This window comes from Ovis aries, chromosome 2 (assembly GCF_016772045.2).
Source record: "Ovis aries strain OAR_USU_Benz2616 breed Rambouillet chromosome 2, ARS-UI_Ramb_v3.0, whole genome shotgun sequence".
Taxonomy (NCBI): Eukaryota; Metazoa; Chordata; class Mammalia; order Artiodactyla; family Bovidae; genus Ovis; species Ovis aries.
This window is the reverse complement of record NC_056055.1, coordinates 195844892-195989070: the sequence shown is the minus strand read 5'-3', so window position 1 is coordinate 195989070 and position 144179 is coordinate 195844892.

The following is a 144179-nucleotide window of genomic DNA, read 5'->3' as shown; positions in this document are numbered from 1 at the left end:
CATTTTTTTTCCCCTTGGGGATGGTCTTTTTCCCTGTCTCCTGTACAATGTCATGAACCTACACCCATAGTTCATCAGGCACTCTGTCTATCAGATCTAGTCCCTTAAATCTATTTCTCACATCCACTCTATAATCATAAGGTATTTGATTTAGGTCATACATGAATTGTCTAGTGGTTTTCCCTACTTTATTAAATTTAAGTCTGAATTTGGGAATAAGGAGTTCATGATCTGAGCCAGAGTCAGCTCCCAGTCTTGCTTTTGCTGACTGTAGACCTTCTCCATCATTGGCTGCAAAGAATATAATCAATCTGATTTCGGTGTTGACCATCTGGTGACGTCCATGGGTGGAGTCTTCTCTTTATTGTTGGAAGAGGGTGTTTGCTATGACCAGTGCGTTCTCTTGGCAAAACTCTATTAACGTTTGTCCTGCTTCATTCTGTACTCCAAGGCCAAATTTGCCTGTTACTCCAGGTGTCTCTTAACCTTCCTGCTTTTGCATTTCAGTACCCTATAATGAAAAGGACATCTTTTTGGGGTGTTAATTCTAAAAGGTCTTGTAGGTTATCATAGAACCATTCAACCTCGACTTCCTCAGCATTACTGGTTGGGGCATAGACTTGAGTTACCATTATATGAATGGTTTGCCTTGGAAACAAACAGAGATCATTCTGTCATTTTTGAGATTGCATCCAAGTACTGCTTTTCGGACTCTTCTGTTGACTATGATGGCCACTCCATTTTTTCCAAGGGATTCATGCTCACAATAATAGATGGTCATCTGAGTTAAATTCACCATTCCCGTCCATCTTAGTTTGCTGATTCCTAGAATGTCGATGTTCACTCTTGCCATCTTCTGTTTGTCCACTTCCAAAATGCCTTGATTCATGGACCTAACATTCCAGGTTCCTATGCAATATTGCTCTTTACAGCATTGGACCTTGCTTCCATCACCAGCGACATCCACAACTGGGTGTCGTTTATGCTTTGGCTTTGTCTCTTCATTCTTTCTGGAGTTATATCACCACTGATCTCCAATAGCATATTGGGCACCTACTGATCTGGGGACTTTATTTTTTAGTATACTATCTTTTTGTCTTTTCATAGTGTTCATGGGGTTCTCAAGGCAAGAGTACTACAGTTGCTTGCTATTCCCTTCTCCAGTGGACCTCATTTTGTCAGAACTCTCCACCATGACCCATCTGTTTTGGGTGGCCCTACGTGGCATGGCTCATAGTTTCATTGTTTGTGTTGATTTCTGCCATACAACAACATGAATCAGCTGTGTGTGTGTGTGTGTGTGTGTGTGTGTGTGTGTGTGTGTATAACTCCCTTCCCTCTTGACTGCCCCTTGCAATCTTCCCCACCTTTGTGCAACCAGCATACAGAGTCATCTAATTCAATTCCAAACATGAAGCATCAAACAAATAGGATGATAGTGATCAGAATGCTGTTAGATTTTCCCAGATATAATATCACTGAAAGTCAGAATTTGGACCAGTTGACAAACATTTGCATGCAAGAAACTTTCTGTGAATTAAAAAGTGCAGCTTCAATGATCATACTTCCTTGGTGGCTCAGTTGGTAAAGAATCCACCTTTAATGCAGGAGACCTGGCTTTGCCCCTTGGGTTGGGAAGCTCCCCTGGAGAAGGTATAGACTACCCACTCTAGTATTCCCACTTGGAGAATCCCATGGATTATATAGTCCATGAGGTTGCAAAGAGTGTACACTACTGAGCAACTTCCACTTTCTCTTTTCAATGTTATTATTTTAAAACAAACTCTTGACACATTATTTATATTTACCTCTCTTAATAGTTATCTAGAAATAGTTAGATAAAGATCCGGATTAGAGTTAGAAAAAGATCAGGATTAGAGTTAGAATCCATCGCTGCACACATTTATGAAATTTGCCATTAGATGAGGTGGCAAGAAGACACAGAAGAACAATACAAAAACAATATTTTAATGACCTGGATAATCACTATGATGTGGGCACTCAACTAGAGCCAAACATCTTGTAGTGTGAATTCGAGTGGGCCTTAGAAAGCATCATTATGAACAAAGCTAGTGGAGATGATAGAATATCAGCTGATCTATTTTAAGTCCTAAAAGATAATGATGTTAAAGTGCTGCACTCAATATGTCAGCAAATTTAGAAAACCCAAAACTGGCCACAGGATTGGAAAAGGTCAGTTTACATTCCAATCCCTAAAAAAGACAACACCAGAGAATGCTTAAGCTTGCATACAATTTCACTCATTTCACATGCTAGCAAAGTAATACTCAAAATCCTTCAAGCTAGGCTTAAAAAGCATGTCAACCAAGAAGTTGCAGATGTACAAGTTGGATATAGAAAAGGCAGAGGAACCAGAGATCAAATTGTGAACAATCATTGGATCATATAAAAAGCAAAGGAATGAAAAAAAAGATCTACTTCTGTTTAACTGACTATGCTAAAGCTTTTGACTGTGTGGATCACAAAAAAACTGTGGAAAATTCTTAAAAAGATAGGAATACCAGACCACCTTACATGTCTCCTGAGAAACCCATATGCAGGTCAAGGAGCAACAGTTGGAACTAGACATGAAATAACAGACTTTTTCAAAATTGGGAAAGGAATACATCAAGGCTGTATATATTGTCATCCTGCATATTTAACTTCTATAAAGAGTTGTTGTTCAGTCATTCAGTCATGTCCAACTCTCTGTAACTTCATGGACTGAAGCATACCAGCCTCCTCTATCCTCCCCCATTGAGTCAGTTATCCCTTCCAAACATCTCATCCTCTGTTGTCCCCTTTTCCTCCTGCCTTCAATCTTTCCCAGCATCTATGCAGAGTACATCATGCCAAATTTCAGACTGGATGAATCACAAGCTGGAATCAAAATTGCAGGGAGAAATATAAACCACCTCAGATATGCAGATGATACCACCCTAATGGCAGAAAGTGAAGATGAATTAAAGAGCCTTTTTAGTTCCTTTAGTGAAAGAGGAAATTGAAGGAGCTGACTTAAAGCTCAACATTCAAAAATTAATTTATGGCATCCAGTTCCATCACTTCACAATAAACAGAAGGGGAAGAAGTGGAAGAGGTTATAGACTTTATTTTCTTCATCTCCAAAATCCCTGTAGACCATGACTGCAGCCAAGAAATTGAAAGATGCTTGCTCCTTGCAAGAAAAGCTATGAAAAAAACACAGACAGCATACTACAGAGATATCATTTTGTTGATAAAGGTCCATACACTCAAATCTATTTTTTTTCAGCAGTCATGTATGGATGTGACAGTTGGACCATAGAGAAGACTGAATGCTGAAGACCTGATGCTTTTGAATTGTGAGGCTCAAGAAGACTCTTGAGAATCTCTTGGACAAACAGTCAATCAGATCAAACAGTCAATCCTGAGGATATCAACCCTGAATATTCAGTCAAAGGACTGATGCTGAAGTTGAAATTCTGATACTTTGGCCACCTAATGTGAAGAGATGACTCACTGAAAAGGATTCTGATGCTGGGAAAGATTTAGGATGGGAGGAGAAGAGGGCAACAGAGGGGGACTGGATAGACATGAATTTGAGTAATGTTCAGGAGTTGGTGATGGACAGGGAAGCCTGGCGTGCTGCAGTCCATGGAGTTGCGAAGAGTTGGACATGACTGAGCAACTGAACTGAACTGAACCAGGTTACCAGACATATAGATATAATGACATGCACACATGATCATACATGGTAAATTATATATAGAGAGAAAAACAGAGGGAGAGGAGATTCTATTTCTTCTGGCTATGTTTCTCTAGTGAAATCCTGACTAATGATACAGATCTATAGGCTTTTCTGTCTCTATGATATGATACATATGATTTGATATGTATTTCATATTTTCATATATGTATGTCTAATACCATATTTGCATCTTTTAAACTATTTGAAAATAAATTAGATCAATAATTTGAAAATGAATTATGTACCAAATGAGAAAGTATTGAAATATTTGTGTTCATTTAATGATATATATTTTCCATTAAAATATTTGCTAACTACATTGTTCACTGATAAAAGTGAGAAGTCTTCCATTCTCATTTTAAAGTATTATGTTAATTATCATTTAAATTTAGACACAGCATGGCTTTTATTTTTAAGAAACAAAAGAATAATACTTTATGAAATTCCACTAGAAACTTAAGCCAATTTTTAGCATCCAAACTTAATGATCTAGTGTTCAGTTTAAAATTTATCAAACTGTATTTTATTTAGAAATATATTTTGTTGAGAACAATTAGATAACAATAATTTATGTTTGAAGAGTAGAACAAATTAATCAAATGTAAGTGAAGTAAATTACATGCATAAAAGTTACAGTGAATTTTCTAATATAACTAAATTGCAACAAGCAATAATTAGACTATGTGGGAGGAGTTAAGTGTAAGTGTGTGGGCATTACAACATGACTTTGCCATTACAGAGTGCTCTCTGGTGATAAGGGTCACAGTTATAGTCTTCTGAACCAAAGAAAGCACAGCAACATAACTAAAACTTTCTCTCCATGTTGCTGAAATTCAGCAAACACAGTGAGGGTCAAAAAATGTATTTTTAGTGTAATTTCAAATTTATAAATGTTTGTCTAAATATTAAAATTTTAAAATATTTTCTTAATGTTTTACTGTGAAATTTTATAGCCATCAATTATATTTCAATGATGTACAGAAAGAAAAACAGTTGAAGTATTTTCATTTCAAAATGAAACAACTTCATTTTGATTGAACAAGAATGCCATCTTCTTCTCTCTTTCATGCTAGCACATCGATTTCTTCATCCTGTGCTGTGCTGTTCTAAGTCACATTAGTCCTGCCTGCCTCTTTGTGACCCCAAAGACTGTAGCTCACCAGGCTTCTCAGCCCATGGAATTCTCCAGACAAGAATACTTGAGTGGGTTGCTCTGCTCTCTTCCAAGGGATATTCCTGATCCAGGGATCGAACCTGTGTCTCTTGGCTCTCCTGCAATTGGCAGGCAGATTCTTTACCACTTTACCACCTGGGCTCATACTTTCTCCTTGTGGGTTTATGAAACAAAGAAAAACTATCTTCTAATAGACTTGAAGTTACTCTAACAATCAAACATGTGACAGAATCTGATAGTTATACAGTTCAGTTCAGTTCAGTTCAATTGCTTAGCTGCATCTGACTCTTTGCGACCTCATGGACGGCAGCACACTAGGCTTCCTTGTCCTTCACCAACTCCCAGAGCTTGCTCAAACTCATGTCCATCAAGTTGGTGATGCCATCCAACCATCTCATCCTCTGTCGTCCCCTTCTCCTCCTGCCTTCAATCTTTCCGAGCATCAGGGTCTTTTTCAATGAGTCATTTCTTTGCATCAGGTGGCCAAAGTTTTAGAGTTTTAGCTTCTGCATGAGTACTTCTGGACTTCCCTGGTGGCTCAGAGGTTAAAGCATCTGCCTGGAATGCAGGAGACCAGGGTTCAATCCCTGGCTCAGGAAGATCCCCTGGAGAAGGAAATGGCAACCCACTCCAGTACTCTTGCCTGGAGAATCCCATTGAGGAAGGAGCCTGGTAGGCTACAGTCCATGGGGTCTCAGAGTCGGACATGACTGAGCAACCTCACTGAGTACTTCCAGTGAATATTCAGGGTTTATTTCATTTAAGACTAACTGGTTTGATCTCCTTGCAGTCCAAGGGACTCTCAAGAGTCTTTTCCAACACCACAGTTCAAAATTCACAGTTCAGTTCTTCAGTGCTCAGCTTTCTTTATGGTCCGGCTCTCTCATTAGCCTTCTATTTGAAACTTCCTCTTAGTGCTTCTTGAGCTTGGAATGCCTATTTTGCAAAATCATTTACTTTGATAAGGGATAAAGGAATACTCCTCTAAAATGTAAACTTCTACTGGAAAATGTTTAAATTTTATTTATTTATAATGTAGTCTCTTAAGAATTAAATGTTTTGAGGAAAGTTAACATTGATTTACTAGTGGACAAAAGTGAAGTTATTGGAGGTAGAAAGTTTAAAAGCATTTAAGATCTAATAATATGAAATAAAAAAGGAGAAATTAGAAGTAACTTTTGCCTCCATGTTGGTAGACTTTGGAAAACCTAAAGAATTAGATGAAAATATAAATTAGAAAAATATAAACATAAATAAGGAAAAAGATGACAGTTTCTCTATGTATATTTATCTCTCTCTTTCTCCCCCTCCTTGCCTTACTCCTTCTCTTTCACAAATTATAAATATAGCTATATCTTCTGTCTTTTTCCCAGGTAACTAATTTGGAAGCATAATAATGGACCTGATGATCCATTAAAAAAGACTTTGGAGAGGTAACTCAAAGGAAAAGGGCAGTGATAACAATTCTCTTGTTGCTTTCATTTATGGATGCTGTGTATAATGTTTACTCCTTCCTCCCATGCTATAATTCATAGATACAAGTCTTTCTTTCAGTCTAGATCTTGGATTATAATTATGTGCCCAGAGTGACCACTGCAAAAGCACATATTGTGGGGAAGGCACATTTAAAGGGGAGCCTCCAGGTTCCATATAATAATTACTGACACTTAAATTGCATTTAATATTTGAACAATTCTTTTAAAAATATTCCATGAATTAACTCATTTACTTCTTCTCATTAGAATTATATACATACGGAATAGTTTCATCCACATTGAACAGATGAAAAGCTAAGGAACAGAGTTTTAAAAGAACACGCCTATGGTCATACAGACAGGAATTGAAAGTGCTAATTGAACCAAAGTAGTCTAATATCTGGACTACCATACTATCCTATCTCTGTGAAATCTATACATTTGAGGAAAACAAAAATATCAGATATAGTCACCAGTGAGTGAGACTGTTGATGCCATTCTATCACATCAACAGAGAGGCAGCCTCTGATTTTCTTCCTTTGCTGCATTGTTGAGGCACAAACCTGGGTTAACAAATAAACAAAAAAAGAAACAGAAAGACCTGGAGGATATTGATAGTGCACTGAGTTTGTGGCTGGAGCTTACCTTAACTGACAAGCAGGTGTGGTACACATATTATAACCTATAACTACTGGTTCCTTTGTTTAAACCATACACTTCCTTTTATTTAACACAGTTATAAATCTTAATTTTGTGTTTGCTATACACAGAAAACAAAAAAAAATCAACATTGTTATGAATGGGAAGGAATAGGTCAAATATTATGATCAGAATGAAAACCACTATCAGGTTGGAAGGAGTAGGGACAGAAGGCTCTTTCAGAAAGCAAATATACCACATTAGGTCACAAACAGTACCTGTGATTTCCCTCAGTCAACACTGGCAAGGTTTATGTAAAGGACTATTCATTTTGCAGTGTGAATACATTGCTGAATTACTGGTCTTATCAGGATCCACAGAGAAGAGAGAAGTAGAGTTTGCTAAGTAAGTACTGAATAGTCAGAAGAAAAAAATGTTAACTTTGATAGGTTTTTAAATCTAAGGAAATACTGAACAAGAATTAGTAATAATAATAATTTAAAAAAACACACAGTACAGGTGGAAACTGGAAAACTGAGGAATGTCTTATTCTAGGGACTGTGCTTTATTTTTTCATTCTCTATTGGAGGGCTGTAGGGAAGAGCAAATTAGCCAAGATGGATGGTCAGGCTCTCTGACCTCACCGCTTCTCACACCACATTTTGTGAATAATGATTATATAATGGCTGAGAACACTTAGAGCACTGCGCATGTGCATCACTGAGGTACTTGCTTGGTCACGAGTTGCTGTGTATGGTAAGACTGTATGAACTTCACCGTGAAAGCCCTGGCAACTGCTGCATTAGGGCTACATTGGAGCAACACCATGGTTATGTTATATGAGGTTATGTTGTGGCCATGTCATTGCTACATTACAGTTATGTTATGGCTGTTGCTACAGCTGCTGCATCAGCCAGCAGAGAGGCCATGTTATGGCTGCTGTGCCAGTCAGGAGAGAATAAATGTGTCTGCAGTTCCTATGGCTTTTGAGTCTTTTCCAGCCTCTCAGCTCGTGCCTTGCCTACTCTGAGTTTATGTACCAGTGCAGTGTGAAGAGAAAGACAATTGGCGGTGTGAACAGGATGAAGAGCAAAACAGACACCAAAGAAATTCCAGTACATTCACAATTTTAGCTATATGAATTCTATTTCATGAAAGCCATAAAGAGGTATAAATCCATTCTATTCATAAAGAGATAAATATGAGCAATGGTTGAAAATGGATTCTCATAATATTTGCAGATACACAGTTCAGCCACTGTCTTCATGTTCTTGTATGTAAAGGAAACCTCAATTTACTACTGATACATCTGCTAAAAATGCAACCAATCATATCTAGTGAACTTTTGAAACTCAAATGAACACAGATAGTTTAATTCATATATTTTGGGCATATATTCATGTGAAATAAAACTTTTGAAAGAATTAATCAGGTTTATTACACTATGCATAAAATTTGATCATTTTTTAAACTATAGGGAGAAGGAAAAACAAATTATTATAATATAAAAGAAAATGTTCATTTCATAGTGGACATATCTAGGTCCTTTGCCACATATCCTTTTAGCCTTCTTTTAACTCCAATTTTTACTGGTTGCTATGGTGAACAGTTGCCTTAGGTATAACCTGCAAGCACTTAACCTGGGCTGAAATATGCATCTCTTGTTTTCTCCCCTGAGGCATCTCTGGAAACATGGGACTCCTACAGGAATCAGCTCAGTCATTTTGATTAAGGCACAAACCTGAAATTGCAAGGTTTAACAAAACCTGGGACAGTCCTTCATCGGTGGGAAGAAAGTGTCTGTGTAGATATTGCCACTCTTTATTGTTAAGAAGGCACAAGTCTGCAGTGCATTCTACAAGGTTCCCCAAGGATAGTTAAAAGGATTTACTTACTGTTGCTCACATCAATAAGAAGTCCAGCAACACAGATTTATAATGCATTTTCAACCTCTCCTGTTTCATGTTTCCAAATCTCTCACTATTGTTCCTCAGGATCATTTCCTAAAATAAACTGCCTGCATGCAACCGTTTGTCTCAAGTGCTGTTTCCAATGAGAAGACTAAGAAACATTTTCTTATTCCCTTCTAAGTTTTGCAAGGATTGTAATATTTTTAAATGAGAGAATAATGGAGTTCCATTATTCATTTCAAATCACAATTTTTATGATAATATTAGATATTTTTTGATAGTAGATGCTGAATGAATGGGAGAAGGAAATGGCAACCCAATCTAGTATTCTTACCTAGAGAATCCCATGGACAGAGGAGCCTGGTGGGCTGCTGTTCATAGGGTCACACAGAATTGGACATAACTGAAGTGACTTAGCATGCATGCATGCATGCATTGAAGAAGGAAATGGCAACCCACTCCACTATTCTTGCCTGGAGAATCCCAGGGACAGAAGAGCCATCTATGGGGTCGCACAGAGTCAGACATGACTGAAGTGACTTAGTAGCAGCAGCAGAAGCTCAATGAATATAGCAATAAAGATTAGATATCTGTCTTTTATAAGAACATGATGAACTTTAGCATCTCTTGTGAGCATTGAACATAAAATGTCAGAGGCAGCAAAAGGGAGTGTTACATAAATCTAATTATGTTCTTTGTACTAAAATCTGTACTATTGGGTACTGGAGACAATCTCTTGCACTCTAAACTTCAGCTCTATCATTATACAACACCCACTGTATGAAGTCATGAACATTAAAGGAGATGGTGTTCACAATTTGTGGTAAACAGAATAAAGGCCCTAAAAAGATGTCTACAACCTAATTTCTAAAACCTGTGAATATGCTACCTTATTTGGAAAAAGTACTTGGCATATATGATTACATGAAAAACACTGTTTTGGATTATTAAAGTGGGGCAAATATAATTTAAAAGATTCTCTAAAAGAGGAATATAAGTGTCAGGATTAAAAATATGTGACAGAGAAAACAGGGGCCACAGTAATGCTTTCATGAGCATCCTGGAAGTTGGAAAAGGCAAGGAACAGATTTCCTTCCACAGCATCTGAAAGGCATGGAGCATTCCTAAAACATTGACTTTAGTCCTGTAAGACCCATTTTGGACTTATGAGGTCTAGAACTGTAAGACAATAAATCTAAGTTGTTTCTAAGCCACAAAATTTTTGGTCATTTGCTATAACAGTGATATAAACCTATTACTGCTTCTGATATAATGATAAACTTTCAGTTCAGTTCAGTCTCTCAGTCATGTCCAACTCTGTGACCCCATGAACCACAGCATGCCAGGCCTCTCTGTCCATCACCAGCTCCTGGAGTCCACCCAAACCCATGTCCATCGAGTCGGTGATGCCATCCAACCATCTCATCCTCTGTCGTCCCCTTCTCCTCCTGGCCTCAATCTTTCCCAACATCAGGGTCCTTTCAAATGAGTCAGCTCTTCACATCAGTCCTTCTAATGAACACCCAGGACTGATCTCCTTTAGAATGGACTGGTTGGATCTCCTTGCAGTCCAAGGGACTCTCAAGAGTCTTTTCCAACACCACAGTTCAAAAGCATCAATTCTTTGGCACTCAGCTTTCTGTATAGTCCAAATTTCACATTCATGCATGACCACTGGAAAAGCCATAGCCTTGACTAGACGGACCTTTGTTGGCAAAGTAATGTCTCTGCTCTTTAATATGCTGTCTAGGTTGGTCATAATTTTCCTTCCAAGGAGTAAGTGTCTTAATTTCATGGCTGCAGTCACCATCTGCAGTGATTTTGGAGCCCAGAAAAATAAAGTCAGACACTATTCCCACTGTTTCCCCATCTATTTACTGTGAAGTGATGGGACTGGATGCCATGATCTTAGTTTTCTGAATGTTGAGCTTTAAGTCAACTTTTCCACTTTCCTCTTTCACTTTCATCAAGAGGCTCTTTAGTTCTTTCTCACTTTCTGCCATAGGGTGGTGTCATCTGCATATCTGAACTTATAAATATTTCTTCCAGCAATCTTGATTCCAGCTTCCTCCAGCCCAGCGTTTCTCATGATGTACTCTGCGTAGAAGTTAAATAAGCAGAGTGACAATATACAGCCTTGACATACTCCTTTTCCTATTTGGAACCAGTCTCTTGCTCCATATCCAGTTCCAACTGTTGCTTCCTGACCTGCATACAGGTTTCTCAAGAGGCAGGTCAAGTGGTCTGGTATTCCCATCTCTTGAAGAATTTTCTACAGTTTATTGTGTTCCACACAGTCAAAGCCTTTAAACATTAGATACATATTAAACATTTATCAGTATTTTATTTGATTGACTGATAGATTTTTTTTTTCTTTTGGTCTCAGTAGCAATGAGTTAATGGGAGACAATGAAAAGAGTAAAGTCTTGACAGTAAGAGACAAATTTAAATCTAAGTGTCTTTATTATCTGCATCTGTGTGTGTGCTAAGTTGTTTTAGTCTTATCTGACTCTTTGCGACCTTATGGACCTTAGCTCGCCAAGCTCCTCTGTCCATGGGATTCTCTAGGCAAAAGTACTGTATCGGATTGCTATTTCCTCCTCCAAAGGAATCTTCCCAAAACAGGGATTAAAACTGCATTTCCTGCATTGACAGGTGGGTTCTTTACCACTAGGGGCACCTGGGCCACCCAATGGACTGTAGCCGACAGGCTCCTCTGTCCATGCAATTTTCCAGGCAAGAATACTGGTGTGAGTCTTCATGCTTTCCTTCAGGGGATTTTCCCCACCCAGAGACTGAACCTGCATCTCTCATGTCTCCTGCATTGGCAGGGATGTTCTTTATGACTAGCGCCATCTGAGAAGCCCATTCAGTTCAGCTCAGTTGTGTCTGATTCTTTGTAACCCCATAAATTGCAGCACACCAGGTTTCCCTGTCCTTCACCATTCCCCAGAACTTGCTCAAACTCATGTCCTTCAAGTTGGTGATGCCATCCAATAATTTCATCCTCTGTTCTCCTCTTCTCCTCCTGCCTTCAGTCTTTCCCATCATCAGGGTTTTTTCCCAGTGGGTCAGTTCTTTGTGTTAGGTGGCCAAAGGACTGGAGCTTCAGCTTCAACATCAGTCCTTCCAATGAATATTCAAAATGCATTTCCTTTAGGATTGACTGGTTCTATCCACTTGCAGTCCAAGGGAAACCCATTATCTGCACAGAAATGGGTAAATTATTCTCTATAAAATTGACTTTTCTCATTTTAGAAAAGGGTTACTAATATCTGCCTGAATTGTTGCTCTAAAACTTCAATACATGACATTCCTATGAAAATGTATTGAAAGTGTTTGTTCAAGAGTGCCTGGCCAAACAATAGTAGGCATGCATTTTCAACTTAGCTTAAATTTAAAAGTAATTGATCAAATTCTGAGAGCTTCTTTGATCATGGTCACAGTGAGTTCTCATGCTCCACTGTATCAACACTGCCTATTTCAATGGTTGTTGAGCACAAAGCACTCAACATGTCATGTGTGTATCAAATAAAATTTTCTTGTGCCATTCTGTAACAGATGCATATTTTGAAGTGAACAGTTTTTTTTAAGAAATCTGATTATTCAAGTTTATTACCATCAAGAATTATGCAATGATGCTGTAGTTTTATTAACAAATAGAAAACAGACTATGTACAACAGTGAACTTTATAACACTAGCATCCACAAGGTAAAAATGAATGCTTCATTCAACATTACCAACACTAGACTGTTATCTTGACAGCCTAGCTGGATCTGGGGATGTCCATCTTGTGCTCCTTAGCTAAAACAGCTATGCCATTTCCTCACCCCACTTCCCTACCTAGATATTGCTGTCTAGAGGAGGAAGTCATCTCCCTGCCTCTCAGCAAGGTGAGATAGTAAGGATTGAGTAAGAATTTATCTGCCAATTCAGAAGACAGTCTCAATCCCTGAGTTGGAAGGAAATGGCAACCCACTCCAGTCTTCTTGCCTGAGAAAGAGAAGCCTGGTGGGCTACGGTCCATGGGATCACAAAAAGTCAGACACAACTTAGCCACTAAATAACAACAACAAAGTACTATTGAGAGAAGTCCAGTGTTTGCCAGTTTGGTTTAAGAGAGTATCCTGAAGGAGTGGAAAAGAATGAGTCTTGGAGGCTTTGAAAGCAGCAGCAGATCAGGGAGGGAGGTTGTCTGGCCACTGCTTTGAGGACAGAAATGTGCCACCAGGCCCACTGGCTTGGAACTGAAGGGCTAGCTGCACCCCTGCTTGACCTGGCCACGTGGCCAGACCACAGCCTACCAACACAGTGCCGTCCCACAATGCTGGGGACAACAATCAGGTTCTGCAGACCTAGAGGGAGCTCATGGAGCTGTCTGTCCTCTCAGGGGTTTAAAGTAGAGGCCTGGCATGACTTTTTTTTTAAAAACTTTGTTTTTTGTCTTTGCTTTGTCTTTAACCTTTACAAACAGGATTGTCAAGAGGAATGCCTACTTGCCCAGATATGTCTGTGGTTCTGAAACTCTGGGGGTGTTTGGGGTGTAATTTCTGTTTTGTTTTTCCATAAGAGCCTTATCTGAGGCCCTAAAGATAGTGGTGGGTGGAGAGGAGATAGGAAACACTCATCCCCAGTTGTCTATTCCAGTGTGTGGAGTGAGCAGTGTTTAAAGTACTCTTTTTATTTAATTTAAATGATTTCCCATGAGAATCAATAGAGTTCAGAATTATATGAAATTTTAAGCTAGAGTACATGAATTTTAATCCTGATATTACCACTTGTTTATTATTGGTGTGAATTTGGGGAAAGTATTTTACCTCTGCTTTCCTGCTTCCTATTCTTTAAAACGAGGATATTAATTGCTTGTGCCTTTTTTTTCTCTTCTTTTTTAATGAAATTAGTGAATTCATGTAAAGTGCATAACATAATATAGATTAGGTCTTTAACTAAGTCTCTGTCTTATTACATGGGAAAAAAAAATTATTGTGATTCTTTCACACCATCCAGGGCTTACAAATAGAATATAAAATTGCCGCTAAGAAATGTGAGTATCTCCCAAATCCCAAGCAGGTGTCAGAGAAATTTGAACTGGAAATGCCCAATGCAACTTTAAATATTATTTTCTATTAGTACTTATACTTCTCTTGCTGCAACCAGACAATCCTAGCTCTTTATGCCAGGTTTTTTTCAGGCTTGCCTGAGCATTAGAATTAATTTCAGTTCAGTTCAGTCGCTCAGTCGTATCTGACTCTTTGCGACCCCATGAATTGCAGCACGCCAGGCCTCCCTGTCCATCACCAACTCCATTAATTTAGGAGATTGTAAAAGCCATGATGACCAAGTTATACTCCATGTCAATGGACCCCCAAATCTCTGAAGGTAGGAATTTGAGATTATGCTTTTAAAAGCTCTACAAAGTAATTACAATAAAAATATTTTATTCAGGAGATATGCTCCTGTCTGCAAGTTTCTGGTTGGCTGATAGCTCTTAGTTACTCGTATGTTTAGGTATCTTGTGAACTATGGTAATACATGACCAATTTCTGTAAATTATTTTAACTCCTTTTACTTGTTAACAAAACGGCATGTTTTTCTGAAAATATTTTCTAATTCTAAATCCTGAAAGCATATGTTTGACTGAAAGATTCTATGTCACTGACGGAAAATGTCTTTCTACACTAAGCTTCACCATTAACCATTACCTAGACAAGGCTTGGTTATCCAAACATAGAATATGTCATCTTAATTTATTCAACTTACTCCCTTGTAGCAAAGGGCAAGGACTTATTTCTTAGGGATACTTTCTTAGGTGGTGGCTTAGGTGGTGGCTTAGGTAGACTAAGAGCAGAGTCCTGTAGAAAAGGACTGTAAGGGTGGGAGCATGGTGACAGACCTCTCCATGTCTTGTAAAAAAGTGTCTCCATTTCCTTAAGGAAAATCAAAAAGCACCTTCCCCTTCTCTTTTTAATGTCATAAAATGTTGATTTTATGAATTAAAAGAAATATTTTGCTTTCCGCACTTTAATAATAGGAAGTGTGCAAACGGACCTTTGAAAAGACTTTGGATGAAAAACTGCCACACTTAGAATGTGTTACCTATCATTGGAGATTTTCTTCTATCCTATATGATATATGCATGCTAACACATCTCTCTCTCTCTCTCTCCAATATATATATATGGGCTTCCCTGATAGCTCAGAGGATAAAGCATCTGCCTGCAATGTGGGAGCCTTAGGGAGGAATGTGGTCAATAAAATCAGGCCACCTGTGTTTGCTAGTAGTTGCTTGTGTAAGTTAGGCTCTTAGCCTTCAATAAAGATTGGGAGATAAGACACTGTCTTTCTTGATGTTTTTATTTCGAGGAGATGGCTCCCAGGTTATTGACAAAAGACATTCCTGGTTTGAAATATTAATAAAGATAGAAAAAGACAATTCATTATTTTCTATAAACTTTGACTAGTACTGAAAATATTTATTTTTTTGTTCACAGAACTGAAATTTATGGAAGAATTAATTAGAGAATTTTATTTCATTGATATGGCTAACATATAATTGAGTGGCTGATACTATAAAATAAATTGTCTTTTTTGTTTTTCAAATTTTTACTCTTTAAAGTTCCTTGGATACATTCTTTAATAATGCACTTTTAGGAAATAATTTAAAGTAAAATAAGATATGTTCTATTGTGAATGATTGCTGAATTATGTTGTGTGGAAAATATTCAGTTAAAGAATGTATGTGTAACATGAGATATAAGTTTTTAATTTGGATTTTGTTTAACCAAACAGGACACATTTGCACTGAGGGTGTTTTGTTTTTTTTTTTAATGTGCTTCTTAGCAAAACTGAGAAAAAAATAAAATGATGTCTTCAAGAAATTATCAGAAATAGGGAAGCTTGAGTGTGAACATTAGTGATGGATGTGGGGCCTATGGATAGTCGCAATAGGTATTGAAAGGAATCAATATTTATTTCATTTAATCAGGACTCTGTAATGCATTTAATCAAGGGAGTAATTTGACCAATTTATATTTTTAACAGGACACTATCACTACTGTAATATTCAATTTAGAAAGGAGTAAGGGGCAAGATGAAAAGAGAAGGAGTTATTCCACTAGTCTATGTGAGGAAGAGTAATGGTTTGGATTGGGGGAGGTAGTGGTGCCGATAAAGATAGGAGAACAGAACTGATATATATTGAGTTTCTACTTGCTGAAGAGTTAATGCATGTCAGTAGATGAATAATACAGTGGAAGAGAGGAATCAAGAATGACCACTCTATCACTGGTTTGAGCAACTGGATAATTGATGCAATTTACTGATGTGAGCAAAAATTGGGGAAGAAATAGTTTTAAACTGAAGATAAAGCATGTCTTAACACTGTTAAATTAATATAAAAACTACTTACCCTTATTACATGTTACTTGAAAACTATAAAGTCAGATGAATGTGATTAGTATTTTTAAAGAGTTTGGGGTATTCACACAAATCTCTTTTTTCAAACAGCATGCCTTCATCTTGAATTTTTTTGATGGACTCTCATAGGATGGTAGGAGAGGTTGTGAAAATGTCACCCTTCTCATCACCACTCTAATGAAAATCACATCTAAAAAGATGAACATGTCTTTGGTTTGTAATGTTTTTAAAATTAATTTTTTTCATGTAATTATGGGAAAAAAACAGTGGAAAAAATTTTGCTCAATATTTTCTAATAGTTGACTTGAAATACACACACACACACACACACACACACATATGTAAATGAAAACCTACTTCTTATGGTCAGTTTCTGTACTTTATCAAACAAAATTTATTTCCAGCAAACACAGACGTGTCCTATCTCACTCATTCTGATAAAATATTTTGACTTTACAATTTCCAAGCCTTCTTATCAGTTTGGTTTGCTTATTTCTTATTTCCTTTCTTCATAGGGAGAGTGGCAATTAACTTATGTTCTGTCTTTAGATGCCAACTCGAACATTTTTGTGTTTAAGATTCCCTTTCTTGATTGAACGCAAAACATGTTTGGATAGCATCTAAGGACAGGAAAAAAAGTTAATTGCCACTCTACTCTCCCTATGTGTTTAAGGTTCTCTTTCTTGATTGAGGGTTTCCTTTGTGGCTTAGCTGGTAAAGACTCTGTTTGCAATACAGGAGACTTGGGTTTGATCCCTGGTTTGGGAAGATCCACTAGAGAAGGGAAAGGCTGCCCATTCCAGTATTCTGGCCTGGACAATTCCATGGACTGTACAGTCCATGGGATTGGAAAGAGTCAGAGAGGACTGAGGACCTTTCACTTTTCACTTTCCTTATTGAACCCCAGGTTGTATGCCAGATCCAAGAGGATTATTTATTTGAAACAGGAAAGAACATTAATGGGAAAACAGACAAAACTGCATTCAGTGTGTAATTAAAAAATTAGTATTGTACAAATGTTAATTTTGCAGTTTTGATAATTGTACTCTGGTTAGAATTAACATCAGAGAAGCTCAATGAAGAGCATATGAAAACTTTCTATAGCATTTTTTAAATGTCTTCAATTACTTCAAAATATAATTAAAAGTTCGGATAGACTACAAAAAAATTTTTTAAGTAAATAAAATGCATTAAAAATGAGCTATGCAGCCACATATAGGCATGGAGGAACTTAAATAAATATTGCAAGGTGAAAGAAGCCAGTCTGAAAGGCTGCATACCATGTAATGCTAAGTATACAACATTCTGGAGAAGGAAAAAAGTATTAACAGTAAAAAAAAAAAAAAATCAGTGGTTGTAGGGGGTGCAGGGCGAAGAACAGAGGGATGAGTAGGTAGACCCTAGGTGATTTTTAGGACAATAAAAATATTCTGTATATACTGTGATATTTGATACGTGTCATTCCACATTTGTCAAAACCCACACAATGCACCACATTAAGAGATTCTTAATGTAAACTGTAGATTTTAGCTAGTAAATGTATCAATATTGGCTTATCAATAATAACATATGTACCATGTTAAATTTACCATAATAATGCAATTTGTTAATAATAATGAAAACTGGGATGGAAGAGTGAAGAGGATCTGGGTGCTCCTTTTACTTTCTGTTCAATTTTTCCATAAGTCAACATATAAAATATTTATTTAAAAACCTGATAGGTCAAAAATTAATTTATATAACACTATAATAATACTTATTAATAAAATATCCTAAATGTTTTCTGTACCTAAACCTAATGAATGATTATTATAGTCCTAGAAAACCAGTATTGGCTTGATTTATCATATTATTTTTTAGGTGTCAGTTAAAAAATGAAAAGAAACAGCTTTGCAAAACAGTTTTTTTAAGCAATGATTCTTCCTGGTTATCCTAAGTATCCATTCACATTTACTTTGAACTAGATGAGGTATTTCTCTAATATCATTGTAATCCTGTAGGCTGCACAATGTAATAAAAACTGATATCCATAGATAGCTATTTTAATGGAATAAATTAATTTGAATGGTCTCTCAACTATTCATTTTCTTCTTTTCCTTTTCTTTGATATCCAATGATGGGAAACACATTACTTTGAAATATTGAGTGCTAGAGGGAGTTTTAATAAGCATCATTTAATTATCTACTTCCATGATTGTCAAAAAGGAAATGAAGCCAAGTTTACTGACATATTTTCAATTTTATTATAAAAAAGAAAACTTTACTTTGTAATACTTATTTATACAGAAGACTGTGCATATTTAATATTCTCATAATTAAGCATGGATCATAATTTTATGAACACTTTAAAACCTTTGTGGGAAATGAGTGCCAGAAATAAGGCATTTTTAAAACTCTTGTTTTTCTTATTAAATTTTTTAAACTTTCTTATATAGGTTCATTGAAGTTATTAATGACTAGCAGCAGGATCCAATAAAACTTTCTGATAATGGAAATGTCCCATATCTTCACTGACCAATACAATACCTACTAGCCACATGTGGCAATTGAGTACATTAATAATCGCTAGAATGACTGAAGAAAGCTAAATTTTAATGTAATGTAATTAGTATAAATTTAAATAGTATAAAATGAAGGGATTAATGATTTTTCATTTTTGTGAGTCATATCCAATCCTGAGAAATAAATAATATATGCTAAGTCGCTTCAGTCGTGTCCGATTCTGTGTGACCCTTTGGACAGCAGCCCACCAGGCTCCTCTGTCCACAGGATTCTCCAGCCAAGAATACTGAAGTGGGGTGCCAATGGAGAAGGAAATAATATATACCTGTAGTTTATCAGTGTAATTGGTATTATTTACTTGCAGTGGTTATTGTATGTTGAGGTTTGGATGTTTTAATCATTATCATTTATAAAGAGCATGGGTCTTTTAAATAGATAACCTTAAATAAATTAGAGCTACTTGAGATTACCAGGAAATTAAAAGATGCCTACTCCTTGGAAGAAAAATTATGACCAACCTAGATAACATATTCAAAAGCAGAGACATTACTTTGCTGTCTAAGGTCCGTCTAGTCAAGGCTATGGTTTTTGCAGTAGTCATGTATGGATGTGAGAGTTGGACTGTGAAGAAGGCTGAGCACCGAAGAATTGATGCTTTTATTTTTTTTATTTTTTATTTTTTTTTTTTACTTTAAACTACCAGCTCCCACAAAGAAATCAGTAACATTTCTATAAACAGACAGACCCATCAAATTATATACTACAACCCAAATATTCTGACCCTATTTCAGGCAATTTTTTTTTTTATTTTATTTTTTTTTAGATTTTATTTATTTTATTTATTTATTTTTTTTTTTTTTCATGCATTCCCAAACATGAACCCCCCTCCCACCTCCCCTCCCCATAACATCTTTCTGGGTCATCCCCATGCACCAGCCCCAAGCATGCTGCATCCTGCGTCAGACATAGACTGGCGATTCAATTCACATGATAGTATACATGTTAGAATGTCATTCTCCCAAATCATCCCACCCTCTCCCTCTCCCTCTGAGTCCAAAAGTCCGTTATACACATCTGTGTCTCTTTCCCTGTCTTGCATACAGGGTCGTCATTGCCATCTTCCTAAATTCCATATATATGTGTTAGTATACTGTATTGGTGTTTTTCTTTCTGGCTTACTTCACTCTGTATAATCGGCTCCAGTTTCATCCATCTCATCAGAACTGATTCAAATGAATTCTTTTTAACGGCTGAGTAATACTCCATTGTGTATATGTACCACAGCTTTCTTATCCATTCATCTGCTGATGGACATCTAGGTTGTTTCCATGTCCTGGCTATTATAAACAGTGCTGCGATGAACATTGGGGTACATGTGTCTCTTTCAATTCTGGTTTCCTCGGTGTGTATGCCCAGAAGTGGGATTGCTGGGTCATAAGGTAGTTCTATTTGCAATTTTTAAGGAATCTCCACACTGTTTTCCATAGTGGCTGTACTAGTTTGCATTCCCACCAACAGTGTAGGAGGGTTCCCTTTTCTCCACACCCTCTCCAGCATTTATTGCTTGCAGATTTTTGGATCGCAGCCATTCTGACTGGTGTGAAGTGGTACCTCATTGTGGTTTTGATTTGCATTTCTCTAATAATGAGTGATGTTGAGCATCTTTTCATGTGTTTGTTAGCCATCCGTATGTCTTCTTTGGAGAAATGTCTATTTAGTTCTTTGGCCCATTTTTTGATTGGGTCGTTTATTTTTCTGGAGTTGAGCTGCAGAAGTTGCTTGTATATTTTTGAGATGAGTTGTTTGTCAGTTGCTTCATTTGCTATTATTTTCTCCCATTCAGAAGGCTGTCTTTTCACCTTGCTTATATTTTCCTTTGTTGTGCAGAAGCTTTTAATTTTAATTAGATCCCATTTGTTTATTTTTGCTTTTATTTCCAGAATTCTGGGAGGTGGATCATAGAGGATCCTGCTGTGATTTATGTCTGAGAGTGTTTTGCCTATGTTCTCCTCTAGGAGTTTTATAGTTTCTGATCTTACATTTAGATCTTTAATCCATTTTGAGTTTATTTTTGTGTGTGGTGTTAGAAAGTGATCTAGTTTCATTCTTTTACAAGTGGTTGACCAGTTTTCCCAGCACCACTTGTTAAAGAGATTGTCTTTACTCCATTGTATATTCTTGCCTCCTTTGTCAAAGATAAGGTGTCCATAGGTGTGTGGATTTATCTCTGGGCTTTCTATTTTGTTCCATTGATCTATATGTCTGTCTTTGTGCCAGTACCATACTGTCTTGATGACTGTGGCTTTGTAGTAGAGCCTGAAGTCAGGCAAGTTGATTCCTCCAGTTCCATTCTTCTTTCTCAAGATTGCTTTGGCTATTCGAGGTTTTTGTATTTCCATACAAATCTTGAAATTATTTGTTCTAGTTCTGTGAAAAATGTGGCTGGTAGCTTGATAGGGATTGCATTGAATTTGTAAATTGCTTTGGGTAGTATACTCATTTTCACTATATTGATTCTTCCAATCCATGAACATGGTATATTTCTCCATCTATTAGTGTCCTCTTTGATTTCTTTCATCAGTGTTTTATAGTTTTCTATATATAGGTCTTTAGTTTCTTTAGGTAGATATATTCCTAAGTATTTTATTCTTTTCGTTGCAATGGTGAATGGAATTGTTTCCTTAATTTCTTTTCTACTTTCTCATTATTCGTGTATAGGAATGCAAGGGATTTCTGTGTGTTGATTTTATATCCTGCAACTTTACTATATTCATTGATGATCTCTAGTAATTTTCTGGTGGAGTCTTTAGGGTTTTCCATGTAGAGGATCATGTCATCTGCAAAGAGTGAGAGTTTTACTTCCTCTTTTCCAATTTGGATTCCTTTTATTTCTTTTTCTGCTCTGATTGCTGTGGCCAAAACTTCCCGAACTATGTTGAATAGTAGCGGTGAAAGTGGACACCCTTGTCTTGTTCCTGACTTTAGGGGAAATGCTTTCAATTTTTCACCACTGAGGATAATGTTTGCTGTGGGTTTGTCATAGATAGCTTTTATTATGTTGAGGTATGTTCCTTCTATTCCTGCTTTCTGGAGAGTTTTTATCATAAATGGATGTTGAATTTTGTCAAAGGCCTTCTCTGCATCTATTGAGATAATCATATGGTTTTTATTTTTCAATTTGTTAATGTGGTGAATTACATTGATTGATTTGCGGATATTGAAGAATCCTTGCATCCCTGGGATAAAGCCCACTTGGTCATGGTGTATGATCTTTTTAATGTGTTGTTGGATTCTGATTGCTAGAATTTTGTTGAGGATTTTTGCATCTATGTTCATCAGAGATATTGGCCTGTAGTTTTCTTTTTTTGTGACATCTTTGTCAGGTTTTGGTATTAGGGTGATGGTGGCCTCATAGAATGAGTTTGGAAGTTTACCTGGTGCTGGAGAAGACTCTTGAGAGTCCCTTGGATTGCAAGGAGATCCAACCAGTCAATTCTGAAGGAGATCAACCCTGAGATTTCTTTGGAAGGAATGATGCTAAAGCTGAAACTCCAGTACTTTGGCCACCTCGTGCGCAGAGTTGACTCATTGGAAAAGACTCTGATGCTGGGAGGGACTGGGGGCAGGAGGAGAAGGGAATGACGGAGGATGGGATGGCTGGATGGCATCACTGACTTGATGGACATGAATCTGAGTGAACTCCGGGAGATGGTGATGGACAGGGAGGACGGGCATGCTGCGATTCATGGGGTCGCAAAGAGTTGGACACGACTGAGCGACTGAACTGAACTGAAGATTACCAGGAGATAGTAAAATAAACAAGAGTCAGTCTCCTAAAACCAACTTAACAATAGGTAAATATTTTATTTGAGGAGAACAAATTTTTCCCAATGTAAGCAAAGTCTTTCCCATGTTAAAAAAAAAAATGTAAGTGAAATTAATGATTTCAGTTAGTTCACTATTTGTAAAATCATTTAATTGAAATTATTCCCATTAATAAATGGGCTTATTGAAATTCAGTGTTTTAGCAAATTAGGCACTTTAAAGAGCTTTGTTGGGATTTTGACTTACATCAGTTTGGATATAAAGCTTATGCTCTCTCATGCTCTCTCCAGTGAAAACAAATACTCTGAGTAAAAAAAAAAAGTAACATACACTCCTCAAGAAAACCTACTGCATTAATGTGTTAGTGCTGCCATACAAAACACTACAGATTGAACAGCTTAAACAACAGAAAGATTTTCTCATAGTTCTGGAGGCCAAAAGTCCAATGTCAAGGTTTTAGGAGATTTGGTTTCTCTTGGGGCCTCTCTCCTTGGTTTGGAGATGTCCACCCTGTTCCTGCCTCTTGATAAGATCATCTTTAGTATCTCCTTTTGACTTCATCTCTCCTCTTATAAAGACACCAGTCATATCAGGTTAGGGAATTTCCTAATAACCTCTCTTTAAATTAATCAGCTCTTAAAGCCGTTTCTCCAAATACAATCACATAATAAGATGTGGGGTGTTAGGTCTTCAGTGAATGAATTTTGAGAGGATACAATTAGCCCACAATACCGGGGTAAAACTAAACTGTATACTACTGCTTTAAATATATTAGGAAACACCACTATAATTTTATTTAAATATTAAAAAATTCTATTAAGTATATGAGAACTATTGAACAAAGATGAGAAGAAAAATTACTTGTAAATATTGAAGAAGACATGAACCAATAGGAAGATATACTATATTCTTGGATTGGAATAATTAATATTGTTAAAATTGCCATACTACCCAAGGCAGTCTACAGATTCAATGCATCTTTATCAAAATATCAATGATGTTTTTCACAGAACTAGAACAAATAAATTTAAAATTTGTATGGAAACACAAATGAAACTGAACAGGAAAACAATTTTGAGAAACAACAGAGCTGGTGGAATTATGCTCCCTGGCTTCAGATAACAAGACAAAGATATACTCATCAAAAATTTCGTACTGGCACAAAAAGAGACACACAGATCAATAAAACAAAATAAAGCTCAGAGACAAACTCATGGACTTATATCAATTAACGTATGACAAAAGTGACAAGAAATACAATGGAGAAAAGATAGTCTCTTCAATAAGTGGTGCTAGGAAGTAATCCCACTGCTGGGCTTACACATTGAGGAAACCAGAATTGAAAGAGACACATGTACTCCAATGTTCATCACAGCACTGCTTATAATAGCCAGGACATGGAAGCAACCTATATGTCCATCTGCAGACAAATGGATAAAAAAGCTACGGTTCATATGCACAATGGAATATTACTCAGTCATTAAAAAGAATGCATTTGCATCAGTTCTAATGAGGTAGATGAAACTGGAGCCTATTATACAGAGTGAAGTAAGTCAGAAAGAAAAACACCAGTACAATATATTAACACATATATATGGAACTTAGGAAGATGGTAACAATGATCCTATATGGAAGACAGCAAAAGAGACACAGATGTAAAGAACAGACTTTTAGACTCTTTGGGAGAAGGCGAGGGTGGGATGATTTGAGAGAATAGTATTGAAATATGTATATTATCATATGGGAAATAGATCGCCAGTCAAGGTTCGATGCATGAGACAGAGTGTTCAGGGCTGGTGTACTGGGATGACTCTGAGGGATGGGATGGGGAACAAATGTACATCTATGGTTGATTTATGTCAACATATCGCAAAAACCACTACAATATTGTAATTAGCCTCCAATTAAAATAAATAAACTAACTAAAAAATAAGAATAAAAACAAAATTTTAAAAAATGAGTGGTGCTGGGAAAACTGATCAGCCACATATAAGTGAATGCAATTAGAAAATTTTTAACAGCATATACAAAAATAAACTCAAAGTGGATTAAAGACAAAGTGTAAGGCTGGACACTATAAAACTTTTAGAGGAAAACAGACAAAACACTTTGACATATATTTTAGCAATACTTGTTTAGATCCATCTCTCAAAAAAGGAAGTAAAAGCAAAAATAAACCAATGGGATTTAATTAAACTTGAAAGCTTTTGCATAGCAGAGGAAACGTTCAACAAAATGAAATGACAACATATGGACTGGGAGAAAATATTTGTGAAGGATATGACCAAAGGAGGTTAATATCTAACATATATAAACAGGTCATACAACTCAATATCACAACAAACAACTCAATTTAAAAAATTTGCAGAAGAACAGAAAAGATGTATTTTCCAAAGAGGAACTGAACAAACATTTTTCAAAAGAAACACATGAAAGGATGTGCAACATCTTCAGTTAGCACAGAAATGCAAATCAAAACAATGAGAGATCAGCTCATACTGGCCAGAATGGCTATCATGAAAAATAACACAAACAACAGTTGTTGGTGAGGATGTGGAGAAAAGGGAACACATGTATACTGTTGGGGAACGTAAATTGGTACAGCCACTATGAAAAATACTAAGGAGATTTCTTAAAAAAAAAAAAAAAAAAAAACTAAAAATAAAACTATCAGATGACTCGGTCATTCCATGCATAGGTACATATCCTAATAAAACAAAACCATTAATTTGAAAACATGCATGCTACCCAACGTTCATAGCACTGTTATCTACAATTGTCAAGATATGGAAGCAATCTAAGTGTCCATCAATTGGATAAAGAATAAGTGATTGTATATATACTACTGATTCATAAAAAAAGAATAACATTTTGTCATTTGCAGCAGCAACATGAATGAACTCGGAGGGCATTATGCTTTAGTGAAAGAAGTCAGACAGAGAAAGACATATATTGTATACCACTTAAATGTGAAATCTACAAAATATAACAAATTAGAAATTTATAACAAAAAAAAAGCAATCACACACATAGTGAGAACAAACTAGTACTTATCAATAGACAAAGGAAAGGGAGGAAGGGCAATATAAAGGTAAGGGATTGAGAGGTACAAACTATTAGGTATAAATTAAGCTACAAGAATATACTGTACAACATGGGAACATAGCGAATATTCTATAATAACTATAAATGGAGTATAACCTTTAAAAATTGTGAATCTCTATACTGTACACCTGCAAATAATATATTACTGTGAAATTAAGTCGCTCAGTTGTGTCCAACTCTTTGCGACCCCATGGACTGTAACCTATCAGGCTCCTCTATCCACGGGATTTTCCAGGCAATAGCACTGGAGTGGACTGCCGTTTCCTTCTCCAGCGGATCTTCCCTATCCAGGGATTGAACCCAGGTCTCCCACATTATAGACAGATGCTTTACCGTTTGAGCCACCAGGGAAGTCCTTACTGTATATTAACTATATTTCAGTAAAAAATAAATAAGCAAATAATTTTTATGAATTAATAAAACTCAGTTATGAACTTAACTATGTTGATAATTAAATCACTCTATTACAATAACTGGATGTTATTAATCTGATGATTTGTAGCATATTTAGAGTATACTTTAAAAACATTAAAAAACAAAAAACTAAATTTCCCCTTACAAAGATACTTAGGTGACATATTTAATGAAAAAAATAAATGAAGAAGAAAACCTATCTAAATTGCTTAATTTGAATTATGTTTTACAGGATCTGAGAGCCCTTGAAGCAAATTTAATCTCAAATACTTGAAATACTTCCTGCAGTATTGTTTTTATATTGCTGAATTGCTAAGTAACAAGAGTGATTTTGCTAGAAAACTGATCAACTCAGATATTACCTGAATTACTATAGTTTTGAAGTGATTCCTGCTGTATTAATGTAAGTTGTGATAGACCAGAAGCAAGAGAATGAGTAAGGGTGCAATAAACTGCAGGTTTATGAGAACAGGATCAAATATGATAATAGCATTCAGTAAATAATAGTCACTAAATCGTACACTTACCTGTGTACCCTTACAAGTTCCTTTTCCCTTAAAGTTGCAGTATCTACCAAACTGCTTTCTCTTTGCACTTTTTTACCTTCCTATTCTTTAAATTAAAGACTACTTTCTGCCAAGGACTAAAGCTTAGAATGCCTGGCATTCTACTCAAGGGCCTTTTATGTTCTGGCTTACTTTAGACTCATCTTCTAACACTTGTCCATTTCCACATTGTGTCGCAGCAATCATGTAATAAGTTTCATCTTTCTTTCTTTGGAGAGGTGTTCTGGTCTCGATGACCTAGTCAGATTCTCTGCCTAGCAAAATTATAGTCTTCCTTAAATTCCCAAGTCATCCATTACCTCCATAGTAGGCTAATACCTAATGAGGACTCCTTTCCTCCTCCATGTCGTGAAGGAAGAATGGATCTCCTTCCACATTCCCATTGTTAAACTATTTGCACATTTATGTTATACCTAATTTTAATACATTTATCTGGCTGTACATCTGTCTTTCCTATTAGATCTTTAATATATATTAGGAAACATGGTTTACTCATTTAAGTTGCCAGAGTCAAGGACAAGTTTTAAATGTAATGGATGTTCAATGAATGTGCTGGAATCAATTCTTGTATGTAACCAGTAGAATACACATCAACAATCAAGTTCTTGTGTAGTACCTTTGACTTCTGAGCTTAATTTTTCCTCTTGTTAGTGGATACGTTCTGAGTAGTTAAAAAAAAAAAACAAACTATATTATCATTTTGCATTATGTTTTCCTTCCTTTCCCGTTTCCCACCATTCAGTTCTCCCAATGCAGATAATTAGATTTGCATGAAAAAAAGGTGTGTGCATGTGTACAATAATGAGAATGAGTGATTTTACATAAATTTTAGTATTAATACTTTTTCTATGAAAAGACATTTTATCTATATGGAAAGTTTTCCTAAAATAAATTATTATTATTTATTTGATACCAAATTAGCTTTATAAAAGAATGATATTTTCAGGCTCAATCACTGACTTAAAGCCTTTTACTTTTCATTCATCATTCTCTTTATGTTGCCTTTGTATTTTTTCTTCTTGGCCTAGACTGATGATTTTTATCTTTATTAAATAATAATCATCTTTCAGAGAAGGCAATGGCACCCCACTCCAGTACTCTTGCCTGGGAAAATCCCATGGACAGAGGAGCCTGGAAAGCTGCAGTCCATGGGGTTGCTGAGGATCAGACACGACTGAACGACTTCACTTGCACTTTTCACTTTCATGCATTGGAAGAAGGAAATAACCCACTCCAGTGTTCTTGCCTGGAGAATCCCAGGGACGGGGGAGCCTGGTAGGCTGCCTTCTATGGGGTCGCACAGTTAGACACGACTGAAGTAACTTAGCAGCAGCGATCATCTTTCAAAATATACCTGTGCTTCATTATGAAAATGTCTTCAGTTCAGTTCAGTCGCTCAGTCGTGTCCAACTCTTTGCAACCCCATGAATCACAACACATCAGGCCTCCGTGTCCATCACCATCTCCCTGAGTTCACTCAGACTCACGTCCATCAAGTCCGTGATGCCATCCAGCCAACTCATCCTGGGTTGTCCCCTTCTCCTCCTGCCCCCAATCTCTCCCAGCATCAGTCTTTTCCAATGAGTCAACTCTTTGCATGAGGTGGCCAAAGTACTGGAGCTTCAGCTTTAGCATCATTTCTTCCAAAGAAATCCCAGGGCTGATCTCCTTCAGAATGGACTGGTTGGATCTCCTTGCAGTTCAAGGGACTCTCAAGAGTCTTCTCCAACACCACACTTCAAAAGCATCAATTCTTTGGCGCTCAACCTTCTTCACACTCCAACTCTCACATCCATACATGACTACTGGAAAAACCATAGCCTTGACTAGGCGGACCTTAGTTGGCAAAGTAACGTCTCTGCTTTTGAATATACTATCTAGGTTGGTCATAAGTTTTCTTCCAAGAAGTAAGCGTCTTTTAATTTCATGGCTACAGTCACCATCTGCAGTGACTTTGGAGCCCCCAAAAATGAAGTCTGACACTGTTTCTACTGTTTCCCATCTATTTCCCATGAAGTGATGGGATCAGATGCCATGATCTTTGTTTTCTGAATGTTGAGCTTTAAGCCAAGTTTTTCACTCTCCTCTTTCACTTTCAAGAGGCTTTTTAGCTCCTCTTCACTTTTTGCCATAAGGGTGGTGTCATCTGCATATCTGAGGTTATTGATATTTCTCCTGGCAATCTTGATTCCAGCTTGTGTTTCTTCCAGTCCAGTGTTTCTCATGATGTACTCTGCATATAAATTAAATAAGCAGGGTGACACTATACAGCCTTGCCGTACTCCTTTTCCTATTTGGAACCCATCTGTTGTTCCACGTCCAGTTCTAACTGTTGCTTTCTGACCTGCATACAGATTTCTCAAGAGGCAGGTTAGGTGGTTTGGTATTCCCATCTCTTTCAGAATTTTCCACAGTTTATTGTGATCCACTCAGTCAAAGGCTTTGGCATAGTCAATAAAGCAGAAATAGATGTTTTTCTGGAACTCTCTTGCTTTTTCCATGATCCAGCAGATGTTTGAAATTTGATCTCTGGTTCCTCTGCCTTTTCTAAACCCAGCTTGAACATCAGGGAGTTCACGGTTCACATATTGCTGAAGCCTGGCTTAGAGAATTTTAAGCATTACTTTACTATCATGTGAGATGAGTGAAATTGTGTGGTAGTTTGAGCATTCTTTGGCATTGCCTTCAGCAGTGGCCACAGGACTGGAAAAGGTCAGTTTTCATTCCAATTCCAATTCCAAAGAAAATGTCTTCAATGTCCCTTTAAGGAAAGGAAACTAATTATGTGTCCAGTAGCTGCTTGGGATGATTTGAGGTAGAATGATACAAGGTTTGCAATCTAAAGCATGACAATGAAGTATTGTTCCATTTATTGGACATGTAAGGTGTTTAGTGGTTTTGATCATAAAACAGAAAAAAGAGAATTGAATCTCTGACATGAAAATTATTTCACTTCCTTTTTATATATGTACAATGGCAGGTGTTTATTATTTGGTAAGAATCATTTTCTAATATTATTTTTAGCAGCACAAGTACTATTCTGACCTCAAAATGCCATGCTGTAAGGGTAAAACGCCATTCCCAATATGTTTTAATAAAAGCGATTCACCTTGGAAAAGGCAACATCTGTCAAATGTTTGCTCATGTGCACCCTGATCAGAGGTTTCAGCAATGTTTAAAAGAACAGCTGAGAGGTAGAAAAGGAACTTGATGATAATACTATTTTCCTTGATAACTTCCTCACTTTAAAGACAAGTAGAAATAAAGTAAATTCTGCACCAATTCTTTGGATACATATAGTATAACTACTTCACACTTTCCAAATTTCTAGTGAGCTGTCTGCCACCATCTAATTTCTCTGTGCCATATAAGCAACTAGAGATGTTCAATAACGTTTATTAAAAATAGAATGAAGAGAATATAGTTTCACCTTCCATAAAAAGTTTAAAGTAATTTTCGTGACTATACTTTTGAGTACCTTAGTTTGTGGCAGATAATATGCTAAGCACTTGCAAAGAATAGAAAATTTAAAGAAAATGCACACAAGTACACTCCTCTCTCATCTTTGGTGCTGGGACCTGATGAGGAATCCTATTTTTATAGTACTTGTGGGAGAATACAAAGATAAAGACATAAAAATGTTAAAATCATTGTTTCTGATTACAAATTTTTATTTTTAAGGTTCTTGACTATTAAGAAAACTTTTGCATATCCAAATTCATGAAATTAGGTTATCTCCCAGTACTTTTGCTTAGACTTTTATTTCAGATTGGTTGAAAAAATTTGCAATCATATTATATTTCACTTAATCACTCCAGCAGACTTGTGCCTCACTTATGGAAGAGTAAGAAGATGTGTGAGAGCTAAAGACACAAATTGGGGGTGAAAAGAATACAGGGGTCAGGACCTAAAGCTAATTTTCAGCTGCTGGACTGTGCATCAAAATATTTGTTTGTATCCTGAAGTTAAAGAAACAGGAGATTTCCGAAGATGCATTCAGAATTAATGAGAATGTCAACAAGCACCATACATTATTAAGCCAAAGCCAAGTCTCCTAAGGTTAGTTAGTAAGACTAAGGATGCATTTGTGAACTATTGAGGAACTCTGGCCACCTTATTTGCTAAACTAATTGTGGTAGAGGTATTTTGCTTTTATTTTTTACTTTTATTTATTTTACTAACTTAAAACTTCTTGAACAAGACATAAAATTGTTGCCTTTAGTAAAGTAAATAATAAAGACAGTTTTATTAATTTTCATTAATTTGGGGAACATTAAATTGGTTGAGACGCATAATGGTATGTTAAGTCAGTATTTAAACAGATAGTATTAAAGATGAAAGCATTTAGATAGTCAACACCTGTGCAAAAAAAATAATTTGCCTATAAACAGTTTTTGAGAGATGGGACAAAAGAACTAATACACTAATAAATTTTAGGAGAAGACTTTTATTTTATTATTATTTTTTTAACTTTACAATATTGTATTGGTTTTGCCATATGTCAACATGAATCTGCAAGGGTGTACAAGTGTTCCCCATCCTGAACCCCCCTCCCACATGCCTCCCCATACTATCCCTCAGGGTCATCCAGTGCATAATCCCCGAGCACCGTCTCATGCATCGAACCTGGACTAGCGGTTAATTTCACATATGATATTATACATGTTTCAGTGCCATTCTCCCAAATCGTCCCACCCCTTCCCTCTCCCACAGAGTCCAAAAGACTGTCCTATACATCTGTGTCTCTTTTGCTGTCTCGCAAACGCTGGACTGGAAGAAACACAAGCTGAATCAAGATTGCTGGGAGAAATATCAATAACCTCAGATATGCAGATGACACCACCCTTATGGCAGAAAGTGAAGAGGAACTAAAAAGCCTCTTGATGAACGTGAAAGAGGAGAGTGAAAAAGTTGGCTTAAAGCTCAACATTGAGACAACGAAGATCATGGCATCCGGTCCCATCACTTCATGGGAAATAGATGGGGAAACAGTAGAAACAGTGTCAGACTTTATTTTTTTGGGCTCCAAAGTCACTGCAGATGATGACTGCAGCCATGAAATTAAAAGACACTTACTTCTCGGAAGAAAACTTAAGAGCAACCTAGATAGCATATTCAAAAGCAGAGACATTACTTTGCCGACTAATGTCCATCTAGAAAAGGCTATGGTTTTCCTGCGGTCATGTATGGATGTGAGAGTTGGACTGTGAAGAAGGCTGAGCGCCAAAGAATTGATGCTTTTGAAGTGTGGTGTTGGAGAAGACTCTTGAGAGTCCCTTGGATTGCAAGGAGATCCAACCAGTCCATTCTGAAGGAGATCAACCCTCGGATTACTTTGGAAGGAATGATGCTAAAACTAAAGCTCCAGTACTTTGGCCACCTCATGCGAAGAGTTGACTCATTGGAAGAGACTCTGATGCTGGGAGGGATTGGGGGACGGAGGAGAAGAGGACGACTGAGGATGGGATGGCTGGATGGCATCACAGACTCGATGGACCTGAGTCTGTGTGAACTCCCGGAGATGGTGATGGACAGGGAGGCCTAGCATGTTGCGATTCATGGTGTCACAAAGAGTAGGACACGACTGAGTGACTGAACTGAACTGATACAGGATTATCGTTACCATCTTTCTAAATTCCATATATATGTGTTAGTATACTGTATTGATGTTTTACTTTCTGGCTTACTTCACTCTGTATAATCGGCTCCAGTTTCATTCACCTCATTAGAACTGATTCAAATGTATTCTTTTTAATGGCTGAGTAATACTCCATTGTGTATATTTACCACAGCTTTCCTATCCATTTATCTGCTGATGGACATCTGCTTCCATGTCTTGGCTATTATAAGCAGTGCTGCAATGAACATTGGGGTACACATGTCTCTTTCCATTCTGGTTTCCTCGGTGTGTATGCCCAGTAGTGGGATTGCTGGTTCATATGGCAGTTCTATTTCCAGTTTTTTAAGGAATCGCCACACTGTTCTCCATAGTGGCTGTACAAGTTTGCATTCCCACAAATAGTGTAAGAGGGTTCCCTTTTCCCCATACTCTCTCCAGCATTTATTGCGTGTAGGCTTTTGGATAACAGCCATTCTGACTAGCATGAAATGTTTACTCATTGTGGTTTTGATTTGCATTTCTCTGATAATGAGTGATGTTGAGCATCTTTTCATGTGTTTGTTAGCCATCTGTATGTCTTCTTTGGATAAATGTCTGTTTAATTCTTTGGCCCATTTTTAGATTGGGTCATTTATTTTTCTGGAATTGAGTAGCAGGATTTGCTTATATATTTTTGAGATTAGTTGTTTGTCAGTTGCTTCATTTGCTATTATTTTCTCCCATTCTGAAAGCTGTCTTTTCACCTTGCTTATAGTTTCCTTTGTTGTGCAGAGGCTTTTAATTTTAATTAGGTCCCATTTGTTTATTTTTCCTTTTATTTCAATATTTGGGGAGGTGGGTCATAGAGGATCCTGCTGTGATTTATGTCAGAGAGTGTTTTGCCTATGCTCTCCTCTAGGAATTTTTTAGTTTCTGGTCTTACATTTAGATCTTTAATCCATTTTGAGTTTATTTTTCTGTATGGTGTGAGAAAGTGTTCTAGTTTCATTCTTTTACATGCAGTTGACCAGTTTTACCAGCACCACTTGTTAAAGAGATTGTCTTTTCTCCATTATATATTTTTGCCTCCTTTGTCAAAGGTAAGGTGTCTGTCCATAGATGCTTGGATTTATCTCTGGGCTTTCTACTTTGTTGCTTTGATCTATATTTCTGTCTTTGTGCCAGTACCATATGCATTGATGACTGTGGCTTTGCAGTAGAGTCTGAAGTCAGGCAGGTTGATTCCTCCAGTTCCATTCTTCTTTCTCAAGATTGCTTTAACTATTTGAGGTTTTCTGTATTTCCATACAATTTGTGAAATTATTTGTTCTAGCTGTGTGAAAAATACCATTGGTAGCTAAATAGGGATTGTATTGAATCTATATATTGCTTTTGGTAGTATACTAATTTTCACTATATTGATTCTTCTCATCCATGAACACGGTATATTTCTCCATCTATTAGTGTCCTCTAGGATTTCTTTCACCAGTGTTTTCTAGTTTTCTATATATAGGGCTTTAGTTTCTTTAGGTAAAATTATTCCTAAATATTTTATTCTTTTCATTGCAAAGGTGAATGGAATTGTTTCCTTAATTTATCTTTCTATTTTCTCATTATTAGTGTATAGGAATGCAAGTGACTTCTGTGTGTTGATTTTACATCCTGCAACTTTACTATACTCATTGATTAGCTCTAGTAATTTTTTGGTGGCATCTTTAGGGTTTTCTATGTAAAGGATCATGTCATCTGCAAACAGTGAGTTTTACTTCTTTTTTTCCAATTTGGATTCATTTCTTTTTCTGCTCTGATTGCTGTGGCTAAAACATCCAAAACTATGCTGAATAGTAGTGGTGAGAGTGGGCACCCTTGTCTTGTTCCTGACTTTAGGTGATATGCTTTCCATTTTTCACCACTGAGGATAATGTTTGCTTGGGTTTGTCATATATAGTTTTTACTCTGTTGAGATATGCTCCTTCTATTCCTGCTTTCTGGAGGTTTTTTTTCTTTTTTTTAATCATAAATGGATGTTGAATTTTGTGAAAGCCTTTCTCTGCATCTATTGAGATAATCATATATTTTTCATTTTTCAATTTGTTAATGTGGTGTATTACATTGATTGATTTGCAGATATTGAAGAATTCTTGCATCCCTGGGATAAAGCTCACTTGGTCAAGATGCATGATCTTTTTAATGTGTTGTTTGATTCTGATTGCTAGAATTTTGTTAAGGATTTTTCTATCTATGTTCATCACTGACATCGGCCTGTAGTTTTTTCTTTTTTGTGGCATCTTTATCAGGTTTTGGTATTAGGGTGATGGTGGCCTCATAGAATGAGTTTGGAAGTTTACCTTCCTTTACAATTTTCTGGAAGAGTTTGAGTAGGATAGGTGTTAGCACTTCGCTAAATTTTTGGTAGAATTCAGCTGCAAAGCTGTCTGGACCTGGGCTTTTGTTTGCTGGAAGATTTCTGATTACAGTTTCAATTTCCGTGCTTGTGATGGGTCTGTTAAGATTTTCTATTTCTTCCTGGTTCAGTTTTGGAAAGTTGTACTTTTCTAAGAATTTGCCCGTTTCTTCCAAGTTTTCCTTTTTATTGGCATATAATTGCTGATAGTAGTCTCTTATGATCCTTTGTATTTCTGTGTTGCCTATTGTGATCTCTCCATTTTCATTTCTAATTTTATTGATTTGATTTTTCTCCCTTTGTTTCTTGATGAGTCTGGCTAATGGTTTGTCAATTTTATTTATCCTTTCAAAGAACCAGCCTTTGGCTTTGTTGATTTTTGCTATGGTCTCTTGTGTTTCTTTTGAATTTATTTCTGAACTAATTTTTAAGATTTATTTCCTTCTACTAATGCTGGGTTCTCCATTTCTTCCTTTTCTAGTTGCTTTAAGTGTAGAGTTAGGTTATTTATTTGACTTTTTTCTTATTTCTTGAGGTATGCCTGTGTTGCTATGAACTTTCTGCTTAGCACTGCTTTTACAGTGTCCCACAGGTTTGGGGTTGTTGTGTTTTCATTTTCATTAATTTCTATGCATATTTTAATTTCTTTTTTTGATTTCTTCTGTTATTTGTTGGTTTTTCAGCAGCTTGCTGTTCAGCCTCCATATGTTTGAATTTTTAATAGTTTTTCTCCTGTATTTGAGATCTAATCTTACTGCATTGTGGTCAGAAAAGATGCTTGAAATTATTTCAATTTTTTTTTTAATTTACCAAGGCTCAATTTATGACCCAGGTTGTGGTCTATCCTGGAGAATTTGCCATGTGTGCTTGAGAAAAAGTTGAAATTCTTTTTTTTGGGGGGTGAAATGTCCTATAGATATCATTTAGTTCTACTTTTCTATTGTATCATTTATAGTTTGTGTTTCCTTGTTAATTTTCTGTTTAGTTGATCTATCCATAGGTGTGAGTGAGGTATTAAAGTCTCCCACTATTATTGTGTTATTGTTAATTTCCCCTTTCATACTTGTTAGCATTTGTCTTACATATTGCAGTACTCCTATGCTGGATGTATATATATTTATAATTGTTATATCTTCTTCTTGGATTAATCCTTTGATTATTATGTAATTTCCTCTTTATCTCTTCTCACAGCCTTTTTTTAAAAGTCTATTTCATCTGATATGAATATTGCTATTCCTGCTTTTTTTTGGTCTCTATTTGTGTAGAATATCTTTTTACAGCCCTTCACTTTCAGTCTGTATGTAACCCTTGTTTTGAGGTGGGTCTCTTGTAGATGACATATATAGAGGTCTTGTTTTTGTATCCATTCAACCGGTCTTTGTGTTTTGGTTGGGGCATTGAACCCATTTACGTTTAAGGTAATTATTGATGAGTATGATCCCGTTGCCATTTACTTTGTTGTTTTGGGTTTGAGTTTATACACCCTTTTTGTGTTTCCTGTCTAGAGAAGATCCTTTAGCATTTGTTGGAGAGCTGGTTTGGTGGTGCTGAATTCTCTCAGCTTTTGCTTGTCTGTAAAGCTTTTGATTTCTCCTTCATATTTGAACGAGATCTTTGCTGGGTACAGTAATCTGGGCTGCAGGTTATTTTCTTCTTCTTCTTCTTCTTCTTCTTCTTCTTCTTCTTCTTCTTCTTCTTCTTCTTCTTCTTCTTCTTCTTCTTCTTCTTCTTCTTCTTCTTCTTCTTCTTTTTGGTAGGTTATTTTTGTTCATCTCTTTAAGTATGTCCTGCCATTCCCTCCTGGCCTGAAGAGTTTCTGTTGAAAGATCATCTGTTATCCTTATGGGAATCCCCTTGTGTGTTATTTGTTTTTTTTCCCTTACTACTTTAAATATTTGTTTTTTTGTATTTGATCTTTGTTAATTTGATTAATATGTGTCTTGAGGTGTTTCACAGTGGGTTTATCTTATTTGGGACTCTCTGGGTTTCTTGGACTTGGGTGATTATTTCCTTCCCCATTTTAGGGAATTTTTCAACTATTATCTCAAGGATTTTCTCATGGTCTTTCTTTTTGTCTTCTTCTTCTGGGACTCCTATGATTCGAACGTTGGGGTGTTTAACATTGTCCCCGAGGTCTCTGAGATTGTCCTCATTTCTTTTAATTCATTTTTCTTTTTTCCTCTCTGATTCATTTATTTCTACCATTTTATCTTCTACTTCACTAATCCTATCTTCTGCCTCCATTATTCTACTATTTGTTACCTCCAGAGTGTTTTTGATCTCATTTATTGCAGTATTCATTATATTTTGACTCTTTTTTATTTCTTCTAGGTCCTTGTTAAACCTTTCTTGCATCTTCTTAATCCTTGTCTCCAGGGTATTTATCTGTGATTCCATTTTGATTTCAAGATTTTGGATCATTTCACTATCATTATTGGGAATTCTTTCTCAGGTAGATTTCCTCTCTTCCTCTTTTGTTTGGTTTGGTGGGCATTTATCCTGTTCCTTTACCTGCTGGGTATTCCTATGTTTCTTCATCTTGGTTATATTACTGTGTTTGGGGTAGCCTTTCTGTATTCTGGCAGTTTGTGGAGTTCTCTTTATTGTGGAGTTTCCTCACTCCATATAGGGTTGTAGGGGTGGCTTGTCAAGGTTTCCTAGTTAGGGAAGCTTGTGTCAGTGTTCTAGTGGGTGGAGCTGAATTTCTTCTCTCTGGAGTGCAATGAAGTGTCCAGTAATGAACTATGATATATCAATGGGTTTGGAGTGACTTTGGGCTACCTATATATTGAAGCTCAGGGTTGTGTTCCTGTGTTGCTGGAGAATTTGCATGGTATATCTTGCTCTGGAACTTGTTGGCCCTTGGGTGGTACTTGGTTTCAGTTTAGGTATGGAGGTGTTTGTGAGCTCCTTTCAATTAATGTTCCCTGGAGTCAGGAGTTCTCTGGTGTTCTCCGGATTTGGACTTAAGCCTCCTGCTTCTGGTTTTCAGTCTTATTTTTACAGTAGTCTCAAGACTTCTTCTATACAGCACCATTGATAAAACATCTAGGTTAAAGATGAAAAGTTTCTCCACAGTGATGGACACCCAGAGAGATTCACAGAGTTACATGGAGAAGAGAAGAGGGAGGAAGGAGAGAGAGGTGACCAGGATAAGATGAAGTGGAATCAAAAGAGGAAAGAGCAAGCTAGCCCATAATCACTTCCTTATGTGTGCTCCACAGTCTGGGCCACTCATAAATGTTCACAGAGTTATACAGAGAAGAGAAGAGGAAGGAAGGAGACAGAGGTGGCCAGGAGGATAAAGAGGGGAATCAAAAGGAGAGAGACAGATCCAGCCAGTAATCAGTTCCCGAAGTGTTCTCCACCATCCAGAACACACAAAGAGATTCACAGGGTTGGGTAGAGAAGAGAAGGGGGTGGGAGGAGATAGATGTGACCTGGTGGAGAAAAAGGAGAGTCCAAAGGAGAGAAAGCAGTCAAGCTGGTAATCTCACTCCCAAGTAAAAATGGGTACTGAAGATTGGGTTCTTAAAGGTACAAAATTGATAACAAATACCAAAAAGCAAAGATTAAAAGTCTAGAGCAGAAGTTGAATTTTCAAAAATACAATATTAACAACAACAACAACAACAAAAACAAAGTCACAAAAAATTATAACATATATATATATGAAGTTTGCTTTAAGAAACTGGGTCTTTCTTTTTATTTGCAAAGTAATAGTAGGTTATAAAAATGGAAAAGGAGCAATAGAGGACTTAAAATTTTTATTTTTTTATTTTTTATTTTTTTTTAATTTTAGTTTTTTATTTTTTAAATTTTAAAATCTTTAATTCTTACATGCATTCCCAAACATGAACCCCCCTCCCACCTCCCTCCCCATAACAACTTTCTGGGTCATCCCCATGCACCAGCCCCAAGCATGCTGCATCCTGCGTCAGACATAGACTGGCGATTCAGTTCACATGATAGTATACATGTTAGAATATCATTCTCCCAAATCATCCCACCCTCTCCCTCTCCCTCTGAGTCCAAAAGTCCGTTATACACATCTGTGTCTCTTTCCCTGTCTTGCATACAGGGTCGTCATTGCCATCTTTCTAAATTCCATATATATGTGTTAGTATACTGTATTGGTGTTTTTCTTTCTGGCTTACTTCACTCTGTATAATCGGCTCCAGTTTCATCCATCTCATCAGAACTGATTCAAATGAATTCTTTTTAATGGCTGAGTAATACTCCATTGTGTATATGTACCACAGCTTTCTTATCCATTCATCTGCTGATGGACATCTAGGTTGTTTCCATGTCCTGGCTATTATAAACAGTGCTGCGATGAACATTGGGGTACATGTGTCTCTTTCAATTCTGGTTTCCTCGGTGTGTATGCCCAGAAGTGGGATTGCTGGGTCATAAGGTAGTTCTATTTGCAATTTTTAAGGAATCTCCACACCGTTCTCCATAGTGGCTGTACTAGTTTGCATTCCCACCAACAGTGTAGGAGGGTTCCCTTTTCTCCACACCCTCTCCAGCATTTATTGCTTGCAGATTTTTGGTCAGTTCATTTTCAGATAGTTCCTTGATCTGTCTTATATTTCTCAAGATTTATAAGCCCCTTCCTATGTAGTTGGTACTAACTAGAGGGTTTTAATCTGTTGCACCTGTTACTTCCAAGGAGGTTCCCTCTGTTTTAGTGTCTTCTGTTTGCTGGTCAATGGTAACTCCCCCACTGGAGAAGCAGTGCAGACGGCTGTATCTGCCACTAGCAAGCGGGAGCTGGGCAGGGAGGTGTGGGGTGCATTGCCCTGAAGGCAATCTGAGGAAACTAACTTGGGCTAGCAAACCAGACTGTGAGATAGCTACCAAGCGAAAAGCCCTTATCTAAGACACCGCCAGGCATGCTCACAGAACAAAGGACTGAGCAAAGCTAGCTGGCTGCAGACCAGCCTATCACCCCCTGGTGACAGGCAGGTGAGGGCAGCCAGAGCCAGAAGGGGCCAATTGTGGCCTCAGAGAGTCATTATTTACCAAAGTGCAAGCGGGCTTCGTTGTTAACCAAGACTTCTTGGGATTCTGGACAGTCAATATCCGCCTAAGGTGTCCATATGTGTGTGGATTTATCTCTGGGCTTTCTATTTTGTTCCATTGATCTATATGTCTGTCTTTGTGCCAGTACCATACTGTCTTGATGACTGTGGCTTTGTAGTAGAGCCTGAAGTCAGGCAAGTTGATTCCTCCAGTTCCATTCTTCTTTCTCAAGATTGCTTTGGCTATTCGAGGTTTTTTGTATTCCATACAAATCTTGAAATTATTTGTTCTAGTTCTGTGAAAAATGTGGCTGGTAGCTTGATAGGGATTGCATTGAATTTGTAAATTGCTTTGGGTAGTATACTCATTTTCACTATATTGATTCTTCCAATCCATGAACATGGTATATTTCTCCATCTATTAGTGTCCTCTTTGATTTCTTTCATCAGTGTTTTATAGTTTTCTATATATAGGTCTTTAGTTTCTTTAGGTAGATATATTCCTAAGTATTTTATTCTTTTCGTTGCAATGGTGAATGGAATTGTTTCCTTAATTTCTTTTCTACTTTCTCATTATTCGTGTATAGGAATGCAAGGGATTTCTGTGTGTTGATTTTATATCCTGCAACTTTACTATATTCATTGATGAGCTCTAGTAATTTTCTGGTGGAGTCTTTAGGGTTTTCCATGTAGAGGATCATGTCATCTGCAAACAGTGAGAGTTTTACTTCTTCTTTTCCAATTTGGATTCCTTTTATTTCTTTTTTCTGCTCTGATTGCTGTGGCCAAAACTTCCAGAACTATGTTGAATAGTAGCGGTGAAAGTGGACACCCTTGTCTTGTTCCTGACTTTAGGGGAAATGCTTTCAATTTTTCACCATTGGGGATAATGTTTGCTGTGGGTTTGTCATAGATAGCTTTTATGATGTTGAGGTATGTTCCTTCTATTCCTGCTTTCTGGAGAGTTTTTATCATAAATGGATGTTGAATTTTGTCAAAGGCCTTCTCTGCATCTATTGAGATAATCATATGGTTTTTATTTTCAATTTGTTAATGTGGTGAATTACATTGATTGATTTGCGGATATTGAAGAATCCTTGCATCCCTGGGATAAAGCCCACTTGGTCATGGTGGATGATCTTTTTAATGTGTTGTTGGATTCTGATTGCTAGAATTTTGTTGAGGATTTTTGCATCTATGTTCATCAGAGATATTGGCCTGTAGTTTTCTTTTTTTGTGACATCTTTGTCAGGTTTTGGTATTAGGGTGATGGTGGCCTCATAGAATGAGTTTGGAAGTTTACCTTCCTCTGCAATTTTCTGGAAGAGTTTGAGTAGGATAGGTGTTAGCTCTTCTCGAAATTTTTGGTAGAATTCAGCTGTGAAGCCATCTGGACCTGGGCTTTTGTTTGCTGGAAGATTTCTGATTACAGTATCAATTTCCGTGCTTGTGATGGGTCTGTTAAGATTTTTGATTTCTTCCTGGTTCAGTTTTGGAAAATTGTACTTTTCTAAGATTTTGTCCATTTCTTCCACGTTGTCCATTTTATTGGCATACAACTGCTGATAGTAGTCTCTTATGATCCTTTGTATTTCTGTGTTGTCTGTTGTGATCTCTCCATTTTCATTTCTAATTTTATTGATTTGATTTTTCTCTCTTTGCTTCTTGATGAGTCTGGCTAATGGTTTGTCAATTTTATTTATCCTTTCAAAGAACCAGCTTTTGGCTTTGTTGATTCTTGCTATGGTCTCTTTTGTTTCTTTTGCATTTATTTCTGCCCTAATTTTTAAGATTTCTTTCCTTCTACTAACTCTGGGGTTCTCCATTTCTTCCTTTTCTAGTTGCTTTAGTTGTAGAGTTAGGTTATTTATTTGACTTTTTTCTTGTTTCTTGAGGTATGCCTGTATTGCTATGAACTTTCCTGTTAGCACTGCTTTTATAGAAAGCCCAGAGATAAATCCACACACATATGGACACCTTATCTTTGACAAAGGAGGCAAGAATATACAGTGGAGTAAAGACAATCTCTTTAACAAGTGGTGCTGGGAAAACTGGTCAACCACTTGTAAAAGAATGAAACTAGATCACTTTCTAACACCGCACACAAAAATAAACTCAAAATGGATTAAAGATCTAAATGTAAGATCAGAAACTATAAAACTCCTAGAGGAGAACATAGGCAAAACACTCTCAGACATAAATCAAAGCAGGATCCTCTATGATCCACCTCCCAGAATGCTGGAAATAAAAGCAAAAATAAACAAATGGGATCTAATTAAAATTAAAAGCTTCTGCACAACAAAGGAAAATATAAGCAAGGTGAAAAGACAGCCTTCAGAATGGGAGAAAATAATAGCAAATGAAGCAACTGACAAACAACTCATCTCAAAAATATACAAGCAACTTCTGCAGCTCAACTCCAGAAAAATAAACGACCCAATCAAAAAATGGGCCAAAGAACTAAATAGACATTTCTCCAAAGAAGACATACGGATGGCTAACAAACACATGAAAAGATGCTCAACATCACTCATTATTAGAGAAATGCAAATCAAAACCACAATGAGGTACCACTTCACACCAGTCAGAATGGCTGTGATCCAAAAATCTGCAAGCAATAAATGCTGGAGAGGGTGTGGAGAAAAGGGAACCCTCCTACACTGTTGGTGGGAATGCAAACTAGTACAGCCACTATGGAGAACAGTGTGGAGATTCCTTAAAAATTGCAACTAGAACTACCTTATGACCCAGCAATCCCACTTCTGGGCATACACACCGAGGAAACCAGAATTGAAAGAGACACATGTACCCCAATGTTCATCGCAGCACTGTTTATAATAGCCAGGACATGGAAACAACCTAGATGTCCATCAGCAGATGAATGGATAAGAAAGCTGTGGTACATATACACAATGGAGTATTACTCAGCCATTAAAAAGAATTCATTTGAATCAGTTCTGATGAGATGGATGAAACTGGAGCCGATTATACAGAGTGAAGTAAGCCAGAAAGAAAAACACCAATACAGTATACTAACACATATATATGGAATTTAGGAAGATGGCAATGACGACCCTGTATGCAAGACAGGGAAAGAGACACAGATGTGTATAATGGACTTTTGGACTCAGAGGGAGAGGGAGACGGTGGGATGATTTGGGAGAATGATATTCTAACATGTATACTATCATGTGAATTGAATCGCCAGTCTATGTCTGACGCAGGATGCAGCATGCTTGGGGCTGGTGCATGGGGATGACCCAGAAAGATGTTATGCGGAGGGAGGTGGGAGGGGGGTTCATGTTTGGGAATGCATGTAAGAATTAAAGATTTTAAAATTAAAAAAATAAAGAACTAAAAAAATAAAAAATAAATAAATTAATTAAAAAAAATATATATCCGCCTAAGACGGTGCGCTAGTTGTACACCCAGAAAACCGAGCCGCAGGGATGGGGGAGGCGATAAGTTGCAGCGACTGAGCTCTCCAAACACCTGTTCACCTGAGCTGCTTGGATCTGGGAAGGGCACAAAACACAGGCCCAACCGAGTCTGTGCCTCTGAGGACTACTGGAGTTCCTGAACCTGAGCAGCTTAGACCTAGGAAGTGTCTACACCCCAGGGCCGGCCTCAGACAGTTCCCAGCAGAGCAACCTAGAGCCTAAGCACTGTAGACAGGGAAAGCATACATGCTGTGAGCAGGGCAAACCCAGTGTGGCCGAGACACTGCGAACACACGCCAGTGTTATTTGTTTGCAGCGTCCCTCCCTCCCCACAACATGACTGAATAAGTGATCCTAAAAAGGTGTCCACCACCGCCCCCTTGTGTCAGGGCGGAAATTAGACACTGAAGAGAAGACTTTTAAAAGCATAATTTCATAATTTGTTCAGGCATAATAAAGCTAAAAATCAGTGTTTAAATATGAAACATAGCAAAAGAGTTTAGTTCTAATTTTCATGTTCCTTTTTTCCCCAAAAGTGAAGTATAACTCTGCACGTCACCATTTCAGAAAATTAATTTTTAGTAACAAAGTTTACCAACTGTGAGAAGAAGGACATTTTAAATTTTAAATCTTTAATTATGTTGCCTCAAATGTCTGTCAGAATATGTTATTAATTACAACAATAGCAGCTTATTAAGTATAAATAGTGTCATATATTTTTATATCATACAGAATCCTGCTCTCTAATAATGAGAGCTTATCTAAAAGATAAGCAACCACCTAGGAGGTAATTATGTTAGATATTATATTTTATGTCTACAAATTTCTTTTTAACAGTTTGCTCTATGAGGCATTAAAGAATGTGTCTGCAAGTGGCTTGAAAAGACCATCTCAATTTAAAATATCCTTGCTTGAACCAAGAGGATGCACATTTATTATTAACCATATATTTGACAGAAGTTTCTGAATAGTAATTGTACCACTTGCTAACACTTTTATGTTCATTTATAAAATTTTATTAGAATATAGTTGATTTATAATGTATTACTTTCAGGTGTACAGGAAAGTGATTCAGTTATACATGTACATATATTCACTTTTCTTCAGATATTTTTTACCCATATAGGCTATTATAGAACATTGAGTAGAGTTCCCTGTGCTGTACAGTAGGTCCTTTTTGATTATCTATTTTATATATAGTAGTATGTATTTGCTAATACCAAACTCCTAATTTGTTCCTTCCCCCACATTTCCCCTTTGGTAATCATAGGTTTATTGTTGAAATTTATGAGCCTGTTTCTGTCTTGTAAATAAGTGCATTTGTATCATTTTAAAAAATTAGATTCCATATAATATTTCATATGGTGTTTGTCCTTCTCTGTCTGACTTACTTCACTTATGATGTGATAATCTCTATCTACATTCATCCATGTTGCTGCAAATGACATTTTCACTCTTTTTGATGGGTGAATAATATAGCAAACACTCTCTTCTAACAACACAAAAGAAGACTGCACATGGACATCACTAGATGGTCAACACCAAAATCAGATTGATTATATTCTACGCAGCCAAAGATGGAGAAGCTCTATACAGTCAACAAAAATATGACCGGGAGCTGACTGTGGCTCAGGTCATGAACTACTTATTTCAAAATTCACTGAAATTGAAGAAAGTGGGGAAAACCACTAGACCATTCAGGTATGACCTAAATCAAATCCCTTATGATTATATAGTGAAAATGAGAAATAGATTTAAGGGACTAAATCTGATAGACAGAGTAGTGTCTGATGAACTATAGACGGAGGTTCCTGACATTGTACAGGAGACAGGGATCAAGACCATCCCCATGGAAAAGAAATGCAGAAAAGCAAAATGGTTGTCTGAGGAGGCCTTACAAATAGCTGTGAAAAGAAGATAAGCAAAAAGCAAAGGAGAAAAGGAAAGATATATGCATCTGAATGCAGAGTTCCAAAGAATAGCAAGGAAAGAAAAGAAAGCCTTCCTCAGTGATCAATGCAAAGAAATAGAGGAAAACAACAGAATGGGAAACACTAGAGATCTCGTCAAGAAAATTAGAGATACCAAAGGAACATTTCACGCAAAGATGGGCTCCATAAAGGACAGAAATGTTATGGACCTAACAGAAGCAGAAGATATTAAGAAGAGGTGGTAAGAATACACAGAAAAACTGTCCAAAAATATCTTCAAGACCCATAATCAAAATGGTGTGATCACTCACCTAGAGCCAGACATCCTAGCATGTGAAGTCAAGTGGGCCTTAGAAAACATCACTATGAACAAAGCTAGTGGACGTGATGGAATTCCAGTTGAACTGCTTCAAATCCTGAAAGATGATGCTGTGAAAGTGCTGCACTCAATATGCCCACAAATTTGGAAAACTCAGCAGTGGCCACAGGACTGGAAAAGGTCAGTTTTCATTCCAATCCCAAAGAAAGGCAATGCCAAAGAATGTTCAAACTACCACACAATTTCACTCATCTCACACACTTGTAAAGTAATGCTCAAAATATTTCAAGCCAGAGTTCAGCAGTACGTGAACTGTGAACTTCCAGATGTTCAAGTTTTAGAAAAGGCAGAGGAACCAGAGATCAAATTGCCAACATCTGCTGGATCATGGAAAAAGCAAGAGAGTTCCAGAAAAACATCTATTTCTGCTTTATTGACTATGCCAAAGGCTCTGACTGTGTGCATCACAATAAACTGTGGAAAATTCTGAAAGAGATGGGAATACCAGACCACCTGACCTGCATCTTAAGAAATCTATATGCAGGTCAGGAAGCAACTGTTAAAACTGGAAATGGAACAACAGACTGGTTTCAAATAGGAAAAGAAGTACCTCAAGGCTGTATATTGTCACCCTGCTTATTTAACTTCTATGTAGAGTACATCATGAGAAATGTTGGGCTGAATGAAGCAAAAACTGGAATCAAGATTGCCAGGAGAAATATCAATAACCTCAGATATGCAGATGACACCACCCTTATGGCAAAAAGTGAAGAGGAACTAAAAAGCCTCTTGATGAACGTGAAAGAGGAGAGTGAGAAATCTGGCTTAAAGCTCAACATTCAGAAAACGAAGATCATGGCATCTGGTCCCATCACTTCATGGGAAGTAAATGGGGAAACAGTGGGAACAGTGACTGACTTTATTTTTGGGGGGCTCCAAAATCACTGCAGATGTTGATTGCAGCCATGAAATTAAAAGACGCTTACTCCTTGGAAGGAAAGTTATGACCAACCTAGATAGCATATTCAAAAGCAGAGACATTACTTTGCCAACAAAGGTCCGTCTAGTCAAGGCTATAGTTTTTTCCGTAGTCATGTATGGATGTGAGAGTTGGACTGTGAAGAAAGCTGAGCACCGAAGAATGGATGCTTTTGAACTGTGGTATTGGAAAAGACTCTTGAGAGTCCCTTGGACTGCAAGGAGATCCAACCAGTCCATCCTAAAGGAGACCAGTCCTGGGTGTTCTTTGGAAGGAATGATGCTGAAGCTGAAACTCCAATACTTTTGCTACCTCAAGAGAACAGTTGACTCATTGGAAAAGACCCTGATGCTGTGAAAGTTTGGGGGCAGGAGGAGAAGGAGACAACAGAGAATGAAGTTGGCTGGATGGCATCACCGATTTGATGAACATGAGTCTGAGTAAACTTCTTGAGTTGGTGATGGACAGGGAAGCGTGGCGTGCTGTGATTCATATGGTGCAAAGACTCGGACGAGACTGAGCGACTGAACTGAACTGAATATTCCACTGTTTATATATATGTACCCCATCTTATTGTACTTTCAATGGTTCTAGCTGCTGCTGCTACTACTAAGTCGTGTCAGTCGTGTCTGACCCTGTGCGGCCCCAAAGACGGCAGCCCATCAGGCTCCTCTGTCCCTGGGGTTCTCCAAGCAAGAATACTGGCGTGGGTTGCCATTTCTTTCTCCATCAACAATTCTAGCAGTGGTATTTTTAAAGTATAAAAAGGACGGTTATATTAACTTTGATGGTACATTTTATGTAACCCAAACTATGTCAAATATTATCATTTCCATGTATAATCAATATAAATACTAGCCATGAAACATTTTGCATTCTTTCCTTGAAATTCAGTGTGCATTTTACACATGCACCACCACTTCAGTTGGCAAGAGTAACTCTTTATGCACTTTATAACCCAGGTAACTGATGGCCACCATACTGGACAGACATAGGTCTGTGTCTTAGGAAAGTCCCATGTCCTCAGGGATTATTTGTTGACACTTTTAAACTCTCTTCAGGGCTTTAAGTACCACAGGTGTGTATAGTGTGGAACACTTCCCATCACTCTTATTACTATTCTGAACTTTGATTGGTTTCCTTCCTTCCTGCCTCAGCTCAGATGATTTTCCAAACTATCAGAAAATCCATGAATTGACCTGAGTGGTAGATGTAGAGGAATCTGTCCACTCTTACCTACTGGAAGACAGAAATATCAGAATCATTCTACATTTATAGCAAAATGATCTTGCTGTTATTATTATTATTTTACTTTTCTTTTTCCTTTATTTATTTACATTTTATCATAGTTTGATATAGAGAATACATGAATTCAAATTTTTCCTCCTGGAAAAGCCATTAATTTGAGGGGTTTCTCTTGTAAAGAGATCTAATAATGACAGTATGAGAAAGGAATCAGGAACCAAGGAAAGTTATTAAACATGTCCATGGTCTCTGGATTTCCCTCCACTTCAGATACAGAGCCAGTTATACAGGAATTTAATAGTTTCAATTGCTCAAATATAATAGTACCAGATAAGGCACTGTATAGATTCCCTTCTCTTTACCTTTTTTAAAACTAAATTTATTTATTTAATTGAAAGATAATTACTTTACTGACTTTTGTTGTTTCTGTGAAACAACATGAATCAGCCATAGGTATAGATATGTACCCCATCCTCTTGAACCTCCCTCCCATTTCCCTCCCCATCCCACCCCCTAGAGTTCCCTGAGACATACAGCAAATTTCCACTGGCTATCTATTTTACATATGGTGATGTAAGTTTCCATGTTACTCTCTCCATACATCTTACCCTCTCTTCTCCTCTCCCCATGTTCATTAGTCTCTTCTGTGTCTGTTTCTCCATTGCTACCCTGAAAAATTATTTCATTGGTACCATCTTTCTAGATTTCATATATGTGCATTAGTATACAATATTTATCTTTCTCTTTCTGACTTAGTTTACTCTGTAATAGGCTCTAGGTTCATCCACCTCATTAGAACTGACTCAAATGCATTCCTTTTTATGGCTGAGTAATAATCCTTTGTGTATATTTACCTCAACTTCTTTATCCATTTATCTGTCAAAGGATATATAGGTTGCTTCACAGTTCTAGCTATTGTAAATAGTGCTGCAGTGAACAATGGGATACCTGTGTCTTTTTCAATTTTCGTTTCCTCAGGGTATATGCCTAGGAGTGGGATTGCTGGATCATATGGCGGTTTTACAAAGAAGGCAATGGCACCCCACTCCAGTACTCTTGCTTGGAAAATCTCATGGATAGAGGAGCCTGGTGGGTTACAGTCCATGGGGACGCTAAGAGTCACACACTACTGAGCGACATCACTTTCACTTTTCACTTTCATGCCTTGGAGAAGGAAATGGCAGCCCACTCCAGTGTTCTTGCCTGGAGAATCCCAGGGATGGTGGAGCCTGGGGTTGCACAGAGTCAGACATGACTGAAACGACTTAGACTTAGAGGGATGGTGGAGCCTGGGGTTGCAAAGAGTCAAACATGACTGAAACGACTTAGACTTAGTAGCATGGTTGTTTTATTCCTAGTTTTTGTTGTTGTTGTTGTTTGTTTGTTTGTTTGTTTGTTTAAGGAATCTCCATACCATCTTCCATTGTGACTGTATCAATTTACAGTGCAAGAAGGTTCCCTTTTCTCCACACCCTCTCCATCATTTATTGTTTGTAGACATTTTGATGATGCCCATTCTAACTAATGCATAGTTTTGATATGCATTTCTCTAACAATGAGCAATGTTGAGCATCTTTTCATGTATTTGTTAACCATCTGTATGTCTTCTTTGAAGAAATGTCTGTTTAGGTATTTTTCCCCCTTTTTGATTGGGTAGTTTGCTTTTCTGGTATTGAGTTGTATCAGTCACTTGTATGTTTTGGAAATTAATACTTTATCAGTTGTTTCATTTGCTATTACTTTCTCCCATTCTGAGGGTTGTCTTTTCACCTTGTTTATAGCTTCCTTTGCTGTGCAAAATCTTTTAAGTTTAATCAGGTCCCACTTGTTTACTTTTGTGTTTGTTTCTGTTACTCTACGTGATGGGTCATAGAGTATCCTGCTTTATGTCATCGAGTGTTCTACCTATGTTTTCCTCCAAGAGTTTTATTGTTTGTGATCTTATATTTTGGTCTTGAATCCATTTTGAGTTTATCTTTGTATATGGTGTTAGGAAATGTTCTAATTTCATTCTCTTAACATGTAACTGTCCAATTTTCCCAGCACCACTTATTGAAGAGTCTATCCTTGCAACGTTGTATATTCTTTCCTCCCATGTCAAAAATAAGGTATCCATAGGTACATGGGTTTATTTCTGGGCTTTCTCTCTTGTTCCATTGGCCGGTATTTCTATTTTTGTGCCAGTACCATACTATCATGATGACTGTGGCTTCGTAGTATAATCTGAGGTCAAGGAGGTTGATTCCTCCAGCCCTATTCTTCTTTCTCAAGACTGTTTTGGCTATTTGGGATCTTTAGTATTTCCCCACGAATTGTGAAAATTTTTGTTCTAGTTCTGTGGAAAATATCACTGGTAATTTGATAGGGATCACATGGAATCTCTAGATTGCATTTGGTAGTATAGTCATTTTCACAATATTAATTCTTTCTACCCAGGAACATAGAATAAACATCATCCCATCTGCTTATGTCATCTTTGAGTTCTTTCATCAGTGTTTTATAATTTTCTGTATACAGTTTTTTGTCTCCTTTGGTAGGTTTATTCCAAGATTTTTGTTGTTCTTGCAATGGTGAATAGCAGATTCCTTAATTTCTCTTCCTGATTTTCATTGTTAGTACATCAGAATGCAAGTGACTTCTGTGTATTGATTTTGTATCCTGAAACTTTGCTAAAATACTGATTAGCTCTAGTAACTTTCTCATACTGTGTTTATGGTTTTCTATGTATACTATCATGTCATCTGCAAACAGTGAGATCTTTACTTCTTATTTTCTGATTTGGGTTCATTTTATTTCTTTTTCTTCTCTGATTGCCATACCTGGGACTTCCAAAACTATGTTGAATAGTAGTGGTGAGAGTGGACACTCATGTCTGGTTCCTGATCTTAGGAGACACACTTTTGTTTCTCACTTTGAGATAGTGTTTGCTGGAGACTTATCATATATGGCATTTACTATGCTGAAGTAGTTTCCTTCCATGCCCATTTGTTGAAGATTTTTAATAATAAATGGTTGCTGAATTTTGTCAAAAGTCTTTTCTACATCAATTGAGATGATCATATGTTTTATATCTTTCAATTTGTAAATATGGAGTATCATATTGACTGATTTGCATATATTGAAGAATTCTTCAGTTCAGTCACTCAGGTGTGTCTGATTTTTTGTGACCCCGTGGACTGCAGCAAGCCAGGCCAACCTGTCCATGACCAACTCCTGGAGTTTACTCAAACTCGTGTCGAAGGAGTCAGTGATGCCGTCCAATCATCTCATCATCAGTCATCCCCTTCTGCTTGTGCCTTCAATCTTTCCCAGCATCAGGGTCTTTTCAAATCAGTTAGCTCTTCACATCCAGTGGCCAAAGTATTGGAGTTTCAGCTTCAACATCAGTCATTCAAATAAACACTCAGGATTGATCTCCTTGCACTCCAAGGGACTCTCAAGAATCTTCTCCTTCAGGACACTTCAAAAGTGTCAATTCTTTGCACCCCAGTCCAGTACTCTTGCCTGGACAATCCTATGGCTGGAGGAGCCTGGTAGGCTGCAGTCTATGGAGTTGCTAAGAGTCAGCCATGACTGAGTGACTTCACTTTGACTTTTCACTTTTATGCATTGGTGAAGGAAATGGCAACCCACTCTAGTATTCTTGCCTGGAGAATCCCAGGGATGGGGGAGTCTGGTGGGCTGCCATCTATGGGGTCTCACAGAGTCGGACACGACTAAAGAGACTTAGCAGCAGCAGCAGCACCTTTCTTTATAGTCCAACTCTCACATCCATACATGACTACTGGAAAAGCCATAGCCTTGACTAGATGGATCTTTGTTGGCAAAGTAATCTCTCTGCTTTTTAATATTCTACTTAGATTGATCACAGCTTTTCTTCCAAGGAGCAAGCGTCTTTTAATTTCATGGCTACAGTCACCATCTGCAGTGATTCTAGAGCCCAAAGAATAAAGTCTGTCACTGTTTCCACTGTTTTCCCATCTATTTGCCATGGAATGATGGGACCAGATGACATGATCTTAGTTTTCTGAATGTTGACCTTTAAGCCAACTTTTTCACTTTCCTCTTTCACTTTCATCAAGAGGCTCTTTAGTTCCATTTTGTTTTCTGCCATAAAGGTGATGTCATCTGTGTATTTGATGTTATTGATATTTCTCCCAACAATCTTGATTCCAGCTTTTGTTTCATGCAGTCCAGCATTTTGCATGAAGTACTCTGCATTTGAGTTAAACAAGGAGGGTGGCAATATACAGCCTTGGTGTACTCCTTTCCCAATTTGGTGTTGTTCCATGTCCAGTTCTAACTGTTGCTTCTTGATCTGAATAGAGATTTCTCAGGAGGCAGGTCAGGTGGTCTGTTATTCTCATCTCTTGAAGAATTTTCCACAGTTTGTTGTAATACACACAGTGAAAGACTTTAGCATAGTCAATAAAGCAGAAGTAGATGTTTTTCTGAAACACTCTTGTTTTTTGATGATTCAGTGGATGTTGGCAATTTGATATCCAGTTCCTATGCCTTTTCTAAATACAGGTTGAACATCTGGAAGTTCACGGTTCACATACTGCTGAAGCCTGGCTTGGAAAATTTTGAACATTACTTTGATAGTGTGTGAGATGAGTGCAATTGTTCAGTAGTTTGAGCATTCTTTGGCATTTCCTTTCTTAAGTATTGGAATGAAAACTGATCTTTTCCAGTCCTGCGCCCGCTGCTGAGTTTTCCAGATTTGCTGGCATATTGAGTGCAGCACTTTCACAGTACTATCTTTTAGGATTTGGAATAGCTCAACTGGAATTCCAACACCTCCTCTAGCTTTGTTTGTAGTGATGCTTCCTAAGGCCCACTTGACTTCACATTCCAGGATGTCTGGCTCTAGGTTAGTGATCACACCATCGTGATCATCTGGGTCGTGAAGATCTTTTTTGTATAGTTCTTCTGTGTATTCTTGCCATCTCTTCTTAATATTTTACCACTTAATACCACCTTATATTTTCCTTTAAATCAGATCGTAACTTTAATTCTGCTTTAAAGTCCTTGTTAAGAAATTCAGTCATGTTTATCATTTCTGTCTCTGTTGTTGTTGACTCATATCTATCCTGGTTAGAAATCTGATGTTCCTGTTTCTTCCTATTTTTGTATGGTAATTTTGATTAGATACTTGATATTGTAAGTTTTATGTAAGTTTTATGGTTGTTGTTGTTGTTGTTTTTACTGTTGTCATCTTCAAAAGTATGCTCTTTTTATTCTAGAAGATATTTAAATTCCTTGTAGTTCTTTTGAGGTTTGTTTTTAAGTTTCATCAACTATTTTTCATAACCTTTACATTGACTGTTTTAGACTTACTACTATGGTTTACCCTTCTGGAGTCTGACTAAATGTCTCAGTTTTTCAACAATATATCTTATCCCTAGCCGGTCAAAACTCAAACGTTTCCTAGCCCCTCATGAGCTTCAGCATACAGCTTCCTAGTTTTTTTCTTCTTGGCTTTCAGAGTGTCACTCCATGCATGTATTGCTCAGTATTCATAAGTTGCCTCAAGAGTTCCTTGATAAAGAGTGTTTGAGGTCTTTATCCATACAGCTTCCACTTTTTCTTGTGGATATATATTCTGCACCTTAACATGCCTCATTTTTCCTGAATTCCAATCTCTCTTCTTAACCCAGTGAGAATGTATGTTCTTGAATTTCCCCTATATACAAAAGCCTGTGATTGTGTGGATCACAATAAACTGTGGAAAATTCTGAAAGAGATGGGAGTACCAGACAACCTGACCTGCCTCTTGAGAAACCTATATGCAGGTCAGGAAGCAACAATTAGAATTGGACATGGAACAACAAACTGGTTGCAAATAGGAAAAGGAATATGTCAAGGCTGTATATTGTCACCCTGCTTATTTAACTTATATGCAGAGTATATTATGAGAAACGCTGAGCTGGAAGAAGCACAAGCTGGAATCAAGATTGCTGGGAGAAATACCAGTAACCTCAGATATGCAGATGACACCACCCTTATGGCAGAAAGTGAAGAAGAACTAAAGAGCCTCTTGATTAAAGTGAAAAAGGAGAGTGAAAAAGTTGGCTTAAACCTCAACATTCAGAAAACAAAGATCATGGCATCTTGTCCCATCACTTCATGGGAAATAGATGGGGAAACAGTGGAAACAGTGTCAGACTTTTTTTGGGGGGGCTACAAAATCACTGCAGATGGTGATTACAGCCATGAAATTAAAAGACACTTACTCCTTGGAAGGAAAGTTATGACCAAACTAGATAGCATATTCAAAAGCAGAGACATTACTTTGCCAACAAAGGTCCATCTAGTCTAGGCTATGGGTTTTCCAGTAGTCATGTATGGATGTGAGGAATTGGAGGCAGGAGGAGATGGGGACAACAGAGGAAGAGATGGCTGGATGGCATCACCGGCTCAATGAATGTGAGTTTGATTGAACTCTGGGGGTTGGTGATGGACAGGGAGGCCTGGTGTGCTGCGATTCATGGGGTCGCAAAGAGTCGGACACGACTGAGCGACTGAACTGACCTGAACAGTGCCAAGACAATACTCTGGGAATTTTTTTTTAATTTATTTTATATAGTTCCGTAAGGTCAGGGCTTTCTGAGCAAAACAGACACCTGAATTATAGGATGACTTAATAAAGTACATACCTAGGAAGCTAAAACCATGCACTGCTCTCAAGGGACTTCAAGTGTTCTCTCCAATGAAGCCATTTTTTTACAGTCCAAGAGTAACAACACCAAGTGATGTTTGTTTATATTCCATGATGATGAAGGAAAATTAAATTAGAGACTTTTCTTTTCTCCCCAGAGAGAAATTGCTACATTTAAGAGCAAATGTCTGTCTTGATATTTCTAAAATCTACAATAGGCAGATGTACCAGCAGCTCCTCTATATGGTTAAAGTTTCATATTTTATCCAACTGTGATGTAAATATATGCAGGTGATAGCTGGCTCTTATGTTTCATCTCCTATGGAATTGGACCCTATGGAGCTGACACACAAAAAAACTCTGCATAAGTCAACCGTTTCATGATCCAGCGGTCTCCTCTGTGTGTGTGTGTACGTGCACACATGCAGTACAGCAAACTACCTTGTTTCCTTGCAAATAGAATAAAATCTCAGGTCCTCTGCAGTTTCTGACTTAACCTACACCATGCCCAGAAGATGGCTCTCAGAGAAAATGCATCATCATCATTAAGATTCATTTAATTTGCTTACATTCTCTGAAATATATTGTTCAACTGTCTATCATCCAGTATCTAAAAATACTTACAACTTTTGTTCAATTATTTGCTTGTCTACACCAGGAGATAATTGCATCCCCACAATTTCTTCATGACCAGAAGCCAAAGTTTACTCTTTGTTTTAAAATTTCATCTACTTTATATTAAACATGTTGTTCAGACACTGATTAACTATCATGCCTAGGAATTCTAAGAAAAGTACGATATAAAAGGGATAGTTTTTGTACTCCGACAAAAGAAAGGTTTTATAATCTGGCTTTGATATTTATAAACTGAGAAACTCAGGTCAATTACTTAAACCTCTTAAACCCAATTCTTCATGAAATTAATAATTGCTAACATAAATATTTGCTATAGATTATAAAGTATGCATAATAAATCATATATATAATATATGTCTAATAAGCAGTAAATAAATGTTTGTGAATTTTACTATTTTTTTCATTTATCTTGTATCACATTTACAGTAAAGTTTTAAGAAACATTTTTTACATTTATTTATCTTCAGGGTTTTTGAGATATAGTTAACATTCAGCATTGTTTAAGGAGCATAGCATGCCTTGACTTATATTTATTGCCTGATTATTTCAATGGTAAGTTTAGTTCATCATCTCCTATAATATTCACCATCTCCTATAGATACGCCCTAAAAAACATTTCTTAATGCTTTGAATTATCTTCCTATTTTTAGAACTTTAGGAAATAGAGTACTAGTACTTTTTCTTAAGTGATGTTTCAAATTTATATTCCTAATGGGTAACTCATTTCTGAAATTACTTAACATTTCACTCTCTGTACATCACCAGTGAAGAATGAGTAAATGCAACATCTTAAGGGTTTGGTCACTTTTTATTTCAACAAAAACTCTTTGCTTGATTTTATTTATTAAAGATGATGATGGTAATGATGATGATTATTGTTATGTTCATGGGAATTTCCATTTCCAACCAGGAGGCCTGATATGCTGCTGCTGCTGCTACTGCTAAGTCGCTTCAGTGTGTCCAACTCTGTGTGACCCAATAGACAGCAGCCCACCAGGCTCCCCTGTTCCTGGAATTCTCCAGGCAAGAACACTGGAATGGGTTGCCATTTCCTTCTCCAAAGCATGAAAGTGAGAGTGAATTCGCACAGTCGTGTCCGACTCTTAGCGACCCCACGGACTACAGCCTACCAGGCTCCTCCATCCACGGAATTTTCCAGGCAAGAGTACTGGAGTGGGTTGCCATTCCCTTCTCCATGATATGCTGCTATAAGGAATATAACAATACCAGAATATGTATAGGCTTTTGTGGTATCAATTTACAAAAGAAGAGATTTAAAAATGCATTATTAATAATTTTTAAAATAGTTAAAATACATGGATTCAAAGAAAAAAATTAAAACAACTTATAAATAAGTGTTTCAGAATTTGTTGTTTTATTTCTCATGATAATCTCTTCTTGAACATTATTAACCACTGCTCTAAAGTGTAGTGGTATGGAGGGATGCGATAAGAGTAAGATGTTTTGTTTAGAAGACTGGTAAGAATATAAAGATTTTGAGTGGCCCTGGCGAGCAAAAATAAGTGTTGATTAACCGTCACATTTTAGGTTGTTTTAGCAGGAGTGGATAGCACTGATTCTTCTTTAGTGATGAACACTGTAACTGCTAATAAGATAATTGAGCCTAAAAACTATCACTAATCAGTCAATATCACAATAAAGTTTACTTGAAAATAAAATCTTCAGTAGAGGTTTCTTTCACGTTTATTGGCACTATCCTCCAAGAGAATTTCTGTCAGTATCCTGAAGAAAGAAAAAAGATTAAAGGGAGAGTAATTAAAATAAAATAGCCAGAGCAGAATATATTATTTGATTATGTCATCAAATTAGGAAGTCCACAATGATATGATAGTAACTGACAAAATGATTGTTCTTTAGGAGAATGAACTATCTGGCTGTAAAAATAATGTTAAGAAAGCCCACGAACAAACAGAGTAAAGTGTTTACATGTTTTATTGAGTTAGCTCTTTTCTGTAAGAGTTCATAGCAAGGAAAATGGAAACAACCTGGCTGACATACTGTGTAATTATCACAAAAATCATTAAAGCATTTTTATACTCATTGAAAAACATGACATAAATTTTGATCACATTAAACTTCAAAGTACTCCTTGTGTTGGCCTAGATGATTTGAGACAGAGCATGTTCAAACATAAACTACACTTGCTCCCTTACATCTCAACACAGATATTAGTAACACAACATTTACACCAGTGTGATTTTATTGTTCTTACTATGCTAGAGTTTAATGGATAATTTGAAGCTAAGTATCATTTGAAATAAATATTCATAAACTTTCATTTTTATTTGTTTTTAATTTTATTCTAATTGCTTATGAAAATATTTAACCAAGAACAAAGAAGGTACCCTTGATTCAGGGAAATATTTGTTAAATTTGCTCAGGAATTATTCAGTTCAGCTCAGTCGCTCAGTCATGTTCGACCCTTTGCGACCCCATAAACCACAGCACGCCAGGCCTCCCTGTCCAACACCAACTCCCAGAGTCCACCCAAACCCATGTCCATTGAGCCGGTGATGCCATCCAACTATCTCATCCTCTGTCATCCCCTTCTCCTCCTGTCTTCAATCTTTCCCAGCATCAGGGTCTTTTCAAATGAGTCAGCTCTTCACATCAGGTGGCCAGAGGATTGGAGTTTCAGTTTCCACATCAGTCGTATTAATGAACACCCAGGACTGATCTCCTTTAAGATGGACTGGTTGGATCTCCTTGAAGTCCAAGGGATTCTCAAGAGTCTTCTCCAACACCACATTTCAAAAGCATCAATTCTTCAGTGCTCAGCTTTCTTTATAGTCCAACTCTTATATCCATACATGACCACTGGAAAATCCATAGCCTTGACTAGATGGACTTTTGTTGGCAAAGTAATGTCTCTGCTTTTGAATATGCTAAGTTGGTTATAACTTTCCTTCCAAGGAGTAAGTGTCTTTTAATTTCATGGCTGCAATCACCATCTGCAGTGATTTTGGAGCCCAAATAAGTAAAGTCTGACACTGTTTCCACTGTTTCCCCATCTATTAGCCATGAAGTGATGGGACAAGATGCCATGCTCTTCGTTTTCTAAATGTTGAGCTTTAAGCCAACTTTTTCACTCTCCTCTTTCACTCTCATCAGGAGGCTCTTTAGTTCTTCTTTACTTTCTGCCATAAGAGTGGTAAGTTTTTGATATTTCTCCAGGCAATCTTGATTCTAGCACGTGCTTCCTCCAGCCCCACGTTTCTAATGAAGTACTCTGCATATAAGTTAAATAAGCAGGGTGACAATATACAGCCTTGACGTACTCCTTTTCCTATTTAGAACCAGTCTGTTGTTCCATGTCCATTTGTCCAAACTTTTCAAAGTACTGTACACCAAAAGACCAAAAAAAAAAAAAAAAAACCAAAAAACAAGACTGCAATGACACAAAACAAGTAAAAGCAAAACAATAATGCATGCTGAAAAGATTTATACAAAGCATGGAAAAATGTACTTTTAGTTAAATGATGGGTGGTCTAGTTTTAAATTGATAGTGTGAATTTTAAAAGCTGTTACCCCATGAAGAGTTTGAGCTGTGTTTATATACTATTTACTAGAATAATACTCCAGGTGCTTTTATAGCTTTGTGTGGATAGGGTTTTTCTATCCCAATAGTGATAACCCATCTCCACCAAATCATTTAGGGAAAAAACATCACTGCTTAATTTATTTTAAAAAATGTTGAGATTAAAATTTCAAAACTGTAATAATACTATAAATTTTGGTTCAAAATTGGAGCTTTGGGACATCCCTGGTGATGAAGTGGTTGACTCTGCATTGCCAAGGCAGGGGGCGCAGTTCCATCCCTGATTGGGGAACTGTTACCAGAGATAAGGGACTGCCTGAGTTCTCGGTAAAGACATAAAGAAGAATCTGAGGTCTTATGCCTGGCCTTACATGTTTATTGAAGAGAGAACAGAAAGAGCACCTCAAGAGAGAGTTGGGCCAAGCCAAGAGAGGCACTGGAACCAGAATAATGAGGTACAGGGTTTGCAAGACAGAGCTTTTACATATTCATCTAGGCGGACGTGTATTGACAGTTTTGATTAACAGTTGCTAGTTACATAACAACAGACTCTACTGTCATGCTTTTCCCATAATTCAATCTGTTATAATCAAATGTATGTATGTATAGAATATTTGTGAACTCTTAATAGATTCCCAGCTGCCTAAGATAACTTGAAGATCCAGCTATGCGTCAAAGGCACATGTGCTGTATTTGGAGAAGCCTCTGTGGTTAGTTTGTATCGATTATTTGCACCTGTGCTGGAGGTGGAGCCTTCTGTGGTTATTTTTTAGGGTATGTGTGAGCTCTCCTGGGCCACATTGGGGAGTGTCTGGGGTGAGATTTAGAGATCAGCTTGAATCTTGTTTGGCTAGACCATCCCTTATTGCTCATGCCTAACTTCCTATTTAATAAAACTTAAGATCCCACATGCAGCCCAAAGATTAAAACAAAACAATTGGAGCTCTTTTCCAAGGAGTTTACTATATAACCAAATATGGCATAGTTTGATAATATCTAAGTCTTATTAATTTAGTAAGCTTAGATATAAGGAAATAGGGCAAATGTCTTGGGAACAGTTTTCACTATATTCTTTCTGTCTCACATTTACCTTATGGGAATTTAATATAAAAGAAATGCATATATACATTTGTTCTACTGGTTAATATCTAATAATTGCTATGTCAAATAATTTGATTGAAATAGAAGATTTAGTGATTACATGAGAAATATGAGATATGAAAGCAAATTTCAAGCCAAGAAGCACTTTTATAGACCTCACAGTTGATCTCTGCCAGGCAACCTGGAACAGTGGTGCAAAACAAGATCTTAATTCTTGCCCAGGAATTGAACCTGGGCAACCTGATGAGAACAAGAAATCCTAGAAACCAGACTAGCAAGGGCTAGAGGCTAGAACCTATTTTTCCCTGGGAACTGCAAATACAGGTACAAAGTATATTATTAGAGATATAGCACAACAAGTGGGAGAGCACAGAGAGAAACAGTTTGTTTAGTTAAGACAGAAGCAAGGCAGAGATGCACACCTGGAGAGGAAATGTGTGGACATCCCCCCTAATGAGGAAGGGCATTACATCAGAGGTGGTTAATCATTCACATAGGTCACTTCTTCCAGGTCTTTGTCTTCCTTCAGGTCAGATATTTGGTTTCTGTTCCCAGGCCTGATCTACCCTAGGACCTTGCCTGGGTTCATGCTCATCCCTCAACCAAGATGGATTTTGAAGTGAAGGCTTCTGGGAGGAGCAACACTTATTACAGCCTGGCATTGTCCCCTCATTTTGGATCCACAATGAGCTTTTCCATTCATGTGTAATGCCTCTCTTGTCCCAAAAGAGGGGGGATGTATATCCCCTTAATCCTTTACTCAAACAGTTTTGCCTCTCTTTGGCTTCCCTGGTAGCTCACATGGTAAAAAATCTGCCTGCAATGCAAGAGACCCAGGTTTAATTCCCGGGTCAGGAAGATGCCTTAGAGAAGGAAAATAGCAACCCCCTCCAGTATACTTGCCTGAAGAATCCCAAGGACAGAAAAGCCTGGAGACCTAAAGTCAGACAAGACCAAAGGAATTTAGCATGTACACATGTTTTTGCCATGACTATTACCTTGGCTATTGCCATGACTATTACCTTAAGATGTTTACAAGAGACAAACACTGACTATTTACTCTGTTTCTGTTGTTAAGAGGGCAAACAAGAGGCTGATTTGATATGTCTTAACTGGAGCCCACCTACATCTTGTCTCAGAAATGCTAACAGTTTTAAGTATCCAGCCTGAAGACTACTTCTTTGTACCTGATGAAATACAAACAGGAGGCCAGTTGTAAATATATAACCGGTAGTCTGTCTATCTCCTGCTTCAGAATTATAACTATTATTTATCTTAATGTGGTTAACAAATGCCATGAATATGTAGTACAATTAATTGTAACATTCATGTACTAGATCTTCCAACAAATAGTTCTCCGAGTTTGGGAAAGCTAAGGTGACTACATGAAGCTATTTGAGTAAGCCTAGAAAACTATAAAGCTAGAAATTTATAACGAGAAATCAAAGTGCCAATTTCAAGGGTATACAAAGTAGGTACAAACATGACACACCTTCTTTTTATAATTACTCTGTATTTGTATTATTACTTATGGATTTATATAACCTACATAAGTTAATTAAAAGATAAATACTTCAGTTGAGAGTAAAAAGATGCAATCATTTTTGCAAAATAATTTGGCAGTTTCTGAAAAGTTAAACATATGCTTACTCTAAAATCTAGTCATTCCATTCATTAAAAAGGAATATACAGTAATACAGAAATGTATATGAGTATTTATATCAAATTATTTACCCCAAATTGGGAACATCCACTGACAAATGAATGGAGAAACAAATTTAATATACTCATACAATGAAATACTGGATGCAAGCTTGCTAAGTTGCTTCAGTCATGTCTGACTCTTTGCAACCCAATGGACTATAGTCTGCCAGGCTCCTCTGTCCATGGGATTCTCCAGGTAAGAATACTAGAGTGGGTTACCATGCCATCCTCCAGGGGATCTTCCTGACCCAGGGATCTAATCCATGTCTCTTATGTCTCCTGCATTGGAAAGTGGGTTCTTTACTATTAGCACCACCTGGGAAGCCCACAAATGAATACTACTCAGAAAAAAAAAAAGGAGCAGACTATTGATATACAAAACAAAATGGATAAATTTCAAAATAATTATGATGCATGAATAAGCCAGATCAAAAATGTAATATACTATATTAATCTATTCTTTTTTTTTGAAAGTGAGTTTGGCTTTTTTTTAATTCCACATATAAATGAGATCATACAGTATTTGCCTTTCTCTGTGTGTGTGTATTCTCAATTTTATTCCACTCTTTGCAACCCAGTGGACTGTAGCCCACCAGGCTTCTCTGTCCATGGGATTTTTCAGGTAAGAATACTAGAGTGGGTTGCCATTTCTTCCTCCAGGGGATCTTCCTGACCCAGGGATCTAACCCACATCTCCTACATCTCTTGCATTGGCAGGTAGATTCTTTACCACAGAGTCACCTGGGAAGCCCCTGTCTTTCTCTATCTAACTTATTTCACTTAGCATAATTCCATCAAGGTCCATTCATGTTGTTGCAAATGACAGGATTTCCTTCTTTCTCATGGCTGAATAATACTGCATATATATATATATATATATATATATATATGTATATATATATAATACCCATAAAAAATCATAAGAAATTCATACAACTTAAAAGTAAAAGCACAAACAATCCAATTAAAACAGACAAAGGTCTTGAATAGATATTTCCAGAAAAGACATGCAAATGGTCAACAGATATATGGAAAATTGTTCACTATCACTAATTATCAGGGAAATGCAAGTCAAAAAAATTGCACACTTATTAGAATGGCTATTATCAAAAAGGCAAGAGGTAACAGTGTTGGGATGGATATAGAGAAAAGGGAACTTTTGTGTATTGTTGGTGGTAAATGTAAATTGGTAAAATCACTATGGAAGACAGGATGGAAGTTTTTCAAATATATGTATATATATAGAACTACCATATGATATAGCAGTCTCACTTCTGGATATATATCCAAAGGAAATGATATCACTACCTTGAACATATATCTACATTCCCATGTTCACTGTAGCATTATTCATAATAGTTAAGACATGGAAATAATCTAAGCAGCCACTGACAGATGAAGGATATATTAATCAATTTCTATAAAATTCTAATGACAATGGAATCAAATTTATGGTGACATAAAGAAGATCAGTGATTGTTTGCCTAGGGAAAAGGAATTGCATGAAGGGCAGGAGGTATTACAAAGTGGCACCAGGATACTTTTGGTGTTATGGGTATGTTCACTGTCATGATTGTGGTGACATGATGGTTCTACAAACCCACACACACATTAAAACATATTCAATTGTATGCTTTAAACATATTCAATTTATTGTATTTCAATTAAACTTCAATAAAGCTATTTAAAGAGTTACCCGTAAAGTACTGAGAATGTTTAGAGAACAGTGAACAGCATTATAATACATGTGAGATATATCTTTATGTACATATGGAGTTTTGGAAGGGACATTTTCACCAACCTTTGAAAATGCTTTTTGTTACTATTTTTATCCATAACTTGAAGAAATATCAAACTCATAATGTTACTTTCTTCTTAATTAGATTTTGGTGCTTTCAAAGCTAGTAGAGTTCTATATATTAAGAACTGGAATGACTGCCAAGGAGGACAAGGTACCCCAAAGCAATCTAAATACAGCAATGATAAACAAAGGATAGTTTTCTTGAATATTTTAATAGTTTAATTTCATACTGTTTATATCAACTTGTGTAAGAAAAACATCTGTAAAAATCTGTAAGAACCAAAAGTGACTAATAGATTTAATTATAACTCAAGGAGCCATATGAACTGCTTTAAAGGGGACAGATATAACAACAAAGTGGCAATTAGCATAAGCTTACTATGCTATTTCTAGGATTACTCTTACAAAAGAATTCCATTTGGTGAACTATATCCAAGTTCCTTTGAGCATATATCTAGAATACAAATCAAACGATTCAAATAACTATACAAATTTTACAGGAATGTTTATATTAGAATAGATCTAGATTTACAGAAAAGGTGCAGAGATAAAGTTCCCATCTACCCCAAATGTAGTTTTCCTTATTACTAATATTTTACATTCATTTGCTGCATATATACCAACTAATAAATAAATATTGATATTATTATTAACCAAAGTACATATTTTGTTTTCTTTTTAGTTTTTACCAAATGTACTTTTTTCTGTCTCAGGATCTCAGCTAGTATTTCACATTTTATTTCATCATCATATCTCCTCAGCCTCCTCTAGATTATGCCAGTTCCTCAGATATTTGTTTTTGATGACCTTGAAAGTTTTGAGAACTACTGATCAGGTATGTTGCAAAATGTCACTTAATCCTTAATGGTCTGAAGCTGCTGTCATGATTCGACAATGGTTATTCTGAGAAGACTAGAGGTAACTTTTCATTCTCATCACATCATATGGATGGTACATACTCTTAACACATAGAATTCAACTCACTTCCAAATCAGTGAACACTTGGGTTTTCTTATGCATAATAGTTATTCACTCTCTGTCTACAGAAGGTAGAGACAGGGTGAATAAATATTTTCTAAGAGAAGTAGCACAGCTTTATTTGAAAACTGTCATAAAGCTATTTGATTTACCTCTATAACATGAGTTATTTTAAAACTAGTAAACAATTACTTAACAAGCATAAATTATTTTCATTGTTATTGTTTCATGATTGCTCATTTAGTTTTTATTTTATTTTTATGTTATATGAAAGTTCTCAAGGACAATGCTTAGAAAAGCAATGTCATAGTGTGTGGCAGAAATATTGGTCTCCAATAAAGTCTGTCTCAAGACTTAGAAACATCAACAGAAGCATCTTGTCAGAGGTTGGTTATTTCATTGTGTTGAGACTGGTATATCAGCATTGTATTATTATCCAGGCTTCATTGAATCTTTGGTATGGCATTTAACAATGTTAAATACAGTTTTGAAAAAATTAATTTGCCTGGAGTTACATGCACTGTAAGTTAAAGGATGAGTTTCTCAGATGGTGCTAATGTTAAAGAACCGTCTTGCCAATGCACAAGATGTAAGAGACATGGGCTCAGTTCCTGGGTGGGGAAGATATCCTGGAAGAGAGCATGGCAACACACTCTAATAGTCTTGCCTGGAGAACCCATGAGAGGAACGTGACAGGCAATGATCCACAGGATCACATCACAAAGAGTCAGAGATGGCTAAAGCAACTTAGCATGCAAGCTAAAGAATAGCACTAAGAAAAATAAAATTAGTTGCCTAGGGGGACTTATCTTTTAAAATTGTATTTGTTCTTTGAATTCTTTGAGACTTTTAAGAGTGGGAAATCTTAAAAATTGGCTACATGTCCATGATGACTACTTACCTGCTTAACTGATCTACATCTCATTGAGAATTCACAAATTTTTAAGATATCTGTGTTTGTGTCTATTCAAGTCTTCTCCCCATTTATTGTTTCTGTATTTAAGGCATACCCAATTCCATCTGGACATAATTCTTGATAAAACAACATAATAAAAAATTAGTGACAATTTCAGTTCTTTGTGTTTGTGTCTATTCAAGCCTTCTCCTCATGTATTGTGTTTCTGTATTTAAGGTATACCCAATTCCATCTAGACATAATTCTTGATAAAACAACATAATAAGAAATTAGTGACAATTTCAGTTCTTTGGATTTACTATTGATTTGCATTTCCATATACTAACAGTGAAAGATAAAAAGAGAAACTAGGGAAACAATCCCATTTCCAATTGCATTTAAAAATAAATAAATAAATAAATGAAATGCCTAGGCATAAATCTCCCTAAGGAGGCAAAAGTCCTGTACTCTGCAAGCTATAAGATACTGGTGAAAGAAATCAAAGTTAATACAGATATAGTATTAACATAGTATTAACATGGTGCATTTCAAAGATAACACAGATAGAAAGATAAATCATAGTTTTTATTTTTACAATCTATATTGTAAAAATGACTATAATACCCAAGCAATCTACAGATTCAATGGAATCCCTATCAAATCACTAATGGCATTTTTCATAGAACAATAACAAAAAAATGAAATTTGTATGGAAATACAAAAGATTAGAGTGAGTCAAAGCAATCTTGACAAAGTAAAGTGAAACTGGTGGAATCAGACTCCATGACTTCAGACTATACTATAAAGCTACAGTCGTCAAATCAGTATCGTACTGGCACAAAAACAGACCTAGAGATCAATGGAACAGGAGAGAAACCTCAGAAGTAAACCCACACACTTGTGGTCACTTAATGTATGACAAAGGAGCCAAGAATATACAATGGAGAAAAGACAATCTCTTCAATAGGTGTTACTGGAAAAACTGGACAATTACATATAGAAAAAGGAAATCAGAATATTCTCTAACACCATACACTCAAATAAACTTAAAATAAAGACCTAAACTTAAGACTGTTTATTATAAAATTCCTAAATGAAAACATAGACAGAAGACTCTCTGACATAAATTACAGCAGTATCTTTTTAGATCTGACTCCTAAAGTCATGGAGATAAAAACAAAAATAAATAAATGAGGCCTAATTAAATTTAAAGTGTTTCATATAACAAAAGAAACTGTAAATAAAACAAATAAGAACTTAGAGATATGTACTTTCAGTTCAGTTCAGTTGCTCCATTGTGTCTGACTCACTGCAACCCCATGGACTGCAGCATGCCAGGCTTCCCTGTTCATCACCAACTCCCATAGTCTACCCAAACTCATGTTCATTAAGTAGGTGATGCCATCCAACCATCTCATCCTCTCTTGTACCCTTCTCCTCCCACCTTAAATCTTTCCCAGCATCAGGGTCTTTTCAAATGAGTCAGCTCTTCCCATCAGGTGGCCAAAGTATTGGAGTTTAGAACATCACAAAAAAAGCTTTATTTTCAACATAATTTCTTTCATCTTTAAACCTATAAAAGGATTTTATCTTTTCAGTTTTAATCTTCCCCCGGAAATTTTATAAAGAATTAGATTGTGGTTATCTTCATATTTATTGGTACTTTATTATTGGAATTTTTATGTTGCCTTTGAGTCTCATTCTAGAACTTTTGATGAACTCTACTACACAGATTGAGTATGATTTGGGAAAAAAAATGATTTGGGAAAAAATTGAATGTGAATAATATCTCATACTTACATTATAAACTGTTTGAAGTCTATTGAATTATTCTTTAGAGCCACTTCTTAACTTCTGAATGCAAAAATTATATTGTTCATGCCTATTATGACATCCAAAGAAGGGTTCATTGTTGTTAGAGCTGACTTTAGGGAAGCTGGCAAAGACTTCCTTAAGAAACTGCTGAACTCCTTTACAAAGAGAAAGAGCTAGACCCCAGTTAATAGTTAAGAGCAATTTAAAAAAAAAAAAAAACAAAATATTAAATAGAGCCTTAAATTTCTATTTATTTACTTTTTTTTTTTATGTCGAGTGGTTCATTTTAGTAGCAATCATCTCTCCACCAATGAACTTTAAGGAACGAGGAATATCTCATCTTTGAAAGAGAAACAGCAAGCAAACATGACTGAACCACTCCCTATTTCTTCTTCTTTTTTGGTATATGACTGTCTGTAGAGAGCATATATTGTTGCTAATTCGCTAGTTTAACTTTTACAGTCTATTCTACCTCCTATCTCCCTTGGTGATATATAACTTTGCCTTTAGCACAGTAATTATCATTACTCACTTTTGAGTATAGTTTTCCTAAGCCATTTGGCCAGAGATAATCATGAGCATCCCTATGGCTTTACCATTAACAAAGATGATAGATGATATCTTGATCACCTTCTGCCGCTCTCCTTTGTCAACCTACTAGTTACCAACCCAGTCAAGGAACACAGTTGTCAATTACTGACACCTCATAATACTTTGAATGGTATAGTATGTTGTACATGTTCTCTGATAATTTAAATGTTGTTCACTCTTATAGTACCATTTTCCAATGGGTCTTTGTTGTTTCTTTTTGAAGAAGGGTTCTATTTGTGGGTTACATGAAAAAAAAAAAATGAATGGAAGACCTAAACAGACATTTCTCCAAAGAAGACATACAGATGTCCAGCAAACACATGAAAAAATGCTCAACATTGCTCATTATTAGAGAAATGCAAATCAAAACTAGAATGTGGTCTCACTTCATACCCATCAGAATGGCCATCATCAAAAAAATCTATAAACAATAAGTGCTGGAGAAGATGTGGAGAAAAGGCAAACGTCTTGCACTGTTGTTGGGAATGTAAACTGATACAGTCACTATGGAGAACAATATGGAGATTCCTTAATAAACTAAGAATAAAACTGCTATATGACTCAGCAATCCCACTCCTGGACATACACCCTGAGAAACCATAATTCAAAAACATACTACTCCAGTTTTCATTGCAGCACTCTTTGTAATATCCAGGAAATTAAAGCAACCTATATGTCCACTGACAGATGAATGGATAAAGAAGTCTTGGTACTTGTATACAATGGAATATTACTCAGCCATAAAAAGCAATGAAACTGAATCAGTTGTAGTGAAGTGAATGAACTTAGGGTCTGTCATAGAAAGTGAAGTAAGTCAGAAAGGGGAAAACAAGTATCATATATCAAGGTATATATACAGAATCTAGAAAAATGGTAAAATGTACCTATTTGCAAAGCAGGAATGCAGATACAGACATAGAGAATGGACTTATGGATGTAGCATGGGAAGGAAAAGATGGGAAAAAATGACAGAGTAGTACTGACATATTAATATATATGCTACCATAGCTAGTGGGAAGCTGCTGTATAGTACAGGGAGATGAGCTCAGTGCTCTGAGATGAGGTGTAGTGATGAGATGGGGGTGACTAAGCCATTTCAATCTTTCCCCTTGGTTCTGTATTCCAGCCATACTAGCATTCTTTCAATGTTCCTAATGTTTTCTGTACAGTCCTTTCCAGAGAATTACTGTAACTGTGTATAATTCTTTCCCCAGAATACTCTAATATTTTCTCTTTCCTCCACATACTCTTCTCCAATATTATCTGCTTATAATACTAGATTTGTGCGTCTGTGTGTGAAGCATTACTGCTTTTATTTTATTTTTATTTTATTTTTCTGGTACGTTTAATTAAATTCTGCCTTCCCCAAGTAACTGTAAGCTCCATGAGACCAAGGCCCAAGTTAGGAAGGTAGATTTTCTCATTGTTTTATTGCCAGTACGTAGAAGAATACCTAATGCTCTGAACTACTGAATCTTGAATAAGTGAATAAATTGCCTAATCTATTTTATATTCTTTATTACTCTAAGGGGTAATTTCCTATGTATGTGCCTGCATACACAAAGGGTTTTGATGATTTAGACAACCTGTAAGTGCTTAAAAAATTAATGAGGGAATGAAATAGATGCCAGATGTTTCTTCCATTTGGCAACTGTCTGGACTCTGAAAAAGTCTTTTAATAAGGGTCTTTATGTTTCCTTACTCTATAGTTTTACTCTCAACTTTTCTTCAAAAATTATCCCACAAAGATCATGATGAATCTAAAGATATCTAGCTTCAAAGGACAGAAAAAATCTTAAATCAGATTAAAAGTTAATGAAATATTTTACTACTGCATTTTACCCACAGCATCTGCAAGTTGTACCTGAGCATTCTAATAATTTAAAAATCACTCTCCTCATCTCAATCAGTGAAGAACTTTGAAAAAATTCTCTTTTTATGATCCAGAAAGTCTCATCCAAAAGAAAAGAAATTAGGTTATAAAATAAAGGTACTGTGCAACTTGCCTAATGGCCTGTAATCTGCAGAAAGTACAGCTGTGGTGGGCTATTTAACAGGTGCTATGATTATGGAGCATAACACACATGTTAGGCTTTGTAATATATTTAATACCTTATAAACAATTGTGTTAATTTGTACACGGCTAATGGATTAGTCAAACGACACTCTTGTAAAATGTCTGTGATTATATTGTGGAAATTTGATTGAAAGTCTAATCTTAGGAACCAGTTCAGCTTTAAAATGAGTAGAATATAACATTTAATACTCCAGCACTGAGTTCTAACAGTCTTTTTCCATGTATAACAATGTACTTTGGAATGAGGATCATCACTCTCATAGTTTTCTGGAAGTCTCCACCAACAGAAACTGTGACATGGACATTCCAGTAGTTCTACCATAATCGCCCATGTGCTTTTTGAATATGGGCATAAATCCCTGCCCTGAAAATATCAGAGCAAATAATTTGAGATTTTTCCTATTAAGCAATTACATAGGTTACTTAATCAACTTTGAGTAAAGTTACAGAATTTTACACATGGCTTTGAAGCCAATTACTTAATAACTGAAGGAAGTTTTCCTGAAATAATTGATTCAATGCCAGGATATATGGACTAGAGGCAGGGATGGGGGGGGGGTGGAGAAAGAAACATGAATAACAAAACCAACATACACTGTGGCAAATTGGCTAAACATCAATAATAAAGAATGTATGCAAGAGTTATTTAGGGAAAATAAGAGAAATAGTAACTTACCTGTAACAGGCAGTAATACTGCAGGCAACCAAAGGGCAATGTTAAGGGAAGGATCAGCTTGAAGAGTCTGCAGTTCAGAAGATAAGAGCTGTCAGCAAGAACAAATTGCAGATTCATTTACAGATCTATTTTGAGCCTTATCAATAGGTAAACTAAATTAAAAATATGCACAGCAAGAAGTGAATAAAGGTCTGAGATCAACTACCAAAGAGCAATTACACATAAACATAGAAGAGGCAGCAGGAGGGTGAAAAAGGAGAGGATAGTTCTATACAACAAAAACAAAAATTGTGATAGATGGAAACCAATGGAGTAAATGTTTTAAGAAATGGAAATGGAGTTTTAATATTCTGTTAAGAAAATAACTTACCCATTATACATGAGCATACTGGCTGAGTGGTAATGGTAGAAGCATAATTGAAATGGGTTAAATTATAAATTGAGGCTTACAAACATGCAAGCCAAATAGACTGAAAAATCAATTGCATTTGCTACTAATCACCTAAAAGTCTTATTTTATTAAATCAATGGACTTCCCTGGTGGCTCAGATGGTAAAGAATCTGCCTGCAGTGCAGGAAACCCAAGTTCGATCTCTGGATCAGGAAGATCCCCTGGCAAAGAGAATGGCTACCCAATCCAGTATTCTTGCCTAGAGAATTCCACAGACAGAGGGACCTTGGCAGGCTACAGTCCATGGGGTCACAAAGGGTGGGACACGACTGAGCAACTAACATTTTATTAAATCTAACATCAATTAAATCCATTGCTAAACTTTGAAGAATATAAGGAGAAAGATTATGAGAAAAGGTACCAAAAGAAAATAAAAATTAACTTGGTAAAATAGTACTCATTCTCAAACTAAAAATTAACTCAAATGAACTCTCCCATTAATAATGCACCTAGAGTGATGGTCTCAGGATGCAACTTAAAAATTCGGAGAAATAACTGCAGAGCAAACTTAAAGAAAGGAAATTAAAGAAATGATAAAGATGAGCCTAAAAATTCTAAACTGAAACACAAAATAAAGGTATTATAAAAAATTCAACAATAATAAAACTCTATTAAGATTGATGAACAAAAAGTATAAAGAGGTGTGAGAATGCAAAATATTAAAAACTGGTGATGACTATAGATATATAACAATGATCATGGCATCTGGTCCCATCACTTCATGGGAAATAGAAGGGGAAACATGAAAACAGTGTCAGGCTTTATTTTGGGGGGCTCCAAAATCACTGCAGATGGTGACTGCAGTCATGAAATTAAAAGTTATGGAAGGAAATTTATGACTAACCTAGAAGAGACATTACTTTGCCAACAAAGGTCCATCTAGTCAAGGCTATGGTTTTTCCAGTGGTCATGTATGAATGTGAGAGTTGGACTGTGAAGAAGGCTGAGCACTGAAGAATTGATGCTTTTGAGGTGTGGTGTTGAAGAAGACTCTTGAGAGTCCCTTGGACTGCAAGGAGATCCAACCAGTCCATTCTGAAGGAAATCAGCCGTGGATGTTCTTTGGAAGGAATGATGCTAAAGCTGAAACTCCAGTACTTTGGTCACCTCATGTGAAGAGTTGACTCATTGGAAAAGACTCTGATGTTGGGAGGGATTGAGGGCAGGAGAAGAAGGGAACAACAGAGAATGAAACGGCTAGAAGGCATCACCGACTTGATGGATGTGAGTTTGAGTGAACTCCGGGAGTTGGTGATGGACAGGTAGGCCTGGCGTGCTGTGATTCATGGGGTCGCAAAGAGTCAGACACGACTAAACAACTGAACTGATAGATATATAGAAGGGCTTCCCTTGTGGCATAATAGTAAAGAATCCACCTGCCAATGCAAGAGACATGGATTCAGTCACATGAAGGCAGGAAGATCCCCTAGAGAAGGATGTGGCAACACACTCCAGCATTCTTGCTTAGGAAATCCAACAGACAGAGGAACCTGGCAAGCTACAGTCCATGAGGTCACAAAAGAGTTGGACACAACTTAGCAACTAAACAAGAACAAAAAACAGATGTATAAAACTTACTTCTAATTAAAAATACAGCAATAAAATAGAATAGTTTTAGAGACAAACGCTGCTTATCAATCTGTTTTGAAAAATTAGAACTACAATAACATGTAAAAATTTGCAAAAGTAGAAAATAAACACACACAAACATCCTTAGTTTTAGTGGTCAGTTCTCAATTATTCAGAATAGCTAGAAATAAATTTAAAAATGAGAAGGAAAAAGGCAATGTCATTAGGCACTGGATAGTAGCACTCAGTCCCACTCAACTTTTTTTTTCTTTACTGCAACCTCCTTATCAATTCCTAAATCACACAACTACGAAAAGGAATCTACAATGTGTTCAGGGGAAAATCTGGATACCAGTAAGATATAAAGAATCAGAATTACACTGATATTGTTGTTGTCACCATAATGATCATTATCTTCATAACTCTGGATGTAGCTTACTACATTTACCATAAGCAAGATAAAAATGAATAGAAAGGCAACTAGGAATACATTTTACACAATAACAAAAGTATCAAGGAAATACATCATGTTGAAAAGAAATGAAGAAATAATTCTAGAAAGTAAAGCACAATACAAACAAGGAAATTCTGCACGAAGGCACTGTGTTTTAGAATAAATAGGAAAACATGCATCCTTAAATACATAAAGAATAATCTGTCTGAAGACTCCTCTTCACTATATGTGGATTTCCTAGGTGGCTCGGTAGTAAAGTATCCATCTGCCCATGCAAAAGACAGGGGTTCAATCCCTGGGTTTTGTAGATCCTAACGAGAGGGAAATGGCAACTCATTCCAGTATTCCTGCTGGGAAACCTATGGACAGAGAGGCCTGGTGGGCTACAGTCCATGGGGTCACAAAGAGTCAGACCAACTGAGCTACTGAGCACGTACTCTACACTAAATATATTCAATTTAATGTATGCCAACTCACAAAAATGAGTACAGTGAAAATTATACATATTTCACATAAATAAGGACTGAAATTTCAGTAAATTTCAACCATGTGTTGAAAAATACTGCTGAAGTGTACCTTTTCACATTACATCTGTTAAACAAGTACTCACATCCAAGTAAACTTAATGACTTCTCTAATTCAGATTTGTTAAATAAATTATTGTTTATCGATATGGTGACATGACATAGTGTATTTACTAAAAAATACACCGAGGAAACCAGAATTGAAAGAGACACATGTACCCCAATGTTCATCGCAGCACTGTTTATAATAGCCAGGACATGGAAACAACCTAGATGTCCATCAGCAGATGAATGGATAAGAAAGCTGTGGTACATATACACAATGGAGTATTACTCAGCTTTTAAAAAGAATACATTTGAATCAGTTCTGATGAGATGGATGAAACTGGAGCCGATTATACAGAGTGAAGTAAGCCAGAGAGAAAAACACCAATACAGTATACTGACACATATATATGGAATTTAGAAAGATGGCAATGACGACCCTGTATGCAAGACAGCAAAAAAGACACAGATGTGTATAACGGACTTTTGGACTCAGAGGGAGAGGGAGAGGGTGGGATGATTTGGGAGAATGGCATTGTAACATATATACTATCATGTAAGAATCGAATCGCCAGTCTATGTCCGATGCAGGATACAGCATGCTTGGGGCTGGTGCACGGTGATGACCCAGAGAGATGTTATGGGGAGGGAGGTGGGAGGGGGGTTCATGTTTGGGAACGCATGTACACCCGTGGTGGATTCATGTCAATGTATGGCAAAACCAATACAGTATTGTAAAGTAAAATAAAGTAAAAAAATAAATAAAATAAATAAATAAATTTTAAAAAATTGATTTCAAAGAATATATAATAGTTATTTAAAAGTTTCAAGCTAAAAAAGGAAGTGAGTGCATGCTAAGTCACTTCAGTCACATCTGAGTGTTTGTAACCCTATGGACTATAGCCCACCAGGCTCCTCTGTCTATAGGATTCTCCAGGCAAGAATACTGGAGTGAGTTGCCATGCCCTCCTTGCCACCCCCCCCCCCAAAATAACATATGTAAAACATATATGAAACTATTGTTATAAATTATATACATATAATACAAACTTCACATGCACATATAATGTGTATATATCATTTTCTGCTATATATGCATTTAATGCTTTTGAACTGTGGTGTTGGAGAAGACTCTTGAGAGTCCCTTGGACTGCAAGAATATCCAATCAGCCCATTCTAAAGGCGATAAGTCCTGCGTGTTCTTTGGAAGGAATGATTCTAAAGCTGAAACTCCAGTACTTTGGCCACCTTATGTGAAGAGTTGACTCATTGGAAAAGACTCTGATGCTGGGAGTAATTGGGGGCAGGAGGAGAAGGGGACAACAGAGGATGAGATGGCTGGATGGCATCACCGACTCGATGGACGTGAGTTTGAGTGATCTCCGGGAGATGCTTATGGACAGGGAGGCCTGGTGTGCTGCCATTCATGGAGTCACAGAGTTGGACACGACTGAGCGACTGAACTGAACTGAACTGAACTGAACAATTAATTTAAGGAAATAAACTAACACAATATAGAAAATATTTATTATGGAATATCTGCCTCTATACTTTCCTATATTTCCCAAATTCTACTTATGCAACTTTTGTAACTAAGAGAAACACATACTATAAATTTTAACAAGGTGGAGAAACTAAAAGCAAAACTTTAATATTTCCTTCACCACTTTTTTCCATCCAATATCTGAGACTGAGCAATGTTTCCCATAGGAGTAAGTCTTAAATTACATTATTAAAGCCCTTTAGGATTTTCATTGTGAAAATTAAAAAAGGTCATTTGAATTTCTTAATCTATCCAGCCAATTGTAGCAAAATATGTAGACTGGGAGATTAGAAAGTCCAATATCAAAGTGCTGAAATACTCCATTTTTGGTGAGAGCTCTCTATCTGGCTAGCAGATGGCCACCTTCTCGCTGTATCCTCACTGGCAGAGAGAGAGAACTCTGGTCTGTTCTTCTTCCAGTAACAATGCTAATTTCATTATAGGGCTCTTTCCTTCAAGACATCATCTAAATTTAACTACTTTCTAGTGGTCCCACAACTAAATAAAATCACATTGAAGATTATATCTACAACATATAATTTTGGGGGAAATACATTCTGTATCTTACTGAGGTGCTTATACATTTTTAGCAAATTGAAAACTTGGCATTTTATTAGCTGGAAATTGAAAGTGGCTGGAAATTAAAAGCTTGGCATTCATTAGCTGACATTTTATTGAGAAGGAAAAAGTAGGTGGCGCATTCAGTTTATGATCAAAGAGTTAGAGCCATATTTGGCAAATTAGTGAAATAAATACCTGGTGATTCACTAACAAATAATCAGGAGCCAATAGAGGAGGTGTTATCAATCACAGTAAAGCCTTTGAGAGAAGTAAAATTTAGACATCAGTGGCAATAGCTAATTTAAGGGGAAACAGAGAGTGGTTAAATGGATCTGGTAGTGTTTTATCATATTAATCATATTTTTATGAAATTTTGAGGGTTGTCTAAGTGCTTTCATGGGCTCCATTTCCTCACACAAGTACTTCTTGTACAACATGACATGATGCTAGTGGAGTCATGATTATTGTAAAAGATTCAAATATTAGAATTTAGTGAGGGCACATGAATTCTCTCCTTATGACACATATTAGGTCTTCTTATCTAAATGTACAGTTTTCTTTTTCTGTTATATAGATCAAAATAAGAGTGAAAGATCTAATCAACATTTTGAGTTGATAAAACATATAATTTCAATTAGTCCCTGTAAAAACATCCCTGCTGCTCACACTATTTTTAAGGCCTATACTGTCTTTAAAGACAACTATTCTTTGTAGTTGACACATTGTTACCTGGCCTTGGCAGGACTCCCCTTTATATTATTTATGCTATATGCATATATATTTTGCTAATTTACTCTATATAAAACCAAGGAATTTCTGGCATCTCAACTATTTAAATAGACATCACTGAATCAAGGTTATAAGGCCACTAATCAAAAGCAAACTACAGTTACAGCCATTTACAGCTGTTTCAGTTAATATATTGACTGAAACAAATTTCTATTCAGTTCACCTATAAAAATATGTTAGTCAATATAAAAATATCTTCCCTTATGTATCTGATGTAATAAGTATATATCTTCATACCCATTCTTAAATTATTATATTATAAATATTTGAAAACTCTTATAATATAATCTATTGTATAAGGGACAAACCTAGACAATGTATTAAAAAGCAGAGATGTTACTTAGCATACAAAGGTCAAAGATATGGTTTTTCCAGTAGTCATGTATGGATGTGAGAGCTGGACAACAAAAAAGGCTGAGCACTTAAGAGTTGATGCTTTCAAACTGTGGTGTTGGAGAAGACTCTGGAGAGTCCCTTGAACTTCAAGGAGATCCAACCAGTCCATCCTAAAGGAAATCAGTCCTGAATATCCATTGGAAGGACTGATGCTGAAGCTGAAACTCCAATAATTTGGCCACATAATGCGAAGAACTGACTCCTTGGAAAAGACCATGAGGCTGGGAAACACTGAAGGCAGGAGAAGGGGACAGCAGAGGATGAAATGGTTGGATAGCATCACTGACTCAGTGGACATAAGTTTGAGCAAACTCTGGCTGATGATGAAGGACAGGGAAGCCTGGCATGCTGCAGTCCATGTGGTTGCAAGGATTTGGACTGAGGGACTGAACAGCAACAATTGTATAATCTTTTTCTTCTAGATTTTTAAAAATTTATTTATCTTCTAGATTTGTTGAGACATAACATACAGCACTGTATGAGTTTAAGATGTATATCATAATGATTTGACTTACATACATCATCAAATTATTATCACAATAAGTTTAGTAGATATCATCATCTCATATGGATGCAAAACTAAAGAAACAGAAAAACATTTTCCTTTTGATGAGAACTCTTAGGATTTACTCTGTTAACCATCTGCATATATAGCATACAGTAGGTTTGCTATAATTATGTTGTGCATTACATCCATACTACTTATTTATCTTACTGTATAATCTTAAGTTTCTGACATGCTAAAGCATATAGGAATCTGGTTCTGGGAATAGATCTTGCAGCCTAAGAGTGAAAGGGAAAAGTTATCAGAAGAAAATATATTACATGGAAGCATTTAAGGTGTAGTTTAATAAAAGGAAAAGACAGCCTTAATATTTCAAGAGGTGGAAAAGTTTATTGCCTTTACTGGCATGAAGTTTCAGTGAGATTTGTTTTTACTTTTTGGAGCTACCCCAATTCTCCCAAGTTTCCCGCATTTTAAACCTAAGTTTTATCTTTGCTTGGCAATAATGGGAATTTTAAACCTAAATTTTTACTAATTTCATATATGCAACTACAAGATATAAGTTACATTTAAAGGAGTCATAAAAGCTTAGTGACCATTTGACAAAGATTTGAACTTATGAATTAAAATCTTTAAACTCTCATTTCACTATCTTTTCCAATAAGAAGGAATCAACCACTCCATAATGTTGAATATTTTATGGCATCTAAACTGCCCTATAATAGTATCTACTTTCTCTTTAAAAGATTTTTCTTCTCTCAACCCATCTTTCCAGGTGACTTCAAAAACAATTTTAACAATGTATTTTGACACAATGTTTCCTCTTCTAATCCTAACTTCACTGCCTCTAAACCCATTCAAGTTAGAAAACCACCAATTCCTCATCACATTTACTGTGAACTCTGTCTTAATTGCTGCCTAAACTCTTAGCTGCAGAGAGAAAAATTGGTTCTTGCAAATTTAAGATAGGTATTTAATTTAAAGATGTAGACCAGAGAACAAGACTTAGATTATATGCAGCAAGAAAGAGCCAGAAGAAACTCTAATAGCATTGCTATAACTCCTGCCCTACAGCTCCAGACAGCAGTTGCCTGTGAAATGAACACCCAAGTTCCAGAATACCCATCATACCTCTTTCAGAAGATGAAGAACCAAAAGACACAAACTTTTTTCTGTTTACAGTTCTCAAGTGAATGCATCTTTGGCTGCAAATAATATAATCAATCTGATTTCTGTATTGACCATTTGGTGATGTCCATGTGTAGAATCAAAGATGGAGAAGCTCCATACAGTCAGCAAAAAACAAGACCAGGAGCTAACTATGGCTCAGGGCATGAAATTCCTATTGCCAGATTCAGACTTAAACTGAAGAAAGTAGGGAAAACCACTAGACTATTCAGGTGTGACCTATTTCATATCCCATTCAATTATACAGTGGAAGTGACAAATAGATTCAAGGGATTAGATCTGATAGACAGAGTGCCTGAAGAACTATGGACAGAGGTTTGTGACATTGTACATGAGGCAAGGATAAAAACAGCCCCAAGAAAAAGAAATGTAAAAAGGCAAAATGGTTGTCTGAGGAGACCTTACAAATTGTTGTGAAAGACAAGAAGTGAAAGGCAAAAGGAGAAAATGAAAGATATATCCATTTGAATGCAGAGTTCCAAAGAATAGCAAGTAGAGATAAGAAAGTCTTCCTCATTGATCAATGCAAAGAAATAGAGGGAAACAATTGAATGGAAAAGACTAGAGATCTTTTCAAGAAAATTAGAGATACCAAGGGAATAGTTCATGGGCAATAGTTCATGCCCAATGGTCATGGGCAAAGATGGGCACAATAGGGGAGAAAAATGGTATGGACCTAACAGAAGTAGAAGATATCATGAAGACGTGGAAACAATACACAGAAGAACTACCAATAATAATAATAATAATAAGTTCACTACCCAGATAATCATGAGGGTATGATAACTCACCTAGCGCCAGACATCCTGGAATGCAAAGACAAGTAGGCCTTAGGAAGCATCACTACTAACAAAGCTAGTGGAGGTAATGGAATTCCAGTTGAGCTATTTCAAATCCTAAAAAATGCTGCTGTGAAAGTGCTACACTCAATATACCAGCAAATTTGGAAAATTTAGCAGTGGCCACAGGACTAGAAAAGGTCATTTTTCATTCCAATACAAAAGAAAAGCAAGGCCAAAGAATGTTCAAACTACCACACAATTGCACTCATCTCATACGATAGCAAAGTAATGCTCAAAATTCTCCAAGCCAGACTTCGGCAATAACTGAACCGTGAACTTCCACATGTTCAAGCTGCTTTTAGAAAAGGCAAAGAAACCAGAGATCAAGTTGCTGACATCCCCTGAATCATCAAAAAACAAGAGAGTTCCAGAGAAACATCTACTTCTGTTTTACTGATGATGCCAAAGCCTTTGACTATGTGGATCACAACAAACTGTGGAAAATTCTTAAAGAGATGGGAATACCAGACCACCTGACCTGCTTGTTGAGAAATCTGTGTGCAGATCAGGAAGCAACAGTTAGAACTGAACATGGAAAAACAGACTGGTTCTTTATTGTGAAAAGAGTATGTCAATCTGTACATTGTCACCCTGCTTATTTAACTTATATGCAGAGTACCTCAGGAGAAACGCTGGGCTGGAAGAAGCACAAGCTGGAATCAAGTTTGTGCTTGATTTGAGAGAAATACCAATAACCTCAGATATGCAGATGACACCACTGTTATGCAAGAAAGCAAAGAAGAACTAAAGAGACTCTTGATGAAAGTGAAAGAGGAGAGTAAAAAAGTTGGCTTAAAGCTCATCATTCAGAAAACTAAGATCATGGCATCTGGTCCCATCACTTCATGGCAAATAGATGGGCAAACAGTGGAAGCAGTGACAGATTTATTTTCTTCAGTTCCAAAATCACTGCAGATGGTGACTGCAGGCATGAAATTAAAGGACTCTCGCTCCTTGGAAGAAAAGATGTGACCAAGCTAGACAGCATATTAAAAAGCAGAGACATTACCTTGTTACCAAAGGTCTGTCTAGTCAAAGCTATAGTTTTTCCAGTAGTCATGTACTGATGTGAAAGCTGGGCTATAAAGAAAGCTGAACACCGAAGAATTGCTGCTTTTGAAGTGTGGTGTTGGAGAAGACTCTTTAAATTTCTTTGGACTGCAAGGCGATCTAACCAGTTCATCCTAAAGGAGATCAGTCAAGAGTGTTCATTGGAAGGACTGATGTGGAAACTGAAACTCCAATCCTTTGGCCACCTGATGCAAAGAGCTAACTCATAAGAAAAAGACCCTGTTGCTGGCAAAGATTGAGGGCAGGAGGAGAAGGGGATGACAGAGGATGAGATGGTTGGATGGCATCATCGACTCAATGGACATTAGTTTGGGTATACTCCAGTACTTCGTTCTGGACAGGGAAGTCTGGTGTTCTGCAGTCTCCATGGGGTCGCAAAGAGTCAGACACGATGGAGCATCTGAACTGAATTGAACTCTGAGTGCATCTACTTGTAGAACCTTAGCTTTAGGGAAATTTGGGAAAGTCATTTCGCTTGTTTTTTCTAACTTTCTAGCCTTTAGAGTACATGGAATTAAGGTTGAAGGAGAATAGATGAAGACTGGGAGAATTTAAACAAATATTAAATATGACCAGTTTTCTCACTTTAAATATGGCTATGACTTATAAGCCTTTCTATGAGACTTGAATGCAAACAATCTGCCTTCAAAAAAATTATGAAAAGAATATGATTAATGACTTAACATTTCAGTTTACCAGGTAATGCACTTTTCCCTTAGTTTGCCTCAAGATAATATCTGGTATTCATTTTATAATACAGTTGGACTAAATTATACCAAATGCAAAAGTTTAGAAATTCAAAATAGTATGAAATATGTATGATCAATTTCAGCCCAAGAAAACCTTTGAAAACATAAACTAATTCTCAACTGAATGATATGTTTCACATGCAATTAATTATACAGTGTATTTTATTCAAAAGAAATACTTAACATAGTTCTTTATGCCCTGAAATAGGAAAAAAAAAATTCCATTCATTCAGTTGCCAGTATAAAAGACTTAATAATGACAAATCAAATTTATATATATTGTTTAGAAAAGTTGTTTCCTGGCCAACAATTAGTAATGAGCTGATTTAAGAAAGTGCTATAAATGATTTAAAAATTTTGTCTGCATTATCTGTGGTACTCTGACACTTCCCTTATAATCCTTCCTGTATTATACTAGGACATCAAATGGGATTGCTACTGACAATTCTGAATGTTCCAAAAAATAGGACCTTGAGGTTGTAAACCCAACGTTTGGGTATTTCCAGACCACTTGAGAAAGAATAAACGAAAAGTTGTTCAAATGTTAGTTTGCAACATTTAGGCACTCATCTTAGAGTGTACAAAAGTGGAAAAGCTAAAGAGGCAAATAGGCAGAGAAGTTCTTTGGAGGGAATTGTTAGTATGGTGTGTGGCCCCTTTCATAGCAGCTGTTGCACAGAATGATGCTTCCACATCATTTTCAGCCCAATACAAAGACCTTTAGGAGACCATTCAGAGAGTTTCATCTATTTCCCTTAACATCTGAGGATTAGAAGAATGCAATGGCTGATCCTTAGATAGGCCTAAAGGAGCCTGAAGGCCCAAGAAGATGCTGGATGACCATCCAATTGACTGAGATGGCTGTGTAAGAGACAGTCTTTAACTGGACACAAGATACCAGAGCATATTCCATCTAGAAATAAGCAACAGAGGGAACTGTCCTGGAACTGTCATAAAGAGATTTTCTCAAGAGAGTCACCTGGTAAAACTACAAAAGAGAACATAAGCATGAGATCTGTTATCATAAATCAGACATGGAGAACAGAATGTTAGCAGTGAGGGAGAAGAAGAAACATGTTAAGGAATCTATAGGGCAGCGACCTATAATGATAGTCTCTGAAAAGTCCACAAATCCAACCCAAAGGAAATTTAGCTAAAAATATCTCTCTTGGCTATAAGATAATGACACATGTTCATGTCACTGTCAAGTAAATAAAACTTTTCCTGACTCTTTTTTCATCCCAGTTCCTCCTCATTCCAACCCTGGAGAAATCAGAAAATGAGGCTGAAATGAAGTGAGGCTGGATGTAGAAGAAAAGCAACACTGATGATCAGAATAAAAGTGATTACACCTTTTCTTCCTATTTTAGTTTTTTTTTTTTTTAATAAGAAGCAGGCTAATCTTGGAGAGAAGAGAGGTTTTAATTTTAATGAAGCTCAAACATGTGACTACACACTAGACTTATCATATAAGTCTCCACAGCTATCCATTTGATAATAGACTGAAGGTTTGTGTCCCTGCAAGATTTGTATGTTGAAATCCTAACCTCCCAGTTTGACTTTATTTGGAGATGGAGCCTATAAAGAAGTAATTAATGTTAAATGAAGTTATTAGGGTGGGCCCCTGACCCAATGGGATTAATGTTTTTATAAGAACAGACATCAGAGTGCTCACTTTCTCTCTCTTTCCCTTCATACACTCAAAGAGGTCATATGAGTATACAGTGAAGGTGGACATTTGCAATCCAAGAGGAGAGACCTGTTGAAGAAAAAAAATATATATATATATATATATACGTGTGTGTGTGTGTGTGTGTGTGTGTGATAAGTGAAGTTGCTCAGTCATGTCCAACTCAATGCGACCCCGTGGACTGTAGTCCACCAGGCTCCTCTGTCCATGGGATTCTCCAGGCAAGAATATTGGAGTGGGTTACCATTTCCTTCTCCAGGGGATCTTCCCGACCCAGGGATCAAACCCAGGTCTCCTGCATTGCAGGCAGACGCTTTAACCTCTGAGCCATCAGGGAAGCCCATATATATATATATATATATATATATATATATATATATATTCATGACACTTGTTCAAAATGGCCAGGTGGACTTTGTTCAAGGAGACACAATGCAATAGATGTAGGGACTGCTGCCTTAGAATTTTGAAGTCAACTCCAAAGAGAGCATAGACAAAGTAGTGGGATTCAGAGATGAAACACCAAGAATATTAAGAGAACACTAAGGAATACTAAGAAAAACACCAGGAATAAGAGAGGTTTTAGCTACACTGTGTTACCAGGATTCTTACTGAAGGCAGGCCAGGGTGATCAGACTTCTCCTGGGCTATAATCAAGGATAATGAACCCAACTAGATATTGAAAGTGATCAGATATTGAGGGTAGAGGTGGGCATCTGGTTAAACTGACAGTAGGATTCTTGATAAAACTGAACACACTTGTTAGCATTTGCCTTAAATATTGTGGTGCTCCTATATTGGGTGCATATATATTTATAATTGTTATATCTTCTTCTTGGATTGATCTTTTGAGGGGAAATTAAAAATAACACAGCAATAGTTGGAGACTTTAATACCCCACTCACAGCTATGGATAGATCAACTAAACAGAAAATTAACAAGGAAACACAAACTTTAAATAATGCAATAGACCAGTTATACATAATTGATATCTATAGGACATTTCACCACAAAACAATGAATATCACCTTTTTCTCAAGTGCACATGGAACCTTCTCCAGGATAGATCACATCCTAGCCCATAAATCTAGCCTTGATAAATTCAAAAAAAAAAATGAAATCATTCCAAGCATCTTTTCTGACCATGATGCAGTAAGATTAGATCTCAATTACAGGAGAAAAATTATTAAAAATTCAAACATATGGAGGCTGAACAACATGCTGCTGAATAACCAACAAATCACAGAAGAAATCATAAAAAGAAATCAAAATATGCAGAGAAACGAATGAAAATGAAAACACGACAATGCAAAACCTGTGAGACACTACAAAAGCAGTGCTAAGGGGAAAGTTCATAGCAATACAGACATACCTCAAGAAATAAGAAAAAGTCAAATAAATAATCTAACTCTACCCCTAAAGCTACTAGAAAAGGAAGAAATGAAAAAAACCAGGTTTAGTAGAAGGAAAGAAATCTTAAAAATTAGGGCAGAAATAAATGCAAAAGAGACAAAAGAGATCATAGCAAAAAATCAACAAAGGCAAAAGTTGGTTCTTTGAAAGGATAAATAAAATTGACAAACCATTAGCCAGACTCATCAAGAAGCAAAGGGAGAAAAATCAAATCAATAAAATTAGAAATGAAAATGGAGAGATCACAATAGGCAACACAGAAATACAAAGGATCATAAGAGACTACTATCAGCAATTATATGCCAATAAATGGACAACGTGGAAGAAATGGACAAATTCTTAGAAAAGTACAACTTTCCAAAACTGAACCAGGAAGAAATAGAAAATCTTAACAGACCCATCACAAGCACAGAAATTGAAACTGTAATCAGAAATCTTCCAGCAAACAAAAGCCCAGGTCCAGAAGGCTTCACAGCTGAATTTTACCAAAAATTTAGAGAAGTGCTAACATCTATCCTACTTAAATTCTTCCAGAAAATTGCAGAGGAAGGTAAACTTCCAAACTCATTCTATGAGGCCACCATCACCCTGAGAGAAATACGAAAACCTGAGAAAGATGCCACAAAAACAGAAAATTATAGGCCAATATCACTGATGAACACAGATTGCAAAAATCCTTAACAAAATCTTAGCAATCAGAATCCAATAACACATTAAAAAGACCATACACCATGAGCAAATGGGCTTTATCCCAGGAATGTGAAAATTCTTCAATATCTGCAAATCAATGTAATAAACCACATTAACAAACTGAAAAATAAAAGCCATATGACTATCTCAATAGATGCAGAGAAAGCTTTTGACAAAATTCAATATCCATTTATGATAAAAAAAAAACCTACAGAAAGCAGGAATAGAAGTAACATACCTCAACATAATAAAAGCTATATATGACAAACCCACAGCAAGCATTATCCTCAATGGTGAAAAATTGAAAGCATTTCCTCTAAAGTCAGGAACAAGACAATGGTTCCCACTTTCACCACTACTATTCAACATAGTTTTGGAATTTTTGGCTACTGCAATCAGAGCAGGAAAAGAAATAAAAGGAATCCAAATTGGAAAAGAAGAAGTAAAACTTTCACTGTTTGCATATGACATGATCCTTTACATAGAAAACCCTAAAGATTCCACCAGAAAATTACTAGAGCTAATCAATGAATATACTTAAGCTGCAAGATATAAAATCAACACACAGAAATCCCTTGCATTACTATACACTAATAATGAGAAATTAGAGAAATTAAGGAAACAATTCTATTCACCATGCAATGAAAAGAATCAAATACTTAGGAATATATCTACCTAAAGAAACTAAAGACCTATATATGCTGCTGCTAAGTCGCTTCAGTCGTGTCCAACTCTGTGTGACCCCATAGATGGCAGCCCACCAGGCTCCCCCGTTCCTGGGATTCTCCAGGCAAGAACACTGGAGTGGGTTGCCATTGCTTCTCCAATGCATGAAAGTGAAAAGTGAGAGTGAAGACGCTCAGTCATATCCAACTCTTAGCGACCCCATGGATGGCAGCCTACCAGGCTCCTTCTTCATAATTCTGCCTAAATCCAAATTTGCTTCTTTCTTTTATATTTCTAATTATCATTAATATGGAATAAACAGATCCAAGTGAATTTCATCAGAAAACAGAAAATAGAAAACTATAAAACACTGGTGAAAGAAATCAAAGAGAACACTAATGGATGGAGAAATATACCATGTCCATGGATCAGAAGAATCAATATAGTGAAAATGAGTATACTACTCAAAGCAATCTATAGATTCAATGCAATCCCTATCAGGCAACCAACGGTATTTTTCACAGAGCTAGAACAAATAATTTCGAAATTTGTATGGAAATACAAAAAACCTCAAATAGCCAAAGGAATATTGAGAAAGAAGAATGGAACTGGAGGAATCAACTTGCCTGACTTCAAGCTCTACTACAAAGCCACAGTCTTAAAGAGAGTATGGTACTGGCATAAAGACAGAAATATAGATCAATGGAACAAAGTAGAAAGTTTAGAGATAAATTCACACAGCTTTGGACACCTTATCTTTGACAAAGGAGGCAAAAATATACAATGGAGAAAAGACTATCTCTTTAACAAGTGGTGCTGGGAAAACTGGTCAACCACTTGTAAAAGAAGGAAACTAGAACACTTTCTCACACCATACACAAAAATAAACTCAAAATGAATTAAAGATCTAAATGTAAGACCAGAAATTATGAAACTCCTAGAGGAGAATGTAAGCAAAACACTCTCCAACATAAATCACAGCAGGATCCTCTATGACCCACCTCCCAGAATATTGGAAATAAAAGGAAAAATAAACAAATGGGACCTTATTAAAATTAAAAGCTTCTGCACAACAAAGGAAACTATAAGCAAGGTGAAAAGACAGCCTTCAGAATGGGAGAAAATAATAGCAAATGAAGCAACTGACAAACAACTAATCTCAAAAATATACAAGCAACTCCTGCAGCTCAATTCCAGAAAAATAAACGACCCAATCAAAAAATAGACTAAAGAACTAAATAGACAATTCTCCAAGAAGACATACAGATGGCTAACAAACACATGAAAAGATGCTCAACATCACTCATTATCAGAGAAGTGCAAATCAAAATCGCAATGAGGTACCATTTCATGCCAGTCAGAATGGCTGCAATCCAAAAGTCTACAAGCAATAAATGCTGGAGAGGGTGTGGAGAAAACGGAACCCTCCTACACTGTTGGTGGGAATGCAAACTAGTACAGCCACTATAGGAGAACAGTGTGGAGATTCCTTTAAAAACAAACAAACAAACAAACAAACTGGAAATAGAACTGCCATACGACCCAGCAATCCCACTGCTGGGCATATACACTGAAGAAACCAGAATGGAAAGAGACACGTGTACCCCAACGTTCATCACAGCACTGTTTATAATAGCCAGGACATGGAACAACCTAGATGTCCATCAGTAGATGAATGGATAAGAAAGTTGTGATACATATACACAATGGAGTATTACTCAGCCATTAAAAAGAATACATTTGAATCAGTTCTAATGAGGTGGATGAAACTGGAGCCTATTATACAGAGTGAAGTAAGCCAGAAAGGAAAACACCAATATAGTATACTAATGCATATATATGAAATTTAGAAAGATGGTAATGATAACCCTGTATGGGAGAGAACAAAAGAGACACAAATGTATAGAACAGTCAGTCTTTTGGATTCTGTGCAAGAGGGAGAGGGTGGGATGATTTGGGAGAATGGCATTGAAACATGTATAATATCATATAAGAAATGAATTGCCAGTCCAGGTTTGATGCAGGATACAGGATGCTTGGGGCTGGTGCACTGGAATGAACCAGAGGGATGGTATGGGGAGGGAGGTCGGAGGGGGGTTCAAGATAGGGAACATGTGTACACCCATGGCGGATTCATGTTGATCTACTGCAAAACCAATACAATATTGTAAAGTAAAAAATAACAAAAAAGAAAAAAAATAAAATTGAACGCAGAAATAAATGTGGAAGTCCAAAGGTCTGGCCTAGTTGAGAGAGTTCAGAGGATTCTGAGTGGTTTATGGTCAATAAAAGAATCTTTGTCAGGTCTCACCAGACACCAACCCACCTGGCACCTTGATATTGAACTTACAGTCTCCAGAACAGTGAGAAAATAAATTTCTGTCTTTTACACCAGTCAGTCTGTACTATTTCGTTACAGCAGCCTAGAGGACTAGCACACGTCTATTGACCCTTTTTTGTTAGATTTTCCAAACACTTTAATGTTCACATTTTAACTCATTAACATTATGCTGTTTCTGCTCATTTATCAAGACATTTACTCCATATATATATGATTCATATTGTGTAAAATATGAATAAGATTCAAATTGTGTAAAAATTTCCAAAGGATAATCAGTTCAGTCCAGAGGTCACTGTACATAGTAAGATCAAAGCAAACTATCAAATGTAAAACAAACCTTTGCTCTTACCAAACCAATCATGGAGAAACAGGTCTCTAATTCATGAGGAATTGAAAGTGAATGATTAACTTTATGATTAACTTCTGGTCATACATTCTGCTAATCTCAGAGATAGCGTTCTAAGATTCAGCTCGACTTTTTTAATTTTCCTGAAATTCAATAATCCAAGAATATTTATTATGATTGCATCCCTTATATACTCTATCTACCCAGTGACATACAGAGAACAAGACCATGAATTGGTATTAAGTCACTTCAGGGAATGGATAGAAAAAAAAAAATAATGGTTTGTCCATTCATTTGTATTACTGCTTTATACCTCTGAAGGTAAAAGCATGGGTTAAGGTAATGATCAGTTCTTAATTTGATTTACCTGCATGAATGACTTGAGGAAAAAGAAAATGGAAATTATTTCCTTCTCACACAGGGACAGTTAGCATTGACTTAAGCTTGTTACCATTCTCACACTGCACCTGTGCAAAGAGGCTGTGTAGAAACTTAATAGATTCTTACTCTGAATAAACGAAACAGACCACAGAGATCTGAGTAAGCAATAGGGTACCAATATTTAAATGTAAGAATAAATACATGACCTGGAATGAAAGCAAAGAGTAAATAAAGAATATTGAATACATTCAGGTGTGTTGGGGGTGTTTTCTTTAGGAATACTTTATTGCTCCTCTCTGTCTTGAAAGTTATGTCACCTAAATCAAAAACACACCTCTAGTCAGACAGTTCAGAGCTATCTAGTACACCACCTTGGCTAATAAGCAGTAATCTTTCAGCTCCATATATTCAAACTCCAAGCATTATAAAGCTGGGGCTAGGCATCTACAAACCACCAATAGGAAGGAACAGAGAGCCAGCGAGGGCAGAGGAAGGAATAAGTGCCACTCCTAATTGCATATTATCCTTCTCAGTGTTGCCCCTTAAGCTGGCCAGACAGTGTTATTTCTAGTCTTCAACTTCTTTTGGCATTCTGAGAAGCAGCCTGAAGGCAAAATCCTCAGAGATTTTAGCAGAGATATAGAAGACTCGACTGCTTTGACCTTATCACAACACCTTTTCCCTTTGTTCCTATCCTTTAGGGTTGGATAAACTTTGTATTAAAAGCCCAGATAGTAAATATTTTGAGTTTTGAATCCTAAGAGTTAACATTAATGAATGCGTAGGTACTTACAGATTATGTATATATATATATGATGCCTGTCGTAGTTGTAGGGATTTAGCTGCGTTCTACACTATTTATATGCTGTCATGTTTTTTCTTTTTTTTCTTTTCCTTCCCTTCACTTTTTTTTTTTTTTTTTTCTAAATTTGCTCATGCCTACCAAGTTTATTTATTGGGCTCCAAAATCACTGTGGACATTGACTGCAGCCATGAAATTAAAAGACACTTGTTCCTTGGAAGAAAAGCAATGACAAACCTAGACAGCATATTAAAATGCAGAGATACTATTGCTGACAAAGGCCCATAAAGTCAAAGCTATGGTTTTTCCAGTACTCATGTATGGATGTGAGAGCTGGACAATAAAAAAGACTGAGCGTGAAGAACTGATGCTTTCAAACTGTGGTGCAGAGATGTGGTGCCGGAAAAGAGTCCCTTGGACTGCAAGGAAATCAGACCAGTCAACACTAAAGAAAATCAACCCTGAATATTCATTGGAAGGAATGATGCTGAAGCTGAAACTCTAATCCTTTTGGCCACTTGATATGAAGAGCTGACTCATTAGAAAAGACCCTGATGCTGGGAAATATTGAAGGCATGAGGAGAAGGGGGTGGCACAGAATGAGATGGTTGTACAGACTCAATACACATGAGTTTGAGCAAACTTCAGGAGATGGTGAAGGACCAGGAAGACTGGTGTGCTATACAGTTCATGGAGTGGTAAAGAGTTAGACACCACAGAGGGATTGAACAACAACAACCAAATCAATTCCTTATATATTAACTTTGTTAAAATACCTTGTGCATATGTTTTCCTTACCAGACTGTGAAATATGATATTGATAAACATGCCTTTAACTTTACCACTGAACTGCTCAAATATAACCAGGACCCTCAGGGAAGGAAGGCAAAATAGTAAGGAAATAAAAAATCCAAGAGTTACAAAACAAAGTAAATAGAAAAATCAATTATTTTTATTTTAATGAATGGAAATATTAGGCTTCCCTGGTGACTCAGATGGTAAAGAATCTGCATGCAGTGTGGGAGACCTGGGATCGATTCCTGGGTAGGGAAGATCCCCTGGAGAAGGGAACAACAACTCACTCTAGTACTCTTGCCTGGGATATCTCATGGACACAGGAGCCTGGCAGACTATAGTCCATGGGTTTGCAGAGTTGGACTCGTCTGTGGGACTAACACTTTTTGATTGTAATGAATGGAAATATTACATAAGTGCTTAATAAACAGAAATCTGTCTTATATTTTTCCTATCGGGAAAAAGTGGAAAGGTCATAAATCTTTAAAGTGGACAAAAAGGAAGATGTTTTCTTTCCATTCACTATTTTCTATGTGCTGAGAAAGGAAGGGGCCTGAGTTGAGATTTTGGTGCTTGAATCATAGATTATTGAAAACAATCTTCCGAGAGAAAATTAGAGAGTAAAAAAGTTTTAATAAATGAAAGGGGCATTGTAAAATTTTGAAACTGGGATAGCAGAAAATTAGAAATAATCTTCATTTCAAATTAAGAATTAGCAAATATATGTATAATTTATTTGTTTTAAAATAGTTAAATTTTAATCTAAAGTTTTGTAAATATAACTGTTTAACTTACAATATTCCATTTGCAGAAACATAAAAATTCATAACTTTAAATATATTTGTTGAATTTGAGTAGTACGATTATGGAGAAGGCAATGGCACCCCACTCCAGTACTCTTGCCTGGAAAATCCCATGGACAGAGGAGCCTGGTGGGCTGCAGTCCATGGGGTCGCTAAGAGTCGGACAGGACTGAGCAACTTCACTTTCACTTTTCACTTTCATGCATTGGAGAAGGAAATGGCAACCCACTCCAGTGTTCTTGCCTGGAGAATCCCAGGGATGCAGGGAGCCTGGTGGGCTGCCGCCTATGGGGTCGCACAGAATCAGACAGGACTGAAGTGACTTAGCAGCAGCAGTACGATTATGTTATCTGTAAATTTCTTTTAAAATGTGGCACTAGCATATTTTCAACATCTTTTGTCTATGTATTAATAAAGTTTAAATAATTAGGGTATACATCTGCATTATAGAGTTCAAGTAAAAGAAAAAAATGTTCCCAAAATTGGTTTCATAAAGATAAGCTTTTTTTTAAGCTTAAGAATCAAGTGAAGTGACAGTGTAATATTGATTTAACATTCTACCTAATACAATGGAACTGTCATTACTTCCATTTAATTACATTGGCTGATCATGTAAAGAAGATAAATATCCACTATTTTTCAACCTCTTTGGACAGTCATGGGCACAGTGAAAAGAAAGCTTTTCTGAGATGATCCATCGAGTTGGCAGTTCTATCTTTTATCCTCAGATAATGCTTCTGAGCACCATAGAGAGAGTTTTCTGGACACAATACACACGCTTTTGCTCACCCCGGGAAAATGTCATCTAATTTGCTTCAGACATTTCAAAGTACAATTAGACTAAATGATGTGAAGACATCTATGACTATACTCTATAATAAAGTAAAATAGATATGTCATACTAACAAGTGTCAATCCAAATTGGAGCCACCAGGCTGCAAACAAGTGTATTATGTTCTCGATAATGCTGAATAGAAGATAGCATATTCTTTACCTTTATGCTTCTTTAAAAAGCATATTGACTTATCACTTAGCTACCCCTATATATATATATATATATATATATATATATATGTTAAGAAATGCAGTAATAAAATGTATGCTAGTTTGCTAGGTCTGCTGTTACAAAGTTCCACAAACTAAGTGGCTTAAACAACTGCAATTTGTTGTCTCTGAGTTCTGGAGGCTAAAAGTCCAAACTCAATCTGTGGGAAGATTTGGCTCCTGAATTCTGTAAGGGAAGGATCTGTTGCAGGTCTCTTTTTTGTAGATGGCATTCTCCCTGTCTAAATGGCTGTATCCAAATTTCCCCTTTTATAAAGACAGATATGGAAGCGGGGCCTACGGTGGTAGGAGTGGTTTAATCACTAAATTGTGTCCGATTCTTGCAACCCCATGGATTGTAGCCTGTCAGGATGCACTGTCCATGGGATTCTCCAGGCAAGAGTTCTGGAATGGGTTGCCATTTTCTTCTTCAGGAGATCTTCCCGAACCAAGAATTGAACCCAGGTCTCCTACATTGCAGACACATTTTTTTACCATCTGAGCTATGAGGGAAGCCCCATAAGTATTCCAGTATGACCTCTCCCTAATTTCATCTCCCTATTACCTCTCCCTAATTACCTCTCCCTATTACCTCTCCCTAACTAATTACATCAGCATCAACACTATTTCCAAATAAGCTCACATTCTGAGCAGTGAAAGTTAAGATCTTAACATATAATTTTTTTGTGTGTGTGGAGCAAAGAGGATCAGTTCAACCCATAGCATACTATCTGGTACAGAATCTTAAATATGATGAATCATACATAATATAGACAATCATTAACTAGATCACCCACTACCAATAATAAATGCAGATTTCCTGTACTGTTACTTATAACTCTTCACATTTCCCCTATGATGGTTGTAATGTTCTTAATAATATTATAGTTGACGAAATGGAGGTGGAAGAGAGAGAGTGAAAACAAGGGTCAATAGTGAATGAGAAAATAAATTGATAACCCTACACCACAATTTGGTATAATGCACCATTAGCAAGCATACTTTGCTAAATTCTCTCTACCTGAAGCTACATAAAACATGTTTTATGGTAGCATTAATAAGGTCACATTATTTTTTGTGTCCTGAGAGATACAACTTTGCCAATGATCATCAACATACTAAACTCAATTTAATAAAGGCTGGCTAAATGAAAGGCATATTTTCAATTATTTTGCAAATGGCCTTAGAGATTATAAACATGCACTAAAGGAGAAATTCAAAGCTAACCTTTATAAAATAGATTCTCTTAGCTGAACCACTATTTTAAAAACCTCTAGCTACTTAGTGTTTCATAATGAGAATAATCGTGGACCCAAGATACCTTTCTCTTTAACAAATCAATAATGTTTTAAGAAATCAACACCCGAGACTTATGTAGGTGACTGACTCAATACAAGTCAGTGCCTTAAAAACCACATTAAGTATTTATATTTTACAATTGCATATAAATCATTGTGATTTGGCAGTGTATTCTTATTAAAAGTTCATTTCTGAAAATTATATGCTGCCATCTTTTCTGCTTCTACAGCCCTCAAGGGAAAACTCTTTGTGTTTCCTGGAAGAGATCATATGTATATAAATTACATTTTAAAAAATAGATCATTTAGAGAGTGCACCTTAGATACTTATGTTACATTATGTTACATACTCCAACTGAAAAGTTATAATTTTGTATAAATATAAAATTAATGCTGATTTAGTGCATAAAATTAATACTTATTCTTAGTGTTCCTAAAGATTAGGGGGAGAAAAAAACTTGCAGAATGAATCTCTGAGGGAAAAAAAGGAATTTACATGCAGATTATGGGTCTTTAAAATCAGTACATTTTAATCATTCCTTCTAGCTATAGGTCCATGAACATAATAAATGCTATCATCACTCTTAAGGATAGAAAATAAAATATATCCTTTAAAAGAGCTTCAGTTCAGTTCAGTTGCTCAGTCATGTCCGACTCTTTGCGACCCCATGCGTTGCAGCACTCCAGGCCTCCCTGTTCATCACCAACTCCCGGAGTTCACTCAGACTCACGTCCATCAAGTCCGTGATGCCATCCAGACATCTCATCAAAATTTAGAAGTTTCAGACATTAAATGAATAATTTTGCAAATATCATCAGTACATTAAAGATATATATTTACAAATATTTGGTTAACATTGCATCAGTTCAGTTCAGTTGCTCAGTTGTGTCCAACTCTTTGAGACCCTGCAGCATGCCAGGTCTCCCTGTCCAATACCAACTCCCTGAGTTTACCCAAACTCATGTCCATTGAGTCAGTGATGCCATCGAACCATCTTATCCTCTATAGTCCCCTTCTCTTCCTGCCTTCAATCTTTCCCAGCATCAGGCTCTTTTCCAATGAATCAGTTCTTTGCATTAGGTAGCCAAAGTATTGGAATTTCAGCTTCAGCATCAGTCCCTCCAACATTGCATAACTCACTATGATTCCAACAAAATATATTATTCTTCTTGGAAACTTTGAAAGTCAAAGTAAATCATGTCTGACTCTTTGCTACTCCATGGACTGTTGTCCATCAGGCTCCTCTGTCCATGGGATTCTCCAGGAAAGAATACTGCCTGTGGGTTTTCATACCATCCTCAAGGGGATGTCCCCAACCCAGGGATCAAAGATGGGTATTCTGCATTCCAGGCAGATTCTTAACTGCTAAGCAATCCAAAGCATCACAACGTTCAAAGACGCATAAATTTCCCTGGCAAATTTGGGACAATATGATAATACATTCTCTAAGTATAACATTGATTATAACTAAATGTAAAATATTGTTGCTGTTCAGTTGCTAAGACATGTCCAATTCTTTGTGACCCTGAGGACTATAGTATACCAAGTTCCTCTGTCTTCCACCATCTTCCACTATCTTCCAGAGTTTACTCAAATTTATGTCCTTTGAGTCAGTGATGCTATCTAACCATCTAATCTTCTGCTGCTTCTTCTGGTGCTTTCAGTCTTTACCAGTATCAGGGTCTTTTCCAATGAGTCGGCTCTTCACATCAGGTGGCCAAAGGGTTGGAGCTTCAACATCAGTCCTACCAATGAATATTAAGGGCTGATTTCCTTTCTGGTTTGATGTTGTTGCAGTCCAAGGGACTCTCAAGAGTCTTCTCCAGCACCACAGTTTGAAAGTGTCAATTTCTCAGCCCTCAGCTTTCTTTATGGACCAAAACTCACATCCATACATGACTACTGGAAAAAACAGAGCTTTGACTATACAAACCTTTGCTGGAAAAGTGATGCAAAATATTAAATAAATAAAAATCCAAATATATATATATATATATATTTGTGAGAATAAAAAAGGTCATTTACCACCACTGGAGATCACTTTTACATCAGATTTATACAGTAAGTTTGGCGATTAAAAAGAAAAATATGTATTTAGCCTATGTTGTTAGAAGAATCTAACTTATCACCACTTGATGAAAAAGTAGCCCCCATTTTCCCATTGCCTTCTCCTCCTCCTTTTCATTCTTCTTTACTTTCTCATCCTCCATTTCCTCTTTGTCCTCCTTTCCTTCTTCTTTTAATCAGGAAAATTTTAGATAATAATATTAAAAGAAACCATAATTTAAAATCACCTTCTCATCCCTCTACAATAATTGATTCGGAATAGAATCATACTTAGATGTCAAAAAGTAGAATTTTAAAGGTAGTGAAGACTGACTAATTTAAGGGTGCCAGAGTATCACCATTGGTTTACTTGCTAATTGTGGAAAGGATAAAATTGACCTTTAAAATGAGAACATCTAGACATTACAATTATTAATATAACTGAGTGATTATGATCACAACATAAAAGGTGAACGTTTTACATTTTATGAGCTCAGTCACTCAGTTGTGTCCAACTCTTTGTGACCCCATGGACTGCAACACGCTTGTCATTCACCAACTCCCAGATCTTGCTCAAACTCATGTCCATGGAGTTGGTGATGCCATTCAACCATCTCATCATCTGTCGACCCATTCTGCTTCTGCCTTCAATCTTTCCTCGCATCAGGGTATTCTCCAATGAGGCAGCTCTTTGAGTCAGGTGGCCAAACTATTGGAGCTTCTGCTACAGGATCAGTCCTTCCAATGAATATTCAGGACTGATCTCTTTTAGGATTGAGTGGTTTGATCTCTTTGCAGTCCAAGGAACTCTCAAGAGTCTTCTCCAACACCCCAGTTCAAAAGCATCAATTCTTTGGCACTCAGGTTTTTTATGGTGACTATAAAAAATTCAGTTTTTTTATAGTCACAATACATGACTACTGGAAAACAGCTTTGAGTACATGGACCATACATGACTACTGAAAAAACAATAGCTTTGAGCACACAGACATCTGTTGGCAAAGTAATGTCTCTGCTTTTTAATATTCTGTCTAGGTTGGTCATAGTTTCTTCCAAGGAGCAAGTACCTTTTAATTTCATGGATGCAGTCACCATCTGCAGTGATTTTGGAGCCCAAGAAAATAAAGTCTGTCACTGTTTCCACTGTTTGCCCCTCTATTTGCCATGAAGTGATGGGACCGGATGCCATGATCTTTGTTTATGAAATGTTGAGTTTTAAGCCAGCTTTTCCACTTTCTTCTTTCACCTTCATGAAGAGGCTCTTTAGTTTCTCTTCACCTTCTGCCATAAGGGTGGTGTCATCTGCATATTTGAGGTTATTGATATTTCTGTTTGCAATCTTGATTTCAGCTTGTGCTTCATGCAGCCTGGTTTTTCACATTATGAACTCTGCATATAAATAAAGAGGTTGACAATATACAGCTTGGCATACTCCTTTCCCAGTTTGGAACCAGTCTGTTGTTCCATGTGCAGTTCTAAAGGTTACTTCTTGACCTGCATACAGATTTCCCAAGAGGCAGGTAAGGTGGTCTGGTATTCCCAACTCTTGAATAATTTTTCACAGTTTGTTGTGATCCACACAATCAAAGGCTTTGGCATAGTCAATAAAGCAGAAGTAGATGTTTTTCTGGAACTCTCTTGATTTTATGATGATCCATTGGATGTTGACTATCTGATCTCTGGTTCCTCTGCCTTTTCTAAATCCAGCTTGAACTTCTGAAAGTCCATGGTTCATGTACAATTGAAGCCTGGCTTGGAGAATTTTGAGTATTACTTTGCTAGTGTGTGAGATGAATGCAATTGTGTATTAGTTTGAATATTATTTGGCACTGTCTTTCCTTGGGATTGGATAAAAACTGACATTTTCCAGTCCTGGGACCACTGCTGAGTTTTCCAAATTTGCTGGCATATTGAGTGCAGCAGTTTCACAGCATCATCTTTTAGGACTTGAAATAATTCAACTGGAATTCCATCACCTCCAGTAGCTTTGTTTGTAGTGATGCTTCCTAAAGCCCACTTGACTTCACATTCCAGGATGTTTGGCTCTAGGTGAGTGATCACATCATCATGTGTGATCATTTTATATAACATATTATAATGTAGCCAGGACTTCCCAGGTTGTGCTAGTGGCAAAGTACCTGCCTGTTAATGCAAGTTAAACAAGAGACTTAGGTTTGATCCCTGAGTTGGGAAGATCTCCTGGAGTAGGGCATGGCAACCCACTCCAGCATTCTTTCCTGGAGAATCCCATGGACAGCAGAACCTGGTGGGCTGCAGCCCATAGGATCACACAGTCAGACATGACTGAAGTGACTTAGCATGCAGGCACAGATAATGTAGTATGAAGAATACAGCATTCTCTATGGAACATCCTTTTGTAAATTTCAATCAATCTGATTCAAGCCTTTATAACTAATTTTCAATTTATGGAAAATATTAGAATGCGAGAAAAGAAATTAGTTTACATCATAAGACAACAAGAGACAAATTCATATTGTGGCATACTCTATTTTACTACAACTAACCTTCTCCTTTCAAAATGCCAAGATCGCTAAAAAAAATAATAATAAATAAAAGTGTGAGAGAGATAGCGGTTGTGAATGCAAAACCGTAGCCCCTTGCCTTTCTACTTTCTTATGTTTCAGTGTGATTGGCATGTGTGAGCACCTAATAGATTCTTGAGAATTTTTCTTACCACCAACACATACATTTATGCCTTTGATATGAATAAAGCAACAGATGGCCAAAAAGCACAGGAAAATATTCTCAATGTCTCTAATTATTAGAGAAATGCAAATCAAAACTACAATGAGGTATTACCTCTCACCAGTCAGAATGGCCATCATCAAAAAGTCTACAAATAATAAACACTGAGGAGCGTATAAAGAAAAAATGAACTCTCCTACACTATTAGTAGAAATGTAAATTGGTGTTGCTAGTAAGATTTGAGTAAGAGGGAAAGGACTGTTTGCAGTCACACTTCACCTCTATTATTTTGACCAAAAATTTTTAATCCAAGTGACAAAACACAGCACATGTAAATCACACACACACACACACACACACACACACACACACACAAACCTCACTTATTTTAGGTAGCTTGGAATTTGGGGAACTAGAAGACTTCTAACTAGAAGACACACGTATCTTTTAATATATATTTTTGCCTATATTCATGAGGAATGTTAACATATCAGGGCCAGCTTCCTGATATACGTGCTTCAAAAAGTTAAGAAGCATTATCAGTTTTTAAAGTCACCACATGAAGAAAACTTAGAAAGTAAATAATACATCATATTCCTTTAGGTCTTGAATTCAAAATCCAAGCTCTCTCTCCATACAGAATGAGAATAGTTGGGCTTCAGAGATAAAAGAAGTGCCTTCTTATCTTCACTGGACAGAAATTCTTAACATAAGACATCCCTGCTTACCAATACAATGTAGCAACTCGGCATGATATATGACTATAATTTATCTTATTTTAGTCAAGTATAATGCTACAAATTTATGTGTTGGGAAGGCAAATAATTACACAGGTAACATTTTTTTCACGTAAGTTAGTTTTCTAATTATCTTACTTCCCTTAAATGAAATTACATTCTAAAGTGTTCTTTTCAAGGAATCTGGATAAGACATAATCATTCAAGTTTATTTCATAGAGCACCCAAGCAGCACTTCAATTTAAAAATAATTATACTGTTATGAAAGTGAACATGTTACAAGTTCTTCACAGGAAAACTTACTAGAATGGGGGAAAAAAATAAATTAAACTTTTGTCCTCTAAAAGACATGCTGTGCTGTGCTTAGTTGCCCAGTCATGCCCGACTCTTTTCAACCTTATGGACTGTAGCCTGCCAGGCTCTTCTGTACATAGAACTCTCCAGGCAAGAATACTGGAGTGGTTTGCCATCCCTCCTCCAAAGAATCTTCCCAACCCAAGGATCAAGCCCAGGTCTCCTGCATAATGCAATGTAATGTACTTACAAATTCTTTACCATCTGAGGCACTGGGGAAGCCCCTAAAAGACATATAAAGGTGTATTCCCTACAACAATGTTTGTATGTACTAATAAATACCTAAATCTATAGCTAGATGGTTTTGCTTGCAAATTAAACCAAAATGTCCTCAGATATTATTGAGAAAATCATTTTGCCACAGTCTCTATTTCACTGCTTTGCTGTATATTAAGCACTACTTATTTTAATTATAAGTATCTAAAATTGTATTTTAACTATAATAACCCCAGAAACCTTCCTGATCTCTCTCATATAGTATCATGTGTTTCTGTACATTACAGCAGAAAATTTACATCATTTTTATATTTAATTAATATTGTTTGATTTTGTAATTGTTTGATTAATATCACTGAGCCATCCCAGATTATAAATTCTATTAAGTTAAGGACTATATTTTGTGACAATTTTATCTTTACTACCTCACACCTGTGCCTAGTATATGAGACATGTTCAAAAATTTCTTGGTAAATAAATGAATGTATGACTTTACTTTTGAAATGTGTCCTTTAAATGTGCTTTACCAGTTTAATAAAACTCTAAAACATTAAATATTATGCTTAGTACAGGACAGTTTTGATCCAAGTAAGAATTTAGTTTATCATGGCATGCTTGCTAGATTTGGCCACAGTAAACAAAACAAAATAAAAGTCTCTAATAATGGCAATAAACATTTATGCAGTACTTAGTATTTATTAGGAGCTTTGAGCTTTGGTATGCATTGACAAAGTATATTGTCTGTTCCTCACAGTAACTTTATGACATTGGAATTATGATAGTCATTTAACTGATGAATATATTGAAACAGATTAATTTTCCTATTGTTATAAAGCATGTGGAGATTAAATTTAAACTCAGAAAGGTTTTGCTACAAAACTAAAATCTCTTTAATTCACTATGATTTATTGGTCCTTGAAACTAAACCAAAACAGCATGTTTTAATAGTTTTCACCTAGAATTGATTAGGTCTCATTCAATTCAAATATTTCGTATTGAGATTCAATTTGGTATTCAATATTTCTTTTCTTTTTTTTTTTTTTTTTTACTTTTCTGTTTGGAACTTGGAAAAATAAAAATAGCATTTATATATATTTAATGTTGAAGTTTCATTATGCCTAGGTAAAAATTTGTATATATGTAATGTTTAATTTATTATATAGAGATTAAAATTTCATTATATATACTTAACACATATTTTGCCATATGCAGATAAAAATTGGCTTATTTTCATGAACATATAAGTTAAAAATTTTTCTAAAATAAATTAATTCCTTCATGCTAATGATAATTTGATTGGAGTAGTACAATGGTCAAATAACTGCATGCCAAAATTTTCTCAAATGATATATTTCAGTTAAATATTTGCATTGGCCTTCTTGTACCCAACTGATGGAAACTTTTCTTTTTTTGTATGAGTCATCTTTTTGGCACAGTGAGTGAAAAGCTAATTGGCTCCTAACTCCTTCATACCTGTCAATTTTCCCACTTGTTGGGTTCTGCTTAAAATTTCTTCCCACATAATCAAAATGAACAAAGCGAATTTATTGTGAATCATTCTAGAATTGTGTATTGCTTATATCCGTAATTATAGGCATTGTAATAATTGTACTTTCTCTAATAACATCTTTTTCTTGGAGGAAAAAGAAAACAATGACTTCCACTTTGCACAGTCACAAATCAGAGACCAAAAATAACCTTTCACAATATTCTGGGCACTGTCTTCTAATTTGTAAATGGGGGTCATGAATCATTTAATCAGACAGGCTTCATTTGAAATGACACACACTACACAGCATCCACAATGCAGATCCTGGATATACAGGTTCACAGGCCAATTGATTTTTCTAGTTGCTATTGTTCATGTCAGTCAGTGGATTTTCAGATTTAAAAAAGAAAATAGGGATTACTACAGCTTTATAATGTTGCTAGCCACATGTATTTATTGATAAATATCAAATTAAAACCTAAGAAAGAACTACTACTTTTATAGAATTTGAAGGGCAAAGAGAGGGAAAGGTATAGTAAAGAGAATGAATGTCTATAATGAATGTCAATACCTCCTGGAGCTTTACCACCCTGCTTGTTGTTGTTTGCTTTTTTTTTTTTAAATTAAGCATTTTTATAGATTGAAGCATCATTGTTTCTCCTCCACTAGCTTTACTTTATTAATGGGTAGTTACCCAGCTGGTTTCAACATCATATTAGTACAACCATTGTTGAAGCCTCATGTGGTCTTTGCCTCATGATATAGTCAACACCATCCTAAATAAATCAGTATCGATTTTACACTTGTGTTTTGGATTTGTTTTATTCAGAATCTTAGGCCATTTTTAAAACCATGGTGATCATGCTGATGGATATCTACCCTGTCATGGTGAATTACAACGAGAGTTGTAAATGTATTTAGAGGAGTGTGTGTGTTTCTCTCTTTTCCTGTAGAAAATATTTATTCAGGATGTTAAATTTGGACTCTTTGCAAATCTCTACAATGGAAAAATAAATATAATAGAGATAAAATAATAAAGCTATATTCTAAAATACTATGCAGAAAATCCTGAAGATTAGAGAGAGAGAGAATGAATGAAAGAAAGAGTAAGCAGTCTATTTTTTTCATTTCTCTATGTCTTTGTCTACAAGGGGCTCAGGACTGAGAAGATGTTGAAAGGGAAAGTAGAATGTAAAGCAAATGAAAATGTTGTCATATCATTCTGCATTGTTGTAGCTCTCCTACCTTTCTCATTCATCTTGAAGAACCCTAATTTTACATCAATCAAGCAGATAGATTAAGGATGCATATAATAGACCACAGTCATTTCCTGCCACTCCACTATCTCATACTTTGTAAACTCTTAAGCCTAAGAGGGAAATCAGCTCTAATATATTGGTTGGTATGTTGTAATAACTAGAATATCTGCAACATATTCACATATTAAAGGGACATTAAAAGTTGCATTGTACATATGAAGTTTCATGTGGGAAGAAAGTAGGATCTTGGGAAAGAACAACTCAAGAAAAGAGATTCAAAGGGAAATAACATAGAAAAAAAAATAAACATACTGTCTTCTATTGCCTACTATACATAGCTTGTTCAAAAGTATTTTTGCGTGTGTGTATGGAATGATTTTCTGTTGTCTCTATATTGTTTAACATATGTTAAATTCAAGATTAACCTTGACAGAAGATGGCAAGTATTCCATCTATGGAAACTCAACATTTTTGTTTATTCATTTATCAATTAATATTTCCATTTTTCAGCTGTTTCCACTTTTTGGTTACTATGATTAATGTTATCAGGAACATTTCTGTACGTTTATCTTGAGTGCATACCTACAAGTAGGATTGTTGTGTCATAAGGTAACTCTTAGGCTTAACATTTTGAGGACTTGCTAGTTTTTCAAAGAGGCTGCACTGTTACATATTACTGGCAATGGGTAAAGATTTCCATACTGCTAAACCCTGGACAACACCTGTTACTATAGTGGTAGCAAAGCAATATTACACTGTGGTGTTGATTTCTCATTTCCTAATATCTAATTGTGTTGAACATACATGTGATTGTTGGCCACTTGTAAATATTCTTTGGTGAAATGTTTATTAAATTGTTTGCTCTTTTTAAAATTGGGCATTTGTCTTATTTTATTATTGCTATGTGTTTTTTTTTAATATATTGTGGATACAAGTCCCTTAACAGAAAAATGACATAAATATTTTTACCTATATTGTGAGTTGTCTTTTATCCTTCTTGATACCATCTGTAGCAAAATCTCTAATCTAATGCAGTCTTTTATCTGTTCTTTCCTTTGTTGTCTAGGCTTGTAATATCATATCTAATACATCGTTACTTACTCCAAAGTCACTAAGATTTATCTCTAAGTGTTCTCTAAGAGTTTTACATATTATCTATCTCTTAATTTAGGTCTACAATTACTTTATACTTTGTTTTTGTGTATGTGGTGAGATAGAGGCCTTATTCTTTTTTTTTTTCTTTTTTTTTCTGCTTGTGGATAATGCAGTTGTGCCCATCTCATTTCTGGAAACTACTATTTCACACATTTTTCAGTTTTACTGAGAAATAACTCACATGCATCACCATATAAGCTTAAGGGATACAGCATTATGGTTTGATTTACATATATTGTGATATGATTACCACACTATGCTTAGTTAATATCCTTATAGATACTATAAAAGAAAGTTAAAAATCTTCCTGTGGTGAGAATTCTTAGGATCTACTTGCATAAGAACTTTCCTATATATCATATAGCAATGTTAACTACATTCACCATCTTATACATTACATACTTAGTATTTATTTTACAACTGGAATTTTATACCTTTTGACAGCTTCCTCCAGTTTTCCCTTCTCCACACTCCAAACCCACCTCCAGTAACCATAAACTTAATCTTTTATTTTCTGTGAGTTTGGTATTGTATTAGTGAGATCATAAGATATCAATATCTTACTGTCATGATTATTGAAGATTTCTAAAACTTTGTTTTAAAGTTTCAAGATTGTTTTGTTTCCCTATGATTTCAATATGAATTATGGGATCAGCTTATCAATTTCTGCAAAGAAACCAGGTGGGTTTTATTTGTATTGAATCTGTAGATCCTTTGAGTGAGTGTTGCCATCTAAACAATAGAAAGTCTTCCAATCCATGAACACAAGTTGTCTTTTCATTTATTTGGGTCTTCTTTAATTTATTCAGTATTTTTTGAGATTTCAAGTGCAGAATTCTTGAACTCCTTTTATTAAATTATACATATTCTACTCTTTTTGATGAGTGAAAAAGTTGGCTTAAAGCACAACAAAGAAAAAATGAAGATCATGGCATCTGGTCCCATCACTTCACGGCAAATAGATAGGAAAACAGTGGAAACAGTGGCTGACTTTATTTTGGGGGAGCTCCAAAATCACTGCAGATGGTGATTGCAGTCATGAAATTAAAAGACGCTTACTCCTTGGAAGAAAGTTATGAGCAACCTAGACAGCATATTATAAAGCAGAGATATTACTTTGCCAACAAGTTCAGTTCAGTTTGGTCAGGTCAGTTCAGTCTCTCAGTCATGTCCGACTCTTTGCGACCCCATGAATCGCAGCATGCCAGGCCTCCCTGTCTGTCACCAACTCTTGGAGTTCACTCAGACTCAGGTCCATTGAGTCAGTCATGCCATCCAACCATCTCATCTTCTTTCTTCCCCTTCTCCTCCTGCCCCCAATCCCTCACAGCATCAGAGTCTTTTCCAATGAGTCAACACTTCGCATGAGGTGGCCAGAGTACTGGAGTTTCAGCTTTAGCATCATTCCTTCCAAAGAAACCCCAGGGCTGATCTCCTTCAGAATGGACTGGTTGGATCTCCTTGCAGTCCAAGGGACTCTCAAGAGTCTTCTCCAACAATACAGTTCAAAAGCATCGATTCTTCGGCACTCAGCCTTCTTCACAGTCCAACTCTCACATCCATACATGACCACAGGAGAAACCATAGCCTTGACTAGACGGACCTTAGTCAGCAAAGTAATGTCTCTGCGGTCCGTTTAATCAAGGCTATGTTTTTTCCAGTAGTCATGTATGGATGTGACAGTTGGACTATAAAGAAAGCTGAGCACCAAATAATTGATGTTTTTGAACTGTGATGTTGGAGAAGACTCATGAGAGTCCCTTGGACTGCAAGGAGCTCCAACCAACCCATCCAAAAGGAGATCAGTCCTAGGCGTTCATTGGAAGGACTGATATTGAAGCCAAAACTACAATACTTTGGCCACCTGATGCAAACAGCTGAGTCATTAGAGAAGATCCTGATGTTGGGAAAGATTGAGGGCAGGAGGAGAAGGCAACAACACTTGAGGATGAGATGGTTGGATGGCATCACCAACTCAAAGGACAAGAGTTTTAGTAAACTCCAGGAGTTGGTGATAGATAGGGAGGCCTGGTGTGCTGCTGTTCCTGGGGTTGCAAAGAGTCAGACACGACTGAGTAACTGAACTGACTAACTGACTGACTCTTTTTGATGCTATTATAAATGAAATTATTGTCTAACTTCATTTTCCAATTGTTCACTGATAGTGTATTTAAATACAATTAATTTTTGTATGTCAATCATGTACCCTGCAAAATTGCTGAATTTGTTTAGCTTATAGTATTCTTCAAATCTTCTACATTTTTGGTTATTTTTTGCATACTAGTCTATCTGATATTGAAAGTGGGGCATTTAATTCTCTTACATTTAATAAAATTATGGATTTGGTAGAATTTTAGATCTGCTCTGTTACTGGTTTTCATTATATCTTATATCTCTGTTTCTATATTTCTTCATCACTGCTTCATTCATTTAAACTTTTTTCTAACATACCTTTTTAAAATTCTTTTAAAATTTTACTTTATTTTACTTTACAATACTGTATTGGTTTTGCCATAAATCAACATGAATCCACTACGGGTGTACACGTGTTCCCAATCCTGAGTCCCCCTCCCACCTCCCTCCCCATAGCACATCTTTTTAATTCTCTTGTTTTTTAGGTTATTTTCTTAATTGTTGTCCTGGGGAATACAACCAGCATATTCTTTTAAAACAATCTAGTTAATATTAAACTAATTTTAATAATACACAGAAATTGTATTCCACTATGGCTTTGTTGTTCTATCATTCTTTTGTATTGCCATTTTCACACAAATTATATTTTTGAATTATAACTGTATAAGTGTATTAGTTTTATAGTCACTTACTTCTTTATGCAATTATTCTTTAAAATAGATTGGAATAAATTAGCTACTTACAACTATACAATATTCAGTTTTTATATTTAATTATTATCCATGTACTTATAAATCATTTAATGTATTGATACAGATTCAAGTAGCCACTAGGAATCTTTTCATTTCAGTCTTAATAATTCCTTATGGTATTTCCTGTAGATTAAGTTACTAAATTGGCTGGAGACACATTTTCTTTCCTTTATCTTTTCATTAAAAAAATTTAATCTGTGAATGTCTTAAGTCTCCACTTTGAAGGATATTTTTTATGGATATAGAATTTTTAGTTGATAGTCTATTTATTTAAATTCTTTGTATATGTCATCCTGTTGCCTTATGTCTTCTATGATCTCTGCTGCAAGTATAGCTGATGATCTTACTGAAGAAAATTTGTACATTATGACTAAACTTTTTCTTGCCACTTTGAAATTTCATTCTTTGCAAATGGATGAGGAGAGTGAGCTCAGAGTGAGGTCGAATAATAACAATAGTCTGCACATGAAGCTTTTCATGAAAGCTACAACACATGCCAAAGAATCAGAATGCTCTGTGGATGTGAGACTTTGAGAAACTCCCAATTCTATCTGCTCTTTTGAGAAGTTGGAAGGCTAGTTTTTACATCCACCATGATTGTAAGTCTACTGTTTTTATGAGTATCATGGAGCTGAGGAGAGAGGAATGGGAGTACAGTATATCAAGCTGCAGTGTGACAAACCCTATATTTTTGGAGGCTCAACAGTTTTTTTATTGAATAAATACTGTCTCAATTGTTGCAAGTCAGGTTAATTTACACAGATCTACAAAAGCTGACTTTGAAAAAATTTCTCAATGATTGCTTCTATGGAACAGCAAATTTACAGGTCTCTTCACTCTATCATTCCTGAAGTTCTATCTCATGAAGTATCTCCTAAATAGTCTTTTATTTTCTTTCAAATATACCTTTTCTTTAAGATAGATGGTAACATCCTCAAGTAAGATGGAATACAGTTTATATAGAATCAATGTAGAACATCAACATTCCAGAACACTTATTTTAGACTTCTTGCTTTCCCTCCTTAAAATAAGAAGCTGCAATGAAACTCAACATTATATTCCTTGCTTGTAAATATGCACAGCAGTGTACTGTAGTTATAGATTTCTCCTTTATGATTATTTTCTTAGTTTTATCTATCCAAGGCTGACAAAACTATAATTGTGTTCTTTGTCTCATAGTTTTCTTTCCCTTCTTGGTTGACATGTCACCTAAAATGTTAGTGAATGAGGCACTCATTAGTTACAAACTAAGCCTCCATTATTGAACAAAGAATTGATAAAATTACAACATGAAAAAGAAAAGTATTGTCTTCTGATGGAGGGAAGACTAACTACCATAAAAACAAGAGCATCCTGAATTTTAAAGAATGAGAAAGTTTCAGAGAGGAGGATGTGGAGGTGAAGAGGTATAATTATAAGGTAGGAAGTGAAGATCAGGTGACAGCTGTTTTATATTCTATAGGCCAGGTACTTGTAGCTTAATTTTTAAAGTATGATTTAGAGCAAAATAAAAACTAGATGAATTAAGCTAACTCAAACTTTGCTCAATATTCAATATACTAAAACTGTGAACAGGCCAAACTGGTTTCAAGGAATGGTCTTACATTTACAAACTATCAATAACTGACTGTGCACAAGCTCAGTCGTGTCTGACTCTTTGCCACCCCATGGACTGTAGAACTCCAGGCTCCTCTGTGAGGTTTTCCAGTCAAGAATACTGGAGTGGGTTTCAATTCCACTCTCCAGGGGATCTTCACAACCCAGGTATAAAACTTGTGTCTCCTGAATTGGCAAGTGTCTTCTTTACCACTTGAGTCACCTGGGAAGCCCATCAATAACTGAGAGTCACCTGTAAAAGAGGAAAAATGCCATCTCTTTTCCCTTTAATATCCTAACAGACAAAATAATAAAAAATAAATTCCTCATTTAAAAATGAGGACATAAAACTTTACACCAATGATGGAAGAAGTGTATTTTACATGATTTTAGGGCAGAACAGATCAAGGTAATGGCTGGAAAATATTTTGCAATGCCTTGTTAGATTAGCAGTTTCTGAAAATATTCTGAAATAAAAAGTGCAGCACAATTTCTGAAGTCCCTTTGATTATATTTCATATTTGGAACCATTTGACTATATTTTATACTTGGTTTTAGTGAGGAAAATTTCTAAAGAAAATATAGTAATTACGGTTAATATTTTTGCTCTTTTTTACCATGCTAATTATTCTTGACTGAGATGGCAGAAATTAGCAGAAAAATTAAATGTTCATTATGGTCATATGGTTTTCAAATAGCATTTGCATATTTTACACATAATTGCTGGCACAATGACTTAGAAAAATAGTTTGCCATTTAAGTTCTATTGAAATATTGACAGATAATTCCATTCTACTTTAATATGTAGGAATTTTTTTTTCATTTTTTCATACTGAACATTTATTTTTAAACTTAGATATCTCATATATTTCAATTTATTATATAAAACACATTCTAATGAATGCTATAGATACATCATTGCTTATTAAATTATTTAGCAATAATATATAATTTAAACACATGTGAAAAAATTAAAGTTTAAGCCAAACATTTTCAAGTAATTAATAGAAAATAAATTAAATGTATAAAGCATGGTAAGCAGATGCTTCTCACAATGCTGAAGAATAGATTTCTTCATTAGAAAAGTGGACTTGAAATAGATCAACAATCATATACTACATTTTACTTTATTGTTCAGTCACTCAGTCATGTCTGCTCTTTGTGACCCCATGTACCGCAGCACACCAGGCTCTCCTGTCCTTCACTACTCCCAGAGCTTGCTCAAATTCATGTCCATTGAGTCAATGATGCCATCCAACCATCTCATCCTCTGCCATCCCCTTTTCTTCCTGCCTTCTATCTTTCCCAGCATCAAGGTCTTTTCCGGTGACTTGGCTCTTTACGTCAAGTGGCCAAAGTATTGGAGCTTCAGCTTCAGTATCAGTCCTTCCAATGAATATTCAGCACTGATTTCCTTTTAGATTGACTGGTTTGATCTCCTTGCAGTCCAAGGGACTCTCAAGAGTCTTCTCCGGCACCACAGTTTGGAAGCATGAGTTCTTCGATGCTCAGACTTCTTTATGGTCCAACACTCATATCCATTCATAACTACTGGAGACAATAGCTTTGACTACACAGACCTTTGTTGGCAATGTCTATGCTTTTTAATATACTGCCTAGGTTTGTCATAGCTTTTCTTCCAAGGAGCAAGTGTCCTCTAATTTCTCACTTAACATTTTTACTTAGCAAACAGTATTTAGCTCATTACATAAGATTTTATTATTTATTGTCTATCACTTTATGTTGGGTAATACATTTTTGTTTTTTTTCAGAATACCATTTGTTATGATCAAGTTTTGATGCTTACAGATAATAAATGTGAGTTCATATGATCTTAGTCAGTCAGTTCAGTCGCTCAGTCATGTTCAACTCTTTGTGACCCCATGAATGGCAGCACGCCAGGTCTCCCTGTCCATCACCAACTCCCGGAGTTCACTCAGACTTATGTCCATCCAGTTGGTGATGCCATCCAACCATCTCATTCTCTGTCGTTCCCTTCTCCTCCTGCCCTCAATCCCTCCTAGCATCAGAGTCTTTTCCAACGAGTCAACTCTTCACATGAGGTGGCCAAAGTACTGAAGTTTCAGGCTTTAGCATCATTCCTTCCAAAGAAATCACAGGACTGATCTTCAGAATGGACTGCTTGGATCTCCTTGCAGTCCAAGGGACTCTCAAGAGTCTTCTCCAGCACCACAGTTCAAAAGCGTCAATTCTTTGGCGCTCAGCCTTCTTCACAGTCCAACTCTCACATCCATACATGACCGCAGGAAAAACCATATTCTTGACTAGACAGACCTTAGTCGGCAAAGTAATGTCTCTGCTTTTGAATATGCTATCTAGGTTGCTCATAACTTCTCTTCCAAGGAGTAAGTGTCTTTTAATTTCATGGCTGAAATCACCATCTGCAGTGATTTTGGGGCCCCAAAAAATGAAGTCTGACACTGTTTCCACTGTTTCCCAATCTATTTCCCATGAAGTGATGGGGCTGGATGCCATGATCTTAGTTTTCTGAATGTTGAGCTTTAGGCCAACTTTTTGCTCTCCTCTTTCACTTTCATCAAGAGGCTTTTTAGTTCCTCTTCACTTTCTGCCATAAGGGTGGTGTCGTCTGCATATCTAAGGTTATTGATATTTCTCCCCGCCATCTTGATTCCAGCTTGTGTTTCTTCCAGTCCAGCGTTTCTCATGATATACTCTGCATAGAAGTTGAATAAGCAGGGTGACAATATGCAGCCTTGACATACTCCTTTTCCTATTTGGAACCAGTCTGTTGTTCCATGTCCAGTTCCAACTGTTGCTTCCTGACCTGCATACAGATGTCTCATCAGGCAGGTCAGGTGGTCTGTACTCCCATCTCTTTCAGAATTTTCCACAGTTTATTGTGATCCACACAGTCAAAGGCTTTGGCATAGTCAATAAAGCAGAAATAAGTGTTTTTTCTGGAACTCTCTTGCTTTTTCAACGATCCAGCAGATTGTGGCAATTTGATCTCTGGTTCCTCTGTCTTTTCTAAAACTGCACACTAATTGCGGGCAGTTGCAACCCGGTGCACTAGGCACGGCCGATAGGAGATATCCCATGCCCGAGGTCAGGGGCAGCGGCTGAGAGCGCCAGGCTGCAATGGCACAGGAATGGCCAAGAGGAGCTACCCAAGTCCGAGGACAGGGGCAATGGCTGGGATGAGCTACCCGCCCCGACCGAGGTCAGTGGCGGCCGGGAGGAGCCACCCTGCGCTGGAGGCCAGGGACGGCGCCTGAGGCCAGGGGTGGTGGCCAGGAGGAGCAACCAGAGGAGTGGTGGCTGCACGGGCATAGGAGGGCCTAGAGGAGCTATCCCACGTTGAAGGTCAGGAAGGGCGGTGGTAAGGAGATACCCCTCATCCAAGGTAAGGAGCAGTGGCTGTGCTTTGCTAGAGCAGCCGTGATGAGATACCCCATGCCCAAGGTAAGAGAAACCCAAGTAAGATGGTAGGTGTGGCAAGAGGGCATCAGAGGGCAGATACACTGAAACCATACCCACAGAAAACTAATCAATCTAATCACACTAGGACCACAGCCTTGTCTAACTCAGTGAAACCAAGCCATGCCCATGGGGCAACCCAAGACGGGTGAGTCACGGTGGAGAAGTCTGACAGAATGTGGTCCACTGGAGAAGGAAATGGCAAGCCACTTCAGTATTCTTGCCTTGAGAACCCCATGAACAGTATGAAAAGGCTAAATGATAGGATACTGAAAGAGGAACTCCCCAGGTCAGTAGGTGCCCAATATGCTACTGGAGATTGATGGAGAAATAACTCCAGAAAGAATGAAGGGATGAAGCCAGGGCAAAAACAATACCCAGCTGTGGATGTGACTCATGATAGAAGCAAGGTCTGAGGCTGTAAAGAGTAATATTGCATAGGAACCTGGAATGTCAGGTCCATGAATCAAGGCAAATTGGTAGTGGTCAAACAAGAGATGGCAAGAGTGAATGTCGACATTCTAGGAATCAGCGAACTAAGATAGGCTGGAATGGGTAAATTTAACTCAGATGACCATTATATCTACTACAGCAGGCAGGAATCCCTCAGAAGAAATGGAGTAGCCATCAAGGTCAACAAAAGAGTCCTAAATGCAGTACTTGGATGCAATCTCAAAAACGACAGAATGATCTCTGTTCTTCTCCAAGGCAAACCATTCAATATCACGGTGATCCAAGTCTATGCCCCAACCAGTAACACTGGCTGAAGAAGCTGAAGTTGAACGGTTTTATGAAGACCTACAAGACCTTTTAGAATGAACACCCAAAAAAGATATCCTTTTCATTATAGGGGACTGGAATGCAAAAGTAGGAAGTCAAGAAAAAGCTGGAGTAACAGGCAAATTTGGTCTTGGAATGTGGAATGAAGCAGGACAAAGACTAATAGAGTTTTGCCAAGAAAATACACTGGTCATAGCAAACACCCTCTTCCAACAACACAAGAGAAGACTCTACACATGGACATCACCAGATGGTCAACACCAAAATCAGATCGATTATATTCTTTGCAGCCAAAGATGGAGAAGCTCTATAGATTCAACAAAAACGAGACCGGGAGCTGACTGTGGCTCAGATCATGAACTCCTTATTACCAAATTCAGACTCAAATGGAAGAAAGTAGGGAAAACCACTAGACCATTCAGGTATGACCTACATCAAATCTCTTATGATTATACAGCGGAAGTATAGAGTGCCTGATGAACTATGGAACGAGGTTCGTGACATTGTACAGGAGACAGGGATCAAGACCATCCCCATGGAAAAGAAATGCACAAAAGCAAAATGGCTGTCTGAGGAGGCCTTACAAATAGCTGTGAAAAGAAGAGAGGTGAAAAGCAAAGGAGAAAATGAAAGATATAAGCATCTGAATGCAGAGTTCCAGAGAATAGCAAGAAGAGATAAGAAAGCCTTCTTCAGCGATCAATGCAAAGAAATAGTGGAAAAGAACAGAATGGGAAAGATTAGAGATCTCTTCAAGAAAATTAGAGATACCAAGGGAACATTTCATGCAAAGATGGGTTCGATAAAGGACAGAAATGGTATGGACCTAATAGAAGCAGAAGATCTTAAGAAGAGGTGGTAAGAATACACAGAAGGACTGTACAAAGATCTTCATGACCCAGATAATCAAGATGGTGTGATCACTAATCTAGAGCCAGACATCCTGGAATGTGAAGTTAAGTGAGCCTTGGAAAGCATCACTACAAACAAAGCCAGTGGAGGTGATGGAATTTCAGTTGACCTGTTTCAAATTCTGAAAGATGATGCTATGAAAGTGCTGTACTCAATATGCCAGCAAAATTGGAAAACTCAGCAGTGGCCATAGGACTGGAAAAGGTCTGTTTTCATTCCAATTCCAAAGAAAGGCAATACCAAAGAATCCTCAAACTACCGCACAATTGCACTCATATGATTTTAAAGGTGCCAAATTATTAAGAACAGATACTAGAATAAGTAATATTACTCTAATAGGAAACTTGTTTATCTTAGCAACTTTATATGTAGAAACTTTATGAAATCAGCTAATGTTTATATTTGCTTAACATATATCATGTATAACTATATAAAATATATAGACTATATTTATAGAAAGATAGAATGAGAGCATTCTACAGTCTTTCTTAGGCAGCTAATCAAAATAATTTAACAGTATTATTAAGCAGTAAATATGAATAGATGGGAAAAATCTGTTTCATTCTGAAAGTGGTGCTACATTCATTGAATGATAGCTGAGGAATAACTGTGAATTATTTAAATCAATAGACTAGAAAGTATTTGCTATATTCTCTTATATCATCAATCCTTTAAAATTTATTTCATTTTTCTTTTTAGTTCTTCTAAATTGAAATAGAAAATGTAATATTTGCCTTTTCTTTGAAAGAGATATATTCTTAGCATATTTTATTGGCACTGAAGTTTATATCTGAGGTGAAATCTGATATACTGAGGTTTTAAATGAATAATGCTGGCTATGAATATGTGCTTGATGATAAAATCTAAAAGGAAATAGAGGAAGATGATATTGTCAATCATTTATTGAAAGCTAGAGTTATTGAAGTTTCAGTTTAGAAAGTGAGAACACCAGAATTTGTTATTTTTCTTGTTAGTGTTAATAGTTGCTATGAATAATATATAATGTAACTGAAGATAACTAAATTATATAATATTATAAAATATTTTAGGTCTGAAAATTTCTGTCTGAAGTAAAGAATATAACAGAATTTTCAAACAATAATTATTTGGATTCACTCTTATTGTTCTATATCAGAGCAAAGTAAACTAATACCTACCCCTCCCAAACCTGAAAATAATAAAAATATAAAAGTTTGTTTTTAAACTCAAGGCATAATGGATTAAAGGAGAAAAGTATACTAAGATATAGAATAGCTATCAGGTCAGCCAGATGTCTTTGTAACCTGACTGAGTATTCAAATATATTAAGGGAAAGGACCTATCACTCATAAGTGATCTTCATCAGTCACTGAAGTCTTTGTCCGAGAACATAAAAATTTAGGCATTAGAGGCAGTTTTATCTCTAGTGTGAAACAGGTTCATCAGGATCTACCAGGCTAAGATAACATCACCCCTTTATCCATTTAAATTGTGAGTTCGGGGATACTTTATCTGGTACCTGTGGCAATATGTTTTCAGTGCCAACTAATTAGCATCCTACTTTATATGTTTCTCAGTTTGGATGTCATGAGTCAGCCCTTGAGAATTAGACTTTGTAATAGAGATTATATTCATCACAAATATTCTTCAGTTCTCACAAAACATGCTACATATCTCAGTCCTTCAGTTAGCATTAGGAGGGCCATAAGTTGATATTTTCCAATTAAATGTAAACGGTAATGAAAGGTGGTATTTTTAGCCCAAGTCACCAAAAAGGAAGTGTGCTATTTTTATACTGTTTCTCTAGAAAGGCATGCACCCAACACAAGTAATACAAATATTGAACACTCCTTTGTTAATTTAGAACTTCTATTGATATACATGGTGAATTTCCTAAGTACTTTTAACCTGGTGGAAATCCAAGAATGATCTATCATATTTTGTCATTTTTTTTTCATTACTTACTAAACAAATTGGTTTATTTACTCTATCTGTCATATATTTTTAATGATGATTTCTGCAATCCTTTGATGGATGTTTCTATCCATATAAAATATACTTTAAATTATATTAAAGTACAAATACAATTACAAGTTAGCTAAAAGTTAAATTTGTATTGTTTATTTAAAATAATGTTACAGGTTTATAAATATCACTATCCCTTTTAAGCTTATTCTAATTTTATTGTTTCATGTGTAGCTATAGATGCCTCCTGTATGGCTAATCACATCATACTTTTTAAACTTTGTTTTATTTTAACCATATCTCTGGGTTCAATTCTATAAATTCAAATGCACTTTTTATCTTTATTCTCATACTCACAGCATATATTCACTTGTTCTAGAGATACAGTCCCTAAATCAAAGTTTATCTGTTGATCTTGTTTTTAATTTCAAACTTTCACTGAGATAGCAGCAATCTTTATAATTTTTATAAAAAAATTATATTTTTCAGGCACTATTACATGATGGAAATTACATATATTTTTAATGATCTAAGCACTAAATTCTTACCACATTTGTGCACTGAGATCTTCTCATTTAGATATTCCTTAATAATGTCTAAATGAAAAAATTACATATTATTTTGAATATTCCCCCAAAATGAATAGATAATTAGAAATTACTTTTATATGCTGAATTAAATATGTATAAAATGATTAAATATTCACATAATTATATACATGCACTCATATATAAGCATATATATGTATACATATGTAAATATCAGTATTTGTTTACCTATGGAGATACAGAAGATGTTAAAATAGAAACAACTTCAAGTTCATTCTTAAGATAACTTTTAATCTCTCTTCCATTAAAAAAAAAATACTATCTCTTTCTGATTCCACCTAGAGTATCTTCCTTGCCTGTTTGTTACTTATGATCATCTTTTTTGTCCCAGTGTCTGTCACATCAATTTATCTTCAGGGAATACTCTCTCATAATGGAGCTGAAAAAGAGCAATAGATATTTGTTACTACATATCTTAAATTCTCTCCAGATACAAATTTTTTAAAAAAAGTTTTCTCAATTGTATTTCTTAAAATAAAAAATAGCATTAATAAATATTTCTAAATATCTTTGTCCATACTTTCTGATATAAATAATGGTAATAATAACACTTGTCCTCAAGAAGTGAAAACACATAATTGGAAGGAATTTACATCCAATTAATAACTTCTCTATTTAAGGAAGGAGCTTTCCAGGTGACTAAGTGGTAAAGAATCTGCCTGCCGACACAGGAGACTCAGGAGACATGGGTTTGATCCCTGGATAGGGAAGATCCCCTGGAGAAGGAAATGGCAACCCATTCCACTATTCTTGACTGGAAAATCCCATGGGCAGAGGAGCTTGATGGGCTACAGTCCATGGAATTACAAAGATTTGGACAGGACTGAGCATGCATGCACAACACACCAATGAAGGAAGAGACCTTTGGAATTTCACTCCTCTGTTGAAGCAGGTAAAGGAATGTCAGGAAGGTAATTTAAATGTCTACTATTATACTAATGTAAAAAATAAATAATAATAATGACATTTTGGATATTTTAGCCCCAATGGCAATTCTAATATCTCGTTCAGTCAGGAAAATTGTCTCAAGGTATTTTAAAGAATAAATAATTTTAAATTATTCAACTAATGCTTATTCAGATTTCACAGGAAATTTAATTTTAATTTGGGTTTTCTTTTAGATGTGCCAGAAAAGAATTTACTAGTTATGAAAACAAGAAGAGTTTAGTCTCTATGACCATCATAGTTTGCCTAGAGGAAAACTCAATTGAATCCAAATTATGCAATAACTTGGTCACTCTGATTCTCATCCTCAAGAATTTAGTCCATGAGAATGAGTGAGTTTGGAATAGCATGAGTTGAGTGGTCATACTCTTATGTTAAAAGAGCTATAATTAAGATGACATGACAGGGTCAGACAGGTAGTATATGCTTCAGCATATATGTAAGTATTTATTTATACTTCATTTATAACTGACAACATGAAGATTGTACTAATTATTAGGAAATCATTTGTGCTGCTTTTGATTTGTCATTTAAATGCTAATCTTGGTTTGTGATAAGACTGGTAAAAATGATCAATAATCTCTAAGTTATATTTTAAGCATTTCACAGTTGCAATAACTTGGAACAAACTAGAAATGACCAAGATATGCTTTCGATTGTTTGTATTTTCTACACCTACGTAAATTAAAAATCTCTTCTCATATCAGAAGAAATGCCATTAGTAAGTGTGAGCCAAAGGAAATCAAATTCAGGGGCTAATTGATATTTCTGAAGGGTATAGGTTTTTGGAAAATGTTTTGTTAGCAAAATTGTAAACGATGTCACCATTTGAATAAAACTTTCCCCAGACTGTATCTGTGTTTAAAATGTCACTTGGCTTTTATTTGACTTAATTTGGGGGCAGGAACTATGGTAATTTCTACTCAAATGCTAAAATCACCACATTATCTACCTTGCAGTTTCTGTCATGTGATACTGATCTGGGAAAAGCAAAACTCACCAAGTTTCAATTTAATGGCATTTACCGTAGAATCATTTTACTACAGAAAGAAATTTACAGACCAACGAAGACAGAAATCTTGTTACAAGCTATAAGAAGAGCATTTCTGGGGAATTATTCTGGTAGGTTTGACTTGAATTATGAATAATTTCATCCTTAAACCTATCACTGTCACTAAGAACACTCCATATCGTGATTGTCCAACTTTAGGCATATTCTAACTATTCAGTGTGAGGGGACTATTTCATTGTCAGAATCTGTTAAAATCACATGGTCATAACAAGATAGAAACAATTGCCCATAATAAATCTACAGTGATGAACATATCATAGCATAGTTCCCCAAATACATACCTCTTGATGTTCATGCCCTCATATAGCATGCTCGCCTTAAATACAAACATGACGTATGACTTGTTTCCAAAGAGTAGACTATGCCAAAGATGACAGGATGTACATGGTTTTACACATAAAACTGTAGGACCTAGACTTTTGGAGTCTCTCTCTCTATTTTACTAGCTTTGTGGAATAAAATGGTCTTGATGGAAAAGCCCACAACTCATATAACTACCAGCAAAAACTAGATGTTGCGAAGAACAAACTAAAGTTTAATTCAAGGAACTATATCCTGTGAGCAACCTGAGTGAGCTCAGAAGTAGACCCCTCCTCAGTAGAGATTTAGAGGAGACTATAGCCTTGGCTGACAGCCTGAATGTGAATTTTTGTGTCCCTAAGCAGAACACCTTCCACACTGGGATCTTGAACAACAGAAACAACAAATGATAATAAATGTGTGTTGCTTAAATGTATTACTTGTAGCAATATTTTTATGCAAGGGGGCAGCTAAAACAAATACTATAATTTCATAAAAAATGAATAACAATACACACCATGACAGAAATTGACTTGTTGTCATTAAAATTTTCCAATCTCAGATCCTAACTTTGGGTTTATGTTCATGAACTTGATCTTCTCTTTACCAATTTAATATATAATTAAATTTTATATGTAGGAGCGATCCTCTGCATTTGAACCACAACTCTTAAAGGATTAAGCTGCTGTAAAGCAGTCTTAGGAAATATACCCTTTTCCTCCTTTATAAAGTATTTATTTTCTAGATACTATTTCACTTCATGAAACTGTCAAGTTGTGAACGTATTAATGACTCTAACTGCTGTGTTTCAATTAATTTATTTTTTACCAGTTTTCCACTATCAGTGCAAGAGGGAATAAAGGGACTTGTGATCAGGACAATCACTGTTTCATTATGAAATTTTAGGAGTTGTTAATAATGACTTTCAGCATATCTGTAGTATTTTCTTGCCTCTAAAATTTTTCTTTTTCATAGACCTAAAGAAGAAAATTCTTACCAGCAGTTCTAAAAATATGAAACCAAGTGTTGAATTAATTAAGCTAAATGTCTTTTGATAAGTGAATGTTCCCTCACATAGAAATTATAAATGTAAGTTAATTACTTAAAATAGAAATAAAGATTCCTCTCTGGTGTTTGATATTTTATTTTAGGCTAACACTTAATCTTGACTATAGTTCTGCTGTTTGTCATCTACAATGTCTTAAAAATAGAAAGAGAAATCATTTAACTCTTTATAAACTATTTAATATATTCATACTTAGAATTGTGCTTCATATTACTAAAGTATAAAACTCTATTATAAGAAATCAGTTTTGAAGAAAAAATAATGCCTTTTTTACTATTATTTAAGAAAAAATAATGCTCAAAGTTAGGATTGAGGCTCTGTTTGACACCTAAGTTATATAAAATAGAAAGCACTCTCCATCAGAATCCTTAATCAAGTCTTCTTAGAACTAAATAAATAGAGAAAGAGAGAGAGGTATGTGTGTGTGAATTTGTATGTGTGTTGTCATTGTCCAATGAAGATAGTATACAAAGGATGTCAGAAAACAACAAATAATTGTTACTTGTGATCTCAGTTTTCTAAGACAGGATTGGTATATCCTTTTTGTAAAGAGCAAGACAGAAAATATTTTCATCCTTGCAATCCATAAGATCTCTACTACAACTATTGAACTCTGTCATTGCAACATGAAAACAGCCATAAACAAGATTTAAATGAATGACTATGACTGCATGCCAGTAAAACTTCACTGACAAACATAGGAGGAGAACCAGATTTGGCCCTCAGGGCAATAGTTTACTGACCCTTGTTTGAAGGGAATTCAATAGTATGAGTTTTAATAACCAAGAGGTCTGCTGTTTATCTGACTATCCTGATTAGCCAAAACAGGATAATGAAAGTTGGAGGTGCAGAAGAGTCAAAAATTAGACTATGCAGTTACATTGTGAGTATTTTTTCTTTTTTTTTTTTAATTTTTGGCTCCAGATTGATGGGGAAGAATCTAGGAGGACTGAAAGAAAGGAGTGGCCTATGAGCTTTGTGAACAAATAGGAAGAAAACCCATCAGTAGGGTGTAGACTAGGGCTTCCTTGATAGTTCAATTAGTAAAGAATCTGCCTGCAATGCAGGAGACCCCAGTTCAATTCTTGGCATAGGGAGATAAGAATAGGAGAAGGAATAGGCTACCCACTCCAGTATTCTTGGGCTTCCCTTGTGTCTCAGATGGTAAAGAATCTGCCAGCAATGCCAGAGACCTGTGCTCAATCCCTGGGTTGGGAAGATCCCCTGGAAAAGGGAAAGGCTACCTACTCCATTATTCTGGCCTAGAAAAATCCATGGACAGTATAGTTCATGGGGTCACAAAGAGTCGGACATGACTGAGCAACTTTTACTTTTATGGTGTGGAAAAAAAGTAAATTTAGAGACCAAAATATCTAAGGTGCATTTTTAAAGTCACATGCTTTAATAGGTGCTGGGAGCCAGGTGAGGAATCCCACCCGTGAGAAGGTCATGTGGCAGAGATCTGATGGGCAAGGCAAGTTAGATCTCAGGGTGTCCCCCTGGTATTTCCTGAGCATGTACCCCCAAAACCAAAAATCTGCCGGCCTTTGTACTCTGCTTTTCCACTCTTCTGCCACACTCTGGAAAAAGTCAACCCAGGGCTTTAGTCTTCTGCATTTGAAAGGGATGTTTCAGTTAAACCCCTTCTGATAACTCTCTAGCTTGCCTAACAGGTTCCCCTGGACCTCTTACAGCTTATGAATTGCTTAATGTCCCCCAACCTTGACAGGCACAAAGCTTAAAGCATCTTAAAGATACAGAGCCTTTTCTAAAGAGCTAAAAATCATATTGGTGACAGGTTTTCACTGTTGACTCAATGATTGCTGCCAGGCCTCCATGTTCTTTATCTTTTAGGCACCTGGGAGGATGTTAATCAATGTAAAAGGGATATGGAAAAAGATATATAGTAGTTTTGATGTTAGCAACTCTAGACTTTTGAGTTAATTACTTTTCTTTTGTTATAAATCACTGTACTCCTTTTACTTGTTATAAACTGCTGTATCTTTGCTATGTAAGAATGTAATTTTATTTAGTGCTTTCTGAGAGTGGCACCAGACTTTGAGAAGAACAACACAAATAAGTCTTCTAGTTGACAAACCCTTATTGGAAAAAAGGCTGTAAAATGTTAATTGGCCCTTTTGGCCAGAAAATGATGTAAATCACCTAAGACTTGTGTATACGACTAAGTATGCAGAGAGAAAAGCCTGGTTTTGATAAGAGTCTGGGCTGCTAATGCTGCATAATTTTGTATTACCCATTGATCTCTATGTACAATCAAAAAGGTATAAAAGGCCTTCTTAAACAATAGAGGCTGGGCCAGTCATTGGAAGGACTGGTTTCCCCGTGTCTCCTCTTTACTCTAATTTCAGGCTGAATTTCCATCTGGGGCATGGAGGCTCGCCATATCTACTTACTTGCCCCGGATTCTAAGATCCACACAAGAGGGAGCCCAAGGTGGGGCACCCTCTGATATTCAAGAGGACGCCAGTGGCCTAACATAGATGGTGCAAGCTCCTTGTCTGGAACTTTATTGGCTTTCCACGTAAACCAAGTTATTAAGCATGTTTTCTCCACTTAATTTTCCCACTATACTGTTTCTTCCTAACCTAATCTTATATTAATAAACAAATAAGGTTTTTTTTTTTTTTTCCCCTTGCCAACGCCGTACCCTCTTTGAATTCCCTGGATCCAATGGGGCTGGACCCCGGCAAATAGGCTTGATATATACTTTCCCATCTTACTCCCAGAACAATCTGGTGACTGGTTTTCACTGGTAAAGTCTGCATTGTTCACTGAAGTTGTTCTGTGAATAAATTCATTTTGTATAATTTAAAGCTGCTGAATTCTAGATATACAGGGAGATGTTGTTGTTGTTCAGTCCCTCAATCGTGTCCGACTCTCTGTGACCCCATGGATTGCAACAGGCCAGGCTTTCTTGTTTGACACCATCCTCCAGAGCTTGCTCAAACTCATGTCCACTGAGTGCATGAGGCCATCCAACCATCTCGTCCTCTGTCATCCCCTTCACCTCCTGCTTTCAATCTTTCCCAGCATCAAGGTCTTTTCCAAAAGAGTTGGCTCTTCACATCAAGTGGCCAAAGTATTGGAGCTTCAGCTTCAGTATCAGTCCTTCCAATGAATATCCAGGACTGATTTCCTTTAGGATGGACTGGTTGGATCTCCTTGCAGTCTAAGAAACTCTCAAGAGTCTTCTCCAGCACCACAGTTCAAAAGAACCAATTTTTCTGGACTCAATCTTCTTTATGGTACAACTCTCACATCTATACATGACTACTGGAAAAAGCATAGCTTTGACTAGATGGACCTTTGTTGGTGAAGTAATGTCTCTGCTTTTTAATATGCTGTGTAAGTTGGTCATAGCTTTTCTTTCAAGGGGAAAGCATCATTTAATTTCATGGTTGCAGCCACAATATGCAGTGATTTTGGAGGCCAAGGTAAAAAATTCTTTCACTGTTTCCATTGTTTTCCCCTCCATACGCCATGAAGTGATGGGACCAGATGCCATAGTCTTAATTTTTTGAGTATTGAGTTTTAAGTTGGCTTTTCACTCACCTCATTCACCTTCTTCAAAAAGCTCTTTAGTTCCTCTATACTTTTTGCTATAAGGATGGTGACATCTGCATATTTGAGGTTATTGATATTTCTCCTGGCAATCTTGATTCCAGCTTGTGCTTCAACCAAGCCCTGCATTTCTCATGGTGTACTCTGCATAAAGTAATGTACTCATGCTAGTAAAGTAATGCTCAAATTTCTCCAAGCCAGGCTTCAGCAATACGTGGACTGTGAACTTCCTGATGTTCAAGCTGGATTTAGAAAAGGCAGAGGAACCAGAGATCAAATTTCCAACTTCCGCTGGATCATGGAAAAAGCAAGAGAGTTCCAGAAAAACATCTATTTCTGCTTTATTGACTATGCCAAAGCCTTTGACTGTGTGGATCACAATAAACTGTGGAAAATTCTGAAAGAGATGGGAATACCAGACCACCTAACCTGCCTCTTGAGAAATCTGTATGCAGGCTAGGAAGCAACAGTTAGAACTGGACATGGAACAACAGACTGGTTCCAAATAGGAAAAGGAGTACATCAAGTCTGCGTATTGTCACCCTGCTTATTTAACTTATATGCAGAGTATATCATGAGAAATGCTGGATTGGAAGAAACACAAGCTGGAATCAAGATTGCCAGGAGAAATATCAATAACCTCAGATATGCAGATGACACCACCCTTATGGCAGAAAGTGAAGAAAGCTTCTTGATGAAAGTTAAAGTGGAGAGTGAAAAATTTGGCTTAAAGCTCAACATTTAGAAAACGAAGATCATGGCATCTGGTCCCATCACTTCATGGGAAATAGATGGGGAAACAGTGTCAGACTTTATTTTTGGGGGACTTCAAAATCACTGCAGATGGTGATTGCAGCCATGAAATTAAAAGGCACTTATGCCTTGGATGAAAAGTTATGAGCAACCTAGATAGCATATTCAAAAGCAGAGACATTGCTTTGCCGACTAAGGTCCGTCTAGTCAAGGCTATGGTTTTTCCTGTGGTCATGTATGGATGTGAGAGTTGGAGTGTGAAGGCTGAGTGCAGAAGAATTGATGCTTTTGAAGTGTGGTGTTGGAGAAGACTCTTGAGAGTCCCTTGGACTGCAAGGAGATCCAACCAGTCCATTCTGAAGGAGATCAGTCCTGGGAAATCTTTGGAAGGAATGATGCTAAAGCTGAAACTCCAGTACTTTGGGCACCTCATGCGAAGAGTTGACTCATTGGAAAAGACTTTGATGCTGGGAGGGATTAGGGGCAGGAAGAGAAGGGGACAACAGAGGATGAGATGGCTGGATGGCATGACTAACTCGATGGACGTGAGTCTGATTGAACTCTGGGAATTGGTGATGGACAGGGAGGCCTGGCATGCTGTGATTCATGGGGTTGCAAAGAGTTGGACACTACTGAGTGACTGAACTGAACTGAAGTCTGCATAAAAGTTAAATATGAAGGGTGACAATATATAGCCTTGACATACTCCTTTCCCAAATTGAAACCAGTTTGCTGCTCCATTTTCATTTCTAACTGTTCCTTTGTGATGCATACAGCGTTTATAGGAAGCAAGTAAAGTAGTCTGATAGTCCCATCTCTTTAAGAATTTTCCAGTTTTTTGTGATCCACACAGTCAAAAACTTTAGTATAGTCAATAAAGCAGATGTTTTTTTTGTTGTTGTTTTGTTTTGTTTTCTGGAATTCTTTCTTTCTCTGTGATCCAGCAGAGATTGGCAATATGATCTCTGGTTCCTCTGCCTTTTCTAAATCCAGCTTGTACATCTGCAAGTTCTTGGTACACAGTTACTATTGAAGCCTATTTTGGAGGCTTTTGAGCATGACCTTGCTAGCATGTGCAATGAGTGCAATTATATAGTAGTTTGAACATTCTTTGGCATTACACTTTTTGGTATTGCAATGAAAGCTGACCTTTTCCAGTCCTGTGGCCACTACTGAGTTTTCCAAATTTGCTGGCATATTGAGTGCAGTACTTTAACAGTATCATCTTTTAGGATGTGAAATAGCTAAGCTGGTGTTAGAAACATTAAAAAGTTCAAAACAACATGGTTTTAATTTAAATTTTTACTATCTTTTGCTATGAGAGATCTGGGCAAGAGATTTCTGTCAGTGAAGAAAGTCGAATATTCCTCAGTGAGATCCAATCTGCTTTGAAAGGCACAAACAAAACATTACACATGGTTCTTCTTGTTACATTATTCCTCCTAAGAATAGACAATAAAATGCAGCCAGTTTTGTTAATTTCCACAAGAAATCTGGGATCCAATATTTTTTTTTTCCATTTTATCCTTTTTTTTTCTGGCCTCCCTCATAATTTGAAATGTGGGTTAGTACTTTCCAGGGAAACTTTACTCTCCTTTTTCTCCCTCCAAAATCATGTGACCAAAATATCTCTCATGTGATCCAGATTAAGTATCAGCAAGAGAGCCCCTTGAGCATTTATTGTTTGTAGGCTTTTTGATGATGGCCATTCTAACCAGTGTGAAATTTTGATTTGCATTTCTCTAATTATTAGTGATGTTGAACATATTTTCATGTACTTTTTGACCATCTATATATCTTTCTTTGGAGAAATGTCTATTTAGATATTTTGCCCATTTTTTAAATTAGGTTCTTTGTTTTTTATATTGACCTGCGTGGTCAATATAAAAGAGCTGTTTGCATGTGTTGGAGAATTTTCCCTTGTCAGTGTGTTCATTTGTAAATACTTTCTCCCAGTCTCAAGATTTTCTTTTTAAACACTATTATTGGAATGCAACCTGGCATAGTCACTATATTGGAGAAAACAATGGCACCCCACTCCAATACTTTTGCCTGGAAAATTCCATGGATGGAGGAGCCTGGTGAGCTGCAGTCCATGGGGTCACTAAGAGTCAGACACTACTGAGTGACTTCACTTTCACTTTTCACTTTCATACACTGGAGAAGGAAATGGCAACCCACTCCAGTGCTCTTGCCTGGAGAATCCCAGGGACGTGGGAGCTTGGTGGGCTGCTGTCTATGGGGTTGCACAGAGTCGGACATGACTGAAATGACTTAGCAGCATAGCCACTATACAGTACGGAGGTTTTTTTTAAAAACTGAAAACAGCTACCATATGACCCAGCAATCCCACTCCTGGGATATATATCTAGAGAAAATCATAATTCAAGAAGATACATGCACCCTAATGTTCCCTGCAACTCTAGGTAAAATAGCCAGGACACGGAAGCAACCTAAATGTCCATCAACAGAAGAATGAATAAAGAACGTGTGGTACATATATATGATGATAATACTCACATTACCTATAAAAGGAGCAAAATAATGCCATTTGAAGCAACAGGGACGGACCTAGAGATTCTCATAATGAGTGACAAGTAAGTAAGACAGAGTCAAATATCATATAATATCATTTATACGTGGAATCTCAAAAAAGGCTGCACATTGACTTCTCTACTAAACTGAAATAGATTTACAGATGTAAACAATAAATTCATGGTTACTGGAGGACAAGAAGGGGAAGGATAAATTGGAAGACTGATATTGACACATACACACTACTATATATAAAATAGAAAAGTAATTTTGACCTACTGTATAGGACAGGGAACTCTACACAACACCCTATAGTGGCCTATATGGGAAAATAATCTGAATTGAATGAATATATATATTTATATAACAAATTCACTTTGCTGTACACTTGAAACTAACACAACATTGTAAATCAATAATCAATAAAATTTAAAAAATTAAATTTCAATTAAAATTTTAGAAGTAGTAATAAACAGTATTTTAAATGAGTTCAGAAATTACTCTCCCTTGAAGTCTTCCAACTTTCACTTTTCTTTTGCCAAATAAAAGTCATCAGCAGTCTCCTAATGTCTACTTTCCCACTCTCATACTTTACAGCTCATTGCTATCTAAGAGTCTGAATCAAACTAGGTCCCAATCAAACAATGGCCCTTTGGTTTGTGTGTATATGTCAAGATAAAGAGGGTGAGTATTTATAGTACTCCATGATCTAATACGTACTAAACATCCTAAAAAATGTCTTAGTTTCACTGTGCTCCCCTGATAAACAAGAAATTACATATTTTATTCCTGGAGAAATATAATCAAATCACCCCTCCAATTCTTGATTCTCCATATGTGTCTACAAGCATATCTTATAGATACTACTCATATTACTCTAGTAAGTTGAAACAAGACAAAATGAAAACTGATTTAAAAAGTGCTTGTAAAATCTACAGATGTTGAAACAATGATTGTGATTTTAATACTTTGAAATAGATTAGTCCATAAAGCTAGAGAAGTTTTACCAATACTATGAATAAATATAGGAAAATAAATAATTAGAAATTCAGTCTGGTAAATTCAATTAATCAGACTTAAATTTTAATTTCCTTACTTATCTCTGTGAGATCAGAAGGGTAATGAAAAGAATAGGAAAGGCTAAAAGACTAGAAAGTACTGACAAATGTCAAGCAAATGCATAGAAAATAAGAGGAATGCAATCTAGCATAGAACTAGGAGTTCTGACCAGAAGTCAGAGTTTTGAGAATTCATATTGTGTTCTGTCCCTGGGTTACCTTGCAATGTAAAGAAAAAAAAAAATATTTTTCATTCTCTTCATGCTTCATTATATCCTTTTTTGAAGTGAATGCATCATCCAACATTCAGAAACCTCAATGTCACTGAAATCCCTTAAATGAATGACAGTGTGTAGCGCAGTATAATAGTATAACCTAAAATAATATTATTTAAAACTTTAGTTAAAAAAAGGAGGAAAAGTAAATCAAAACTTTTAGATTCTTGGCAAGTTCTAAAATATATTTCCAAAATGGACATGGATACATTTAATGAATAAGGTTTGCTCCCATCCTTAATTCATATTTATTGATTACCCATAATGTACAGAGAAATGTACATGAGATACTTGCTATATAAAATAAGTTTTCATTACTATATTCAGTAATGATCATGGGAGGGAGAATTGTGAAAAGGTGCTCAAAGGGTACATGCTTCTAGTTTTTAGACAAAGAGGTACTAAGGATGTAATATACAACATGATGACTATAATTAACCCTACTGTTTGTGATACACACACACACATATATAATTCTATAATTTGTTCTTAAAAGAGTAGATCTTAAGAATTCTTTTACAAGCAGAAATCTTTTTCTTTTTACTGTATCTAATGAGATGATGGGTGATAATTAAACCTATTGTCGTAATCACTTCATAGTATATGTAGATCAAACTGTCATGTTCTATTTCTGAAACTTATGCAGTGATATATGTCAGTAACTCCTCAATAATACTGGAAAAGTGTTTTTCGGTGAAACATTTACATATATGTGAACAATGGAAACTTCTTTATTGTGTTTAGATAGGTAAAAAGAAATCAAGTAATCTTTCTCTTTCTCAAATATTCAAGAATATTTCTAAAACAAATGCAGATTAAAAGTAAAGAAAAACAAATTGCAAGATCTGAGACAAAAGAATCATTTGAAGTAGGCCAACGATGGTTTTCCCTGGTGGCTCAGATGGTAAAGAATGGATCCTACAGAGAACTGGATTCTATCTCTGGGTCAGAAAGATCCCCTGGAGAAAGGATTGGCTACCCACCTTAGTATTCTTGCCTGGAGAATTCCATGGAAAGAAGAACCTGGCAGGCCACACTCCATGGAGTCACAAACATAACTGACTGAACAACCAATACTTTTCAATGATGGGAAAATTCCTTTGTTTTTTTCCAAAGCTTTTAAAGTTTTTATTTTATTTGTTTTTAACTTCTAGGCTTTATACATAGCTCACAAATTCTTTTAAGCCTTTCAAATATCATGAAAAAGTATAATTAGCTGAACGAAATAGTGATAACATACCTGTTCTGATTGAACCTATGTTATTCCTTTTCTTTTCATGCTCTTCAATATTGAATCTTAAGTACTCATATTTTAATTCTGTAGGTCAGGTTTTTAATGTTGTTGGAGTACTCATTAGCCTCTAAGATATTGAAGAGTGGAGTATATTTTCCAGTTTCAAATGAAAATGCAACATGCCTAACGTTGGTGTCAATTAACTCTTGCAAGTAGTTTGACATGAGCATTCAGTAAGTCTGACTTTAAAAAGAAACAAACAAACAAAAAAAATGATCAACTGGCATATTTTAATTCTATTACTTTTTCTTATTAATTCAGTTTAAATAGCTTCCTTAGACTGTCATATTTTACTTCTAGTCACTATCAGCTGCAAAAATACTTGCTTCTTATGATAATCATAAAATGAATCACTATAGAAATGTGAAATGATATTGCTTCTTTCTCATTCTGATCTCCCATCAACAATTTACAATTTTGAAGCAGCATTAACACAGTATAGTATGAAACAGCTGCTTAATTTACCTTAATTGTTAGGCAATATCTCATTTTGTCTAGATAGCAATTTCAGCAGATTCTTGAAAGCATATGTTCATTGTGATCCTAGTGCTCATAGAAAACCATGCTCTATGTTTTACTCTCACACAACAAATGTTCCAGAGAAACATGCTTTGCAAGTAAATACTACAACTACAAAGTTTCTCCAAATAGGCTTAAATAGGCCAAATCCTTAGATCACACAGTGACAGCTGCCTCAAATACAAGGAACTGGAAACAAGAAACAATTCAGTTGACTCTGCAACACTCCTGCTTCCAATATATGATCAATATTTAAACAGCAATAGAGAAAGCTAACTGATCACATTTGTTTCTGTGAATGTGTGTCTCTGGCTATGAGACTCTGTTCTTAGTGAAACAGTAAATTTATTCAGCTTTAATAGCCTCTGAATTGATGAGCAGACACTGTATTGAAAAATATAACAACAACAACAATAAATTACATTTCAAAATCATCTTTCATTCCTCCTGCCAGGTAATATTATTTTATGTTGTGAGAGATAGAGAAGCCTGTTATGGTGGGAATGAAAGGTCATGATGCATAGTTATTTTATTGTTATTATTTAGTGGTAAATAATCTGCTTGCCAATGCAGGAGCCCCCGAGAAAAGAGTTTCATCCTTAAATCAGGAAGATCCCCTGGAAGAGGAAATGGCAACCCAGGCCAGTATTCTTGCCTAGAGATTCCCATGGGCAGAGGAGACTGGCAGGGTACAGTCCATGGAATTGCAAAGAGTTCAGCACAACTGAAGCAACTGAGTACATATTTGATTTACTAATGCTTTATTTTTGACATTATTACCTGTGTTCATAAGCAACATTGTTATAAAATTTTCTTTTTTCTTCTTGTCCTTGTCAGGACAGCATTACAAAATGAGTTGCATAATAATGATCCTTCTTTTCTAGGGAAGAATTGTTGAGTTTGGATTTGTCTGTTCCAGGAATTATCTGTCCTCTGAATTACTATTAAAACAACTGGGATTTTTTTTTTTTTTGTATGCAAGATTTTAAATATATTTAAAACTAGTTTTATGGATTCAGAACTGATAACTTTCAAACTGAATTTCAGTCAGATATAATGACTATGTTTATAAAAATTGATTAAGGCTTTAACATTTATGCCCTAAATTTGTTCATATCAATGACAGCTTCTATAATTGTAGCATCTTTGCCCTTGCACTATTAATTTGTACCTACTTGTCTTTTTAACTTGACAAACATGCTGTGTTTTTAAGTATTATGTTAATCTTTTCAATTAACCAGTTGATATTGTTGACCTTTCCTATTATGTATAACACATATAGATTATGATTTCATTAATGTATGTTTCAATTTTACAATTTCATTTCTTTTAATATTATTGCTTTTATTCTGCTGTTTATTTTCAAGATTATAAAATTCTATATTATCTCATTTATTTTATTTATTTATATTTTATTTTCAGTTTTTGCCCTTTGGCAATATGTGCATTCAAAACTATACGTTTCCTTATAAATACTATTTTACTTTCATTAAACAAATTTTTAACATGTGGTATTTTTATTGTCACTTAGTTCTAGGTTGTTTTTTTTTTTCCCATCTATAAGTTATTAACAGTTTATTTTCCCCAAATATGGAGGCTGAAGTTATTTTTTTGTTACTTATATCATGATTGGTCACATAGTTTGTATAATATGGATTATTTTATATTTGTCATGAATACTTTATAATCCTATATATGAGAAGTTTTAATATGTTTATATATGATTAAAAGAATGTATTCTAGAGTTGAAAGACTCATTGAAAGCAGGGTCAAAATAAGGTTACTGATAGTATAAATGTATGCTGATATACAGACCTGTTTTAGATATCATAAAAAATATGTTTTTCTTATTGAACATTTTTTATTGTTCACCAACAGGTTATTTCTCAAAATTTTCTAGGTTTAAAATCTAAAATTTGGTAAAAATTGGTTTCATTTTCCAAAATATTATAAATGAATAGCTGGTGTTACTTGTTAATCTCCCATTACCAGTAGCTGGATCAATATCAGTTTTGTTAGAGTAGTGTTACCCTGTGACTATAAAAATCATAGTGAATAATCATTGGATTTAAATACTAAAAATGATAAAACTAATTGATAAGAACAATACAATTCCTTTCAGAATAAAAGAACAAAATTGAAGTGAAATACAGACTCAAAGTACTAAAAATACAGTACTCAAAATACTCTACTCTAAACTGGTAGAAATTAACATCAGTTTTAAAAAATATACTAAAATATCAAACAAAGTTGGGCAGTTTTCCTAAGATATCACAAATAAGGTGATATTTCAGCAAATTCAAGTACCCAAAGAGACACTGCCAAGTAAATGGATAACCTGTAAACTACTTGAACATGTTTTTAAAACATTGATTACTTACTTTTAAAATAAACTGTCAAAGTATAAAAAGAAAAAAATACTTTGAGCTTTTATGGGGAGGGAGGTGGGAGGGGGGTTCATGTTTGGGAACGCATGTAAGAATTAAAGATATTAAAATTAAAAAAAAAAACTTTTCTAAAGACACTAAATTTCAAAATAGGTGACAAATCCTGCAACGTTTTTCATTACCTGCATTTCATATGCTGAAACTGTAATAGTGGAAGGCAATTTAGAAGATAATGATCATGAATTGGAAGGGAATGAAAGAACCAAGAAAATGGACTTTAAAAATGTATGCATCAGCAAGCTCAGACAACTGGTTGGAAAGAACACATTGACAGAAAGTCTATAGCAAAATTGGAAGCTTGCAGTTTCTAAGATGCAATAATAAGCTAAAGGAAATAAACTATACCCGTGAAAATAAAATATGAAAAAGTAAGCTGGTAGATGATTTGAGTAAGGTGCGAATTTTTTCTAAGAGGATTAGACATGGGAAAATCACAAAGATAAGTTATGTCAGTGTATGCAATAATTTATTGACAGTATTGGGAGAAGAAATATCAAAATGAATTGCTGCTTAGCACAAGATCTTAAAAGTAAAAAGTAGAAAGAACAGGATGGTGTAGGAGTAGGTAGCCATGGAGTACATCTCTCTCCACGGATACATCAGGAATACACCTTAAGATACAGAACTGCAGCAGAATACCAGCTGAGAATGGACAGGAGTACCTGACCAGTGGAAAAGAATATATAGAACCACACAAAACTCAGTAGGAATGAAGGAACTAGGGGGAAAACAGGAGTGCTAGTAGGACTGGCCCCGCCCTCAGTGAGTGGGGGAACTGAAGCAGGGGTCTGCTCCCCATATTGGGGCAATTGTCTGAGTGAGAGGAGAAACATTTAAGGTTGAGAGTGAAACAGCTGATCTGTGGCAGACTAAATGGAATGAGAATCAGACAGTACTTGCCACAGCCATACATACCCTGGACAGGAGCACTAATCCCCTAGAAGGTGCAGTGGCTAAGAGCTGGAGTTTAGAGGTTGTGGAGCAATCCCAGGGTGAGAGCTGCTCTTGACTGTGGAGAGATGGATTGAAGTGATGTGAGGAAGGAGATCATGGTGGGAAATGCCAATGGAGGAAAGCCAGGCACCGTGGAAGCAAGGCACATGTAGGCACACTACTGAGTCACATGTAGTGGGTGGAGCCATCACCATAGCCTCTCTTTCCTACATACTGGAATTGGCAGCTGAGCAATAGAGAGGCAGGCCTGTCAAAATGCCTGACACACTGAACTACAGAGTAGGACCCCACCCAGGGGGCCCCTTTCAGTGCCTGATGTGCAGAACAACAGAGAAGGACCCCAGGCAAGGGTTCCCTCTAAGTGCCTGAATGGGTGGAGCTACAGAGAAAGACTGGCCAAAGAGGTCTTCTGATCACCAGCTACAAGAGGCTTGAAAAAAGACTCTGATAGGGCCATAACTCCTGCAGTGGAGGCAGTCCATGTACCTGCAAGCTTGGCACTGCCAGTTTCCCCTCAAGCCAAGCAGCTGCACCACCTTCAAGCTCAACTCTCACTGGGGCAGAGCTGCCATGGGCAAAAAAACTCATGTCTATGCACACAGGGTCGCTTTGGTCATGTCTGACTCTTTGCAACCCTGTAGACTGTGGCCTGCCAGGCTTCTCTGTCAGAGAGGTGTTCTCCAGGCAAGAATACTGGAGCGTATTGGCCAATATTGGCTACCATACCCTTCTTGAGCACCATATTTCCTGCTGCCATAGCCGCCAACCTCCCTGAGAACCTGGTGCTGCCAGAACCTCTGTGACCCAAGGACTATACCATCTCCACACCTGAGCCTCACAGGGGCAAACCCAAGTCCTCCAAGGCAGCCTCAGGAGCAAAACCCCAGTGGATGACCCACATGTAGAGGTGGAAATAAAACCACAATTGAAATCCAGGCACAGTGTGTCTAAGGAAGAAGACCCCAAACCTTCCCACCAGCTGTACAAGTTGCAGATTAAATCCACATGATCAACTAGGCAGATTCTGTGTCTATGGAATATATAAAGGGCCATCGATAGCTCCCACAAAAGAAAACACACTAGTTCTGATAGCTGTGGACGTTGGAGGCAAGAACATGCAGGAGTAGGACCAGATTAGAATCTGAGCTGCCCCAACAGCAGGTCCAGAGATCAGCACAGTATTGGAGAGCATCCTAAGGAGGTAAGGTGGACTGTGACTCCCAGTGGGGAAAAGGACTCCAACAGCAGTGACTCAAGAATAACATTTATTATTTTTATTTTTGGCTTGTTTTGTATATTCTTTTGGATTTTTTTCTTCCCCCCTCTTTCCCCCTCTGTTGTAGTTGTCAGTTTTATTGGCACTAAGAAATTCAATTAAGCTTCTGAGCTTGTTTTTTTCCTCATTTTTTAAAAATTAATTTATTTTAATTGGAGGTTAATCACTTTACAATATTGTATCGGTTTTGCCATACATCAACATGAATCTGCCACAGGTATACATGTGCTCCCCATCCTCAATCCCCCTCCCTTCTCACTCCCTGTACCATCCCTCTGGGTCTTCCCAGTGTACCAGCCTCAAGCATCCAGTATCATGCATCGAACCTGGACTGGTGATTCATTACATATATGATATTATACATGTTTCAATGCCATTCTCCCAAATCATCACACCCTCTCCCTCTCCCACAGAGTCCAAAAGACTTTTCTATGCATCTATGTCTCTTTTGCTGTCTCACATACAGGGTTATCATTACCATCTTTCTAAATTCCATATATATGCATTAGTAAACTGTGTTGGTGTTTTTCTTTCCAGCTTACTTCACTCTGTATAATCGGCTCCAGTTTCATCAACCTCATTATAACTTATTCAAATGTTAGCAGTGCTAAGGGGAAAGTTCATAGCAATACAGGCATACCTCAAGAAACAAGAAGAAAGTCAAACAAATAACCTAACTCTACACCTAAAGCAACTAGAAAAGGAAGAAATGAAGAACCCCAGGATTAGTAGAAGGAAAGAAATCTTAAAAACTAGGGCAGAAATAAATGCAAAAGAAACAAAAGAGACCATAACAAAAATCAACAAAGCCAAAAGCTGCTTCTTTGAAAGGATAAATAAAATTGACAAACCATTAGCCAGACTCATCAAGAAACAAAGGGAGAAAAATCAAATCAATAAAATTAGAAATGAAACTAGAGAGATCACAACAGACAACACACAAATACAAAAGATCATAAGAGACTACTATCAGCAATTATATGCCAATAAAATGGACAACGTGGAAGAAATGGACAAATTCTTAGAAAAGTACAACTTTCCAAAACTGAACCAGGAAGAAATAGAAAATCTTAACAGACCCATCACAATTTCAAGATAGAAATTGAAACTATAATCAGAAATCTTCCAGCAAACAAAAGTCCAGGTCCAGACAGCTTCACAGCTGAATTCTACCAAAAATTTAGAGAAGAGCTAACACCTATCCTACTCAAACTCTTCCAGAAAATTTCAGAGGAAGGTAAACTTCCAAACTCATTCTATGAGGCCACCATCACCCTAATACCAATATCTGACAAAGATGTCACAAAAAAAGAAAACTACAGGCCAATATCACTGATGAACATAGATGCAAAAATCCTTAACAAAATTCTAGCAATCAGAATCCAACAACACATTAAAAAGATCATACACCATGAGCAAGTGGGCTTTATCCCAGGGATGCAAGGATTCTTCAATATCCACAAATCAATCAAAGTAATACAGCACATTTTTTAAATTGTCATAAACCTCTGCCTCTACATTGGGTTTTTGAGGGTCTGTGGAGTCTTTCTTTCTTTCTTTTTTCTTTTCTCTTCTTATAATTTTAATTTTTAAACCTATTAAAGGAAATGGCAATCCACTCCAGTACTATTGCCTGGAAAATCCCATGGACAGAGGAGCCTGGTAGGCTATAGTCCATGGGGTCGCAAAGAGTCGGACACGACTGTGTGACTAATCACACAATCACATAATCACATTTTTTTCCTACATTTATTCCTTTGTTTGCTTTTCACCTTGCAGTTAATCTTTAACATATATAAATGTTCTTTATCTACCTCTATTTAACTTTGCATATCTGTTCTTTCTTTCTTTTCTTTCTCTCCTTTCCTCTCAACAAATTTGTTAATTTTATTTTCATTACTTTATTCCCCAGTTGGCACCTTGCTTTAGTTTTGTTTTACAGTTTGTGCCTTAATTAGTTTTGTTCTGGTAGATATAATTTTTGGTTTCCTTTGTTCACTAGGTCATTCTATTGTACTTTATTTCCGTTGGACTGTTTTGATTTTGCTTATTGATGTATATGTGTATGTGTATATCCAGTTACACTTTCTATTGTTGTTATAAACCTCTGTCTCTCCATTGAGCTTTTGCAGTTTATGGAGTTTTCCTTTTTTATTTCTTCTTCTGTTTTTTTTTCTTTTCTCCTTTTTATAATTTTATTTTTTTAAACTTATTATATATTTTGTACATTTATTCTTCTGTTTGCCTTTCCTACTGTTTTTTCCCCTTGCAGTTAATCTTTAATGTATATACATCTTCTTCATCTACCTCTATTAACTTTGCATAACTACTCTTTCTTTCTTTTCTTTCTCTCCTTTCCTCTCAACATATTTGTTAGTTTTGTTTTCATTGCTTTACTCCCCAGTTGGCACCTTGCTTTAGTTTTGTTTTCCAGTTTGTGCTTTAGTTAGTTTTTTTCTTAACTGGTAAATATTATTTATGATTTCCTTTGTTTCCCAGGTCAATCTACTGTACTTTATTTTTGTTGGACTGTTTTCACTTTGCTCATGGGTATATATGTATATGTGTATATTCCATTATTTTAATTATTACATGACTGATTTTATAACTGCCATTTGTCTGGGATTCATCTTTGGTTTATCATTTTTGGATATTTGTTTTACTCTCACTCAATACCAAAGCAAACCATCTGTGGAATCTTCATTCTTGACCAGAGATCAAGCCCTGAGCCTTTGGAGTGGAAGCACTGACTCCAAGATTCTAGACTACCAGAGACCTAACCCTGTTGTTACTGCTAAGTTGCTTCAGTCGTGTCTGACTCTGTGCAACCCCAGAGACGGCAGCCCACCAGGCTTCCCCGTCCCTGGGATTCTCCAGGCAAGAACACTGGAGTGGGTTGCCATTTTCTTCTCCAATAAACCCTAGGGATTATCAAATAGTGAGAACTCACACAAAGGAAACCGCTTGAATACAAGACCTGGCATCAGCCAACCACCAGTAGCAGCCTGTGAAGGAGGCCTCATCTAAACAACAAACAGCAAAAATACACACCCAATCACAAGTAGACAGGATTACCACCTCACTCAGCCTTGCCCATCAGAGGAAAAACAAAAACTCAGCACAAATCTCACTCTGTATGAAGCTCACACAAATCACTGGACCAACATGAGGAGGGCAGAAAACAAAAGGAAGAAATAATTCAATCTTCTTCAAGGAAAGAATTTAACTTTCCTTGAAGAGTGGGAAAAGAAGACCTCAAACACAATAAGTTTAAAAAACAAAAAAAATTAATGAAAAGGCAGAGAGTTCAGTTCAGTTCAGTTCAGTCGCTCAGTCATGTCCGACTCTTTGCAACCCCATGAATCGCAGCACACCAGGCCTCCCTGTCCATCACCAAAGAAATATTGCACAAATGAATGAACAAACTAGAGACACAGAAGTCCAAATAAATGCAGAGGAAATAGGCAAACTACCTGAAAAAGAATTCAGAATAATGATAGTAATGATGATCAAAAACCTTGAAAACAAAATGAAGAAAATGTAAGAATCAATTAACTAAGACCTAGAAGAATTAAAGAATAAACAGACAGCAACAAACAATGCAATTACTGAAATTAAAAATGCTCTAGAAGGAATCAATAGCAGAATATCAGAAGCAGAAGAATGAATCAGTGAGCTGGAAAATAAAATGTTAGAAATAACTTCTGAAGAGCAGAATAAAGCAAAAAGAATGAAAAGAACTGAGGACAGTCTCAGAGACCTCTCGGACCATATCAAATCCAACATTTAAATTATAGAGGTCCCAGAGGAAGATGAGAAAAAGAAAGTATGAGAAAATTTTGGAAGAGATTATAGTTGAAAATTACCCCAACATGGAAAAGAAAATAATCAATCAAATCCAGGAGGCACAAAGAGTCCCATACAGGATAAACTCAAAGGGAAAACCAAGACACATACTAATCAAACTAACAAAGACTAAACACAAAGAAAGAATATTAAAAGCAGCAAGGGAGAAGCAATAAGTAAAATACAAAGGAAATCCCATATGCTTAACAGCTGATCTTTCAGCAAAAACTCTGCAGACCAAAAGGGAATAGCAGGATATACTTAAAGTACTGAAAGGGAAAAATCTACAACCAGGATTACTGTACCCATCAAGGATCTCATCAAAAATTGATGGATAAATAAAAGGCTTTTCAGACAAGCAAAAGTTAAGAGAATTCAATACCACCACACCAGGTTTACAACAAATGTTAAAGGGACTTATATAGTCAAGAAATACAAGAGAAGGAAAAAGACCTACAAAATTAACCCTAGACAATTAATAAAATGGCAATAAGAACATATATATCAATAATTACCTTAAATGAAAATGGATTAAATTTTCCAACCAAAAGGCACAGACTGGCTGAATGGCTACAGACACAAGAACCACATATATGCTCTAAAGAATCCCACTTCAGACCTAAAGACACATATAGACTGAAAGTGAGAGGATGGAAAAATATATTCCATGCAAATGGGAAGCAAAGGAATGCTGAAGTAACAATCCTCATATCAGACAAAATAGACCTTAAAATAAAGAAGATTACAAAAGACAAGGAAGGACACTACATAATGATCAAAGGATTAATCCAAGAGGAACACATAACAATTGTAAATATGCACCCAACATAAGAGCACCTCAATACACAAGACAAACACTAACAGAAATAAAAAGAGAAATTGATATAAACACAATAATAGTAGGAGACTTAAACACCCCACCCCCACCAATAGACAGATCATCAAAACAGAAAATTAATAAGAAAACACATGTCTTAAATGATACATTAGATGAGATGGATCTCACTGATATCTTCAGGACATTCCATCCAAGTGCATAAGAATACACCTTCTCCTCAAGTGCACATGGGACATTCTCCAGGATAGACCACATCTTGGGTCACAATCAAACCTCAGTAAATTTAAGAAAATTAAAATCATATCAAAAATCTTCTCCAAAAATAGTGCTATGAGACTAGATATCAATTACAAGAAAAAAAGTGTAAGAAAAAAAAAAAAAAACATGGGGAGTAAACAAAACATTTCTAAACAGTCGAGATTATTGAAGAAATCGAAAGGGAAAAAAAATTTCTAGAACCAAATGACAATGAAAATATGACAACTCAAAACATAGGATAGAGCAAAAGCAGTTATAAGAGGGAGTATTTAGTAAAAAATCCTACCTCAAGAAACAAGAAAAATGTCAAATAGACAACCTACTTTCTTCTAGACCATTCAGGTATGACCTAAATCAAATCCCTTATGATTATACAGTGGAAGTGAGAAATAGATTTAAGGGACTAAATCTGATAGACAGAGTGCCTAATGAACTATGGAATGAGGTTCGTGACATTGTACAGGAGACAAGGATCAAGACCATCCCCATGGAAAAGAAATGAAAAAAGAAAAATGGCTGTCTGAGGAGGCCTTACAAATAGCAGTGAAAAGAAGAGAAGCAAAAAGCAAAAGAGAAAAGGAAAGATATAAGCATCTGAATGCAGAGTTCCAACGAATAGCAAGAAGAGATAAGAAAGCCTTCCTCAGCGATCAATGCAAAGACATAAAGGCAAACAACAGAATGGGAAAGACTAGAGATCTCTTGAAGAAAATTATAGATAATAAGGGAACATTTCATGCAAAGATGGGCTCAATAAAGGACAGAAATGGTATGGACCTAACTTTGCCGACTAAGGTCCATCTAGTCAAGGCTATGGTTTTTCCTGTGGTCATGTATGGATGTGAAAGTTGGACTGTGAAGAAGGCTGAGCACCGAAATATTGATGCTTTTCAACTGTGGTGTTGGAGAGGACTTTTGAGAGTCCCTTGGACTGCAAGGAGATCCAACCAGTCCATTCTGAAGGAGATCAGCCCTGGGATTTCTTTGGAAGGAATGATGCTCAAGCTGAAGCTCCAGTACTTTGGCCACCTCATGCAAAGAGTTGACTCATTGGAAAAGGCTCTGATGCTGGGAGGGATTGGGGGCAGGAGGGGAAGAGGACAACAGAGGACGAGATGGCTGGATGGCATCACTGACTCGATAAACGTGAGTCTGAGTGAATTCTGGGAGTTGGTGATGGACAGGGAGGCCTGGCGTGTCACGATTTATTTGATCTCAAAGAGTTGTACACGACTGAGCGACTGAAATGACTGACTGAGACAATCTAAATTTACACTTAAAACAACTGGAAAAAGAAGAACAGCCAAAAAAAAAAACACCAAAATTAACATAAAGAACGAAATTATAAAATCTGAGCAGAAAGAAATGAAAGAGAAAAGAAAGAACCAATGTTAAAGATTAATAAAATTAAAAGCTGGTTCTTTGAGAAGATAAACAAAATTGACAAACCTTCAGCCATACTCATCATGAAAAAAAGAGAGAAGAGTCAAATTAACAAAATTGGAAATGAAAAAGGAGAGGTTACAACAGCCAGGGCAAAACACAAAGGTTTATAAGAGACTTATGAACAACTATATGGTAATAAACTGGATAACCTGGAAGAAATGGACAGATTTTAGAAAAGTTCAATTTTCCAAGACTGAACCAGGAAGAAATAGAAATTATGAGCAACCCAATTACAGGCAATGAAGTTGAGCTCTAACCAAAAATCTCACAAAGAACAGAAGCCCGCGACCAGATGGCTTCACAGGAGTATTATAGCAAACATTTAGAGAAGAACTAATGACTATTCTTCTAAAACTCTTTCAAAGAAATTGCAGAGGAAGGAACATATCCAAATCATTGTACAAGGCCACCATCATCCTGATACCAAAACCAGAAAAGGACAGCAGAAAAAAAGAAAACGTCAGGAAAATATCACTGATGAACATAGATGCAAAAATCCTCAATAAAATTTTAGCAAACAGAATTCAACAGCACATCAAAAAGCTCATACACCATGATCAAGTTGAGTTTATTCCAGGTATGCAAGGATTCTTCAATATTTGCAAATCAATCAATGTGATACACCATACATACAAATTGAAAAATAAAAACCATATGATAATCTCAACAGATGCAGAAAAAGTGTTTGTCAAAATTCAGCAACTATTTATGATTAAAAGTTTTCAAAAAATTGGCATAGAAGGAACCTATCTCAACATACCGAAGGTCATATATGATAAGCCTACAGTAAACATTATTCTCAGTGGTGAAAAACTGAAAGCATTCCCTCTAAGATCAGTAAAATGACAAGGGTGTCTTCTTTCACTGCTATTATTCAACGTAGTTCTGGAAGTCCTTGCTATAGCAATGAGAAGAAAAAGAAATACAAGGAATTAAGATTGAAAAAGAAGAAGTAAATCTCTCACTGTTTGTAGATGACAGGATACTGTACATACTGTACATGGAAAACCATACAGATAGTATCAGAAAATTACTAGAGCTAATCAGTGAAGTTAGCAAAGTTGCAGGATATAAAATCAATACACAGAAATCACTTGCATTTCTATATACTGACAATGAAAAATCAGAAATAGAAATGAAGGAATTAATCCCATTCACCACTGCAAAAAAAAAAAAAAGAGAGAATAAAATATCTAGAAATAAACTTACCCAAGAAGACAAAAGGTGGCTTAAAACTAAACATTCAGAAAACTAAGATCATGGCATCTGGTCCAATCACTTCATGACAAATAGATAGGGAAACAGTGGAAACAGTGAGAGACTTTATTTTGGGGGTCTCCAAATCACTGCAGATGGTTACTCCAGCCATGAAATTAAAAGATGCTTGCTTCTTGGAAAAAAAGCTATGACTAACCTAGGCAGTTTATTAAAAAGCACAGACATTACTTTGCCAACAAAGGTCCATTTGATCAAAGCTATGGTTTTTCCAGTGGTCATGTATGGATGTGAGAGTTGGACTATAAAGAAAGCTGAGCTCCAAAGAATTAATGCTTTTAAGCTGTGGCATTGGAGAAGACTCTTGAGAGTCCCTTGGACTCCAAGGACATCCAACCAGTCCATCCTAAAGGAGATCAGTCCTGGGTGTTCATTGGAAGGACTGATGCTGAAGCAGAAACTCCAATACTTTGGCCACCTAATGTGAAGAACTGACTCATCTGAAAAGACCCTGATGGTGGGAAAGATTGAAGGCAGGAGGAGAAGAGGATGGCAGAAGAAGAGATGGCTGAATTGCATTACAGTCTCAATGGACATGAGTTTGAGTATACTCTAGGAGTTGGTGATGGACAGTGAAGCCTGGGGTGCTGCAGTCCATAGAGTTGGAAGAGTTGGACGTGACTGAAAGACTGAACTGAAACTGAAGGAGACAAAAGAACTGTACACAGAATATTATAAGACACTTATATAAGAAATCAAAGATGACATAAACAGATAGTCCATATTCCTTGGTAGGAAAAGTCAATATCACGAAAATGACTATACTACCAAGTTCAATATACAGATTCAATGTGATTCCTATCAAATTCCCAATGGCACTATTCATAGAACTAGAACAAAATATTTCACAATACATATGGAAATATTAAGATCCCAAATAGCTGAAGCGGTCTTGAGCAAGTAGAATGGAGTTGGAGGGTTCAACCTTCCTGACTTTAGATTATACTACAAAGCTGCAATCATCAAGACAGTATGGTACTGGCACAAAAACAGAAACATAGGCCAAAAATATAGAACAAGATGGAAAGTTCAGAAATAAACCCATGCACCTATGGGTGCCTTATTTGAGACAAAGGAGGCAAGAATATACAATGGGGCAAACAAAGATAGCCTCTTCAGTAAATGGTGCTGGGAAAACTAGACAGCTACATGTAAAAGAATTAAATTAGGACACTTCCTAATCCCATACCCAAAGATAAACTCAAAATGGATTAAATCCCTAAATGTAAGACCAGAAACTATAAAACTTTTAGAGGAAAACATATGTAGGACACTCAATGACATAAATCAAAGCAAGATCCTCTATGAACCACCACCTAGAGTAACAGAATTAAACACAAAAGTAAGCAAGTGGGACCTGATTAAACTTAAAAGTTTTTGCCTAGCAAAGAAACTATAAACAAGGTGAAAATATAACCCTCAGAATGGAAGTAAATAATAGCAAATGAAACAACTGACAAAGGATTAATTTCCAAAATATACAATCAACTCATACAACTTAAAACCAGAAAAACAAACAACCTAATCAAAAAGCGGGGAAAACACCTAGACAGACATTTCTCTAAAGAAGGCATACAGATGGCTAACAAACATATGAAAAGATGCTCAACATTGTTCATTGTTAGAAAAATGTAAATCCAAAGTACAATGAGATATCACCTCACACCAGTCAGAATGGCCATCATCAAAAAGGCTACAAACAATAAATGATGGAGAGGGTGTGGAGAAAAGGGAACCTTCTTGCACTGTTGATGGAAATGCAAATTGATACAGCCACTGTGGAAGATGGTATGGATATTCCTTTAAAAACTAGGAATAAAACCACCATATGACCCAGCAGTCCCATACCTAAGCCTATACCCTGAGGAAATCAAAATTGAAAGAGACACATATATCCAATTGTTCATTGCAGCACTATTTACAATAGATAGAACATGGAAGCAATCTAGATATCCATCGACAGATGAATGGATAAAGATGGTGTAGTACATATACACAATGGAATACTACTCATCTGTAGAAAGGAATGCATTTGAGTCAGTTCCAATGAGGTCGATGAACCTAGAACCTATTATACAGAGTGAAGTGAGTCAGAAAGATAAAGATAAATATTGTATTCTAGCACATATATATGGAATCTAGAAAAATGGTACTGAAGAATTTATTTACAGGGCAACAATAGAGAAACAGACATAAAGAATAGATTTATGGATATGGGGAGAGGGGAGGAGAGGGTGATATGTATGAAAAGGGTAACATGGAAACTTACATTACCATATGTGAAATAGATAGCAAACAGGAATTTGCTGTATGGTTCAGGAAACACAAACAGGGATACTGTATCAAACTAGATGGGTGGGTTTAGGAGGGAGATGGGAAGGAAGTTCAACAGGGAGGGGATATATGTATACTTATGGCTGATTCATGTTGATGTTTGACAGAAAAGAGCAAAATTCTGTAAAGCAATTATCCTTCAATTAAAAATAAATAAATTTTAAAAATCTAAAAAAAAAACCACTATGTATCAAAAAAAGAGTTAAAAAATAAAAAGCAATTTAAAAGTTAAATTAGGCATGCAGAAATAGGTAATTATCTATGATGTTAGAAAGAAACAATTACTATCAGAAAATAGAGAGCTAAGCTAAAAGTTTTATTTTATTAATAGTTTAATTCTTCTTCCACACTGAAATCTTATGATATGTAGGATTAGACACATAAAAATAAGCTCTTACAAAGGAAGTAGCTAATGATTTGTTTATCATTGTTTAGACTTTACAAAAAATTCACATCATATATTGTACTTTTAAGTACTAATTTTAAGAACATTGAATGCTTGATAAAGAACTAAGGTGAAGCTGGGGTAGACAGAATAAAATGAAAATCTAATTAAAGATTACTTATTAAACTGAATTGTCAAATGTGAAAATGAAACACTTTGATTCAAATTAAAACAAAAAATTTAATATCATTTAGTATTATATCTCTATATTGTATAAGTAAAATTATAGGGAGAACACTAAATCAGACTTTGTTAACGTACAACTCATATCATGTTACTTAGGTGTCTAGCCAATTTTAAATCAATTGACAAGGCCACTGTTCCATGAATAACTGGGTTTACCTTAAAAGAAACTAAAGGACTTATT